Here is a 142,958-nt window from a genome sequence, read left to right on the forward strand (position 1 = left end):
AGTGAGGTCAGAAAAGATGAAATATTTCAATAATTAAACTTGACTTTACTTCAGCTTCCTCCTCAGCTCTAATGTCATTACAGAACCACAAGATGTTTTGTTCCCGAACACAACGAAAATGTTACATAAGAAAAGCACTAATGTATTAAATGACACGTCTGTTTTGTTAGAAATGTTGATAATTAACTTGGCAAATAGCAATAACAGGACATGTTGACAATCAGATGTGAACAGCTTTGTTTTCCATTGTATTATTTCCTACTTTTGATCTTGCTCGTATCTCTTTTCTTCAGCTTTGATCCACATAGTTTCAGCTTCAGTAGACGTGCCGAGTGCTGCTTGTTGTTCTTTTTGTTTCAAGCCCTAAACTCAATAAAGTTGTCATAGCTCAGGGGAGTGGTGTCATGTCTTGTTACGCATAATAATCATAATAATATCTGACATAGCGCCCAGAATACTTCTTCAGGGACTCGATAATCAATATCAAGTGTTGACAGCTTATTATCACCCCGGACTTTAAGAGTTTAAGAGACTCACGCTCACCTTTTCATACCTGAAAACATAATTAACTGCCTGAAAACTGTCAGTTTACAGACAGATTAGCGTTGAACATCCACCACTTTGGTTCAGAGTTCAATGTTTTAACGAGCATTAGATGGATTGCCGTAAAATTTGGTTCAGACGTTCATGGTTCCTTGAGGATGAATCCTAAAGACTTTGGTGATCCTCTGATCTGATTGAATGGATTTGGTATAAACATTCGTGTTCTCCTCAGGATGAACCGGGATGACTGCAGCGATCCTCCCACTTTTCATCTCGTGCAGACATGAGGACAAAGTTCAAAAATGACCAAATCCTTACAAAGCTAACGACGTTTCCATCAGCCTCAGCTGTATTTTAGCATGCTATGCTAACATTCATGGCGATCATGTTATCACCTAAACATCAGCTCGTTGACCGCGGACTTGTCGGACTGAACGCGGCCTCGAAGTCTTGTTACATATAATGTAAAATATATACAAAGAAACTACATGTTATATATCAAACTAGCATAAAAAAACTACCACAGGCCTTTTTCACACTAAACACTTTGTCACTGTAAAAAGGTGTAAATAATAAAAATGATGGTGGCTAAATTCCATTTAGCTGCTTCAGTTTCAGGGTCCTGGTGTTCATGCTGGCTCACTGGTGGCTCACTGGTAGCTCACTGGTGGCTCACTGGTGGCTCACTGGTAGCTCACTGGAACACTTGAATGGAACAGATCCACTGTTAATGTTATCAGTAACACCTGAGCGTTTATTACTGTGACTAATTAAACGTGTCTGTCGCAGAAAAGGTCTATTGACACCATCTTGTCACTTATTTGGACTAATTAGACCTCTTCGTTAAAGGACTCTGGTGGTCTCACGTGGATCTCAGTACTGCTCTGCTCTCCGTCAACCTGAGCAGAGGTCTCCATCACACAAAATAGCTCAGAACACCTGTGGGGTCTGGTAAGGCGTCACACCACCTGACCGACCAATCACGCTTCAGGACATTGTTCTGATGAATTAGCTCATTAAGTGACGCTGTATCTCTCGGGTCCTGTACTTTCTCAGTAATTTCCTGGAGGGAACTTTGTAATTTGGTACTAATTAAAGAGAAAATGGAGACAACGTTCCCGGAGAGTACACACACATTAGTTTGAGTTTGTGAGAGAGAAAAAGTCAATTAAATAGAAGCAAACACAGAAAATAGATTGGTGGAGTTTAAGCAGTTGTTGATTTCCAGGGACATTTCTTGGCACAAACTGCTGATAAAATTTTAATTAGGGCCGTCATTGATTGTTTTTTTAATTCATCATTTTGTCTATAACATGCACAAAAGTTGTGAAAGGTGCCGGTCGTTTTTTTTTTTACCAAAACCATCATAAAACTGCTTGTTCTGTCTAACAAAGATATGAATCTTCAGTGATCCTCACGTCTGAAAAGCTAACTAATTATTTCAGCAACTAATTGATTGATTGTTTCACCTCTGATCTCAAACTGAAAGATCTGTTTAAATTAAACATTAATTTATTATTGGAAATTATGTTGAAGCACACAGAAAGACAAACTTTAGTATTTTGTTTTTGTATTTTCAGCTGACCTGAGGTGCACTGGGTAAAAGACTGTCCCATCAATAACAGGAAGCGTACTATACTATACTATGAACACTGTCTCTCATTTACCTACAATAATAATAATAATAATAATAATAATAATAAATATCCAGTGTAAAATACAACATGTAAAGGTTTATGACTGGTGCGCTTTATTAAGATGAACTGATAACTTAAGATATAGACACAATTGTACAATTTATCAATCTGTACAAAACATAAAACCATTCATTTTGACCCCCCTCTCACATTTAACCCTCCAAATTCATTGAAATGACATCATTTCCTTTTACACGTTTACACTGGAATTACAGTCAGTTATAGAATTCAATATAGTAAAAAAAAAAAATAATCAAAAAATCAAAACACACTTCTTAAAAAAAACACAGAACAATGGAGGTACGTGAAACAGGATCAGAAATCATATTTTCAGAAAACAAAGGAATCACTTTGTCCACAGATTGCCAGCTAGCGAGTGTGCAGAGGCTCGGCTGGCGGCGCCGTCTGTTCCAACGAAAACGCCATTGGCGCCGCCAGCCGGGCTCAGTCACTCCAGAGCTACCCATCTACCCTCTGCCTCTACACACACACATACACACACACCAAGTTCAGGCATTGTATATGTCTGCTAACACCATCACACACTGACACGGCTATAACCTGGAAATTCAACAGAACACACACTCGGGAGTTTTAGCAAGTAGGTTGTTAGCGAGGCGTCTGTCAGCTCACAGACCGGACTGGGCACAACACTTAGCTCGTTCAGCATGTCATCCTAGCTAGCCAAGCCTAACCCTCAGCAGATTTCATGGACAGTAATGACAATGTTAGCTACATAAGGCGATACGACATGGAGGTGCAGTCGTACAGAAAGCCATGCATTGTGTTGAAGTCAGAGGCAGCTCGGTGTACGTAGGCTTTATGTGACGGGGACGTCTCCTCGAGGGACAGACAAAGCAAGGTTACTGGTTGAGGAGGAGGCGGCTGTGATGGTGGGTTGTTAGCAGGTGAATGGGAGGCGTTTTCGGACAGGTACGCATGGTGAAGGAGGCACTGTGACCAGAAGTTACCAAGAATGTGGCTGAATCCCTGAAGCTTTTCCTTGACTCCTTATTGTCGGACCTTCTCTGTCCGTTAGAGTACTGAGGACTTAAGGAGAGACTTTCAGGACTCAGCCTGTGTTCTGCAGTGCTGAACATTATATTTGGGTTTTTGAAAAGTGGCGCCGTCTTAAAAACGGCGCATCCAATCTGACTAAAGGAGGTCCAGATTCTCGATGTGCAGTAAAAATCTAATCCTAGACAAGAAAGCATGTTTACTAGATCAACTATTAAGGTTCAGTGCAAGAGTTTGACACGCTCATGAAATCCACCGTAGTGGGTGAGAGACATTTTCCATTCACTTACTTTCTCAGTGCGTCCTAAATACAGTTCTGTGGTTACATGCAAAGCTTCATTTGCTAGACGACAGGAGAGTTTTGATTATAATATTATAGAGTATCATAAGAATGTCATACGAGAATACTACTTCAGTTACTCATACTGTTGCTGTTTTAATTCCTTCATTTGCTATAGAAGTGCACTAAGAAAAACAAAAATCCAAACAGGCGTGTGCTAGTTTCTGCATAGTTGTAGTCAAATATGTCGAAAATGAATGCATACTGTTCTCCTAATGTTGGAGCAGGAAAGCCCGATGAACTAACGTGTCTTCAGTCAGAAAATCCTTCTCAGTATTAGACTCTCTCTGCATGATGCCATGCTGAGACTTAAAGAGGGACAACATGAAAATCCAAATGTACAAGAGTTGTGTTCAGCTTTCACGGTGACGTTCCTAAAATTACACACCCTCAAGGCAATGATAGTGTTCCAGGTGGAGTCTTTCACCTGATAAAACATGCAGCACAGCAGAGTGCCATCTTTTAAAGACATGCAAAGCTGGCCCGATCCTGCCACCTGCTGTAAACACGGTGACAACAACGCTCACGAGGCTGCGCGCTACATGCAAGCTCACACCCGGCCTTTCCGCTGCGCAAACTGAAGCTCGGCAAATGCAAAAGTTTCTACGTTTCACTAGCGTCATATTCACAGCAATCAGATCAAATGGCATGACACTACCGGAGCACACGTGTCTACACTGTGCTCGATACATCCACATGGTTTCCAAAACAGTACATTGCACTAAAGAGGAGAGGGGGGAGCCTAAAATGACAGAGGAGAAGCTTGTATATAGGAATACACTTCAGAGCAACTTTGATGTGCTTTAAATTCATATATACCTAGTAGTACATATATGATACAAGACAGAGAAAGATCATAAAAAAAGGTGGAGAAATCAACAGGAGCACAAAGTATGAAGAAAGGAGAAGAAAATAAATCACATTCATATATTAAGACATTTTTGTGACATGTCAGCGCATCTACAGTAATGAAATCTAAAGTGATATGAAATGCCTGCTGCCTGCTGTCCTGCAGTAGCCTAACGACACAGGGGCTCTGCTTGGGGGGCCACCCCACGCGGTGACGTCTTATACTGGGATATATTTACCTGGGGCGGGGGGGGGAGGGGGGTTTGGGTGGGGGAGGCAGGTACAGATAGGTGCAGAGTTCGGGTCACAGCCTTGAAGCTGTGGCTCGTCCCTCCCACACCACACAGTACACCGAGGCAGTCTATTTTCTGAGGGCGGGGTTTGAGGAGTTGTGAGCTGGGTAGGGGGGGAGGGAGGGAGGCGAGGACTGTGGAGAGAAGGGGAGAAAGGGGGAGGAGGGGGAGCAGCAGATCCACGGCTGGGCTAGATGTTCTGACAGCACTGCATCTTTGGTTTGTTCTCAGTGGGCTGCACCTGGATGTTGACCACGTTGTTGCTGGGGGACATGTCGCTCTCCTGGCGCTCCGACATCTGCTTCTGGGAGACGATACGGTAGATCTCTGATGGGGGGGGGGGGGATAACAGCGTCATTTAGAGTGCCAGCCTGTTAACCTCTAGTTTAAATTCTGCCACAACTCACTGCACACAATTACTGCTTATTTCTACAACATTTTAAAATGTCAAATTCAGAATTGAAGCTAACTTCTGTCTAAGTTTACAAATGGCCGCATGTGACAAAGCAAAGGGACTATTATTGATTTCCTCCTGTGGGCGCCAGGTGACTCACAGGAAGCAGATTGTAATGTGATAAAAGAGTCAGTGAACATTTCTAATCATGCAAATTCTTACACATCTACCGCTGAAACAGGCGTCAGGTCGAGCCGGGTCCAGAGGATTTCATTAAAAACACATTTACTTTGACTAAACCCCGCACACACCATCCTGCTGCCCCAAATACTCACTAGAGGACCAAGTGTGGATTCATCCACCGCTGAAAATAGTCCCCAAAAAATGCACTATTCCCTCCTGTTTGAGTAACGTTTGATAAAAACTACAGTGAGCAGCTGTTTTAGGAAATTACTGGGACATTAAAAAACAAATGACACTGTATACTTGTGAGTCTTTTTTAAAGATTTATGTCTTCAGTAGGAACAAAGTCAGAAAGTATTTAGAGATGAAAACATCTGTTTTTTTATGGGATTATTGACAATAAGACAAATACAGCATCATTCCAGCCTTTTCCTTTTCATGTCACTGAGTTGACTCTATTAGTTTTGATATCAATCAATACTCCTATCCGTAACTAATGAAGGCATCATGTCTACTAACTTTATTACCTCGCAGTGTGTGTGAGGCTGTTTCCATTCCGTTACAGAACAAATGGCTTTTCTACAGATTGTGTAAAGACACCAGCAGGACCATTAGCACAAAAGCACATATAAAACACTACTATCAGTCGGTCATCTCACTCATGATCACAAAAGGTTTGCCACTCCTGAAGATAAGTCGTTCAGACAACATTATGTAATAAAGTTAATCCAGAGCAGCTGTGTGTCTGTTTGTGTCTCTAACCGGACTTCCCTCTCACTTTAACCACCCTCATAAAAAAATGATGACGAGGCTGAAGGCACTAACACAGTACAGACCTGTCAGAATGGTCTGGAAGGCCGTCTCTACGTTGGTGGAGTCCAGAGCCGACGTCTCCAGAAAAGATAAACCATTCTTCTCTGCAGGGCAAAGTTGAGCAACAGGACACGTTAACCGTATTTCAAATATGTAACATTCCACAGATGGTTTCACCCGTTCGACCCGGTAAACAGAAATATGTGATTGTGGAACTTGTACCAGCCACGGTTAGAGCGTAACGTCTTCACTGCGTTACACAGAAAACATTTTATCTCTGTTATCATTTCAATGCATCAATCCGAATCATTAGATACAATAGACACACAGTATAATCTAATCTAATTCACAAACCATTAGGGCTGTACCCAGATCAGGGCTCCAAGTCGACTCTGAGTTGCGAGTTTAGGCTGAATGTTAGACCTTTCAGGGGTCTAACATTCTGTTCCACTCGGTTTCGCCTTGTGGTTCTGGCTTTTAGATATTTTTAGTTTTTTATAAATACTTCTAATTATATTATTACACTTTACCTTCGGTTATGAGGAATATCTGATTCACTGCCTTCACACAGTTACAGTGCAGCCCAGCGAACAGACAACATGTAAGTCTCATTTTTTTACCTGTGAAACTCCCGTTTTCATGCCTTTGTTGGTTCTAATGGCTGTGTGGAGATGTTAAAACAATTCCACACAGTAAAATAAAGAAAAGGTCACAGTTCATCTATAACATCCTATCACGGAGCACGTCTCCTGCCTGGCTGCTGACAGCTCTGTCACACCGGACAGTGGAGGAGGTCGTACCGGCCTCGGCTTCAAAAGCAGTTTAGCCGACTTCGCCGTATTCAGCATCAGCAGCTCTGCCTTCTGTTTCCATCAGGTAGTTCTGCAGCTAGAGACTGTTTCTAAAGTTTACAGCCTGCCGTGCTGTTACGCTTCGTTGCTCTGTGTATGAGGATCGACTAAAGATTGGAATCATCGACGTTTAGGGGGGCCAGCCCTACAAATCATCATTTCAGACATAACATCAATCTAAAATCCCAACATTTGGTCTCTTTGTGAAATCTTATTGAACATTAAGTTATTTTTGTGGCTTTAGAAAGCTCTGGGGTTGTTTCAAGGTGCCGTTTAGGTTTTTTAGGATGAAATCTTTTACATGGTATTAAAAATATTCAGGATTTCTGTTTGGTTCTGATTTTGTGGCATATTTTGTGTTTTCTGTTGTATGACGTTTGCCTGTGACTCAGTGTTATTTCTGTCTATCTTGATCGGGAGACTATTTTTTAATACGGTGTTTCGGATTAACTAAAGGTTAGAGAATGAAAATAAAACATCACAGTCTTACCAGCGAAAGCCCGTGCCTCGTCGGTGGGAACGGCCCGGAGGTGACGCAGGTCGCTCTTGTTGCCCACCAGCATGATGACGATGTTGCTGTCAGCGTGATCTCGCAGCTCCTTCAGCCAGCGCTCCACATTCTCATAAGTTAGATGCTTGGCAATGTCATAGACCAGCAGAGCCCCCACCGCCCCACGGTAGTACCTGCAGGAGAGCACCATGCACAGCGAAGACTCATCAGTCATCATCACACAGTTATCAGAGCCAAATCACTGGAATACTGCAGGCGACTTGTACAGAGCACCTGATTTCAGCCTCAGGTACATGACAGCGTGTTTTATATCAATATTGAATCAAATTACTCACTGGTAAAGACTGCCACACGATGCCAAACCACCAGAGAATTAACACCCAACCTATAACTCTACTGTCCTGTATGCTCGAGTTGTCTAGTCATTTTGCTTGGTAATAATTCTAGTATAAGTTACAAAAGCTGTTCTATGAAGTACGATATTTTATTTTCAATTGTGTGACTTAGACAAAAGTGCCCTCTGGCTGGCATGTTTGTATATCACGTCCTAACTGACCTCCTCCTCTATACTCACGCTGATGTGATGGCACGGTAGCGCTCCTGGCCAGCTGTATCCCAGATCTGGGCCTTCACCGTCTTGCCGTCCACCTGGATGCTGCGTGTGGCGAACTCGACTCCGATGGTGCTCTTACTCTCCAGGTTGAACTCATTGCGGGTGAAACGGGACAGCAGGTTACTCTTTCCCACACCCGAGTCACCAATAAGGACCACTGACACACAGAATAGACAAAACACGTTTTAATACAACCTATAAGAGCAATCATGTTAGAAAATGCTACTATTTTCATAATCGATCGATTGTTTAAGTTATTTTCAAAGTTAAAATGTCTCTCTGCTTCTCTTTTGTGAGGATTTTCAGCTTTTCTTTGTCTTTGTGACACTAAGCTGAATATCTTTTGGACTGTTGGTCGACAAAACAAACAAAAGTAATTTAAACTCACTTTGGGCTTTAGGATGTTGTGATATTTTTACTTTTCATTGACTAAATAACTACTTGATTAACTGAGAAACTAATTGCCACATTAAATAATGGAATTAATGATAAGCTCTAGTATTAATGTCATGTGCTATTACAACTTAATGTAATAATACACATTACCTACTCAATGCTACGTGTAATATTTGTATTCATACATACAGTATATACATTTGGTTCTACTTTATATACTTAGTGCTCTTTTATATTGATAAAACTTATTTAAAATTATTTTTTAATCAACCTAACTTAAGCTATATGCCCTGTTCTTATGTTATGACATCCTTATTGTTGTGTTCATTGCCTATGTAGCTGCCAGAGTATTACTCTGTGAATATGACAAATAAAATACAGTATATATACAGTATACAGTAGTCTTTTATTCATTTACTTCCATCCATAGTCCAGCCATCTATACCCACTTATCCTATGTACATCCTGGACAGGTTGTCAGTGAATACACACGTGTGTTTTGTGTAAATTGTTTATGACAGAATCAAATCAAATTCAGTGAAATTGACAAACTATTCACATTCACACCACTTCATCTAAGTTGCATGTATTTAATAATGTATTAATATATTTGAGTATAGTCATTTAGAACACTATAATAAGTATATATCGTTCTATGTATCAGTATAGGTGTAAACAACATGCAGTACAAGTATGTGGTGCTGGAGTAAACATAATACACAGAAACTTGTAAAAGGACATTTAGGTGCTGAGAAGCTTTCAGATATTAGCCGTGTTTTACTAGCTAAAGTTAATAAACTAATTTCCAAAATATCTTCATTCATATCTTCATTATTGCGTTATTCCACAAACCCTAACGTTATATCTAACACCAGCCTTTATTGAAATTTAGATAGATGGCAGTTTGTTTACTTTGACAGGCATTTACACTGGCCGTATTGTTTATAAAAGCCCAGCTTTAGTGCAGTTAATAATTACTAGAAAACACTTAGCCTTGCTAGTTAGCGGCATGATTCACTGTAAACTAACAATACACGTTTTCCTACACGTTAGAATCATTAATTGTCCTGTTCGCTCGGCTAGTTGGATCATGACGATAATGTGATAACGGTTAACGTTAGGTGTGTCCGACGTGAGGCTGGTCCGCGCCCACTGATAGCAAGCTAACATCAGCTAACTGCTAACGTTAGCCAACGTTCAAGACGCCCTGTCGCTAAACTATAACTATCGTAACGTGAGTAATGAACAACTGATTTTACTACCTTGGTTTAGCGAAAGGTCGTTTTGTGTCATGTAAATTAATTAAACTTGCTGACATTTCCCAGAGAGCTCGGTGAAAAGCAATCAGAGCACAAAGGTTGACGGTGGCTACGTTAGCATAGCCTGACAGTTAATCAGCTGGCCTGTTTAGCCTGTCAGCTAACAGAACAGGAGAGCTGTAACAATAACGAGAAAAACCTTTCTTTTACCTTTGAACAAATAATCATATTCATCATCTCTAGTGCCCATCGTCTTATTGAGAAATGGTTAGTCCAAGATTTGATTTGATTTAACGAAAGGAATGCGATCTACTGTATTTTACTCTTCCAACGGGAATCTGTTTGGACGCCGTACTTCCGTAATTTCTTCTTCTTCTTCTCTGGCAGCCAGTTGGCAGCACATAAAGAGAACCCCGACATCTAGTGGTCAGGAGAGGGGCTGCCCAACGCCTCTTTGTAATATTTCGAGAAAGTAAGTGATTATAAACCAAATTCCCATTTAGACAGTAGATACAGGTCAGATCAGCGCATACTAGTCCTGCTCTAATGCTACATGAGCTACCACTGATAACCACTGGTGAGTGGCAGCTTTGTCACTGCAATCTGCTCCTGGAGTTAGAGCACCCATCACATATAAAATTCACATTTTGGCTCGCTTTGATGATATAATGTCTTCCTACGTTTGGTATTATTTTAATTTATTTATGCCCACTCGTGAGTCTGATAGACATACACCAGAGCTCAGCTGAGCTCTTCAATAACACAACGGTGGAAGAAGTACAACAGAGGAAGAATACTCCATTACAAGTAAAAGTCTTGCATTCAAAATTCTACTTAAGTAAAAGTACTGAAGTATTATCATCTAAATCTACATAAAGTATAAATAGAAAAAATACTTATGACTTATATATTATTACATATTACATTTTTAGAATATTACTGATGCATCAGTGAGAAGCAGCACTTTACTGTTGTTTAACAACTTTAAATACTAGTTTTATGCAGTGGTTCCCAACCTAGGGGTCAGGACCCCTCCGAAGGGTCACAAAATAAATCTGAGGGTTCTGCTTCACAAATTTGTATTATTTATTTTTTCTATACTTTTCTCAAATATCTTTTAAATATTGGATCGTTTGACCCTAGCTTGAAACACTTAAATTAAACCTTTTGTGAAGTTTCGAGGGGAAATCATTCTTTGGTCGATGTGCTAACAACTCAAGGACTTGTAAAACATGTCGAGGGGAAGCAAACTGCTTTTTTTATAAGCCAAAACGGTTGGATTGTACAATGGATTGTATTTTTAGACTTTTCAATAACATTTGAATATGAAAAGTAAGTAGTAGCTGCATTTGTCCAATAAATGTGGAGTAAGAGGAACACAGTTTCCAGCTGACATCATCTCTGTTTTTAGAAAGAGAAGTTTCCAAACTGGAAATCTGGTATTTTAACCCATCGGTTGAGAGGGGTCTGGCATGTGAGCAATGCAGAGGAGGCTGGCTAGACTGAGAAAAGACAGATGCTCATGGTGACAAGGAGGTGACCATAACAGGACCTCAAGGCGACAGGGCTCAAGGAAAGAAGAGAAGCCTTCGAGAACAAGAGAGAGATCCTCCTCGGTTTCAAACGGCGAAAGCTTTTTTCATTTTCTTTTTTTTTTTTGTAATTCTCTTTTTATTTGAGTAGAAGGTCAACATGTACAAAACATCTTACATTGTACACATTGTACACTGCGTTATTACATTTTTGAAAATGAAAATAAATCAAAACAAACACACCAAAATAAAACAAAACAAGACAAACTGAAAAGCCAAAGAGTCTGTGTGTAGCAGAGAACCAGGGGAGTTATAGATCAATTGTCAGAATCAAAATCAGAAGTCTGATCTACATGGGATGACAAATTCAGTCCATCAACATTTATCAAATATGTCTGTCTTGAGTCTCAGAGCAAATGTTAATTGTCCCATTACAAAAATGTCAATCATTACATTGAACCAGTCTGTATTTCTTACTAACGACCAGCATTATTTTAAACATGTATGTTTTAGAAAAGCTGAAAGCTTTAGAAAAGTACAAAGACCTGAAAACAAAAGTCCATCTTAACTTTCAGAACTTTTTCCATGCTATGTCTGATTGTCTTCCAGTAGCTGTGAACACATGATAATGGTTTGTTCTGTCAGTCCCTCAGCCTCTCCAGCACGCTGTCTGCCTCTCTGTGGATTGTTTAAGTGCTGGCATTATAAAGTATCTAACCATATTTTTCCAGTTAAACTCTCTCCATGACAGCGAGTTGGTGGATTTCCATTGCTCATCGTTTAGGTTTTCCCACTCCTCTAGTGACATTACAAAGTTCCCCACGTTGCTTTTATGTAGGATGTAGGATGTTAGCTCTCGAAGGCCCTTATATTTGTCCTGTCAAACAAACATTAAATGTCACACTGTGATTAATCGGTGTAGTTTGCTCTGACGTCCTGTGTGCTACGTGCCGTGCTGTGTTTTATAGATCAAATAGAAACAGGTAAACATCAACTCATCATGGACAGTGACACAAGCCTCTCAGCGAGTGATGATTTACTTTTTACGTTTTTGTACAAAAGTAAATTCAAAACTTCATTTATTTGAATTTAAAGATGTTTTTTTTAAAAGGTTCAATAACAAAATAAACAAACGACTAAATACCGAACCACCTTTAATACCACCACTTCTACAATTACTACCACTACTACTATAATAATAATAATAATAATAACAGACTTAATTAGTGCCTTAATTATTCTTGTTTATTAAAGTTTACAAAAGAGATACAAAACATTATCTTGCTTAATACAATTCTTTTTTATAAAGTGATTTCATTGTAATTCTCATTTCATTTCTGTCTCAGTTAACAAAACATCAAACGGTCTCTTATTTCTTCGTCTTCATGTTTGTTTCTTCTTGTGATCAGGAAGGAATTTCTTCCATTTCATATTCTGCAAATAGAAAATAAAGGAAAGCCGTTAAATGAGAGCTCAATAACATCAACAGCGCTGATAATTCGCTCTGACTTACGTTTTTCCCCCAGGTGCTTTTGGACTTCTTGGTGATCATGTCCTCCAGCGACTCGTAAGTGTTTCCTCGGACAGCAGCGGTCTCCCCGGGGATCTGCTCATAGGTGGCATCAGGCAGCCCAGCAGGTGTTGGCCTGTGGGGAACCTCAGCGTACATGACGCCTCCCTGCTGTGCTGGACTCTCTCTGGGCCCCTCTGAGGTCTGGTACAGCGGGTTGGACCTAAACACTTCCACTTCCTCCCCCTGCTGTTCTGACCTGGAGCTGCTCGGCCTCAGACTGTCTCTGGGATCGTGGAGGGAGTAGGTGTGACAGGTGACCTTCTTCAGTGGAGCGGGTGAATAAGATGTTGATGTTGCGAAGGAGGGACTGCTGAGCTGGTTCGAGTACTCCTCCTCCTCCATGTTGTTGTGGTCCAGTCTTGGTAGAGATTTGCTTCTGCTCTCCACCTGCATCAGCTCAGAGTATGTGATCCCTGCTGGACAAAGATCACCTGGATAGCTTGTGTCAGTGGTACTAGATGAGTCTCTGTCAGACATGAGTCCCTCGGACCTGTTTGGGTCGGTCTGGGTTTTGCTTGGATGTGGTGTTGTGCCATGAAAAGATCCACTCAGGAAGAGGCCCAGAGGAATGCCTCTTTTTGGGACTGGAGGTACACCCTGAAAGACATGACACAAAGCAGTCTCTCCACATGCTCCATTAGTAGCTCGTAATTCTCCTCAGCAGATGATTTTCTCTATGATGCAGCCTAACCACTGAACACTCAGACAAGTAATAATACTTATTAACCTGTTTATTTACTTATTTATTCAGTTGGGTTTCATGTATGCTTTTGTTAAATTTGCATGTGTTGGTTTGACTTCAAGTGAAGCCAATATTTTGATCTGATGCTGCCACAGAGTTGTTTTAGCTGTATGAGGGAACTTTTTTACATGTATTCAAATAACTCTGCAGTGTCCTAAAATACTCACAGAGAGTACTCACTGAAGTACTCAAGAATGTAAGAAAAGCATACAGTATATATGTGCCTTCTGTTAAACGGAAAGTAATTCACTTGAAATTGAACTTGATTAAGATGTGTTAACAGTTTTGTACAAGGTCCTGACAAAGGTGTTAAGACATACACCGTAGACATTTTAAAATCTAGTCTATGTCTAATGTCCATCATACCTGTGAGAGGGACGCTGCGTCTACAGACACCACTCCCGTCAGCTTTCTGTTGAATTTCTGTGGCAGTGCAGGTGGCTTCACTGCAGGGGGGTCATTTTGCTGCTCAAGCCTTTGATTATTGCCGGGGTCATTTTGCTGGTCCCACAGAGTCCGCAGAGCTTTGACACTCACCCCAGACTTCCCTTTGCTGTAATTCACCACATCATACAGCTCATCTGTGTTTTCCTGAGAAAAAATAACAACCCAAGTCATTGTCTCTTTTCAAGCTCACCCTGGGTCAACGAGAAAAACAAGCGACACATGAAAATGATGCAGGCACCAGTCAAATTAGGCCGGTGACGTAGCCTTTGTGACGGTGCACGAACAGCGTACAGTATGTCGTTGTCAGTGTCAGACGTAGCTGATTTGATCTGTTATTTAAGTATAACAGATTATACCTACTGTCATTAAAATCACCGACCTGTTTTAGAATTACATATGTATGTGTGTACAAATGCAAATACAATCACACGTTGTGCTTATAAAGTGCTGCAGGAATGAGTCAGTTAGCATTTTTACAGTTTCCCCTCGGCTCAAAGTCAGTGGCTTTCTTGACTTTACTTCAGGGTTTGCCTACTAAAACACGGCGTCCCTGCAACGCTCTATGGCAAGAAAGTGCATCAAGTGGATCTACAATTATTTCCTGGCGTCAAATTAAAAACTGATTTTTCAAAATCAAGTTATGATCAAATTGCTGTTGGACAAACAATTGACTCTTTAAGTGTAAAAGGTCCTTTTCTTAGCATCATGTATCTGGATGCTAGAAGATTTTTGCTAGCTTCATATGCTACCCTGTGAGGCTGTATAGGCTCAGAAATGCTGAGCTTTATGTTAACGTCACCATGCTAATGTGCACACGATCAATGACAATGCTAACAAGCTGATGATTTGCAGGTAATGTTTACCATGTTCACCATCTTAGCTTAGCGTGTTAGCATGTCAGCTGTGCCTTTGCTTTAACAACACATGTTTTTTAAATGACACTCAGTGAACAAAGGTACTCTTTAGAGTCAAGAACCACAACAATTTCAAACAAGGGAAAAACTTCAAGGCTGAGAGTCCTGAGTATAATAAAAGATCTTAATATTACATGGCTGATTAAGGATTCAGAAGGCCGTAGCTTTTTTCCTCCTACTTTACTGGATAGTTGAAAACTTTGTCTTGCTGGTAGCGCTACATGGTTCATCCTCCTGGGAGCATGAATGTCTGAACCAAATCTGGCAGTCTATTGAATTTCAGTCTGAACAAAAGTGGCGGATGAACCAACAGGCTGACACTGCCATCCCTACAAATAAGTATTTTATATGTATATGTGGCATATGAGTTAATCAAGCTTTCTGCGTTCTTCTCACCTCATCACAACTGGAAGTCAGGCACTCTCCAAAGGGCTGGATGGGGCTGACTTTAAAATGCTCTATCAGCTCTGTGAGGCTGCCGTATGTCTGACAGTCTCCTGATATGACGAACTGTCCGTCTTGATTCTGGGTGATGACAAAATGGCGGCACCTGTCGTGGCCCCTTTGGAGGAAATGCAAGGCCAGTGAGATGAATCAGAAAGGCAGAAAAGAAGCGACTGAGCAACGTTCAACAGACTTGATTCGCCTCACTTGTAGGACAGGATGTAGCCGATGGCTTTGTCACTGAGGCGAATGAGAAAACAGCCCAGAGCTTTATCTCTCAATAGGTCTTCCGTGTCCCTGCAGCAGAGCGAGACAGAACTAATTAAACAGACTTACAGGCAAATTAGATTTAAAACTAATGCTGCCATGTTATGAAACCTCTATCAGACACACATCTCCAACAAAGACCTACTGACGATGCATTCAGAGTCACAGGTCCTGCCAAATACACTGATTCTTCAGCCCCAAAACATACTGGAGTCTTTATATGTGGAGTCAAGTCGATTACCACGTCTTACTTAAAGCAAGACTATGTCATTTTTAAATGAAAAGGTAACACAGTCTTAGTCTTACAAATGGAGAGTTTAATTCATAAGGAAGATATCACATCCTAACTCAGGTCAATACCCTCAGGGGTTCGGCAGCTACAGCCTGGTGTGATGAGTAGCTTGTGGTGGCTAATGATAGCTAATGTTAGCAAACTTCAGGTCAATATTGCTGTGAAACTGACATTACTGAGTCAGTCTTCTTTACTTGTGCTACTGTTACACTAAGGTTTAGTTTGTCACTGTTAAGTTTTTGAGATATCCAACTGAAACTCTTTAAATTATTTAGATCTGACCTGTTTTAATGGGTTAACTGTTTAGTTACATTTCCTATTTTATATTTGAGGGTCTACCTCTCCATACTACCTGGAATTAATTGGAAAAATACTGAAACCTTTGTGTTATTATGTTTCGGTTGGCCTAAACAAGTCATTTTGATTTGTATAAATATATTGAGCCTAAAATATTGCAACCAGTATATTAAATACTCACCATGTGTACGTTTTTAATTGTAGGATATACCTTTCAATCCAGGTTCTTAAAACCCCTGAAGTACCATGAAAATATTGAGGACATAATCGCAGGTGAAAAAGTATTCAGATCCTTTTACTTCAGTAAAAATACTTCATTACAGAACAAGATGGGTAGTTTAATCTACAACAATACAACATATACTGCAATGCAATGTAACTAAAGTAACTAGTGACCAAAGCTGTCAAATAAATGCAGTGGAGTAAGAAGTACAGTACTTCCCTCTGAATTGTAGTGGAGTCAAAATGGAAATACTCAATTAAAGTACAAGTAGCTCATATTTGTTCTTGAGTACAGTGCGTGAATAAATATTTAGGTACATTCTACCACTGCATGACCTCAGTGTCCACAGTAGTACTGAAGCTACAGTCCTGCAACTACCAGATGTTGATGAGATATCTACAGTATGCTGCAGAACTCTATTCAAATAAAGGCAAATACAATTCCACAACCTATTAGAACAAACAGGCCAAAACAACTTCTCTTCCCTCCTTCACCAGAGATCCTGTAGTAGTATTACTGTTTTCTGTGTTGCTTACTTTCTTGCAGTGAAACCTTGAAACCAGTCGGGGAAGTTTCCGTTGTTGAGGATGAGCGGCGCCTGAGTCTCAGTGAACCACCTCAGCACCAGCTCCTTCAGGCCTCCCTCTGAGGGCTCCATGTGCAGGTAAACCCCGGACTGCTTCTCCATCCCCACGGGTTTGTCAGGAGCTGACGGAGCAGTGGTAGCACACCATGCATACTGTCTGTTCAGATGACGCATTTAACTCTCAAAAGGAAGATGAGGTTCCTCATTTTACTATTTCCGTTGGGCGTCTCTCTCATCTGAATAGTGGTATTGTTTCAGTTCATATCAACCAATCACTCTTCTCTCGTTGGGCTGCCAGTTTAATTTTACTATCTGTCTTCCTTGTCGCAGATTGAACTTCTTTTTTCAACCAGGTAAACCATTAAGTTAACATAGGGTTAAGACATGGCAACCATTCATACATCTGGAACCACATTCATTTTGCTATTAATTTGATCATAAACCAAATTCATTGGACATAGAAAATTAGAAATTATAGAGAAATTCTGACCTTAAGATGGCGCTAGATGAAAATTCAGGGGGTCACCAAAGAGATTACAATTCATCCTCTGTGGACCATGAATGTCTAAAACAAATTCCACAGCAATCCATCTGATTTATCAACACATTTTGCTCAAAACGCCGAATGTCAATTTCATGGTTGAAAAGTAATTAGGATTCATCCTGTGGGGACCATGAATGTCTGAGCCAAAGTCCGTCTGGACCGGCAGACCAACATTGGCAATCTGAACATTAGATTTTTCACATTTGTTGTGTGCAAAGATTTTGGCCAGATGGTGGTGTTATAGATTATTACTCTGGTGCTATAGATTAACAAAATGACTATGGTTTAAAGTTATGAGCATAAATATCAGATAGAAAAGCTTAAATCAATCACTCTTATTAAAATGAGATCATTTTTTAACAGATTGATTTTCAGGCTTCACAGAGTGCCAGAGCGCGCGAGACAACAGGTGTCAGAGCGCGAGCTGAACAGATGGTCGAGCCAAGAGGCAGAGCGCGCGCTCAGAGGTAACGTGTGTAGTTCCTGTCTGTGTTAAATTGAGACACGGTGACGCCAAACCTCATTCATATTATTGCAGAGTAAAAGTTTACTTGAATGTCTGGAAAGGTACTTACCTGATGTAACAATTTTGAATGTATCAGCCGAGTTGGTACGTTTTAGTTTTCCATTCGGCAGGGAGTGAATATACCCCGAATCATCTTGTTAAAATGAGATTTCATACTATATTATCATGTAAGGGTGTAAGGAGCAGTGTGAAAAATTGTTTACGTTTATATTTAGTTAATGTATAGACCTCATAGCAACGGGTTAAGTTTTTAAAAATCCGATTTCATGCACTTCTAAATAATGCCACATTAAATTTGTAGTTTTCCGAATGAAGTTCGGCACGACGCGCTGCCCGTGTGTGTCGGGACACGGCAGAGTCCTCGTGGCCTGAACTCAACACTGGAGCCACGCGCAGGACAGGAGGAGGACATGGTGTCCACGACCAAGACTTCATGTTTTAAACACGGTGAGACATTTTCTGTTTACCGATGTTGCACTGCTGCTGTATTAATCTATTTATGACCGGCGACATGTACAGTAACAGTCTGTTACGGTGTCCACTCGGACTGTCCCAACTCTGGCTGCAACTGCAAAGACACTTTCTCTAACAGGCTAGCTTGTCTTTTAAAAACACATCTTCCAGTTTTATCAGCCATGAATGAACTGCGGTGTGTTTTTACAGGTGAAGAGAGATGAAAAGTGGACCAGAAGTATTGAACTGAGACCCCCAGTGAGGACTGCAGCCATGGACTCATTCAAACAGCAGAAAGTGGAGGATTTCTATGACATTGGTGAAGAGTTGGGAAGGTAAAGACATACAGCTTCTTTACTCATTTACTTCCCCCATTGTGAAATACGTGTATTAAAGCGCACATTATTTAGATCTGTTTGGATTTAATTAATTAATTAATAATGGTTTCATGTAAACATCAATCCAAATAACTGGCAGTGTCCTATATGTCAGGGCATGACTACCTCATGCATCACAGAAACATGGCGATAGATAGAATATTATATTAATCCCGATATATACTATCACAAAACAACACAAGGATAGATAAGAAATAACAATACAAAATGAAAATATTAAAAGCACAAATAGCTAAAATCTTAACTAGAAACTGAACTACAACAAAAAAACTGGGACCATACTGTAACTCTGTACATGTGAGTTATTTATGTATTTATTTCAGTGACAAGAAAACTTCTGTTTATTTTATTTTAATGTTTTATATATAAATAAATGATTTATTTACTGTTTATGAACACTGTCATGGGAAAGGACACAGAGCATATACGAGGGGATCATTTGAAAATATTCAAAGTGATAGCATTGTGGCATTTCTTCACATTACTACCATATTGTTCCAGTATAATTTATCTGCAACAGTGCGTCAGGCATCACTAATATTGATATACAGGCAACAACTGCGTGCTGAAAACGTCCCCTGCACCTGGGACAACTCAATTTTTATTCTCCTTGACTGCTTTAACAAATTGTAAACCAAAGCTTCCCGTTCCTCATCAGATTACACTGAATGCATCCTGATAGAAAAGAGGAAAATAAACTAGTTTGCATTTTAGGGCTAGTTTTTGTTGCTATGCGTCGTCAAGTGGAGACAACTGTCTGCACGCCAAGCTGCTTTTTAAATTAGTCTTCTATCTTTAGCCGTGGCTATATCTGCTCCCAGACTGGCTGCAGATGAGGAAGTAGAGTGTTGGCTTACAAACCATCCAAGTGAACCAGAAAAAATAGATGCAGCTGTACAATTATATAACCTTTGAATGTAGTGTTTGCTTGAGTATCTGAGTGTCAGGCTCATCACAGAACTTTAAATAGACTGAAGAGGTGGGAACATTAGAGTGACATGACTGAATCACAATAACTCAACACCGTCTCATTTGCCTTGAGTCAGTCAAAATGGAGCAGTTGTGGTTTGAAATGTTGTCCACTGATTGAAGCGCCCCCATCAGGCCGATCCGTGTATCTCGCAAAGTATCAAAATATTTCTAAAATGAATTATCACTGAAAATGAAACCTCAGTTAAACGTGACCCTTCAATATGTGTTGAGGTAAGCAACTGAGGAAGACTTTGGCGATTAGAGTCCATTGATGTGAGGCATCTTCATCAGGCGTGGGTCCATGTAAAGACGGGAGATCTGGGACAGGATCCTCTGGAGTCTAGAGGCTGCTGGTAGTGGTGCAGTAAAGCCTGCAGGTGGTTGTGTTGAATCTCCTTGAGCTTCCTGGTTGTGATGTGGAGGATGTGGGTTGTCGGGGTCGATTGCCTCGAGGAACGAGGGCAGAAATATCATTGGTTGACTGATCATGTGGTGACTTCAGAATGAGGATTGTTGGGGCGTTGACAGCGTGGGAAAGCGGAAGTGAGGGAGAAGATTGGAGCCGGAAGAAATATCAGGAATTCATCTGGACAGGAATAATAAATAATACTATCATTTAACTTAAAAAGCTTCATGTCACCATTCAACATGTCTTCAGACTGAATGTGGAGGCTTAAAAAAGACATGACTAGCCGGACCGGTACCGACCCAGCCGGTACTGGATTTAAAAAAAACAATATATCAGCTTATATACATTTTTTAACAAACTCTTTACAGTTAACAAAAATAAATTGATTGAAAATGTTTTGATAAAAACTGGGTGTTTTAAAGACTTATGTTCTTGCTCTCTGGTGGAGAAATTGGATAAATGACGACATTGTTTCTAAATTACCTGAAACGTATCTTTGATAATTTTTGTGTCTACAAATTGTTGTTAGTCATTGACTGATATACTCTACCAGCAGATACCAATATATGTATGATAAGCTAATATCCAGCAATTCATCTATGTGCTTATATTTGTCGGTAGTTCATGAAAGCGACGTAACTTTCACACTCCTGTGTTTCAGCGGGCAGTTTGCCATCGTGAAGCAATGCAGAGAGAAAAGCACAGGTCTGGAATTTGCTGCCAAGTTCATCAAGAAGCGGCAGAGCATGGCCAGCTCTCGAGGAGTGCGGCGGGAGGAGATTGAGCGGGAGGTGGACATCCTGCAGCAGATTCAGCACCCCAACATCGTCACGCTGCATGACGTCTACGAGAACCGCACCGATGTGGTGCTCATCCTGGAGCTGTGAGTGACGGAGGATCAGTTGTCCCGAAAACACAGAGAACCAGGCATATCTCATATTTTTTAAATACAGCCCGAATAATCATTGAGTCATAACATCATATGGCTTCAGTGAAGAGCTGGAACAAGATGATAGACGATGAATATGACAGAGTCGGTGTGGTCTTAAAGCTACAGGAGAAACTGTATGCTGAGGGGTTAGCTGAGCGTTACATAATGACAGCAAACTAATTAATAAAGTTTAATTTAGGTCCGTGTCAGTGCCTTTTACCACATTCCCTCTTATTTTTTGCTGATTGAGAAAACAGCAGTAGCCTGCAGTGATTTATGATGAGAGTGTGTGTTCCAGGGTCTCTGGAGGGGAGCTGTTTGACTTCCTGGCTCAGAAGGAGTCTCTGAGCGAGGAAGAGGCCACCCAGTTCATCAAGCAAATCCTCGAGGGGGTGAACTACCTCCACGCCAGAAAAATAGCCCACTTTGATCTCAAGGTTTGTCTGGCGTTTGTTGTTGTTTGTTTGGATGTTCATCATTAGAGCAAGACATGTGATCGACAGGAGGACAAGCAAGAGAGAGAAACACCAAGAAAATGATGGAAATGCAGAAGAGCTAACAGGAAGTACCTGAGCAAAATGCAGACATTTCTTATTGTATAACAAAGCACTGGAGTAGGTAGTAGTCTGCTGAAGGATATATTTATTCTCCCTTTCTTTTAACCATTTATTTATCTATTTTGGTTTCACTTAGTTTTTTCCTTTTTGTTTTTCCTCCTCTTTCGTCTTTGCTTTCTTGGCTTTCTCCTGCTTTAGCCCTCCCCCAGACCTGTAGGAGGTTATTGGCCTGTTGCCGCGCTGTACGTGCAAGGACTCATTAGTGATTTGCTCATTTCAAGGGTTTTCTAGGAGGCTGCCAGAGTCGAGGAAATTACAAATAAGACATTTTGAAATTGTTGCTGCTTCTTCTAATTTAACCCAAGAGCAACACATAGAACAAACATCTAGAGTTTCTTTTTCTGTAAGTGGAGTGTGATGTTTCCCTCTGGTCTTACCAGGAGGGAGATTTGTTCCACTAGATGGAGCAATTAGCTGTGTTTAATCTAGAATTGAATGTTGACTGGTGTTCCCAGTAACTTTGAAATGAATAGCTATTCCCTGCATGTCTCACTGATCTGTAGTGAGGATTTCTGTTTGTGGTAAAAATGACACACAGGCAGTTTTGCACCTTGTGAATGAATACTGCATCAGGCGATCATGAGAGAAACAACATAACAGTCATTTGTAGTTATCGTGTTTGTTATTGAGGTGGGAGGTTCTTAAACATGTTCTCCGTAAATGTCTCTGTCTCCTCCGCAGCCTGAAAACATAATGCTGCTGGACAAGAACGTGCCGTTGCCGAGAATCAAACTCATTGATTTCGGTCTTGCTCACAAGATTGAAGCCGGGGTTGAGTTCAAAAACATCTTTGGAACGCCTGAGTTTGTAGGTAAGACGGGTTCATTTGTTACTTCTTCTTTTTTTTCTCAACTTTCTCAACAAGTATATACAAAAACACAAGAAAACACAAGTCAGAATCCTCCACCCCGATACACCCGCCGACATAAAGTCAGACCAAATTTGCTCATCTAACAGGCCCAAACTGAAGTCTGCCATGAATGGAGCAGTCATTGATGTTCTCCTAAAGCTCATCAAATATCTCAAAACCAACGTCGTTACTCCCTGAGACGACCGGAGGAGTTGGTCTGCGAAAAAAGATCCAGAAACTGTGATATTAGATGTTTAGATGTGGGAACTTGAGACATGTGGTGATAAAAAGTGTGCTGGACTGGTAATGTGTCAAACAGCTACTTTAACAGTGATGCGTTCTGCTTGTCATCTGTTTGCCTTTTAAGCCCCGGAGATCGTCAACTACGAGCCGCTGGGATTAGAAGCAGACATGTGGAGCATCGGGGTCATCACCTACATCCTGCAAGTGAACCTCAAACAACATAATGTCACTTACATTATTCTGCAGCTTCCTCCAAACAAGATGATGAACTGCTGGTCCTTTTATGTTTGCTTCCAGGCTGAGCGGTGCTTCACCTTTCCTGGGGGAGACCAAACAGGACACCCTGGGGAACATCTCGGCCATAAATTATGAGTTTGATGAGGAGTTCTTCTGTCACACCAGTGAGCTGGCCAAGAAATTCATCAGCCAGCTGTTGGAGAAGGATAAGAAGTAAGAGCTCGAGCAGAACATAGTGACATCTTCATTTTCTAATTCTCTCCAGAGTCACATAACCCCTCTGTGATTATGGCAGTTTAGGAACATTATTGTTTTCTTACAGGAAAAGATTAACAATTCAAGATGCTCTGAATCACCCATGGATCAAGGTAAAGTGAAAACTGAATTTGTCTGCATCTTGCGGTATTACATCCTGAGTGTTTCGTTTTCTAACAATCCAGTGTGTTGAATTTTAATCATTTGTGACTCTGGTGACTGCTGGGCACAGCATCAACAAAGACAAACAGCGAACCTGCTTCAGTTTGGAGCTAAATGTTTGTGGAAACATGTTCTATATATATATATATATTCTTATGCAGCTTGAGAATATCTGCATACAGGAGACACATTCTATTGACCCTGACTCCTCTTTTAAATTTGGTATTTCTGTACTAAATTGAAACACTAAATTGTGCTTGTGGATAAACAAATATGTCCATTTTAACTTACTGTTGGTGCAAAGAGTATTGCTAATGAGTCTGAAAGGCAGTGTGAGCAGTAGCGGAGCCGAGACCTTTTCATAGGGGTGCCCATGCTGAGACCACTTAGTCACTTTATTTCAGGTCTCTCGCTCTTTCTTTTATTGACTCGGGCAACAGTGAATACTAATAGAGCTCCAGGCTTATAGATACACCATGAGGAATAATATATCATGTCGTTTTCCTTGCTTGCCTTTTAGCCTGCTGACATGATTGCAGCCTGCTTCTTTAGACTATCGGTGCAGGTTACAGGATGTTTGCTCGTTAATATTAGGTGTATAAATACTGTATAAATAGTCTAGTGGGTAGCAAGAACTCAAAGTAGAAAAGCAAATGAAAATTTTGGAACCCATAAAAAACACTGCGATGACCTGCAGGCACGAAAACCCAGTTTCTCAATTTGTCAGAACTATTCCAAGTTAACGTAACTCCTGTCCAACACATGAATAAAGTAAACATTAAGTTAGGGTTAGGAAAAGTCCTGCACATTAGTTTTAGTTGTGTCATTTGTTTGACTTTAACTTGTGCAAATAAACAAACTTAAACCCAAATGGTTTTATTGGGTGGCCACCCTTTAGTTTATGGTGGCAGTAACCACCGCTGGCCACCTCTTGGCTCGACATGGAAGGCTACTCATCCTGGACATCTGAAACTGTTTCCCTCCTGCCTCGTTGTGCACACGCCTGTGTTTTGCACATGATATGGGAGAGGGAAGAAATATTTGTGGTTTGTAATGCACCTGTAACCCAAGCCTACCTGATGCACTTGCTTAATTGCATGAGCTCTCTGTATCTGTGCCTGCTCTTCCCTCTCGGGACGACAGTTACTAACTATCCCTTCTTTAAACCCTAAAGTCCAACGAGCACAAGGAGGAAAATAAAGCCCAGGAGCCGAAGAAACGGGAGCGGCGCCAGCTGAAGACCAAGCGCCTGAGGGAGTACACTATCAAGTCCCACTCCAGCATGCCACCCAACAACACCTATGTAAACTTTGAGCGCTTTGCCCAGGTGGTGGAGGACATAGACCAGATGGAGAGCTCGTTCGTTAGCCTGGCAGCAGCCCATGACTCTCTGCAAGAAGACATCGATGCCATGGTCTCTATATACAACGAGAAGGAGGCCTGGTACAAGGAGGAGAGTGAAGGCGTGCGCCACGAGCTCTCGCAGATCCGCTATGAGTTCCGTAAGGTGGAGGCCTTTAAGAGGAGCCTGCAGGACGACATGCAGGCTTTCAGCTCTGGCCTCGGTGCCATCAGCAACCGCTACCAGGAGAGACAGAACCATTTCGATGCTCTGCGTCTGGAGCTTAGCAATGAGCTGAAGTGGGTGCAGGAGGTGATGGGTTCATTTCCCATGGATGGAGGTGGTGGAGGATACCCCAACTGCAACTTCTTCAACAACGACGTGAATGAAGCCCTGAAAGAGCTGCTGAACCGCTCCTGTGGAGGAGAGCTGCTCTCCGGGATCAACCTGGACTTTGAGACCGGACAGCAAAGATAGATACTTCACAATTATTATAAAACTGTTATTATATATTTAATAAAACAGTTATTTGCACTGGGTCAGGCCCTGTTGCTACACAAATATTTGACTGAAATAGTTTCGCATCAGAGAAGTATTGTCCTATTCCTGCAGAACAAACGTACATTGTCGTGCTGAAAATAATAATTTGAACAAAAAGCTACGTCCTCACATACAGTGCAATGTGAAGCAAAAGCATTTCAGTATAATATTTGGTATATTATGTCAGTCTGTTGTGCTGTGTGTTGGAGATGAAGGTAAAGACAGGTAATGGCTGTGATAGCCACATATGAAAACAGTATGAACATTTGTATTTGTACTATATATGTGTGTTTTGTTAAATGCTTAGCGATATTTGTCAGTGTCCCGTCTAAAGTGCACATGGACTATTGATAAAAATCATATATTTACATACTTTTTTTAAACGAAATTGAATTCATTCAAACACTCAAAAGTAAAAAGGACTCATGAGTCCAGATTGATCAATACTGTGACAGCCAGCTGATGTTTACACAAGCACGCTTACACAATAGTGTTTGCTTTGTTTGTTTGTACTAGACCGTCGCACTCCTGACATTAATGCTATTTTAGAAGTCTCATGAATAAACATGTGTTCATCAGCACGTACAGAAGAGCAGCACAGTGTTCACTCGAGTCCAGTGAACCAACTTCTGACTTTGTTGACTGAAATTCTTTGTTGTGGACTTCCACATTACCAAGTCAAGTGTATTTTTCTATAGAGCTGGGAGCATTTTGGGCATTTAAGGTGCTTGCACGACATGAAAAGCAATAAAATGTCTTTACTTAAACTACACAGTGCCCAAACTGAAGTCTTAAAATTGCTTGAATACAGTTGGATGCAGAATTTAAGAAGAACTGTGTTGTTTCCTGTTTTCTGATGAGTAAGTAGACCAGTCGTGCAGAATAAGTTACATGAACGTTGTTTTCGTTTTCTCAGTTTTTCGTGGTGGTGAAAATGGTCTCAGGATTCATTTGAAATGCCATTTAAAATCAAACTTTCAAACTCCCTGGGCCCGCTGCTGAATCATGGAGCTAACAAGTGTGTCAGCCCCGGGGCTGCAGTCATGAGGGCAGTGAAGAGGGGCGCTGCCAGACACGACTGAGACTTCAGACCAGCAGGGGAACCTCCTGAAACCAACACCCAGAGAGCTCCCTCCCACAACAGAAGCAGATACTACTATTCTGAGAGCACGTGGATTTATGTGATGCTCATTTTAACTGGTAGACTGAATCTAAGCAACCCTTTTCATAACTAACTGTATAACTAAATATTTTTACCCAGACTTTGTTCTTGGGTCCACTTTTAAACTTTTTAACTATTTAAACTTATTCTTCTTTTCCTCAAAACACTTCAAACTCACTATATTTAACCACCACCTGCAGTTTCTTCTTTTAGGAAAATGATTCATCACACAAAACATGATTGAGGTATAAAAATTGATGCATTCTCCAAATGTGAGCCAGTTAACATAAAAAGGCAGCATGTATGAAAGAGTCCAACACATTTAACCCGCAGGAGACAAAACCTTCAGCCTATCACCACTCAGCTCTCTGTCAATGACATGGCAGTGTTGAATGGCTTCCATGCCAGCAAACATTCTTTGTAAATGATCAGTATTACAAACTTAACATTTAAATAAAATAACGTCTGAGCAAACAACAGAACAGGGGGTATACAGCAGCACCCACTGTGCTTGTCCCAGTAGCATCTGCTGAGGTGTCCACTTGTAATAGATAAAGTTGCTGTGTGATGCTCGGTGGAGACCAAACCAGAACTAAAGAGTGAATATCGGAGTTTGGAACTGCTGCGTCCTCCAACACGCCTGGACATGTGACTCAGGAGTCATGTGATTGGGTTTAAATCAGTCCTGGTCAGAAACACTGTTTTGTGTGTTAGCCATACCAACTTGATGGTGATGATATGTGGGGGCTGTGTGTCTGTGAAATGTTTGGGCATTTTTCTGCCCCTTGAGGCCAAGAATTGACTTTGCAACTTTGAGAGCACCAGTGTTGAACGGTGTGTAAAGAAAGCAGCTTACCTGCAGGTGTTTTTACAGTCATGAAAGTGGAAATTGCATATGTATGTATATCATATTCAAGTGACCTCAATCTGGAGACTGATGACGTTACAAATGAAATATCACTATTTGAAACAGGTTAAAGTCCAGAAGAACGTCTTACCATAGAACTCCTGATTGTACATCCGATTTAAAATCTGTTAAAATGTTGAAATTTGCAGATGACGCGTCTCCAGAGGGCATGGCCTCACATTGTGGTGAAGGAGCATACAGGGCTGAGGCTGAAGCTTTAATCAGGTGGTACAGTGTACAGAAGTTAGGCCTCAGCTGAGAAAGTTAGTGGCCAGGGAGCCGATCACAGCACACACACTCTTGTGGATCTGGTGATAGGGTTAGAGTTAGTTACAACTCACAATACTGATGAAGCTGCTGCTGCTGCCTTCTGTGGCCTCCATCCACATCACCAGAATGGAAATAGATGCAGAAGGCGGCTGGCCTCTTGGAGCCTGCAGACAGTCTCTTCAAGCTGCACCTCTCAGCTACACAAATGCACTCCTACGCTTTACTGGTACTGAAATTAAAAGTTGATTGATCGATTAGTCAATCAAAAAGAAAATGTGGCTCATTGGCATTCTGGATAATTGTTAATAACTGTTTAAAGCCAAAACCAGACATTTGCAACAGCTTGCAGCTTGTGTGGGGATTTGCTGCTTTTTGTTGTTTCATTTAATAGTAAATAAAAGATCCTATAAATATCTAGTTTTTAGCATGTGAGTCAGGAAATATGGACTATTTTTAGACGTCACCTTGGGCTCTTATCATTATGTCTTTATTATGTTTGACTTTATAAACTTAAGATCTGATTAACTGACTGTTAAATAATGGTAACATGCGTAAAGAAAACAAAAGAAAAACAAAATGTGATTCAACTGAAAAATTGAGTTATACCCAAGAATAAAATGAACAAACAGGAAACAGAAAAAAAAACATCTGCTATGGAAAGATTAAAGCTTTGCATACATACTAAAATACAGCGTAAGCACTGACAGCACTGCAAGAGGATTAAAGCTTCCACAAAATGATGAGCAACTCTTCCTTTATTTAAACTGTTAATCCATAATAATAACAATAATAATAATATCCAGCTGTGTCACCAAATTCATCTAAACATTGGTTTGTGTTTGATTAACAGAGAATGTTTAAGCTGCCTGAGATAATGACACTGAAACTCTCAGTGGTTAAAGACTTAGATGAAGTTTAAATGTAAATAGGGAGGTTTAAGACCGTCAGAGCCCAGAATAGAATATAACAGAATAAACTTTATTGTCTCACCCAGGAAAATATAAACACATCCACAAGATAAGAGCATCACATGAACAGAACACAGATCTCTTGGCTGTACAACAGTCAGTGTATTCATACCCACGGTGTACAGCCTAAACTCTCATGTTTGTTGACGACATTAATTGCATTTTGGGATAAAAGAACCCTTGTAGATCTTTTCTTTGCCAGGAGTATTATTCTATGGCATCGCCCTGAGGGGAGCAACTCAAACTGAGGATATTTGTAACATGTCATCCCCCATCTCACTCATAAATATGCCCTGCCCTCAATATATATATATATATGTATATGTATATATCACAAAACAGCTTCTGAGATAAGGAGGAGACTGACACTCTGGAGTCTGCTCTGCAAAGATAACCACAAAACCCACTTTAGAGACCACTTGACATTACATCATGTCACAACTGAGTGAATTTCTATTAACCTCACCATAATAATTAATAACCATGACTATTAAACAAATGTGTTAATATGCTACAATTAACTGCTGATGCTGAGGTGAAACTGTCAAGATATACTGTAAATTATAAATGACATTTAACAGTTACATGGCAGGATTGGTCACCTATTGCTGAAACCACTGACCATGTAAAACCACTGTGTGCTTTGGACCCCTTTGTCTTTGTGGGCGTGAATGAGAGTGGATGAACCACTGTTGACTATACGGTGTGAGCATACACAGCGTACAGGGAGAGAGTACATGTACGCAGGTAGACAGGCAGGAAAAGTAATCAGGCAGACAGGCAAACAGCCAGACAGACAGGTCCCAACGTCACCGCCCGGGGTTGGGGCTCGGTGAGGGGTTGGGACTGAGCAGACTGCTCCCCGGACCTAATTGCAGTGGAAGGTACGGGAGAGGCGGGCGGAGGCATGGAAAGCCATGCATGGTTCTGCCTAACCCTTTCACAATAACGTTTTCAAAGCGTAAGGATATTGACTGAGCCGTTCGTGTTTATGCAATGAAGCACAGTTCGGTTCTTGTGTAAGCTCAACGCAAAGAAGAGGAGGCCCCTGACAGTTACTGGTAAGCGAGTTTTTATTCCAGCTAACGTTAGAAAGTGTAGCTAGCAAGCTAACCAGCTTGACGCTATGATACAGCAGATAAGCCAACCTAATACTGGCCAAAATAGCTCACGCTACACAGAGTTGGGCTTTTCGGACAGGTATGCATACTGGTATGAATACGTACCGTATTTATTATCACCCTGTCACACCTGCACATGACGGGTTTACGTCTATGTTTAGGTATTTTATGCTTTGCTAGCTGAGTGACGTGAGGAAAGTTAGCTAACGTTAGCTAACGTAAACAGTAGCGTCAGTTGACAGCCGCCTTTCTTGGTTTGTCGCGAAACAAACAACAATATAGCATAACATTTAACGTTAACGTGTTGGTTTGCCTCAAGAGCTAGTTGGTAAGGTTACTGTTGACGTTGCTCGTGTGATGCCATGTCTTGAATGGTTGCCAGTCTCATGTAATGTCAGTGATTTGAACTGTTAGCTGTTGGTGATTATCATCACAGGAAAACTGCCTTTTCTAATCTGACACAACAAGCAGGTTAGCAGCCCTCTCTGCTCTCCAGCCAGCTGTGTCACGGTACTAGCTGTCTGATGTTATCTGCCGGTGGTTGTAGCTATGGGCTCACAACCTCAGCTACAAGCATGGGCCGTTGTTGCAGATGATTGTCCAGTTAGCTAGCTAGATGCTAACCGCTTATAATCATACTGTAGTCGCACCTAAACAACTGTATTGTTTCCTGTAACCTTATTAATGTGACTGTCAACACCGTGAAGGGGTGTCTGAAGAAAGTGCCTCACCTTCACAGTAACCTGGGGCTAAACAGGCACCAAGAAGCACAGAATATCAGAGAGAGAGACATTATATACAACAGCATGATGGATTTATTGTTACTCAAGCTGTAGGGAATTAGTGTCTTGGTCTGCTTACTCACACATTGAACCACAATTTAAGAGATTTATGGATTAGTAAACATGACTTTGATTAAAAAAAAAAACAATGCATGGGATATTCTGGGTAAATGGGTGCAATTTGGTTAAAGTCTGCAGCATTTCCATGTCAGTTTCTCAGAGATGGACGTGTTTCTGTAGATCACATATAGGCTTTGTATTTAAATAAAATCACATCAGTTCCCATGACATGACCATTCTGGATAGATCAGGTAACGCTCACAGTAGACCTTGTGTTTGGCTTGTGAGGCTTGGCAAACAACAGCAAGCAATTGATAACGCTTGTGTTTCTTTTCCGGTAGAATTTCCTGCCATTTTTCTTTCTTGTAAGTGACTAATGTCACCTTCTGAGTCGCTCGTGATTGACCCACTTTCTCAGTGTAAAGCTGTCATAACAGTGTTGTAAAGTTATGTGTGCTTTAGCCAGGAATGGTGCTGTTTTGGTTTCTATACCTGACGTACAACTTGCCAAAATCATACTAGGTGCTGAGCCTGAAATAGTATATTACTGTATTTAACCATAGCCAGACTGATATCACAAAGGCTGCCAATGCCTCCCACGATCTGTTTGTCGACAGATCCATCGTCTTGTCAATCCACACGCACTTCACTGCTTGCTTCCATGGTTATTTGAGGTCATGTTCACAAGTCAAATAGATCAGTGCAGACGCTGTGTCTGAATGGAGTTTTATTTCAGCAGTGAGATAATAGGCTTCAGTTTACATTGATTACATTGAATATATGAGGGGTCTCATCTGTGATTGGTTATATACACCCTGCAGTAAATCTTTAATGTTCAGTTTTTGTTGACTTCATCCCACAGAATTGATTAACATCATTGGTAATTTCTGAGGCTTTTGTTCATCGTGGTGTTGTTTTGAAGATTCGACCCTAATTTACATACATGATGGGGATGGGCATTGTCCTTAACTGGACATGCCTCTGGACATACATGCTCTGCATAAAATGCTTGTTTGCTCTGGTAGATTATTTGTGACACCTCAATCCCTCCTATACACACACTTGTGGCAGTGTGAACTACATTTGAATTTGAACCTTGTCAGAATTTGTTGAGTTTACCGGTTATCACCCCTTTACTCAGGTATGGATCATATTCTTTCACAAGAATATGTGCCACTTTTATAAACGTATTTGGATGGGATGTTGGCCATTTTGACCCAGAACACACACTTTACTCTTCACTTCTTTATAGTTGTTGTACGAACTAACTGAGAGGCAGCAGAAGCAGTAGGGTTGGCTAAAGAGAATTGGCTCTAGATTGCAACTGGTTCAAATTTTACCTTCCTTAAGAAGCTTTAAAGCCAAGTTTGGACTTCTCTGACCTGTTATGCACAGGTCAACACATGTGTAGTGTTTACAATATAAAAAGGAGTGTGCACACACACATCCGAACCAAAGAGTGCAAGTGCTGAGTCGAAATAGAGCTGATCACGAAGGAAACAAGCAACAAGCTTGCACTCTGCAGTGCTCCAGTGTTCAGTTATTTATTGCACCAAGGTGACGTTTCGAGCACAACTGCTAATGTTGGTGCTGGTCTGATGAAGAGCAGTTGTGTTCGAAACGTCGCCTTGGTGCAATAAATAAGATGGAGTCCTGCAGTGTGCGAGCTTTTTATTTGTTTATTTAGTGTTTATAATAGGGCGGGCTGGAGTGTGTCCTCTAAATGTAATCAGTGTGCATATATCATTTTGGTACACTTAATAATACTTCGATTAACATGATGAAAGCTTTTACTAATATAATTCAAAACAAGTTGTTGCTTTCAACATTTCACAAAGATGTTCATGAGCCTGTATGAGGAGAGGATATTTTTCATGGAGTTTAAGAAAGGTTAACTGTGTTTCATCAGCTCAAAAGGTAAAATGGGTCAAATTGACATGTATACTCGGTTTAAAAGAAGCAAGTCCGTGTGAAAATCTTTACTTGTTTATATCTGTCATCCCCTGTACTTTCATTCCTTGCAGAGTTTTATTCCTGCGGCCAAGCATTTTCAGCCCTCGCTGGTGTCTCATACTCTGATCGTAGCAAAGCAGAGTTAGCACATGACTAAGCACCTTACAGAATTGCTCCAACATGGAATAAATCAAATTTCATGTTCCAGTGATATCGCCCTTTAATGAATAGTCATGATCTCTTTACAGTTCAGTAATGCACGTGTGCTCCTACAGACAGTGTTGCCTTTTTGCACTTTTGGGACGTCAATTTGTAGTAAATGTTAAAAGATAAATCGAGCAAACAACAGTAACATAACAAATATCTAGATGATGATGATGAAAATGTGTGTTCTGGTTCTATATATGAATATATTATGAGCTTATAACCACATGCTAAGTTCCCATAAAGTCACCAGAACTTTTCAGCACACAGTCCTACTCTGTAGGGCAGATATAGATAACCTGGACTACTCCTCCTCATCTGCTTTTATAGCACAAAGGTCCACTTTAAGGAAAATGTTTTTTTACTTCATGTTACGTCATATGATTATCCAGTGAAAAAGCAGTGTTAAATTTGTCGTGGTTGATGCTTAGAAGAGTTTTAGAAAACTGGAAACTATTGATAATCAAACTGAAGATTATAGTTTTATCCAGCCCTCATGCTGTTCTCAAGCTTGATATTACCATTTTGTATGATGTCGACTCAATGTTTTCAGGACTGATGGCTCCAGAGTGACATGCCATGGCTTTAATGATCCCCCCGGTGAAACTCAAATGGCTGGAGCACCTAAACAGCTCATGGATTACGGAGGACAGCGAGTCAATAGCCACGCGGGAGGGAGTCTCGGTGCTCTACTCAAAGCTGCTGACCAACAAAGAGGCTGTGCTGCTGCCCCAGCAGGTGCTGTGTCTGAAGGGCCCCCAGCTTCCAGACTTTGAGCGCGAGTCCCTCTCCAGCGATGAACAGGAGCACTACCTGGATGCTCTGCTCAGCAGCCAGTTGGCCTTGGCCAAGATGGTCTGCTCTGACTCTCCCTTTGCTGCTGCCCTGCGCAAGCGAGTGCTGGTGCTCCAGCGTATCTTCTACGCACTTTCTAACAAGTACCACGACAAGGGAAAGGTCAAGCAGCAGCAGCACTCTCCAGAGAACAACTCGGGCTCAGCTGATCTGCACTCTGTCAGCGAGCGGCCTCGCTCCAGCACCGATGCCCTCATTGAGATGGGTGTTCGCACGGGCCTCAGCCTTCTTTTTGCTCTGCTGCGCCAAAGCTGGATGATGCCTCCTCCGCCTAGCCCTGGTGGAGGTTCTGGGGGGAACATAAACTTGTGTAATGATGTCATTCACACAGCCATTGATGTGGTTAGCTCCCTGCCACCCCTCTCTCTGGCCAACGAGAGCAAGATCCCACCAATGGGCCTGGACTGCCTGGCCCAGGTCACCACTTTCCTGAAGGGAGTGACCATGCCAAACTCTGGGGCGGATATTTTAGGGCGACGTCTCGCCTCAGAGCTACTGCTAGGGCTGGCTTCCCAGAGGGGTTCCCTGCGCTACTTGCTGGAATGGATTGAGATGGCCTTGGCTGCATCAGCTGTGGTCAGTACTATGGAGGAGAATAAGGTGCTACAGAACCAAGAGGGGCTCATCGGCTATGATTGTTTCATGAACATCCTCATGCAGATGAGACGCTCTTTGGTAAGTAAACATCAACAATGATGCTTTTGAAACTTTCATGCCAATAAAGCCCTTTGAATCGAATTGAACAATGTTGACAGAATGGAGTTTTTTTGTGGTTTAATAATTCAAGCCAGAATGCAGCAAATTTCCTTCTGCTTACATCAAAGACACAATAGCTTAGACAGCTTTCCATTGCTCCGAGCTGACAAATGGGCTTAATAATGCCACGCTCCTTTTATTGAGTATTAAATTAAATATTATTTATTTTCATCTCTATGGAAAACTGTGGAAACAATAGAAACTTACAGCACAAAATGTTCAGGACAATGAACAACAAACGTCATGAATGTATATGCTTTATAGTGCAGGTGTTATGAACTTAAGGTGTGATAACGGCCCCATATTGTTTAATTGATTTGGTCTAAACATTGATTTGTTAATGTGATTGTCTCAGGGCTCCTCAGCAGATCGCAGCCAGTGGCGTGAACCCACACGGACCTCTGATGGCCTGTGCTCATTGTATGAGGCAGCACTCTGTCTTTTTGAAGAAGTAAGGAATTTAAACAGTATTTTACTTTCAGGACTTACTCCTTGTTTGTTGAAAAATTGCTGTAGCTGTTGCCTATCGCCTAGAGGGTTCATTTTGAAAATGTAATACATTTCCTCAAAGTCTCCCTCAAAAATGTGTCATGCTTATTGTTACTTTACTTGGAAGGAGAAGGAGAATTTTTAACTATCAGTCTTTAATCATGTCCTTTTCTTCCAGGTATGTCGAATGGCATCCGACTACTCTCGCACCTGTGTCAGTCCGGACAGCATACAGACCGGGGAGGCACCCGTGGTGTCTGAAACCTGCGAGGTGTATGTGTGGGGCAGTAACAGCAGCCACCAGCTAGTGGAGGGTACACAGGAGAAGATCCTGCAGCCCAAACTGGCCGCTAGCTTCGCGGATGCACAGACAGTAAGAGAAAACAGTCCACATGTCTGCTGTAGAGCTGTATGTCTGCACATGATGAGAGAGGAAACACCCGTTGTCCTGTATTCATCATGAGAAGTAGAGAAACTGTCGTGGTTTTGGCAAATGGTTTATTGGATTTTAAGGGGAAGAACATATTTTCCTTGAAGGCCTGGATTACACTGATCAGCTTGTAAGAGGGGCGTTACAAAGACATGATGAAATGATGATAATGCATTCAAATTCAAATTTCACTGGTTCTCCCACAGGCAAACATCAGCTGTAGATCAAAGCATAGTGTCATGCTGTATTTGTTCGAAGAGTTTTATTTCTCTCCTACGCTGTTCGGAGAGAAGGGAAACCCCGCTATGAAGATAACTTATAAGTTGTAAAACGTATTATTCACAATGCTCCCGCCCACAGAACTGTTGTTGTTACTGCATCTCTGCACGTCTTCGTACGATAAAAGGAAGCGTAGGTGACAGATGTGCACTGTGCCTATTGGGGCATTTCTGTAGAGTGACGTTGCACAGAGTAGTTGTTATGCCTCTGCGCTGGCGATAGCCGTGGCCGCAGGAATTCTGATTTCGGGTTGCCCCTCCGTCCATCCTCGTGAACGCCATATCCCAGGAACGCCATAACTCAAGAATTGATGACCATATTTCACAGTTGGTCGGACACTGAACAGGTGACACTTTTGACTCAAAGGTCATTGTGACCTCAAATAAATAATTCTAGTTCCTAATATGGAACATTTGGTATGCTGTCTTATGATATACTGTAGCATCACTCCATAACATTTTGCCGTGACGTCAGTTGGATGTCAGTTTGTTCTCACCAGGGCGACGGTGTGTGAGAATGCTGAGTCAGCCTGCAGTCTTCCCCTACACACAGACACCCAACTCTTCCTCATTTCTCTGCAGATTGAGGCAGGCCAGTACTGCACTTTTGTAATCTCCTCCGATGGCTCTGTCCGGGCGTGCGGGAAGGGCAGCTACGGCCGCTTGGGCCTCGGGGACTCTAACAACCAATCAACGCTCAAGAAGCTGACCTTTGAACCCCACCGTGCCATCAAGAAGGTGTCGTCGTCCAAAGGCTCAGACGGTCACACGCTGGCCTTCACTACGGAGGGTGAGGTGTTCAGCTGGGGTGACGGTGATTATGGCAAACTGGGTCACGGGAACAGCTCAACACAGAAATACCCTAAACTTATCCAGGGGCCACTACAGGGGAAGGTAGGGTTTCACCCAGAGTACAACCTACACATGGTATTTTATTGACATGTTACACTTTCCAACGTTTTATTCTGTAAATCTAGTGATGAAGAGAGGTGTTCTAGATATGACCATCTCTGTTTTCCCCCCCTTCACTCGGTGAAATGTTTTTGCACCAGCTGTAAGATTATTGTTTTCTCCGATACCTCCTATTATGAAAATCGACAAGGTAAATTCAATAGATGTCTTTTTGCTTGTGTATTTTCTGGCATTAGTGAAGAATGATGATGTGTGTGGCTTTTGTCTCGTGTCAGGTGGTGGTGTGTGTGTCTGCTGGCTACAGACACAGTGCTGCAGTCAGTGAGGATGGAGAGCTGTACACATGGGGTGAAGGAGATTTTGGACGATTAGGTAAGTTGCTGAACTAATTCATCCTAACATGAAAAGGATCTCTTAATATACGGCTGGACTTTTCAATTAGTTCCCAGTATGGCTGTGCTGATTGTCTGTTTTGGGGCGTCAAAGTTTTAGTACAATTTGTGAAAGAATATTTGAGGTTTCAGCAAAGATGGCGGTTCTGCGTTAACACGCTGTCACTCCACGAAAACAAGGTCAGCTTTGATGGTTTCATCTCAGAAGTAACTTTGCAACAACACATTTTACATTTCTGTGTGTGTACAGTATACTGCTTTATAGACATACAATCTCACACTAGCAACACAGCTGGAAAGCCTTTCTTGCTGCTTGTAGTTAGTTAGTTACTGGTAGCTGTCAATCAATCTGTGGTGCATCAGTTAGAGATTGGCAGGGGGTAATTCAGCCTGACAGCGTTGTCATTTTACAGTAAGTGTTAGCTTCTCCAGATCTCATCCTGAATCATAGTTTGGGACAGCTTCTGGTAAGAGACTGACTTCGTGTGACTGGTAACATTCAACTAGCAACTAGCAGCTAGCAACTTCTGAATTTCAGGAGTTGGGACATGTTTATCTCTGAAACGTGACGTGAAATTCACTGAGGCTGGTAACTACCGACACAGCCAACGAGATTACGTTCTACTCAATCTCTAACGTACACTACGATCAGTATGTTCTTTATTTTATTGAAAAAAAACTTAAGTTCATCTTCCCCTCCTCTGTGTCATGATATATAAATGTCCTCTGTGATTCTGGGTCTGAGAGTAGGGGAGCTCTTGCATAGTTGAACAGATTGTGCTATGAATCCTGTTTGTATTAGGCATTTCCTCCAGGTTCCTCAAAAACATTTTCCTCATGACTAATTTCAAAGCTGTTTGGATAAGTATCAAATGACAGATATATTGCCAGGTCCGTTTTATGTATAAAGCCCAAAATTAGAGGGATTTACAATCCATACAACACCCTGTATCCTTAAGTGCAACATGCGTCTGCTGTGAAGTGGAGCGTCATTAGAGGCACGTTGATTAACGCCCACTTTGGCTGTGGACTTTGGCTTTTCCTGACACAACGATGCCCGTCAACAAGGCTGATGGCCCTGATGAGCGGGCTTACATACTGTAGAAAACAGTGGGTTTGAGTAAAAACTCTCTCTCTCTCTTCTATAGTTTCCATGTAATGTAAACATCCTGACCTTTTTTCATTGTTTGCGGTTGCAGGTCACGGTGACAGCAACAGCCGAAACATTCCTACCCTGGTTAAAGACATCAGCAATGTGGGAGAGGTGTCATGTGGTAGCTCCCATACCATTGCACTGTCAAAGGATGGACGCACTGTGTGGTCTTTTGGAGGAGGTGACAATGGTGTGTGAACCCTTCACCGTGACTAACTTTGTTCTTAAATGTCTCTTTTAAATGTTTCTTATTACAATTAACCCTATAAATTGGAATATTAATCTTTTGAAATTTGAATTTTGTATGTATGTACTTTTCTAAAGTGTGTGCATAATACTCACATTTCTGTATATGCTCAGAATGTACAATATATTTATATATAGAATATTTATTTATTTATTTAGAAAACTATATTTTATATAGTTTATTACAGTTTTTTAGTGTGAAAATGTCAAACCATTGCACATCACAAAGATGTCAGTATATGCTCATACAGCAAATGAATCGTTCTAAAGAAAAAATACGTGTTGTCCTGCAGGAAAACTAGGTCATGGTGATACTAATCGAGTCTACAAGCCAAAAGTAGTGGAGGCCCTGCAGGGGATGTTCATCAGGAAAGTGTGTGCAGGAAGCCAGTCGTCACTCGCCTTAACCTCTACCGGACAGGTAGGACATCATTCCTGCGCTGTTAATCAAGACAGAGTAAAGGGTTTGTTGAGAAAAACTGTAGGCTTGAAGTTGTCGAACACGTGTCATGCAGCTGTTTACGATTCCTATTGACAGTTTGGACATTGACAGTGATATATTTTAAGGTCAGGACTTGTTATGTAACACAGCTCTTCTCTTCTTTGTCTCAAAGATATAGTCTCACGGTTTCCTCATCAAGGACCAAAATAAACTGCGTTGCAATGTGAAAAGCAGAACTGATCCACTAATATTGATTCATGTCACTTGTTTTTAGGTGTATGCTTGGGGCTGTGGTGCTTGCCTGGGCTGTGGTTCTTCTGAGGCCACGGCACTCAGACCCAAACTAATCGAGGAGCTGGCTACCACCAGGGTGGTGGACATCTCCATAGGGGACAGTCACTGCCTGGCCTTGTCACATGGTAGTTTTCTCTTCCTTTTTCTGGCCCACTCTGTCTTTCTCTCTTGTCTTTGAACAGTTTATCTGTAGATGGTTAACTGTAAACGACTGGTGCTGTTATGACAGAAACACATTTGCATGCTGTCAAGGATCAACGCTCAGTGACACAGTACATGTTAAACCCAGTGCCTCCGTCCGTCACAGTTTAAATGTTATGTTGCAGACACAGTTAGATTTGAGTTTGTTAAACATGTGACAGAAATGCATGATAGCAAATACATAGGCCGAGTTTGTTGAAGCTAAAGCTTGACGTAAAATATGGTCATGTTATTATTCAGTGCAGCATGAAAAACCATCAGTTCTATATCTAATATTGTATTACTTGTATTTTCTCCCACTCAACCACCATCTAGACAATGAAGTATATGCATGGGGCAACAACTCCATGGGCCAGTGCGGCCAGGGGAACTCCACCGGGCCGATCACCAAGCCCAAGAAGGTTGTCGGTCTGGATGGAGTCGCTATTCAGCAGATCTCAGCCGGCACGTCCCACAGCCTGGCGTGGACAGCCCTGCCCAGAGACAGGTCAGCTACCATCAGAGTAAATACACTGACATTGACTGTAAGCTGGGCTTTACAGGAGATTCTCACATAGGGGGAAGGTAGGGTGAAGGCGTGTGCTGATGTCGCAACACCCCAGGACTTCTGTGCTTAATGGGGATTGCATAACATAAGTCAAAGGTCAGTGGCTGCATGTGAAATGTACAGCAGTTTCTTTCCCCCTCCTGTGTCACAAAGTAACTCGATCATGCTCTCTGTTACTATACAGACACAGTGATATTGTGAAAGATGACGGCAGTTGACTCTTCAGAAGTATTTTTATATCCAGTTACTCTCGTAAGATTAGATTTGGATCAACCATGCAGGGTTTTTTAGATGAAAGTTGGGTGTTGTGTGCTTCTTTGTTTACTTGTGTGTATAGTCTTGGGCAATATGGCTATATAAACTGTGAGATGATATACATTTACTATAAACAAGGTTATCTTGGAGTTGTTGGAGGTGTGTGGTTCAAAAGAAGTAGGCTTTTAGAAAGCAAGGGAGGTCTAATGAAAGACCTTGAGTTGAGAATCGTAGAATCCAGCAGTGTTGGAGCTTGACGCATACTCTGGACGAACAGTCAGGATATCTCAGGCTCTGCTGCTTCGATTGTGACCCTTCTTCTCTTAATCTGTCTTATGTGAGTCCCCCAACTTTATGACTTTATGGTGAACTGCATTAAGTGCCAGATTATCTGTCGAGTTGCAGACATTAGGGGAAGGGATCATTCTACATCTCCGTGTTGTGAAGGTGCATTCGCTCAGAGGATGCTGCTCCAGGATGTTGTTGGTTTTTACAGTCAACATAGTCTGTCTAGATTCATTCACTGACGCATAGTCCTTCAACCTGTCGCTTGTTGATATTTACTCACTCTGGCTCTCCAGGCAAGTGGTGGCTTGGCACAGACCCTACTGCGTCGACCTCGAAGAAAGTACCTTCTCCCACTTGCGCTCCTTTCTTGAGCGCTACTGTGACGGCATCAACAGTGAAGTTCCTCCCCTCCCGTTCCCCTCATCCAGGTAAGTAGACGCAGCCTGCAAGCCACCGTCTCTCTCGATGTAAAGCAGAAAGACAAAGACTGTGGAAGAAATAAGAGAAGACAGATTCACAACTGTTCCCCAAACCTTTGTGTTTCTGGGACTGTCAGATTAGTTGTTGTACATACTCCTTCTTTCCTTTTTGTTTGTCGATATGTGTCAAATTATAAATATGCCTAAGTGTGCCTAAATTCTGAATAGTTCATTTTTTTCTGTATTTGCAGAGAGCATCATAACTTCCTCAAGCTGTGCCTTCGCCTTTTGTCCAATCATCTGGCTCTGGCTCTGGCCGGGGGCGTGGCCACCAGTATCTTGGGTCGGCAGGCCAGGCCCCTGAGGAACCTGCTCTTCAGACTGATGGACTCCTCCGTGCCAGATGAGATTCAGGAGGTGAGCGAAAAGTAGATGCATTGTTGATCATGGGGGGGGGTGTATAAATGTAAACCTGGGATTCACTTTAAATAGCTCACTTAAAAATATATAAGGGCTGCAACTGACAATTATTTTCATTATTGATTGATCAGCTGATTATTTTCCTAGTTATCATATTAATTATCTGGTCTAAAGAAAATGGCCATTGCAATTTCCTAAAGCTGAAGGTGACATTAAACAGTCCAAAGCCCAAAGATATTCAGTTTACAATGATATTATTTAGAAAGAGCACCAAATCATCCAAAAGATGATTGAAATGATTAATTGACTATCAAAATAGTTTTCATTGATCGATAAATCGATTAATTGACTAATCGTTTAAAAGTAAAAACTGGTTTCCTAACTGGAAAACTTTCTTAGAAATACCCTTTAGATAAATAATTAAAACTTAATGATTTGGCTGTTCTTTTTGTATTGCTTGTAGTCACTCACATATTTTTCATTTCATGTTGCCTTGAAAAAACATCTTGTTCTTTTTCTGATTAGCGTGGAGGAATTGAAGAGCGTCATTTCTTAAAATGTCAACAGGTTCTGAATCTGTTGGCCATGATCACATCACCTGCAGCAGTGACGATATGTTCCTGTGTGTTTGTCCCATCAGGCGGTGATTGAGACTCTGTCTGTGGGAGCGACCATGCTGCTGCCTCCGCTGAGAGAGAGGATGGAGCTCCTTCACTCCTTGCTGCCTCAGGGTCCTGACAGATGGGAGAGTCTCTCCAAAGGACAGGTAGCCTATGTTACCTAATACACACACATAGAGCTGCCCCCCTGCTCTAAACATGGATTTTTATTTTATTTATATAGCACCAAATCACAACGAAAGTCATCTCGTGACACTTTACACATAGAGCAGGTCTAGACTGTACTGTTTATGATATTATTCCCACCATGTGATCATGGCTGTCACAACCTGCTTGGGATTGTCAGCATGTCACTGGATGCACATGTGGAACGGTGAACAATTAAAGCAGGATTTTCCTTTTCAGGATGTTTCCTTTCTTAAGTTTTTAGTGGAGACATAGATACTGAAAACTGAGCAACTAATCTAAACAGAGTCGTATACATTTGTATAGTAGACACAGTTTTTCCGTATGCCATTAATCTCATTGTTACCCATTAAAACCACCAGGTTAAAAGCCACTGATATACATTAATGTAGCTAAGGTGTGTATACATTAACCAATGCCTCATTTGTTGGCTTGTAGACTGATTTTGAAAGTAAGGTCAGGTCAGTGATGGATGGCAAACGCAGCTTTTACACCGTGAGCCGCTTTGTTAATGGGTCACTTTGTTTGGTTGGTTGTGTGGGCAGCCTGAAAGGCTGTGTTTGATTCTTCTAAGTGGTCTTTTACATCCACAAAGTTTTGACCAAGGAGCCTTAAGAGCCTGCCCCGTGTTCCCAACATGCATTTCAACAAGAGGAAATCAGTCTGTATGGGACTCTGTGTTCCCAGTGTTAATGGGAATGCCTGCTCAGCAGTCCGGCATTAAAATGTCTCAAGAATTCACCATTGACCTCAACAATGGAGGCAGCTACTTTCCAGGAACTGTTCAAAATGTTCATTCCTGTTTCAAATGAAAGTTGGCTTGAGTGGTTGTAATAAAACTTGTGGAAGATTTTGCCTTTAAATGAATTGTTCAACATTTTGGGAAATACACTTTTTTTCGCTTTCTTGCGGGGAGTTACATGAGAAGCTTGATAGTCCTCTCATGTCTCTACGCTAAATGTGAAGCTACAGTCAGGAGCTTATTAGCTTAGCATAAAGAATGGAAAGGGGGGGGGCTACCAGTACCTCCAAAGCTCATTAATTAACATTATTATTTACATTATATCATACATTTGTTATTATTATTATTATTATTATTATTATTATTGTTATTATTATTATAATGTTATTTGTTGTTGTTTTTTTAATCTTTACAAAAAAATGAATTTGTGGTTTCACTACTTAGAGACACTTTGCATGACAAATTAAAAAAGTAAGAATAACCTAGAGCTTGAATGTTAGTTGAAGGTTCAGCTGCAGCTTGATATTTAATGGGCAGATAGAAGAGTGACATTGACGAGTATTTCCCACATTGTCTATTCTTTAAAAGGTTTAATTCATTCATCTATTGAAAATTTCTGCTCGTGCAAAAAATGCACAGTTTACGCAACAATGAAAAAAAACTCTGACATTGACATAAATCATTGTATTTTTAGTGCATGAATTTTTTATTGCTTCGTCTTCATAAAATAAAATCACATCAAGAAGGAAAACAAGGCAGCGCAGAAGTCCAGTCAGCTGTTGTGAAGGCTGTGATGATCCCAGCTGGTCCAAACACGTTGTCTTATTCCCCAGATGACTGAATTACTGGTAAACATCTGGTGACTGACCTGGTGTTGCCGTCAGTATGAACCCACTGTGCCAACAAGTTTAAAATCAAGTGCTGTGGTTTGGCTCTGTTAAAGGGTCACATTCCTCAAGTCTGGTCAGCAGCCTTATTGAAACGTGTGCGTGTCTTTGCCGCAGAGGATGCAGCTAGACATCATCCTGACCAGTCTCCAGGACCACACCCACGTGGCCTCGCTCCTGGGCTACAGCTCTCCTGCTGATGGCCCCGAAGTACTCTCTTCTGGCCCGGGATTTACAACCTCCCCAGATCCCACGTACAGCGCCACGGCAGGCCACCCTGACACCCACCTGGCTGAGATCCTCATGAAGACGCTGCTCAGGAACCTGGGCTTTTATACTGTAAGTAGATGTTAGACGATGTTTAGCACAGCTCAGAGAGCGTAGAGTTTGCTCTTATTGATGTGTTGCTCAATAACAAACCAACATTTGTGGGATCATTATGATCTATTTAGAATAGACAAAGGCAGGAAGTCATCAGTGACGTCAACATGTAGAGCACCATTATTAGTCTCTCCATCTCGCTCGCCTCTCTCAATATTCTAGAGCTGGAGGCTGAGCATGAGTCATATATAATCCTTTGTTATTATCACCTGCTGCCTTATTTCCTGGCACAGCAGTGGCTTGTTCCTGTGCCTCGTTCTCTAATATTGATTGTAACGCGCACACACAGGCTGTTTTCAAGTGTGTGTGATTATGCAGGCCTGAGCAAAGAATGATGATTAGACTGCAAGGCTTTCTGCATTTGACTCACTTCTCTTGGATCCATTGCTCCTTTTGCTCTTCTTTCTTTATCTATGGAGCTTCTGTTTTGGGAAAAGCAACATCTAGATAAAGAAATATAATTCAACAAAAACCAGAAGTGGCTTGGATAAAATTGAATTTAGGTGGTCTAAATTTGAAGTTAACAAGAATCCAGATTACAAAAGTGGGGTGTGGAACAAAGTAATGATTCTGTGTATCTCATAAGGAAAGTGTAATGTCATTTCAGCCTCTATAATTAGCTCATGCTCACCATTTGTAATAGAACATGCTACATTCCTGTTGTATCTGTAGACATTGTGAGGGGAACATGTTGATTCAATGTGTGAAAATAAACATTTTACAAGGACAGAACAGATATATGTGGGTAACAAATTTGAAAAGTATTGCTAAAATTGGGCTGCTTTTAATTCTGGACTCATTTGATGGCTCGTCTTTAATTTTCATAACCAGCTATGTGTTGACAGCCAAGAGCAAATCCTGGACTCACTTCCCCTTGGCTATAACACAATTATACCTGTTTCATCTGCACATTAATAAATTAACTTTGAAGACACCTCTTATAGCTGCTCTATCTGTGTGTGTGTTGAGCAGGATCAGGCATTTGGTGAGCTGGAGAAGAACAGTGATAAGCTGCAGCAGGGCACGTCCTCCTCTGACAGCAGCCAACCAGCTCACCTCCACCAACTCCTGTGCTCCCTGCAGAAGCAGCTGTTAGCATACTGCCACATTAACTCTGTCACTGAGGTATGGACACTCAACTTACTTACTCTCTCTTTCAGAGATTAGAATTTTATTACGGGGGAAAAGAGCGTTTACACAATCAAGAAGTCTTCATGAAGTAATGTAAACTTCTTGGTCCAGTGCCATTAGGGTCATGTGACTAATGCCTTGTGGTGGGACTACAGCATGTTTCGGCTTGGATTACACAAAGTTATGCTCCAAGCAGACTTGAAAGGCAGATGCCCCATGGTATTCCATACGGCGGAGTTATTTACTTTTTATTGCACGTCTAATTTCAGAGCTCACATGGTCTCATTAATGAGCTGTAAAATGACATGAAATGCTTGTCTTGAAAGAAAACACTCCACTGTTAGTAACTGATGCATGAAGCGAAGTAACTCTGAGTTGCATAGCTTTTTTGTCTTTGAGCTAATTCTTGATTTGTTTTTATTAATCACAGTTTTGTGATTATGTATTTTCCATTTTCTCTGACAATTTAGAAAAGTCACCTCGTTGTTGGTGAAAAGATGAGTTTTAAAACATTATGATCTTCATGTTTTTCTGCAGAACTCCAGCAGTGTGGCTTTACTCCACAAGCATCTGCAGCTCCTGCTGCCTCACGCCACAGACATCTTCTCCCGCTCAGCCACTTTGATAAAAGAGAGTTCCTGGAATGGCAGCATACGAGAGAAGCTACAAGGTGAAGAGGATCAATGAATCTCTTTTGCAGCCTCCTCGTCTCTCACTCTCTTGCTATCTTGACCTGTTGACCCTCTTATATGCCGCTTGTTTATTTTTGCCTTTTCATCATAAAACACTTAAATTTTTTGTGTTCCTATATTGATCTTTTTTATAATTTTAGGTTAACTTTTGTTTTGCCTCATGCTACTAAATCAAGTTTAGTTCAGTTTAAACTGCATAAAAAGCAAAGAAATAATTAAACTATAAGATGATTTATTCACAGTTAATGGAAATGATAGAAATAAGAATATCTTTTCAGCACCCTGCCATCCCCTTTTCTCCTTTTCACTTTGCTTTTACAGCAGATCTGAACCCAAAACTCTGAAATAATTCTCAGTTAACGTTGATGTTTCTTTCTTTTGTCGGTAAAAATTGTTTTAAAACTCAAAATACTGATCATGTCTCCATCGTCTCCAGATGTGATCTACGTGTCAGCGGCAGGCAGCATGCTGTGCCAGATAATCAACTCCTTGCTGCTGCTCCCTGTGTCAGTGGCGAGGCCTCTGCTGAGTCACCTGCTGGATCTGCTGCCTCCTCTGGACCGCCTCAACAGACTGCTGCCTGCTGCCTCCCCTCTGGAGGACCAGGAGCTGCAGTGGCCTCTTCATGGTGAGCGTGAAACAAGAAGCTACGCAAAGAAAAACTTTATATGCATCAAATCATCAAAACATCAACTGTACAGTTGACAATCTTAATTTAGGGTCTGCTCATCAAGTTTGCTTTGTATACTGTATCACTGCATAACAATAATAGGCCTGGTTTACAGTTGCTTAGCTATTGTGTCAACAGCTATCTATGATTTCTTGACCACACGTGTCTGTGGTCATCAAATTTAATGCCACGCACTGTAAACTCTACGCAGACCGTACCAGTCCAGGTCAGCCTCTAACTCTCTTGTCTTGACTGGGGCTAAATTTTAACATGTATTTACGACATAGTGTATTTGCATTGAAGCTGGTTGCTGTGTATGTTGAACTCACTTAATTTCAGAATTTGCCCATTTGTCCTCAAGACTTTTGGGTTTGTGACTCTGTAAAGGTTCGGGGTCCCACTGAGGCTGTTGAATGTGTCCACCATATTACATTTCTGCTGTGATCCTTGACATTTTCATTGAACAAATCAAACATTGTAGAGCTCTTTCTTCATTTCTTCATTAACCCTCAACGCGTATATGTTGGGCAGTAGGATTTACGCCGTCCGTCTTGCACTACACTACCTTTTCCAGGTACCTCTGACTTTGCTGAGCCAGCCTCGGGAATGTCCCTGCCACCGGCGGCGCTCTCCTGGGTGTGGCTCGTGGATCTGGAGAGGACAGTTGCCCTGCTGGTAGGCCGTTGCCTCGGCGGGATGCTGCAGGGAGCTCCTACCTCGCTGGAGGAACAGGATACAGCTTACTGGCTCAGAACACCCCTCTTCAGCAACGGCTTGGAAATGGACATCCCACAGTTAGGTAAGAAGTTGCAGACAGATGTGGTGCTGTGATGGCTGAATTCATGTGTTTGAAAATGTTGATCGCTGGTAATAACAGTAAGCAGCTGAGTGTAGTTTTCCCCCACCGTAAATGTGTCGCATCATGTGTTTCTCCTTTTTATTCCATTATTCATTTGTTGTTTCCTCTGTGACTCTCTGTTTGTTCCCTTGTGTCCTTCAGACACCTGCATCAGCTCATTATTGGAGGCAGCACTGTCCGGTAATGAAGAGCAGAAGCCCTTTGACTGCACACTGCGTCCTGACTTGAGTGTCCTGGTGGATTTGGCTCTGGGTTCCACTAAAGAACCTGCCAACAGCCTCTGGATCAACATGCAGGACTATGCCATCAGCAAAGGTCTACCTTTTGACTAGGCATATAGTGAATTCTATTGTCTCTATGCCAGAGCTATGCTAACAATGTAACTGACAGTACTGTGTATTCTGTTGCAGACTGGGACAATGCGTCTCTCAGTAATGAGTCCCTGTTAGACACTGTGACCAGGTTTGTGTTGGCAGCCTTATTGAAGCACACAGGACTGCTGAGCCAAGGCTGTGGAGAGGGCAGGTACAGTAACATGATATGTAGGATATGTCAGATTAAAGGTCTCCACACTGTTCCACAGTACCAGCTAAAATTAAACATCACATGTCACTAGTATATTTCTATTTTCCCATCAGGTACCAACCGTCTAAAGCCCTTGCAGAGGTCTATCGGAGTGTTTACAAGGTACGAAACCGCCTGCTGGCCTGTAAGAATATGGATTTCATCCAGACAAGATCCTCTTCGCGTGAGAGGAGGGTAAGAAAACAACCTTTATATGTCAATTATTCAGTAATTTGCATTTGGTTAAAGAGTCTCTCAAACTGCTTTTCCTCTCGAAGTGGATGCTTTGTTCGTGAAAGAAAAAGGTTTTCGCGCACACTCATGGATGTCCTTTGGTTGCACTTGGTCAGATTTCAGACAATCAGGACTCTCTGGACATGGACCCTCAGGAGCACTCGTTCACACGCACCATCGATGAGGAGGCAGAGCTGGAAGAGAGAGCCGACCGCGAGAGAGAAGAAGGTCATCAGGAACAAGACGATGAAGAGGAGGACAGGGAGCATGAAGTAATGACGGCTGGAAGTAAGTAGATGTGCTTGGAGTTGGACTTTTACATGATTAGGAATATGTAATTTAATAAATGTCTTTCTCAGTTCTTTTTTTTTTATCCTGCCTGCTCCCGTTCATTCACTTCTCTGCTTTATGACTGTAGTTATTAAGGTGAACATGATAAATGTTTTTTTTTACCGAATTATCTTGGCACTGTTTCCTGTTTTGTCGTGTTGGATTCAGAGTTCATGTTAGATTAGATCAGATGAACCTTTATTGTCTCCCTTGGGAGGAATTTGTCTTGTCGCAGCAGCGCAGAACATCACACAGCACACATGAACGATCAAACTACAGTTATCATGCAGTACCAACACACAGATCTATAAACACCAGAACATACACACCAACAAAATGTTGCACGGATGTTGTGTCACTGAGGTGCAGGAGTTTTGATGGTTTGGATATTTATTTATGGGAAGTTTAGCTCTACATGTTATGGTAACCCTAATTGTTTTTGACATGACAAAGCATTGCAGCTAGGTAACCAATGTCTATACATTTATCTAAGTATGATTAGAAGCGGTGTGGTCTCGCTCACTGAGCCTGGGCCGTTAAACAGCTGAAACAAACGTGAAGCAGTTCACCAGTTAGTTTCATGGAAAGAAAGGTGTTTCAAACATATCGTGGTTTCATAGTCTGTCATGATTAGCATGTGTCCTCTTGCTTAATGTGGCTTCTGACATACAGTAATGAGAGGGCGTTCACACTGACACATCTATGGAAACACACTGGATGCATTTAAGTTACGTGTTGGCCTAAAATGTGCTCGGATGAATGTGACAGGCGCTTTGATGTGTTGCATTCGCATGGGCTTTGGTTCTGAACTTCACTCCAGTAAACCGTGAGTGTATTATGTGGCTGCTGCTTTTCCTCTAACCCAGCATCTTGTGTGTGTGTGTTTTATTTGTGTGTGTGTATGTGCATCTTGCACAACACAGAAATCTTTCAATGTTTCCTCTCAGCACGGGAGGTAGCTCGCAGTCGGGACCGAGAGCGGGCCAGCAGCAGCACCGGACTGGGCTCCGGCTCGGTTTCCAGGAGCGGAGGAGGAGGAGGAGGAGGAGGAGGAGAAGAGGACTCCCTTCTGTCACAGGAAGGAAGGAGGGGCAGTACGGGTCTCCCAGAGGGCCAGGACCTGTACACAGCAGCCTGTAACTCTGTGATCCACCGCTGTGCCCTGCTGTTGCTGGGGGTGAGCCCTGTGCTGGGAGAGCTGACCAAGCAGAACCAGGAGGAGGGCCAGACCCAGTCAGCCACAGGAACACAGGAGTGTCTGAGCTTCATGACCAGGTCAGAGCACCTAGACACAGTCAGGGAGGGCGGGGGTGATGTAAACTTGAATTCAGTGCAGTCTTTTAAAGATGTATACTAAAACAACACTCACATGCTTATATGAACATATGAACAGTTTTGGTCACTGCATTTGTTCCTCGTGTCCATACTGGCTTTGAAAAGATCCCCTCCTTCCAAAGTTAGTCTCTGTTTGTGTTTCCCTGGGCAGCGTTTTCTTTAGAACATGAAGAAGGAACCATTTAATTTGGATAACTCCGTCTGCTAAAGCCTCATATTAGCTCTCGCTGACTGTATGCATGTTTGTACAGAACGAGGACTATGGATTTTGATGCCTAACATTGGAATCACTTTAGGGAGGAGTCTCTGTGCAGCCAGTATGGAGAGAAGGAATCATTACAGCAACCAAAATCTTCTTTTAGTGTACGTACTTTATGGGCAAGACTGTTGTTTTAAGAGAAACTTGAAAGCTATTCTTTCATATTTGAGCTTGAACATAATGGAAAAAAGACTAATTTGCCAGCAAGACGTATGCCAATAAGAAAGTTTAATAATACCAGAATCTCAGCCAATATGGGCTTGGAATACAATACCCACTAAAATACAATTAATTGTTTTTCTACCCACTGCCAAAAAATGTGTGTGTATCCAGTCCACAAATCTGTGGTGTAGGAGAGGCTTCTTCTTGTGTTTGTTGTTGGTTACTGTGATAATAATGAGGGTAATAAGATCAAAACTACACTGTAGACCTTTGCATCTTCTGTTGACATACAGTTATACAAGTTATTGAGCCACAGGCAACCAAGGGAAGGCGTGTCAGCTTCTTTTGCTGATACCACAGTTCACCTGGAACTACTTTTCACTTGTTTCAACAAGTTCCTTGTGAACATTTATCTACAGTACATTTATAGTCCACATTCCACGTGGGGCACATTGAACCTATTGAACCTGATGGCATCTGCTTACTGTTCTCCTGGGTTTGTGGTATGCCTTTGCTTTGAGGGGCCTTAATAGAATTTCTAGATCTTGTTTAGTTCAGTTGCATTTGTAAGGTGTTGTATTTGCATGCCACAGATGATGAATGATTTTCTGTGATGTGTTTGTGTATGCAGGAGTGAGAGTCTGAGTGCAGAGAGCCGTTCAGTGCAGAGCAGCCCGAGCTACAGACTGATGAAGTCCAGGAGCGAGTCTGATCTCTCCCAGCCCGAGTCAGACGAAGAGGGTTACACTCTGGTAGAACCGACACTCTCTCTCTCACACACACACACACACATGCACTGGTCTGTCTCACTGCATAGGTATTTCTGTGTTTAGGAGCTGTATACCAAGAGATGGCAGTTATGTCGTGATTTTTAAGCTACATCAGGCCTTGCCTCTGTTTCCTCTTTCAGAGTGGAAGGAGAAATGTGGACCTGGACTTGGCGTTCTCTCACAAAAAGAGAGGTAAAGATCATCTGCAGAAAGATCTGTCTAATGTTACGAGTAAGGATGATATAGTTTTTTTTTTTGTTGTTGTCATCAATCATATGTTACTCTTGTCTCTCTGTCTTTTGATTCCTGTGTGGATAGTTTATTTGCTTCTTTTGGGGCAGTTGAGCCCCAAACACAAGAGGAGCTCCAAGCAAGTAAACGATGGCATGTTTCTTCCTCTTGTCAGCTCACACCTCCATGACTGTGATGCCCCCCATTCATCTCTCATGATGAGGGCCTTGTTTTGAGCTTCACGTCAAGACACTTCATGTTCTGCTCTCTGTGCTAATGCATAGACCGCAAAAAGAAATAAAGAACACACAGACGTGCCAATTGTACAAATAACAGTTCATTCTTCTGCTTTGAATGTTTGTTACTTTGCACAACGATGGCTCATTCCTCGTGGAGAGTTTTCATGGAATTACAAGTCGTACTTTTACAGAATTCATCAGTACTGACACTTTGACTTCAGTGCTTTCAGTTGTTATATGGAAACGCTAGCCCTGGTTACCATTTCACTTCTCAACTGCAGCATTTTTTCCTCAGTGGGTATCGGAAACCCTGCGTGTCCATTTTAGATGAATTCATAGTGACTGATGAAGGCTTGTGCCTGCATGAAGAATCAGCATTTGGCCATTTGATGAACTCTTATAGAGTAATAATGCATTGCACTGCATAGCTCTTAAGTGCCTAAAAGCAACATGGTCCATCCATCAAAAGACTTGTCTTGTGCATGTATGCATCTGAAAGGCTCCTCTCCCTCTCTTCCTGTTTTCAGGCTTACTTCACAGCTCTCCAGACTCCCTGGCCGAGTCCTGGTTCCGGGCCAAACTGAGCCGCCAGCGGAGCTACAGCTCTGCCCACTCCTATGAAGAGTCGGACCTGGACCTGAGCCGCTCCCTGGGCACCCACGCTCTCATTGACAACATGGTCAGCTTCATCAGCGGTGACGTGGGCCTGGCTCCAGCCTTCAAGGAGCCAGAAGAAAGTATGTCCACCAGCCCGCAGGCAACTATCCTGGCCATGGAACAGCAGCAGAGCAGGGCAGAGGTGAGGGACCTTCAGGGTGTCTGAAATGGTGCATTTGTTGAGGACTTTTTAGGGGCTCTGAATAGTTACTTCAGCAGGACGGCGTATGTGAGTCAAAATAAACTACACTAGGTGTGTTTATGGTGATGAAGCAACATGTGAGGCTCATTGATGTGTTTTTGGACAACAATGGAGCTCTACGGCACAGAGGAAGAAGATACAGGGACAATACTTGTTAGATTTTGGTCTCACTCAATAAGACAAAAATTTAATATCAAAAGACTTATCCTTTAAACCAAAACTATGTCGTGGTTAAACAAATGAGGCTGTTGTTTTTGTTGATTTTCTCAAAATAGCAACGTATTATTAGTAATAGTGCAACCAAAAAAATAGATAAAAAATACAGCTTCACTTGTGACCCTATATAGACTTGACTGCTGGGATGTGTTTTATCTCCAGCTGCGGTTGGAGGCACTCCACCAGATTGTGGTGTTGATCTCTGGCATGGAGGAGAAGGGCAGCCAGCCCGGGAGCACAGATCGATCCAGCAGTGCCTTCCAGTCCTCCTCCCTGCTCACCTCTGTCAGGTTGCAGTTCCTGGCGGGTTGTTTTGGCCTTGGTACCGTGGGCACTGGAGGGCTGAAGAGAGAGAGCGTGCAGCTACATCACTATCAGGTATGAGGCTGGTCACCTGCTGAGCAAATACTTCCATGTGTGGGTTTTGGTGATTAATACCTTTTCAGTCAGTCTACATGATAGGAGGTCCCACAGATTGTGTTTGATTTACAAAAGAGTAAAACCACACTGACTGTGTTTTTGCCCGTCTTAACATAACAGTGCATACTGTTTTTGCAGGATGGTGTGAAAGCAGCTAAGAGGAGCATCCAGATGGAAATCCAGACAGCCGTTCATAAGATCTACCAGCAGCTGTCCGTCACACTGGAGAGGGCACTGCAGGCAAATAAGCACCACATAGGTAATAGAGACTACTACTGTACATCCCCAGCCTCAATGATTTATTGGGCTGAACATGAACTCTTTAAATCTTTTAGTTGGCAGCTTCACCTGCAGGTTTGTGTGAACCTGGGATCTGTTCTCACATGTTCTTTCAAAGTGGTTTGTGTGAATGACAAGATGGGTTGAGCTTGCTTTAGTATCCTGAAACACAGCAATACTTGGGTGGAGTTTTGCCAACAGCCTGCCTGATGCTTTTCTCTCTTTCTCTCGTTCCTTCTCCATCCTAGAAGCCCAGCAGCGCCTCCTGCTCGTGACTGTGTTTGCACTGAGTGTTCGCTACCAGCCAGTGGACGTCTCCCTGGCCATCTCCAGTGGGCTGCTCAACGTGCTGTCCCAGCTCTGCGGGACGGAGACCATGCTGGGGCAGCCGCTCCAGCTGCTGCAGAAACCCGGAGTGTCCCAGCTCAGCACTGCCCTCAAGGTGGCCTCCACACGCCTGCTGCAGATACTGGCCATCAGCACTGGGTAAGAGCTTTAGGAGGTTTCGAGTAAACCTGAACCAATACAAAGACAAGATTACATCAACAGCTGTGTCTTTCCTTGGATTAACAGGACCTATGCAGACAAGTTAAGTCCCAAGGTTGTCCAATCGCTGCTGGACCTGCTCTGCAGTCAGCTGAAGAACCTGCTGTCTCAGGCCGGAGTTAATCTTCTCTCTTCTGGAAAAGACCAAGAAGACAACAAACAGGAGGACAGTGCAGAGTCTGAAAAGAAAGACTTCAGAGGTGATGAAGGAGTTTGCTCTTCTTACCCTTTAACAGAAAGGATCTTTTATTAAGTCAGTTTTAGGAAGCCATGTTGTCCCTCTTGTGTTTGATAATACATGTGTTATACTCATGTGATACTCATGTTATAGTTCATGTGAGCAGTGTTGATTTTCATCAACAAACCGCGTTGATCAAACACATCTGTTGGCAACAGTTTTTCCAAAACTAAATGATAAATATAAATGAAGCTTGTTAGGAAAAAAACAAACAATAATTTCAACAACAGACAAAGTGACAGTCAGTTGTATGATCAGGAAAAATCATACAAACACCTGTTACAAACACATGACCATAGTCGTAGTGCACACCAAAGACAAAAAATTATACATGATTATAAAACCAGGCAATATTCAAATTATTCAAATGTGAATAAAACTTCCAAAAATGTAATTAGAATCTGTTGCCAAAATGATCAATGTACTTTTAATTAATGTTTAATGTTATCAGCAGTTAAGAGCAATATTTACTGTTCGTACACTGAAAGTGAGTGAAGGTTTAATAAGCGGCCCATAATTGTATTTGTGTTTTCAGCTTTGATCCGTAAGCAGCACACTGCTGAGCTCCACCTTGGAGACTTCCTTGTGTTCCTCAGGAGAGTGGTGTCCTCCAAGGCCATCCAGTCCAAGATGGCCTCCCCTAAATGGACGGAAGTGCTGCTCAACATCGCTGCACAGAAATGCTGCTCAGGTACAGCCAGCATATGTAACACAACACAGATAAATGTGTGATACTCTATCCAATGAACGCACAGCTGACATGAACTCTTGGTGGCTGTTAATTCTAGGGGTCCCTCTGGTGGGGAACTTGAGAACTCGGCTCCTTGCACTTCATGTTTTGGAGGCTGTCCTGCCTGCCTGTGAGGCCAATATTGAGGATGACCAAGTGACACAGGTACGCTACTTACTTTGCTTTGTACACGTCCTCAATAACAGACTATTGTCAGTGAGCTGATATAATTTGTTCTCTTCTAGGTGGTTGAGCGGCTGTTTTCCCTGTTGTCTGACTGTATGTGGGAGGCTCCCATTGCTCAGGCCAAACACTCAATCCAGATTAAAGAAAAAGTTCAGGAACTCAAACTACAGGTGTGCAACCAGCCGTTCTCCTTTCATACTAATGTATCTTGATCGTCATTATTTCTTTGTGTGACTGACGGTGTCTTTCCTTTTTAACAGGGAGAAGCAGAGGAGGAGGACGAGAACCTTCCCATTCAGGAAGTGTCCTTCGACCCAGAGAAGGCTCAGTGTTGTGTGGTGGAAAATGGCCAGGGGCTGACGCATGGCAGTGGGGGTAAAGGCTATGGCCTGGCCTCCACTGGTATCTCCTCTGGATGCTACCAGTGGAAGGTAAAGTATTGTATTATTATATCTTCAGAAGTGGCACATTTTGGAGAAACCCTTGTCAGCTGAATGTACACAACAGGGCTGAATTAATGAAAGGAGCACATAAAGGATCACAGTAGAGACAGAGCATTAATTTATTAGGAAGTGTTATACACAGAGGTGGAAGCCATTTTCTTCTATTGTTTGATTCATTTCACATTTTATCTCCCTTGTAGTTTTATATCGTGAAGGAGAATCGAGGCAACGAGGGTACATGTGTAGGCGTTTCCCGGTGGCCCGTGCACGACTTCAACCACCGCACCACGTCAGATATGTGGCTGTACCGAGCATACAGCGGAAACCTCTATCACAATGGGGAGCAAACGCTGACACTTAGCAGCTTTACTCAGGGAGACTTCATCACTTGTGTCCTGGACATGGAGGCCAGAACCATCTCCTTTGGGAAGAACGGAGAGGTGAGAGTCCAGCTAGCTTAACGTCAGATACTTTAGTCTTCAGATGACAAGACTGGGGTTATACTTATGTGACATGCACCAGTTTATCCTGCTTGTGTATACATGTTTGTTCTGTTTGACAATATATGGATATTTTAAGAATACTTTAATGTATTACAAACTGGGTTCATTATTCCTCATACATGCTCACACAAGACAGTCAGAGAAGAGACGTCATGAAAGAAAGAAAAGCCACGGATCACCTCAGGGTTCAGTGTCTATCCCTAACTGCTAACATGTGATTCCACAGGAGCCGAAGTTAGCCTTTGAGGATGTTGATGCGACAGAGCTCTATCCCTGTGTGATGTTCTACAGCAGCAACCCAGGAGAGAAGGTAAGAGAACATAAACGTCCGCCTGTCTGAGAAGCATACTTCCTCTCGATCTCAGCAACAGCAACATGAGGAGTTATTTACCTCTATTGGTTTACTTTGTTTACGGACTCAACAATCACTTGGGGATTAGATTAATTACCTTTCAGCTTTTTTTCCCCTGATATGGTATGATATCTTATTTTGAAAAACAAATGAACATCTCTACATTGGTTCTTGGGACTATGGGAGTAAATTAACTATTGAACCAGTCACGGCACATTTACAGTGATGTTTTTAAAATGTCAATGTTGATAAATGTGCATTGTCCTCCATACAAAACATACAGTAAACAAATGGTTCTCCCTCACCCTCCAGACACGTGTTTTATTTCTACCTGCTGAATCAGTGTGTTCATTGGTTTCTGTGGGAAACGCTGGCTTTCTCTTCGCCTTTTTATTGGGTTTAATATTGACTCTTTATTTACTGCGCATGGGGGTATCTATTTATATATGTTGTTTTATATGATGTATATTGTGCTTATTTTTACATTTTTCCAGGTTAAGATCTGTGACATGCAGATGAGGGGAACACCTCGAGACCTCTTACCTGGTGACCCAGTCTGCAGCCCCATGGCCACAGTCCTGGCCGAGGCCACCACACAGCTGATACGCATCTTACATCGCACTGACCACTGGACCCATCGCATCAACAAGACCATGATCGAACGGCTCCACAAGATTAAACCTTGCTTTAGAGAGTCAGCCAGTGCATCTGGCAGTGGTGGGGGTCAGAGGCTGAAAAAGAGTCGCTCAGTGCAGAGCCGCGAGGAGCACGACGCCCAGAGAGAGAGCCAAGAAACGCCCACGAGGACGGAGGAGGAAAGGGGACGCCACGGACGGCAGCATGGCTTGGGTGACCTGTCAGATCACCACCTGAGAACGCTCTGTACGGAGGTGTGGCCGGTCCTCGCGATCATCGGGGGGGCGGATGCGGGCCTACGCGTTGGTGGGCGATGTGTGCACAAGCAGACGGGGAGGCATGCTACTCTGCTGGGAGTGGTGAAGGAAGGCAGTACGTCAGCGAAGGTGCAGTGGGACGAGGCAGAGATCACCATCAGGTACCGGGGGAAATGTTTTGCTGTGGCACTTTCTTTGTCACCTTTCTTTAACACTTTTCTTTGTGTATATGTTGCTATATTTGTTATTCACTGGTGCACGTTACAGGTAGCTAGGATTTCTTTTACACCAGCCATGTAAAAGACTTTGGCTGTCACTGCTGTTGGGTAAAAAAAAAATGTGCTGAGTGACCTTTTAGGCCTCTGAAACCTACTTTTACTGCATATTGTGAAATGACTACTTTAATGCGGGGAAACGCCTTCTTAATCCCTGTAGGGGAAGATCACATGATCGTTGGTCCAACAGCAGTGACGTTCTGTTTGGGGGAACTTACAGTGCCCTCCAAAAGTATGGCAGCGGCAAGTTTTTTTTGCTATAAACAAAAGACATTTGGTTTTGACATCAAAGGATGAATAAGAATCAGAATGTCACCTTTTACTTCCTGGTACTTGCATGCATAAACAGTATGTTTTACTATTTTAGAACATAGCACCTTTTTGTTTCAGCCACTCGCATTTTTAGTTGAGCAGAAGTATGTGAACATACGACTGAACATGCTTTTGGAGGGCACTGTATGTGACACTGGTGTGCTGTGGTCATCTTCAGCGTGACCACATGGCTGATAAAATGTATTTTGAAACACAGATGGAGCCGAACGTGTTTTGCTGAATGTTTCTTCACTGCCTGTATTCACATACCTCTGACACTCTGCATTAGCCTCTTGCTTTTTAATTATTTTTTCACCTTCCATTTTCCCTTGCTCTGATTTACCATTTTCATGTTATTGACGTCATTATTAATCCATTACCCTTTTTGCACGTCCCAATAAACCATGTTTTTGTGCCATACCGCACATTCCATCTTTTTATTTGTCTTGCATGCTGTGCTCTTTCTCTCCTGCCCTGTCCCTCACTTTGTGTTTCCTTCCCTTGTCTCTTTTCACTCTCCACTCCCTTCTATTAAAGCTTCCCAACTTTCTGGTCGCCTAGTGACACTCCGCTATACAACCTGGAACCCTGTGAGCCGCTGCCCTTCGACGTGGCGCGTTTCCGTGGCCTCACCGCCTCGCTGCTGTTGGACCTCACCTACCTTACCAGCATCCACGAGGAAACCGCTGCTAAGCTCAGCGCACGACGCCACGACAAGAAGCATCGCAACACAGCCTCGACCGGGCACGAGCCGACCAGTAATGAAGACAAGGCAGACAATGAGGGGCACAACCATAATGAACAAAAGGATGATACCGGAGCCTCATGTGGAGCAGCTCCAAACACCACGACCTCTGACCTGCGAGTGTCCCACAGCCTGGATGAGGTGAAAGCACATGTGGCGCCCAACTCCAAGTCAGAGAGTGAGATCTCCTCTGTGGTTAGCGGAGGGGTAGGCGGGAACGAGACCCTGTTCACCGCAGCTCCTCATACTCCTGCTGAGGGAAACCGGAAGAAAGGCCACGAGCACGGCTCCCGCAGTCACGAGCCTTCTTCTTCCTCTATCGCAACCCAGACAGAAATCCACGCTGTGCAGCTGTCCTACCTCTACCTGGGAGCCATGAAGACCCTCAGCGCCCTGCTTAGCTGCAGCAAGTATGCTGAGCTGCTGCTCATACCAAAGGTACTGCAGCTGGCTACGTTTTATACAATACATACAGTAGCAGGTTCTTCAGTGGCACGATGGAGGGAATAGTCTGACATATTGGGAAATACACTTGTTTTCTTGCATAGAGTTAGATGTGTAGATCAATACCACTCTCATGTCTGTCTGTTAAATATGAAGTTGGAGCCAGGAGTTGGTTAGCTTAGCTTAGCATAAAGACTGAAAACAGGGGGAAACAGCTAGCCTGGCTCTGCCTACCAGCACTTCTAAAGCTCACCAGTTAAGTTATGTGTCATTTGTTTATTTCTGTACAAAATAGAATAAAAACAGAAATTTGTGGTTTCATGGGATGTGCTGGGCTGTTTCTTGAACTGAAGCAGTGACTCCTGGAGTCAAATGAGTCTCTCAGGAGTCAGACTGAGAGTAGTATAGATCTTCTCATCTTATTCTCGGCAAGAAAATCATCAAAAAAAACTAGAATTGAACTCTTTCTTTATTGTTTTTCACCTCCCTTCCCTGTTTTTATATATTTATTTGTATATAAATTGAATAATTAGAACAATTCAATGTGGAGCAAAGGTGGCTGATGTGAGTGAAAATGCCTGAAACAGATCCAGGTCAAATGTTGTCAGATTTATGCTAACCCGTTCTCTGCTAACATCAAGGTGTTACCGGAAGCAGCGCCCAGCGGGCACAATGCTGATCTCAATGCCAGCACCAGCGGAAGCACAGCTGCCACCTCGCCAGTATGCCAGGAGGAGGTGGAGATGCGGGCGGCTCTGCAGTTTCTCATGCGCCATATGGTGAAGCGGGCAGTGATGCGCTCCCCCATCAAGCGGGCCTTGGGCCTGGCAGACCTGGAGAGGGCTCAGGCCATGATCTATAAGCTAGTTGTGAATGGGCTGTTGGAGGAGCCCAGTGGGGCAAAGGCCAAGCCTGGTGAGAACCTGTAGAGATCTGGACAGCTAGATTGTTTATTAGTGCTCCGAGAGTTCTTACTGTTTACTGTACTGTGTATTTACTGTATAAACAACAAGCATTTTTTCAGCTTCGTCTGTCTTTTTGTCCCCTTTAGGAGTGAGAAGTGAACCAGAAGGTGAGGGGGAAGCTCCAGAGGGTGAGCAGTTGGCACAAACACCAGTCACAACCAGCCCCTCTGCCTCCAGCACCACCTCCTTCATGAGTTCCTCGCTGGAGGACACCACCACTGCCACCACACCTGTCACAGACACGGAGACCGTCCCTGCGTCAGAGTCTCCGGGGGTCATGCCTCTCAGCCTCCTCAGGTCAGAACAGATGGCTGCACATATTGTCAGTCAGCTCATGTTAATGATCGTTTTTCATGTGTGATGAAATCGAGATGATTATTTTAATGCCTCTCTGTGATGTGACAGGCAAATGTTCTCAAGCTACCCAACTACAACCCTGGTTCCAACCCGTCGAGCACAGACTCCTCCGGTGTCCTCTCTGCCAACCTCTCCCTCAGATGAGGTCGGCCGCCGGCAGAGTCTCACCTCCCCAGACTCCCAGCCCAACAGACCACAAAACAGAACGGGTACCTGTAAGTATGCCACATTTCTATACCTGTAAATATCGCTGTCGTGGTGGTTTTTAGCTTGTACGCTGTGTTTTTGAATTATTACAAAATGTTTTGAGATTCTTGACCAGTAGAAGACTTCACGACAACGCAGGGTTTCCTCCAGGAAGTTGATTAGTCTTTAAATGAGCTCTCGTCTGATCACAGTCATTGATGCAAATGTCACAGAGCTACGGAGACACATCCAATATTTAATCTTAAATCAGCTTCAACTAAATGCTCTCTGTTGGATAAAGTGTGCGTCCTTCAGCCTAGTTTCTGATCGGCAGCACAGCAGTGACTTTTTCCACACATGCCCACCAGACTGTGACTGACGGAGCTCCCTCGAGCTGCTCTGATCAATTACCGCAAAGTAAATCTACGACGTGATCAATGAATCAGTGTCACCCGCTGATCTGATTTGATGGATCCTGACGCGTCTCTTTGGTTATCAGTTTTAGATAATTTATTTAATATTATCTTTTGGCTTTTTTACCTTTTTATTAGACAAGAAAGGTCGCCAACACATTTGTTGGAGCTCAAGGATACACATAAATCTGAATGTAAACAAACTTTTCTTTGTTTACAAGACAACCACAGAGGGCACCCTTTAATTATTAGATGATGATTTAGTCCTTAGACACACGGCCTGTGAATTAGCACCGCTGCTTGTTTTCCCTGAAGCTAAATATATTTTTTAAGAGTGTAATAACTGTCTTCTGACATTAATGGAGGTGCTCTTTATTCCAGACGAGTCGCCGCCACTATAATACACTGTGGGAAACAACATTCACAAACATTTGAGTTATTATTATTATGGGACACGTGAGGATCTATAAGATAAACAGTAAAATATAGATTAGAAAAAGAAAAAACTTATCACGTTTTAAGATTGTGTTTTTGCATGATGACACGTGATACACGCAAAGTGCAATATTCAAACCTATATTCCAGATTTCATAATGATTTCACTGATTGCGGTGGTTGTTTGCTCCGTCAGCTCTGTCAGACCCCAGCAGCAGGCTGTCGACCTCTCCCCCTCCTCCTGCCATCGCTGTGCCTCTGTTGGAGATGGGCTTCTCCCTGCGCCAGATCACCAAAGCTCTGGAAGCCACCGGTCAGTCTCACTCAAGTTCCCCTGTTCGCAGTTTTATTTCATTTAATTCATTGCATTTAAGCTGAATTCTTATTCCGACCAACACAAGTTAGGAAGAGAACACGCTTTGACTTCACAACAGAGCGAGGGAAAGAGGCTACAGCCAATGATTATTTTCATCATGGATTTATCTAATTTTAATTGATTAATTGTCTATGAAATGTCAGAAAAGGTGTGTAGACTGTGTGTTTCTGTTATCTCAGGTGCTCGAGGAGAAGCAGACGCTCAGAACATCACGGTTTTGGCCATGTGGATGATAGAACATCCAGGAACAGAGGACGAGCATGACGAGCCTCACACCAGAGGCAGCGGCGTTGGCGGTGACGGCTCTGACTCGTCCTGTCCGGGTGCAACAGCCTCTGCTGGAGGCAAATCTCTGGATAGGAGCTCCTATCTGTGCTCTCCCGGAGACATCGCCAGTGCGGACGCTTCAGAAATGGAGGAGGGCTTCAGCGAGAGGTACAGTACAAATAAAAGTGTATTCATAATTACAGGTCTTCACGGATCCAAAACATTGGACCCACAACGTGATGCAACGTGATATGCTATCAATCAAGAAGCAGCTGTGGTCAAATAGAGCAGCAATATAATAATAATGTCCAAAGAACGAATATAAAGTCATAGAAACTAATTGCAAAAAGCAATTTGTTTATTTACTTAAAGGTTCATATTTTCACCTCCTCCACGACAGATAGATCCGATAGACAGAAGATAATAATATATATCTATTTTTATTATCTATATCAAAATATTTTCAAATTCCAAAAATAACTGTCATTTAATAGCATAAATCTTTTCCGTAGGCTACTAGTTTCCTTAAATAGTTTCTCCTGCAGTGATCATGAAGTAACCAGAGCTGATACGCTCAGATCCATTTGGATATTAGACACATTGACATGCAGACTTGAGACCTGTGGCGGTAAAACAAGACTCGACCTGAGTACACTGAGTATGATTAGACCTGGGAGCAGAGTCAGACAAGGTCCAATCTCTATCCCTCAAAACCAAGTGGACCCGTGAAGACCTCTAGTTCACTAGCTCATATTCTAAATCGAAATGTCAAAGTTTCAGTACCATTGACAGAATTCACTGTTACTATACATGAGCAAATCGTTCTCATACTCAAATCATATGTTGAGTAAAACAGACCCTCTGTCAGTGGCACAAGAGAGTGAAGATTACAGCCATAAATGTCTGATCCAAAGCCTCATCTAAGATAAAATAAAATAATCCTTTATTAATCCCTCAGCAGGGAGATTTGCATCGTTATAGCAGCATACAGGATGGTGCAATAGCAGAGACATGAGTAGAAAAATCAGGATATAATAAATAAAAACAATAAAGACGTTATAAAAAAAGCTACTAAAACTAAAAGACAACTATAATTACAAATTACAAATGTACAAATTCACTGAACGAAAGAAAGAAAGGTAAGAGAATTAAACTGTATTGTTATACATTCAGAAATCTGCAGGAGGCCGAACGGAAGAGAAAACCCAGAGAGAAACCCAGAATAGTTAATGGTCAAGTACCGTCAGCAGGATGTTGAAGTATTTTAAGAACTATACGTTCTCCCTTGAGTTGGTGGAATCATCACAGACACTAAAATGTGCTGTACTCAGGGTCAGAAACATGAAAATACAATTGTTATTTGGTGCAGGAATATTGTGTAATGGAATCTGGTTTTAGGAAAGATGTGTTTTACTTTACTTTTTAAGTTTGTAAAGTAGTGAGCATATGACACAGATATGAAAATGAATTTTTGAACGCAGTTTTTCAGTGATAAGGGTTTTCATTTGTAAGTAAGTGTCTGTGTCCTTTTGTAGTCCTGATGGTCTGGAGCAGGACAGTGCTTCAGCCTCCAGCGGTGCTCCGCTCAGAGGCCGCTCTGCCGTCGGTAGGAAACACCGCTTTGACCTGGCTGCGCGCACGCTGTTAGCCCGCGCTGGTAAGATAATTCCACATATTTTGCCTTTGTTCACATTTAGTCTAAACAAAGTGCAGATTTATCTCCCACTTCCTCACCTCACTTTAAACTTCCTCTCCTTCTAAGCTGGACTGTACCGCTCGGTGCAGGCCCACCACAGCCAGTCTCGTCGGGAGGTCTCGTCCCTCCAACAGCAACAAGACCCGGGTGCCCTTTATGACTTCAACCTGGATGAAGAGCTGGAGATGGACCTGGACGAGGAGACCATGGAGGCCATGTTTGGCCAGGACCTTGCCAGTGACACCGACATTCTGGGAATGTGGATCCCGGAGGTACTGGACTGGCCAACATGGGTGTGTGTGACTTTATGCTATGGCTAGAGGGCTTCCTTCACCATTCTGCTCTTCACCTGCTCTGCATCTTCTCTCTGGCAGTAAATTCATACTACACATGCATGCATCCAGCGTCGTGCGTCAGTTATGTTTTTCTTTTCCTGTTCTTGCATTTTCCTACATTCCTGTGTTGGTATCTGCTTTCTTTTAACGGTGGATTTTGAGAAGTGCTCTGTGATGGACCTCGAAATGAAAGACTTAAATAACAAAATGATGATTCTCAGTGCTGCTAATCGGCTGTTTGGGAAAGGAGCTCCTTAATGCAAAGCTGTCGTTGATTCATATTTCTAACACGTCACATTGCATTGATGCTTAACTGCTGTTCAACTCTGTGTTGTGTGTAAATCCACGTTTTCCTTCGTGTATGTGAATGTGTGTGTCTGTGTGTGGTCCACCCCTCGCAGCACGTATGCGAGACAGACGATCGAGATGAAGTGGTGGTGTGCGAGTTGTGCGAGGCCAACGTGGCCAACTTCAATCAACACATGAAGAAGAGCCACCCAGGCTGCGGCCGCAGCGCCAACCGGCAAGGCTACCGCAGCAACGGCTCCTACGTAGACGGCTGGTTCGGAGGGGAGTGTGGGAGTGGAAACCCCTACTACCTGCTGTGTGGCGGCTGCAGAGAGAAGTACCTGGCCATCAAAAGCAAGGCCAAAGTCCCCATTGTGGAGAGGTATGCACACGCACACACACACACACACACACACACACACACACACACACACACACACACACACACACACACACACACACACTGTTTGCGTCACATTATGACTTTACAATAAACACATGCAAGAGATCCTTATCAAAGATGATTGTTTGTGTGTCATGTTTGGGTTATGGCGCATAATGTTTTATTTCTGTACTACCTTCTTATTTAAAGGAAGTAAAACTGATAAAGTCTCATTCTGTGGTATGTATTCAGGTATAAGGGACAGGCTCCTGACCTCCTGGGAAAGCAGGACAGTGTCTATGAAGGTAATGTGAACATCCATCCATACATCCATTTTCTGTAACCGCTTATCCTCGCGGGGGGGGTTGGAGCCGTAATTTGAACGTTTTAAACTCAACGTGAAATCCAATGTGATGTGGTGTATTTAATGTTTCTTGCAGTGACACACAGAAGTACGCCTTTGATTTCACATTATGTGTGTTTGTCTGTCCCGCTGCAGAGGACTGGGACATGCTGGATGTTGACGAAGATGAGAAGCTGACGGGGGAGGAGGAGTTTGAGCTTTTGGCCGGCCCGTTGGGTCTTAGTGAGCGCAGGATCGTCCCCGAGGCGGTCCAGTTCCCTGACAGCGACCCGCTGGGAGCCTCCATTGCCATGGTTACAGCCACCAATAGCATGGAAGAGACCCTTCTGCAGATAGGTGAGGAGGACTTTCAGGATCACGTTACTTCTGGAGACAACATCATATCTGATGCCTCGATATTACAAAGTGTTTTGTGTTGTGTGTCTCTCTGACTTTCAGCCAATCAAACTGCAGTAGTTGGTTCAATAGCATGAATAATATAACGGCAGAAAACTTGAGTGTGCGTGTTTGTGTTTAGGCTGTCAGACCTCAGTGGATAAGAGTTCCTCTGGCAGGGTGACCCTCGGCGAGCAGGCAGCAGCTCTCCAGAACCCTCACGACCGAGTGATGGCTCTGAGGAGGGTGACGGCTGCAGCCCAGGTGCTGCTGGCCAGGACCATGGTGATGAGGGCCCTGTCCCTGCTGTCTGTCAGGTAGGACATGACTACACACTCCCTCTGTCGGGCCTCTATATTCTGTCTTCTTTGATTTGACGAACAATAGCTAGTTTGGAAATCAAGTCTTCATAGTAACCTGTAACCCAACAGACTTCAGTCATGTGAGATGATTTCATTAATTAGTTTGATTGCATGAGGTCGGAATAAATACATTAGTTATGGAGCTATTTATATTGTAAAGACACTATTTGGAGAATTTGAAAATTCACAACCTTGGCGCCTTCAGGTAGCATCAAAAAGACACTGTTCTTTAAACAACGTATGCCAAGATATTTTGAAAGATGCCATAATTACATAAAAAGTGGTTTTAATTCACCGAAATGTACTTAATAATGATTAAATTGTGAATGAATAATAAACCATATATTTCTGTCTGTTCTTCGTTAATACTGAAATATTTGCAACTGAATGTAGTGAAATAAAGCAGTTAAAAAATATCAGGTTATATTCCCAAAATGTTTTATTCATTTCAACCCTTTGGATGAAAAATGTGACATTAATTTGAACATTTTAAATGTTCCTAAAATGTAGTTGACTGATGGATGAAAGCAGAGCTTTCTGTCTGTTATGTGAGACACGACTATCTCCGTCCCTCCCTCCTCCACCCTCTCCCTCCTCCACCCTTCCTTCCCTCCCACACAGTGGCTCGAGCTGCAGCCTCGCAGCAGGTCTGGAGTCTCTCGGTTTGACTGACATCAGGACTCTGGTCAGGCTGATGTGTCTGGCGGCAGCAGGCCGAGCCGGCCTTTCCACCAGTCCTACAGCAGGCTCCGGCCATGCTGAAAGGCCCCGCGGGGCCGCCAAGGCGAGCAAACCCATCTCCTGTCTGGCTTACCTCAGCACTGCAGTGGGCTGCTTGGCCTCCAACAGTCCCAACGCTGCCAAGCTGCTGGTGCAGCTGTGCACGCAGGTACACATGTTGAGGGATTAAAGGAGCAACATCAAGTCCAGTAGGATGGTTCAAAGTTATTGTATCCAAAATTAAGAAAAAATGAAATGAATACTTCAAAAGTTCAAATGATTGTTCAAAATAAACCTACTGTAATACAGGAAATAATATCAATAATATCAATATCACGCTCGTGTGTGCAGCTTAGCTTAGCTTAGCAAAAAGACTGGTGGCAGGGGGAAACAGCTAGCTTGGCTCTGTCCAAACATACACGTAGCAGTACCTCTAAAGCTCACTAATGAACATGCTGTGTCTTGTTTATTTACTCCTCACGCAAACAGAAATGTAAAAACAAGCTATTATTATCATTATTATTATTATTATTATTATTATTAGAGACAGGCCTTTATTTTTGAATATATTTAATCATGTATTAGTAAGCACATTTCTTATTTCTTTTTTTTTGTTATAAATTTAAAGCTGCATCTCATAATAATACAATATTTGCTTCCTTCGCAGAACCTGATCTCTGCAGCTACCGGCATGAATCTGACCACAGTGGACGACCCCATCCAGAGGAAGTTCCTGCCCAGCTTTCTGCGCGGCGTAGCTGAGGAGAACAAGCTCGTCACCTCTCCCAACTTTGTGGTCACACAGGCTCTGGTGGCCCTGCTGGCAGATAAAGGGGCCAGACTCAGACCTGCTTATGACAAGGCTGATATGGAGAAAAGAGGTTTGTAGACTTCAAAGAGCAGGAGATACAAATCAGCTGCATGTTGTCTGTTTGTCATTGTTTTTGTGCATCTCATTGGTCGTCTTTATCTCTCACAATCATGATATTTCATATTGGTAGTTCTTGTGATGAAGTAGATGTTGGATCCTGTTTGTGTTAGCTGTTGAAATCTTTCAAAGTAATGAAACATGCTGAACGTGGCACCACCTTGATTGATTATGCCACATTACATTTATCTTTCAAATGTTCTTCTTGTAATTTGGCCTCAGACACAGCAGCAAACTGCACACCTATATGTTAGTCATCTCATTATTATTAGCATGTTTTTTCTGTAATTCGTGTAGTAATGCCATAATTCATCAGTGGTGTCTGAATCAGAAAGTCTCATGTTGTGCCAGCTTGGCTCTGTTCCTCTCTGTTCACTCGGGTCACCTTTTTGTTATTTTCAGTGCTTTTTGTGATCTCATGTCTGTCTTTTTCATTTTGGTTCCTTCTCTCACTCACCGGGCAACTTTGTCACCTTGTTTTCCGTGTCGATCAGGTCTAATTGCACATTTGTATGCACATCCTTCCCATAATCCCTCCGCTGTAGGGCCTCTGGAGCTGGCCAACGCTCTGGCGGCCTGCTGCCTTTCCTCAAGGCTTTCCTCGCAGCACCGCCAGTGGGCCGCCCAGCAGCTGGTCCGCACACTGGCCGCCCACGACCGCGACAACAACCAGAGCCGGCCGCAGACCTTTGCCGACATGGCGGGGGACCTGCGAAAGTGCTCCTTCATCAAGCTAGAGGCTCACCAGAGCAGAGTGAGTCCATACAGGAGTTCCCTGACTGGTTTAGAACTTGTTGTTTGGTGTGAACTGATTGATATTAAACGAAGTCTTTCTCTGTTTCACTCAGGTCATCACATGTGGTTGGTGCAGTAAGAAAGGCCTGTTGGCTACTAGTGGAAATGATGGGACGGTCAGGATGTGGAACGTGACCAAGAGCCAGTACACCCTCCAGCAGACCTGCATCTTCAACAAGGAGTAAGGCTTTCTGACACGCCACCAATACCACAGTCTAATGTTCTGTAGTAGTGTTACATTCTGAAGGGAAAAGCAAAAATATTGATTAGTGCAGCTTTTACAAACAAAAGACATCATAAGTTTTATGACTCCAATGTGGACTGATAGAGATGTACAGATAAAATGACTAAAAGCCTGGTCACATCAGCATTTAAGACGGCAACGTTTGGCAAGAAAGTCAATTCATTTCAATGGTCAGTAGGTCAGTAGAGTCACTCCTGGGGACGAAGTAAATCTGCCTGAAGTTTGAGTAAAATTTTTTTTGACTTCAACAGTTAGCCAGCAGCTAGCATGCTCGTTAGATCGGAGAGTGACGAGGTCTAAAGTGTGATATGAAAGGACGTTAGACAAATTTAGCGACTAGCTAGAAAGTGGAGCATTTAGTAGCTAAAGAGCCAGATGTGTTTCTTAGGAGTTAGAGAAGCCCACAGCAGAGCTAAGAGGACATTCAAATGAATGCTAATGTTATTCTGTGTCAGCTGGAAATAGATGTGTAACAGTTTGCAAACACTTTCCCCACAACAACTTTATAAGGTGATAATACGAGCTAACATGTTCCCCATAATAACTTTTATGAGGTGATAATAGGTCAGATGTGTTTTCTCCAAACAAATAAATGAATGCTGCTGTAATTTTGTTCTCATGTATGTTGATTCTGTGTTCTCTCTCTTCAGTGATGGCTCTTCAGAGGAGGGCATGTCAGGTTTGGGATCTCCCAGCGACCCTTGCCTGTCTCCTCTGGCCTGGAGCGTCACTGGAAGATATCTGGCCTCCGCTATGGAGAAGATGGTCAACATCTGGCAAGTTAACGGTAAACATTTATTTGTTCACGCTCCTCTGGGGGTCTTTATTCTATTTTTATTTTATCGTGCAGTGTGTTAATGATGAGCTCCATTTGAGTTGTTTCAGTATAAAATGTGTTATGTGGCCCTGCTCGTGTCACTGGTGTGTGAGGTCCACAGAATATGAATGAGAGGGCATTAAGATTTTATAGCTTCCATTAAAAATGAATATGTCTGGGGACTGAATGTGGGCCAATCATCTCTTCCTGCCTCCCACCACACACCCTGCAGCATGCACCATCTGTCCTTGGCCACTTTCTATCGCCTCGAGGATGAAAGTCCGCGATCACATTTCTATTAGCTTTCATGAGCTCATTTACTCTTGTGCCTTTGAAATGTGACCGTCTTTAATGCACGACCAAATAAACCCGCTTTCTGTGGGCATTGTTGTGTAATTAGTTAAAGCCACAGTCCACGATTTTGCCTCTCAAGATATTTCAAAACAGCTTATGATGTTTAAACAGCGTAAACATGTTCTCAGTGTATTAAAATGGCCGTGATAACAGCTCCACACTAACTGTGAGCTCCTGTTCTCTCCTCTAAGGTGGTAAGGGCCTTCTGGACGTGCAGCCTCACTGGGTGTCAGCGCTGGCTTGGCCTAAAGAGGAGGCAGAGTCCTTGTGGTGCGGGGACCCCAAGGACATGCTGCTGGTGGGACGAATGGATGGATCTCTGGGCCTCATCGAGGTGCTGGATACTTCCAGTATGCACCGCACCGAGCTGGAGCACTGCTACAGGAAAGATGGTATGAAGACGGGTTGAATGAGTGACAAATCTCTGTGTTGTTGTTGTTGTAATATTTTTTGGCTGTACACTCTTAATCTCCTGCCAGATCATCAGTAGTTTCTTTGATATCTTCTTTCTTTGATAATTCTGCACCTGTCTGCCAAAGTGACGTGTTGTCCTCTCTCAGTGGCGGTGATGCACATAGCCTGGTACAGTGAAGACAAGCCTTTTGCTGTGGGCTACGCAGATGGCAAGTTGCTGATAGGATCCAAAGAGCCCTTAGAAAAAGGAGCCATCGTGGTCATTGATGCACACAAGGTAAACTCTACAAAAAGAATCAATCAGTTGTTTTGATTTAAATCTGTGGAGCCAAATTCTTCTCAGAGCTGAATATCTCTGCATGTTGTTCTTTTTTCCAGGAGTCAATCACCAGTATGAAGTGGAGTCCTACTGGTCAGATCTTACTGACCTGTGCCAAAGAGGAGACGGTGAAGCTGTGGGCCAGTCCGGACTCTCACTCTCACTCTGACTCTGGCTCTTGCTCTGGCTGGCGCTGCCTGCAGAGTCTCAGACACCCCTCCCTGGTTAACGGTGTGGCCTGGTGCAGCCTGTCTGGACGTGGCCCAAAGCCGCTCAGCATGTTAGCCATGTAGGTTGTCCTCAAGTACAGACAGTTTATGAGGTGTTCTCTTCACCTCCACACTCATGTTGACATCATCATTTAAATGAGTTCCTCAAATTGTCTTTAATAAAGCATGTGTGGTCAATGACGATATTGCTGTAAAGTCCATAACAATTCATATGAAAGATACAGAAACAAGTCAGTATCGAGTCATCATTTCACAGCTAATCTTCACAACAAAGCAGATGCTTCACTTTCAGCTCACACTCTGTGGGATCCATTTTGTTTCACAGGACAGAAACAGAAAGGTTTTTTTATTTTAATTTGAAGATACGAGAGAGGCTCTGACCTGCTGTCTGAGCGATTTAACATGAAACTTTTGATCTGCCACAATCTCGAGGAAACATTTTCACTCTTCACCCCGGCATGTTTTTAGCACAAGGATAATATATTTCCATGAAAGAATATGTCCTATGTTCGGTAGGTTTTCATGTGTCGCTGTGTTTTTCAGATGCTGCCAGAACGGCCTGGTCTCCGTCTGGACTGTTCCTCAAGACATCTGTAACTTCCCAGAATCCTCTTCCTCTGACTCGGAGGGATGGTGGGAGCATGAGGCAAAACCTAAATTCATGGTAATTCATTATCTATGAATTCATTCATAGATAATTACTCTAAATCGTTACCTGACTGATGACGTGTCATTTTTCTTTTATCATTAACGACATTGATTTTACATTTTTTTTTGCTGTTCATTTTAAGTTTCTGGACATTTGATGAATTCTGCCTCGGCACCTAAATCTTTCTGACCATACCTGCAGATTCACACCAATATATCATGCTGCTTATTCTCTATATACATGCATGGAGTCTTAGGAGCACATTTTCAACCAGAGCACAACATGTATTCCAACAGATGGTGCGTTCTTCCACTTACGTGTTGTCACTGTTGCAGTCTTCACGGTGGTCACGAGATGGAGCAGTGTGTGTTTTCCAGCTGAAGGGCCACATCACTCCAGTAAGAACGCTGGCCTTCAGCCCTGATGGTCTGGCTCTGGCATCTGGAGGAGTGGGAGGCCTCATGAACATCTGGTCCCTGCGGGTAAGAAATACACACATACAGATGGAGGTGAAAACACCCACACAGGATATATGGAAATACTGCAGGTACACGTCACATAAAAAGCTCACATCTGTCCCTGAAATGTTCAGGAACATTTCCTGCTTGGGCTCATGTGTGAATGTGACCTCGTAACATTTCAGGGAAAATGCCGGTACGTCTGTGGTGTGAATGAAAGCAGTAACATTGCAGGGACAAGCATGTAAAGGGTCACGTCCGTCTGACATGGAGCGAGCGAACCAATCACAAGACTCCGCTAATGACGTGTTTGAATCCGCGACTTGTTCACGGTTGCCTTTCGCGTTTAATATTTGTTGAATATTAAATACAAGAACAGCTCGTCAACAGCTGCCCGCCATGTACACGTACATCCGAAGGTTATCCCAGTAATTTACTGGGAACTGTGTGTGAAAGAGGCTTTAGATACACAGATGAACGTGTGAAACATAAAGTTCAACCACAGAGGTGAAAAGAACAAACACAGATCATCTGGCAGATCATACAGTAGTTTACAGTGACACTGAATACCTTTCCACTGGAGTCATTGTGTGTGTGTGTCTTCAACAGGACGGGTCAGTGCTCCAGACAGTAGTAGCCGGTTCAGGGGCGATCCAGAACATTGTCTGGATCCCAGATGTGGGTGTCGCTGTCTGCTCCAACAGGTCAAAGGTAAAACATCTTGACATTTCTCAACGCATCACTAGAATTAGATGAATATTTATTTACTCACCGGTCTGCTTCGTTTCCAGGATGTGCTGGTTGTGAACTGCTCCAAAGAGTTCATGGCGTCCAACCATGTGCTGGCCACTTGCCGCACGGCCCTGAAGAAGCAGGGCGTAGTCGGCCTCAACATGGCGCCCTGCATGAGGGCCTTCCTGGAGAGACTCCCTGTCATGCTGCAGGAGCAGTACGCCTACGAGAAGGTACAGGGACATTTAATATGTTCTCCACGTTATTGTGTCTACTGCCGAACACCATTTAGATTATTGTAATCTTCATTAATCTTATGATTATCTAACTGTGTACAAAACAAAACGCTACGTGAACGTATTTTAAGCATTGTGTTGATTGCAGATTAATGAGATCCATACATGAATACACAGTGGGGTCCAAACCTCTGAGACCACTAGTCAAGATACTTCTATTTTGCATTTGTTTCGAATGTAAGACTGTATTTTTCAATACAAATGATAATATCAGTTTAACACTTTGAGTAAAAAGTTGAATCTTTGAAAAATGTTCAGGAATTTCAGAAAATCTGACTTTTTGTATGAAGGAGTTAAGTTGGTCAATGCCACAAATTTGACCTGAAAATAGTGCAGAATCAAAATATTTCTTCTTCATTTTACGTGTCATAACTTCTTGTGTTTCAAAATGTTTCTGAATCCTCAAAATTTGTGATTATTTCCAGGTTTATGTGAAAATATTTGAGATTTTCAATGTGGTCTCTGACCTTTGGACTCCACTGTACCTGTTATATTCAGTCTAATCTGCAGGTCTGGGTTCGTGTGTCAATATGTCTAATACACTTATGGATCATCATCTTTGTCACAATCATCACAGGTTTTGAACTGTGAAGTGCAGGAATAACGGCATGCGTCGCTGCTCTTTATGACCGCAGCTGCGCGTTAAACGATGTCACGCGTGCTGAATCAAAGGCAGCAGGTCTTTCTTTGATACTGTCACTGTTCATAATCATACATACTGTCAGGAGATATTCATCTTGGACGAAACACAGACACCAGTTTCTTCCACCCACAGTCACAAAGATGACACACCGCTGCAGGACACGGTCTGGCTCCCATTCTGCATCAAAACGTTGACTTTTACAATAATGTTTAAATGTGCGTGCGGTTAAGACCTACAGCTGAATGAGACTAAAATACCAGACTGTAAATCAAAAGAGGCGGACCAGGTGCCCTGAGAGAAGAGGGTATAGCAGAAAACCATCTCCTAGAGTCTCTGATATCACGGTTTTTAACTGTATTACTTTCAAATAATTTCCAGTCGTTGCTGATGTTTCCTTTTCTCTTCAACTTCTAGCCTCACGTCGTATGTGGGGAGCAGCTCGTCCACAGCCCCTATATGCAGTGCCTTGCCTCCCTGGCTGTTGGTCTCCACCTGGACCAGCTCCTGTGTCGCCCCCCTGTGCCGCCTCCCCTCCGACACTGCCCACCTGAGTCTGGCCTCGCCGTCTGGTGTGCCAGCGAGTGGGCCTGGTTGGACTGCTTCTCTACAACAGTGAAAGCGGCGGAGGCCCTCGCTCGAGGCGCCACCTTCCCCGAGTCGTTCTCAGTTCCTGACCTGGAGCCTGTCCCCAAAGACGAAATGGCTCTGCTCATGGTGAGGGAGGCTGCTGCTGCTCTAACTGCTGGAACTGTCATTTATAATGTAGTTAAAACCTACTGTTGCATGTAATAACAGTCTTTGCTCTCTGTTTTTCCAGGACAACAGTAAATGGGGCTCTGGTATGGATGAGCAGATCATGTCCTGGGCCACCTCTAGACCAGAGGTAATTCAGATTGATCCCCAGATTAGCTGTAATAAATGTCTCTGTTTATTCTCCTCAGATCCTGCTGACGATAACTCCAGTTATTAATGTGTGTGTGTGTGTGTTTGTGTGTTGGGCGTTTGCAGGACTGGCACCTCGGGGGGAAGTGTGATGTGTATCTGTGGGGTGCAGGGCGACACGGCCAGCTGGCGGAGGCTGGCAGGAACATCCTGGTACCGACTGCCGCCCCGTCCTTCTCTCAGGCCCAACAGGTACACAGACGGCACATAGAACAGTCCACAGACTGTCTTCGTTAACCGCATCCACAAAACACCAGTTACATCATGTGAGAGTGAAGGACACATGTAGTTGTTATTAATTCCACTTTACTGCAAGAGTAAGTGCGTTTACTGCCTGTTACACTGTGTAGATGGATATAATCTGGCTCTATTTGATGCATATTTTTGCAATAAGAAAGAAAAGAAACGTGTATTAAAATGTGCTACTCCCCCAGCTTTATGGAAGTGTAACTAAATCACTTTTTGAGTTTGACCGGAGGTCGTTAACCAGCTGACAACATGGATGTCATAAAATGTGATTATTGCTCCCCTGGTTAATCTGCTGTCTACCACCAACCCTGCTGCCGTTCATGTCCTCCTCCTGCAGGTGGTGTGTGGTCAGAACTGCACCTTTGTGATCCAGCCTAACGGGACGGTGTTGGCCTGCGGGGAGGGCAGCTACGGCCGTCTGGGGCAGGGCAACTCCGACGACCTGCATGTCCTCACGGTCATCTCGGCTCTTCAAGGTGGCGCTGGAATAGCTGTCGTTCTTAACAAACATGAATTTCAGTCGCAGTTGTGGCCTTCCACATTAACTGTATTGTGTTACCTGTACACTGACCGTGTGGTCGTCTCTTTGTCCCTCAGGCTTTGTTGTGACTCAGCTGGTGACATCATGTGGCAGTGACGGTCACTCCATGGCTCTGACGGAGAGCGGCGAGGTGTTCAGCTGGGGGGACGGGGACTACGGTAAGCTGGGCCACGGGAACAGCGACCGCCAGCGCCGACCGAGACAGATTGAAGCACTGCAAGGAGAGGAGGTGGTGCAGGTCAGTCTGTCAGGGGGACCTCGTAGTAATACACGATTTTGGAGCATATTTTGTGGGCTTTTGTTAGCTTGGTTGCAGTCACAGTTAACTTTGATGTTTTCTTTGCTGTCCTCCAGATGTCGTGCGGGTTCAAACATTCGGCAGTGGTAACAGCTGATGGAAAGCTCTTCACGTTTGGTAATGGTGATTACGGCAGGCTGGGTTTGGGAAACACCTCAAACAAGAAGCTACCAGAGAAGGTCACCGCTCTGGAGGGCTACCAAGTCGGACAGGTAGGACAGAAAAGGGCAAAAGTGACTCCAGACTGTTTTTCTGTCTTTCTTGTGTTTTGACAGCTGAAATATTTTGAAGCTTTAGTAAACGTAGATGACTCTCAGAGTTTATGTTGACGTGTGTTCCCTCCTCAGGTGGCTTGTGGTCTGAACCACACTTTGGTCATCTCTGCTGATGGAATGATGGTTTGGGCTTTTGGCGACGGAGACTACGGAAAACTGGGACTTGGCAATTCCACAGCCAAGTCGTCGCCTCAGGTAGGCGCTGCTGCGTCATTTGAGCTGTGAAGCGAAGGTCTCTTTTGATCTTGAGTGAACGTAACGTCGGTTTATTTTTCATTTTTAATTCCTCAGAAAGTGGACGTTCTGTGTGGAATCGGCATCAAGAAAGTGGCCTGTGGAACTCAGTTCTCTGTGGCTTTAACCAAAGATGGCAAAGTGTTCACGTTCGGCCAAGGTACGCTCCGCTTTGATCTTCACTTTACTCCCCAAATGATTCTAAATATGATAACGATTAGAGCTGCAATGATTAGCCGATCTGCAATTATTTTGATAATTGTCATTCAAGTTACCTTTCAAGCAAATATGCCAGATAATTCAGCTTCTCAAATGTGATGATTTGCTGCATTCTGTTTGCTTAAATCATAGTAAACTGAATATTTTACATTTTGGACCATTGGTCAGACAAAACTCGACATTTGATGACATAACTTTTATTTTGTTTTGCATTTTTCACTATTTTCTGAGGTTTTACAGACGAAACGATGAATTAAGAAAGTAATCAGCAGATAAACATTCAAATATTTTTTCCTCCCCTGTTGCAGACCGCCTAATTGGCTTGCCAGAAGGCCGAGCCAGGAACCACAACCGGCCCCAGCAGGTCCCGGCTCTGTCAGGGATCCACATCCAGGATGTCGCTGTGGGAGCTGAACACACTCTGGTGCTCTCCTCCACGGGAGACGTTTACACCTGGGGCAGCAACTCAGAGGGACAGGTAACCTGCTGACACACACACTGAAAGGCCGTCAGTCGTCTCTGTGGTGACATTTCCAAACAGGGCAGCGAAGGCAGATTATCAATAACGTGACGTCAGGATGAAGAAACTATTTATAACCTTCAGCCAGCGTCTGCTCTGGAATAATGCATTTTTAGCATTCAGTCAACTAGAACTAGAAAAGTGTATTTGTTGAATCAGTCTTATTCTAGTTTTACAATCTAATATCTTTATATCATGTCAGCAAGTCGTCCAATATCACAAATCTGCCTCAGGGGGCTTCGCAATCTGTAGCGTCACCCTCTGTCCTCAGGCCCTCGATTCGGATGAGGAAGAACTCCCCCCAATAACCCCAGAAAGCACTTTTAAAAGGGAAAAAATGGAAGAATAACTAACTTCAGGAGGAGCGGAGAAGAGGGATCCCTCCTCTCTGTTGCTATCTGCTATTTGCTGTCAGCCGGTGGAGTTTTCTCAGTTTTAAAGAGTCAAACTCTCCACTCGCTGATAAAACTGTGAGACGTGGATGAAAGCTTCAGGAGAAGCTTGTAAGTGGACCTTGAGTTAAGAGTATTTTGTCAAATGTAAAGAGACCTTCTTTTAGGTTTCAGCAGTTTTTATACACACTTGTCCAGAAATGATTAATTCATGTTTAATTTGGGTGAAGGCGTATTATAAATGATTTAATTCTCGTGTCCTTGAACTGAACCTCTGTTGTCTAGCTGGGTCTGGGCCACACCAACCACGTTAGAGAACCCACAGTGGCGACTGTGCTGCAGGGAAAAAACATCCACCAGATCTCTGCTGGACGCTGCCACAGTGCTGCATGGACGGCTCCCTCTGTGCCGCCTCGAGCACCAGGTTAGAGACACACACACACACACACTCGTCCTAACACAAGGCCCCCTGCCATGGCACCGCTGTCTGATGGGCAGACACTTTATCCTGGAGGTCAGATTTCCTGCTGTGCTGCTGGGACGTGAAGTAAATACCAAACTGGGGCTCAGCACATTGTTGTCAGATGAGGCAGCGCCATTGTTTGGTGAACGAACACTGAGGAATTTCATGCATTGGGGTTAGAAAGCTGCTGAGTCCTCATTCCAGCAGCTCCAGTACGTGCCAAATGACTATTGTCATGTGACAGTAAAACAGAAGATATGTGTAAATACCTCATAAAATATAGCTGAACTCAGATGGAGTTCTGCACGACTGCCACAAAAAAGTGAGAACTCATCGTTGAGTGTTAACATAACAAACCTGTTTTTGTTTAACTTTTTGTATTCTAACTACTTTTTACGTGCAACATTTATAATTCTGTCTTCAGTGGGATTTGTGGTATTTGCAAATTTAATTTATAGTTTTATTGCTTTCTGCTCACCTCTTGTAATACCTCCCTGCTCTGTGCTCCTCCTCCTCCTCCTCCTCCTCCTCCTCAGGCTCGTCGGTTCCTCTCCAGCTGGGTCTTCCTGTGACGGTGCCTCCTCAGTACAACGGGCTGAAAGAGGTCAGCATCGAGGCGGTGAGGGCTCGCCTACGACTCCTCTACCACTTCTCCGACCTCATGTACTCCTCGTGGAGGCTGCTCAACCTCAGCCCCAACAACCAGGTAGGCAAAGAACCAGGACACGTGTAAGAAACTTCACAGCTTGCAGAGCACATCAAAGGGTCGGGGCTGTCTAATGACTGTGAAAATGTAAAAACCCATCATCAAACACGAATCAGTGTTAGCTTTGAGAAGATGTTACTTCAGGAGGTAGTACGTGAAACCTCAGTTGAGGCTGTAAATTAAGTGAAATATCAAAAGAAAATTAATTTAGTATCAAACTGTGATGTCTTTTTTATTAAAAGAAGGTAACTAAGTTTAAGTTTTGGGAGGCAGTGAAAGCTTCATCACACACTGTATTTCAGTAATGATGGTGAATTGTTACTCTGCAGAGCTGCACGTCCCACTACAACGCTGGTACCTGGGGGATCGTTCAGGGCCAGCTGAGGCCCCTGTTGGCCCCCAGAGTGTACACTCTGCCCATGGTGCGCTCCATAGGCAAGACCATGGTGCAGGGCAAGAACTACGGCCCCCAGATCACCGTCAAACGGATCTCCACACGGTCAGTCCTCCACTCAGATTTATTCCCACAGTACAGAAAGTTCCCAGTTTGGCTCCAGTGGTGAATTCTTCTCGTTCTGCCTCTTCTTCCCTTTCGGACTGTGACTCTCTGCAGGGGGCGCAAGTGTAAACCCATCTTTGTGCAGATCGCTCGTCAGGTCGTGAAGCTGAACGCCTCGGACCTTCGACTGCCCTCGAGGGCCTGGAAGGTCAAACTGGTGGGAGAGGGGGCTGACGACGCAGGGGGGGTCTTTGATGATACCATCACAGAGATGTGTCAGGTATGGACACGTCTGTACGCAGTCTGAACTGAAGGACTCTTGATAAGTGAGTTTACTGGATGGACTTGTGACGCGGTGATCTTTCTCTCTTGGTGATTTTAAATGTTTGTAGGAGTTGGAGACGGGCGTGGTCGACCTGCTCATCCCCTCCCCCAACGCCACAGCTGAGGTTGGCTACAACAGAGACAGGTGAGGGAGAAGGAGCATCGGCTCTGACTGTTTTATCTCACAGAGAGATTCACTGCTGAAATTAGTACCGATGTGATGTTCCCCACCTGTAATATCTGACTCCCTGAAAGTATGTGATATGATTTCATTTAAATTTTAATTCTGTCATTATATGGAGTTACATACAGAGCACCTTCATTGAAAAATAATATTAATAATTATTAATATGATAATCCCTTTTAACAGATAATATTGATCAATACTGATAGTTTGAAAGTGTTCTTCATTTATCTTCCCCTAACTAGGCTCTCTCATTTCTCTCCTTCTTTATTTAATTTTAAACATATTCAATTCTCTTACATCCTGCGTAGAAGTCTGCAGTCTTTCTTCTCACAGACGCTCGTTTTTCAAACCTCCGACAGAAACGTCCTGAAACACGAGAGTCAGACAAAGCTGCTGAAAAACGCAACTTGAGTATAATAAGTATGTTTTCAGAATAAACTGCAGAAGAATTTTAATAAAGTTAAGGCAAAGTTTATTCAACAACAGCAAAACTTTTATTATAATTTATCTTGTTATAATTGTTATAGTTATAACAAAAGTCTCGTGTAGCATAAACCAAGTCTCCAAAATATGAAATGATGTGCTCATTTCATCCCCACACATATTTAATCATGTGAATATATAATATATTAAGATCTTCTCCTGCTCCGTCACTGGTGGAGTCTCCTGCTCTCTGGTTAAAGACTACAGAGAGTGTCACCTTAAACTCATCATTTTAAAACCAGACCTCTGTCTCCTCTGGGGTGCCCAGGTTCCTCTTCAACCCATCTGCATGCCTGGATGAGCACATGCTCCAGTTCAAGTTCCTGGGCATCCTGATGGGCGTGGCCATCCGGACCAAGAAGCCCCTGGACCTGCACCTGGCCCCCCTGGTGTGGAAACAGCTGTGCTGCATCCCCCTCATGTTGGAGGACCTGGAGGAAGTGGACCTCCTTTATGTGCAGACGCTCAAAAGCATTCTTCACATTGAAGACAGCGGCATCACCGAGGAGAATTTCCACGAGGTGGGAACAACATTTCTGATTCTGACGTTAGGTGGAGGAGCTGTGAGTGGGTGATATGACGCTATATTTCATTTTATATTGTGACATCGAATACATTTACTGGAAAATCATCTGAGAAGCTGTTTATGGAATCAAAATTAAAATAGCTGTTTTTGGCTAATCCAGTTAAATAAAGGTACGTCATCATGTGTTTCCAGCAGCAGTTAACTTATTTTTCACTTCGATGAAATAAATATGCAGTTTTTATTTCTGTAAATTGACTTGAAACAACCTGTACAGCTGCACCAACCTCATCTACACATGTAGATTCAGGTTTTTCAACACAGGTGAGATGGGAAAAGTATCTGTGACGTACCTGTAATATTTAAATGTAACCGCTGAAATAAAAAGAAGTCTAAGTGCCGTATTTCTATGATAGAAATGTATAGAAAAGGTAAGTATATCAGAGCTGCCTGAGCTTTAACAGACAGTCAATTTAAATTCACACTCTGGCTTCATCAGATTGGGAACTTTTATTGCAAATAAAAATGAAATAAGCGTCATTCCACCTCCTCAAAGGCTCAGCAGTAAATGCCAGTTTCACACAGCCACCGCCCTCCACATCCTCCTTTCCGCTGCGCTGAGCTTGATGTCAGGCTCCAGCAGCACTGAAGGCTCACAGGATGACTGATCATTGTTTTGACAGCGTGGGCGGCACGTTCACCTCTCCTGAGCCATGTGAACGTTTGATTCCTCAGAATCACACGCGTGCCGTTTAAAAGACAATAAGCAGCCGGTTTTCATTCCCACAGCCAAAACACACTTCAAATGATGTCACATAGCGCGGCCACGCCACGCCCTGCGGGCGCTAACGGGAGCCGGCAGGGACCGCCATGTGATTTATAGGAGGTTAACAGAGTTGAACATTAACCAACCAAACGTGGCCCTGATTCTGTGTTCACATTCCACACTCCAGAAACCAGTGACAGTAATGTGGCTGTAACCAGCTGTAAGCATTGTGAAAGCTTGATGTAAGCCCTGCTGGAGGGGGGGAGGGCGGGGGGGGCACTCTGAGCTGCCTGTCCTCCCCGCTCCAGTACACACTGTTCCTCTCTGATAAAACATCAGCTCGTCTGTGGCTCCGGCCATTACGATACAGACCACACACCCCTCCCACCACACCCAAAACCCACAGATAGACTGGCTCGAGCAGCAGAGAGCTAACATGTCCCGGGAGCTTTGGAGCCACAACACTGCCAGGCCGAGGGAGGAGAGTAAGGGGCTGCATCTGCTGCTTTGGCATGAAAGGAGGGAGAGTGGGAGGGAGACAGAATCTCCTTGTCCGCCTTTTTTTGTTGGCTTTGGTTTGGATTCTGCCAGACGGGCTGTCAAGTGTCTCAGCACGATATTCTGATGTGTTGTCGCTCGCTTCATGTATTCACCCGCTGAACACATGAATAGATCAGCTTCATCATCATCATCATCGTCGTCGTATTTCATTCAGAGGGAACCTTTTATTACCAGAGATGAGGATAAATTCTGCGGTTCAATAAACAGTTTGAACAAGTTCAGTAACTTGAATGAATAAAGAGAATAAAGAGAGAACATGCTGACAGAGAGCGATCAATAAAGCTGTCAGGCTGATGTATCGGCGGATACATCTGTACTTATAGTCAATATCTAACAGGTCTGAAATGATGGATTAACAGAATATGACAGTTCTGGTTGTCGGTGCTCATGTTATCATCTCTTGTCGTTTATCAGACCAGTGAATAGATAACAGATGAATAGATGAATTGATGCATTTCAGCTTTTGTTTCAGATCGTCTGCATCGTCGCTCACCAAGTTAAAGGCCCCTGCAGAGTTTTTCTTGTGAACAAAGTTTCTGTTAACATTCAGTGTTTCTCTCTCTGTGTCTTTGAGGTCCAACAAACATGTTGAATATATTTCCTTCCTCATAAAACATTTGCAAATCAGATTTTCTTTCAGTATTTTAAAGAGTCTATCTTGCAGTCTTCTTCTTCCTTCCCTTTGGGAGTATTCCTGCTCTTCATCAGCTGAGCAGCCTGAAACTGATGGCAGTAATTTGTGCACGATACAAACAAACCAGGGACCCACTAAAAACATTGTTCTATAGTGGACAAAAACTCCACAGGGGACCTTTTTAATTGTAAATGAGACGATGGAACAGTTTCCATCAGAGGACTCGTGAGTAAAGTCCACCAACAACAGAGTTACAGTTCTTTGTTGTTCTGATCTGTGTTTGTTTTGTTTTCCAGATGATTCCTCTGGATTCTTTTGTCGGGCAGAGTGCAGACGGCAAGATGGTGCCCATCATCCCGGGAGGAAACAGCATCCCTCTCACTTTCTCCAACAGGAAGGAATACGTGGAGCGAGCCATCGAGTACCGGCTGCACGAGATCGACCGACAGGTGCGGTCAAACTCTGAGCGTTTGTACGAGTACACGTCTGTTCCAGGACTTTTATAAAGTGTGATATGAGAGAGTCGTGTTGAAAACAGCTCTTCAGCCTCATGTGTTCCTCTTGTTGTTTAGATCAAATCGACAGAACCAAGTACATTTAATTTACAGAAAGCTCGCTGGTTTGAAGGGTCAGTTCACTGCCATCACAAAAGCACACATTTTCTCGTTTAATAACCTCTGTGATGGAAACTGACCAGTTGGATCTGATTATCTGAGAGATTAGTGGAATCTTACTTGTGGCTCTCAGAGCAAGAAGTTGCCAGATGCATGAAATTGTTGTCTTATTGTTTTATTGTCTGAGCTTTCGGTCACACAGACCTTCACCTGCAAAACGTGTAATAACAATAATTTAATAATAATAATCTGCAGACGGTCGACAGTCTGTTCCTGTGGTAGAATGAAGTTGACCGTGTGGACTTCAGATGCAACAATTAGTGGATTTATTGATTCGTCGATGAACAGAAAATGATTCAGGAACTACTTTGATCATCAACAGAGTTCAAACATTTCTCAGTTCCAGTTTCTTAATGATTGAAATATCTTTGAAGGCAGATTGAAGACGTCACCTTGTGCTTCAGGAAATTGTAATCTATATTTTTCACTGTTTTCTGACATTTTATAGGCAAACAATTAACCAAGAAAATAGACGAAACAATAATTAACTAGTGGGGACTGTGGATTATTCTGGACGGACAGTTTGCTGTTTAAACTTTTAAATCTAACTTTTCATTCCTTCGATCTCCTCAAACTAATTTCTGGTGTTTGTCTCTGAGATTCCTGCAAACCAGAGAAAACATATCTTTTTGTGATTTGGGTGACCCTTTAATCAAACATGTGGCTCCTCCTCCTCCTCCTCCTCCTCCTCCTCCTCTCAGGTGGCGGCGGTGCGTGAGGGCATGTCGTGGATCGTGCCGGTGCCGCTGCTCTCCCTGCTGACGGCCAAGCAGCTGGAGCAGATGGTGTGCGGCATGCCGGAGATCTGCTGCGACGTGCTGAAGAAGGTGGTGCGCTACAGGGAGGTGGACGAGCAGCACTCCCTGGTGCAGTGGTTCTGGCAGACCCTGGAGGAGTTCTCCAACGAGGAGCGAGTCCTCTTCATGCGCTTCGTCTCCGGGCGCTCGAGGCTGCCCGCCAACACGGCCGACATCTCTCAGAGGTTTCAGATCATGAAGGTGGACAGGGTGAGTGGATCAGGATCTGTGCGCTACATGCGGGAGGTTAAATCTGTAGTCGTGTTGCCTGTTTTATTGGAGGCAGAGAGAAAGGAGGGCGTGACGGGCAACATCGGTCCTGGTCCGGAGTTGCCGGGTCACGTGGTCTGCGCCTGAACCATCCGGCTCTCAGGACGCCCTGTACATCTGTAGTCTCAGTGAATACACCACTGAAGTGAACATGACGCAACACTGTGTGCCAGATTTAGTAAATATTCCCTTTTTAGTGTTATTTTAGTCGTTTTGTTGGTGTCGTGCTTCCAGTCCTTATGCTAAGCTAAGCTAATTGCCTTCCGACTCCTGCTCTGTACTTACAGGCGTGAAAGTGGTTTCGATCCTCTCTTCTGACTCTCGGTCAGAAAGCCAATGAGTGCGAGGAACTGTTCCTGTAAGTCGGCTGCAGCCGCATCACGCAGCTTCCTGTAAAACACGTGTGACGTTCATGGACGATGAGTTGATGATTGTTTCTGTTTACGTCGTAGTGCGACTTAGATTTTATTGGAACGTCTGATGTGAATCCAGATGTGACTCTGGTTTATACTTGATGTACGGGGGCATCCGCAGCATGGAGGTCGCGTTGTTAAACGTGTTTTACTGAACAGTCTCAACGACAGAAACATGTAGGAGAAACTGACCAATCACAGCGCGGCCCTCTCTACAGCTTAACGCACAGTTCAGTTCATCCTCAGTGTCAATCTGATGTTTAAACCAATGGGCTTTGAGTTGTGGAGAGAAAGGAAGTTTGACGTGATTGGACGGCCTGAGAGGCCGGAGTTTATCGGTCGTACGTCTCAGTTCCAGTGAGTTTGTGTGTGTTTCCTCCGCAGCCGTACGACAGCCTGCCCACCTCTCAGACCTGTTTCTTCCAGCTGCGTCTGCCTCCGTACTCCAGCCAGGCCGTCATGGCTGAGCGGCTGCGCTACGCCATCAACAACTGCCGCTCCATCGACATGGACAACTACATGCTCTCCCGCAACGTGGACAACGCCGAGGGCTCCGACACGGACTACTGACGCGGGCCGGTTCACACATGCACACGTAGGACCGTCTCACCTGAACGCCACAAACACAGAGATGCTTCGTCATCGCTGCACCAGTTGTAGGGAACTCCTGAGCAGAAAGGCCACTTTTTAAACCCATTTTATGTACTTTCAAACAGCACAGATTTTCATTTCTCCTCGTGGTTTATTAGCAGTTTTTAAAATGACACAAAAATCCACACGAGAAGTGCATTTAGTGTTAATTATTTTTCCCATTACTCCACATCCCATTTTCAGGGTTTCTGCATGGAGGTATGTTTATTTGTTTGGAAATGTGTATAGAATATTCAAGCAAGAGGTGGGGGGGAAGAATATTGTACATTGTGTAAAATGCTTCATTAGGAAAATGTTTTGCATAATATCCATATTTATTGTTTTCATTGCCTATGCCGAGTTTCCCAAAGCAAACAAAAACAACAATAAATGCTGCATAACTGACTTGTTGTTCCTTCGCTGTTTAAAACTGTGGTGGAAAAAAAGAGACAAACATTTCCTCTCAGAAAGCAGACGTCACATTTATTTCAGAAGTACAAAATGTCACAAAGGCCATGTTTTAGGGGGAGTAAATAAAATGTGTAAAAACTATGTACATAAAGGAAAAACTCTACAAGCAGTGAGTCAAACTATCTGGTCATGTTGGCGAGAGCTGATGTTAAAGGAAGTTTGTCTCGATACGAAACTCGCGTCATAATTTAGCGTCTACGACTGCAGTGAACGCAGCTTCAGGCCTCAGTCTGTCGCACAGGAGGCGTTCAGGGACAGTAGTGAGTGTAGGTCACCCAGCGCTCAGAGTCAAACACTAAAATGAAAGAAAATCAACTTGAAGTGCAGAAATACTCTTCAGGTTCTGGTCACGTTTGGAAAACAGAAGCCGTCATGCAGCCTGGGGACAGACGGGTGTTTGAAATACAAGTGAGACTGAAAGACGCAGCAGAAACAGACTGTGGACACGACTTCACACGTAAGCGTCTTGTTTAGCCAGTCAGAGCGCTTCAGGAACGTCTCTTACACACTGAACAGATCCAATATTTAATTTTACTGCGTTTCTCGCCAGAAACTCGCTGGTCGCTGTGTGTCTTCCCTTGCTGAGCTGTAGCAGAGGGATCGCACAGGACTGCCAGGACCAGGACTCACTCTCTTCACAACTACGTTAAAATATAAAAGTCTGCGGTGATCAAATCTATTTACTGTTCTGGGAAGTTCTTCACAGCCTGAAACTCTCACATGGAGGCGTGAAAGATGAAAACAGAGAGCTTTGGGTTTTGAGGAATCACTTCGTTCTCTGTGGATTTAGAAAAGTCAGAGGTTAAAGTAGCGTCAATTCAGTATTACTTAAGTGACATTCAGTGGGCGTTACATCATGTGCTGTTCGTTTTTAGTTCTAATTAGAAGAAATCATTGACTCTGGATACATCGTGCCACGTCAGGAAGTCTTGGAATATTGATTTCCTGCAGCCCTGAAGCTCCGACGCAGGCTGCTTTCCTCAGCTCCTGTAAGAGTGTACAGTTGTGCTGACTTTCTGACAGCGATGCTGTCTTTTAAACTGTGTCGTGGTGTCGGCATGAGGTAGAGGAATCATTCAAAACCTAAAGAGGAGCAGATCCAACAGAGTAACAGTCAAAGTGTTCAGGTATGAAAATCTGAAGTTCATTCAGATTTAGATCCATAAATTGAGTCCGTGTTTTCAGGAGATCTCAGCGACGATCCCTTCTGCCAACGTGTCGTTTTAACCTTTGACCTCACCAGAAGATCAAATCCGTCAAACAAAAACAACCCAGAGGTCCAACGTTTCCTCGCACAGGAGTCGTTTTGTTCTGTTGCTGCACATCAGCTGTAGATTAAAGAAAAAAAGATGCAGAAGACTTAGAAACATGCTTTTAAGGCCTTTTAGTGTCTTCGGGCTCCGTGGGGCCTGAGTGACGAGCTCCCGTCTCACTCGGATCTGACCCCAGATCAGCCTCTGATAACTCACATGAAGCGTCCCCCGACAGCCAGCTACGACAGCCAGCCTCCACCTCCCACGGTCCGGGGGGCGATGATGCTCTCCTTGGCCTGCAGGAGTCTCTCCAGACACGGCGAGCTGATCTTGAAGGGCAGCGGCCCCCGGCTCAGACGAGGGTCGGCGGCGATGCGGCGCGGGGGCTCCGCGCGGACGTCGGTGCTGGAGGAGACGGCGTTGTCCTGGGTCACCTCCCGGCTGCAGCGCGCGGGCGGAGGGGGGGCGGCGGGCCGGCCGAGCGTCGATCGGGGCATTTTCAGGGAGCAGATGGGCGACGTGTGAAGCCATTTGAGGTGAGTGGAGGAGTAAGAGGCCGCGAGGGCCAGATCCACGTCTGAGGAGCTGAGACACACCGCAGAGGATGGAGGAGGGGGGGCACCGCTGAGCCGCTGCAGGAGAGAAAACATCAACTTCACCACAAGAAAATAAATAAAGAGTTTAAATGTTTTCCTATAAGCTGTAACGCATATAAATACATACAATAAAAGTCTCTTCCACCTTCTAATCCTGTTATTATTTATTATATATTATTATTATTTCTCTAAGGAAACACGCGGACACAATACGACATCATGTTAAATATAACTCTGATAAACTATAACTCGCTCTGTTGCTCAAAGTCAAAATATTGTGACACTGATCGTGGGACTCGGCAGGTGAAGGTCTCGAGTTCTTGTGTGGCGGCAGGACGTCTGAAAGACTTGAGAACCGATTCAGCACTTTATCCAACAACTATTCATTGATTTCTGACACCGACGGGACATTTTTAGCCACAACTATGAAACCGAGAGGAGCGGGAATCTGACTCCGAAGACTGTTTGTGAGAAACCGGTTTCACTTCCAGCAGCAGCAGCGATCCGTGCGGTCTGCAGAGGTTTCTGCGACTCCTTCAAGGTGAAATGTGGATTTATTCGTCAGGGAGTCGACACATTCTTGTGTGTGCGGCCGCTCTGGTTTTCCCCTCATTATTCGACCTCTGCTCTTCTTATGAAACTGAGGAAATCACTGCCAGTAAAAATACGTTAAAACCTTCAGCTGTCCTCTTCCAGGACGCCGTTACATAATGCGACTCTGGTCTCTGCTCGCCACCAGAGAACTGAGCTGTGCTCAAACAGCAGATTAACCTCTTTTCATTATTGACTGATCTCCTCATTATTTCTATAAAATGGCACACACAAGTTCTCGGAGCCCATCGTGACATTTCCAGCAGTCAAAAACTCAAAGATTAATGGGAACATTTACCTTCCGCTTGTTAGCCGGCGTGCTGTCGTCTGTCGGCGTCAGGTCGGGTTTGATACGAGGGAACCAGCTCTGAAGCATTTCTTCTATTTTCAGTAAGATGCTGAGGAAGCGTCCGCTGGAAGAGAGAGAGACAGAGCTGTTATTCAGTGATCCTTCGAGGATTCACTCTCTTCCACAGATCCGCAGGTGGAGGTACGACGCCGACAAGAGCAGCAACAAAGACGGGAGAGAAGAAGGCCGCAAGCTGGACGTGGACGTGAACACAGCTGGATTTAAGATGCTTTTCAGTGTTTCATGAGGAAGGAAACGTTTTCAACACGTAGATCAGAGCTCAACGATTCCCACGACGTGTTCTGTAAACTAGAGTTTAAGGTAAAGCAGTAATACCACAAGCTTTACTGATCGAGTATCAAAAGCACTTAGAAAAACGTCTCTGTGATGCATCAGTGTTGAAGTTGAAGCAGTTTTTTTGAGGTGGAGTTAGTTTTAAGTACTCATGTGTACTCATGAAGACATTTCTGTTCATGATTACGTCCTAAAAACAGTAACAACACAGAACTGTATTCAGTTTAATTTGCTTCAACAGGCTGTAGAAGAGAGTCTGTGGCTCGCTCATGAATATACTTGAAGAGAATCTGCATTGAAGACGTAATACAACATAATAATATCTATTTCCTGCACTCAGTCGCGTTTCTTCACTTTTTAAAGAAAAGACGAAGATGTTGTGAACAATGCTTCATATTTCAGAAGCACATCACAAATATTCAATAAGCAGCACAAACGTACAAATAAAAAGATTTGCCTTTGAAACGTAGTTATGTAGAAGTATTAAGTAGCATAAAATAGAAATACTCAAGTAAAGTACAAGAACTTCAGAACTGTACTTGAGTAAATGTACTTTGTTTCTTTCCACCACAAAGCAAAGTGACGACTGTTGCTGCTGGAAGAAGTCCTCAGATATTTCACCTCAGTAAAAGTAGTAATACTATAGTGTAGAAGTACTGTGTTACAAGTAAAAGTACAAAAGTATTACTTAAAGTACCAAAAGTAGTGTTCATCACTTTAATGTTGCAGCTGGAGCTCATTTTATATATATATATATATATATATATATATATATATATATATATATATATATATACACACATTTATACACTGCTGGGTATCTCATCAACAAAGTCTTTATATATATATATATATATATATATATAATATAATTGTTTATATTTTATATTAATGAAGTGCAGATAAAAGTATTTGTTGTGGAGTCGAAGTATAAAGTATCACAAAATGGAAACACTCAAGTATAGAGTACCTGAGTTTTGTACTGAAGTACAGTACTTGAGTAAATGTACTTTAGTGGCTGCAGGAGTGTGAATGAGGCGTTTGAAGAGCGTAGGAGTTTTCAGAGTCAGAGACGCCCTGCAGCTCAGATGGCTCAGGGACGTCTCGCCAATGGCCGTTACATAATCCTCATAAAGCCTCTGCCAGCTCACTGGGCGCTCCGCTTCTTCTGATTGGTGGACGACATGAAAGAGCACAAAGACTCAATAAATAAAAGGGGGGGGTGGGGGGGGGGCTGATCTGTGTGAATCTACATTCCTGAACCGTCTGTGATGCGATCTGAGCACACGGACACATACGAGCATCACATGACGCGTACGCAGGAAGACAAGCAGAGCATGTTCAGGTCCACATGAGAAATGTGACCGCAGCACACACACACACACACACACACACACACACACACACACACACACACACACACAGGCTGCAGCCCACACGTGGCAGCGGGGGGGGGGCTCGTTCCATTCACAGACTATAAATAGAGCAGTAAGCCCCGGGGCGGCCGCCGAAGCTCCGCCCACCGCTCACAGCCATGAGTTAGACAACGAACACACGCACACACACACACACACACACACACACACACACACACACACACACACACACACACACACACACACACACACACAGAGTAATAAATCACAGCTTTATGAAAGTTTTACTGCAACTAATTAATTTCTGAATTTATCGTTTAAAGTGATGGAAAGTAACTAAGTACATTTACTCGAGTACAAAACGGAGGTACTCTGTACTTTGAGTATTTCCATTTTATGCTACTTTATACTTCTACTCGACCACATCTCGGAGGGAAACTTCTTACTGCAGTACATTTGTCTGACAGCTTCAGTTCCTTCCAAGAAAATCAGTTATTGCAGGTTTAAAGATTCTGTTTTCATGAACTATTGTGAATATTTAAATAAATGTCATTTAAATAATGTCTTAAATATCAAATAGCTGATCAGACAAACTAATAGGAGATTTGCACAGTGTTGGAAAAGTTAAGATGTATTATTGTTGTCATTTTATTTTACAAATGTTTATACTGACAACCGGAGATAAACTCCAACCACTGATGAAGTCCATGAGATGTGTTTGAAAGCTCAGGAAAAGCCGACACGTGGACCTTGAGTTGAGATTATTTTGTCAAACTATTAAAACTTTTCAAAGGTCCAAACGACTGTAAAAAAAAAAACCCATCTTTACGACAAAATATTCATATTTATGAAAGTAGTTTTGTGTGTTTAAATATAAAATAAATACATAATGATGGATGTGTCGTTATGGGATACTTGTTGTCTGTGTGTTTAATATATATTTAATATATAAATGAAAGAGCTGAATTTGTGTAAACTCTTATTCGACTTCACAGGAGCGGCTTGTTTTAAACTTTATTAACGTTTATCAAAAAGACTCAAACGAGACGTCGTCAAGTGACGTCGGCTGGAAAACGTTTAGGTTTCAGCCTGTTTGAACGTCTGTGACGTTTCTGGAGGTAATAATAATGATAATAATAATAATAATATACGACGCAGGAAGGAACGAATATATACGTTTGTGTGAAATGTGTCGCTTCAACGACTCCAACTACATTAAAGTGTGAGATTTATTTATGTTGGACACGTTCTTTAAACAGCCTTTCATTTCGTTTTAACATGATCAGGACTGAATAAACATTAATAATTAATAACATTTTAGACTGTGTAAATGTTTGTACTAAATAAAAGTTATCTGACTTCGTCAGCAGCAGAACAATAAAAGTCTGCAGAGTTTCGTGTCTCACGTTTACACATTTTACAGAATAAGAAATCGGCCGTATGACATACTTGAAGATGCAAAAATCAAACTATTAAAAAACCATATTATTGAAAAGGTTCCTGCAGCTCTTAAAGTTTCCTCATGCTAGATTTTGAAAGAAGTATTATTTTGATCAACTGACACCCAGCTGGAATATATTAGACATCAACGACACATTTCATGTTTTACTGACATGGAATCAGTTAAATGAAGCATTTATTTACACGACAGCACTTAGAGGCACGTTTCTTTGTTCTGAGACGATGGTTCGATGATGCGTTTGGAGGTAAACATTAGTCGCCTGACGGAGGGACGACTCAAACTCCAGGCTTCAACGTGTTGAAGGAGTTCTGTGAGAAAAGGATCCCTGTGATCTTCTAACCAACACTGACTGCAAAGTTACAGTCGCCAGGTGTTTGTTTGTTGAACTGACATGAGGTCAGTATTTCTGTCTCATCAGGACAGAAGAGACAAAGACGGGACATTTTCAGCGTTTGGACGTTTAAAGTATTAAAACGTTTTTTTTACCCCATGTTTGGATTCTGAAGGACCCCCATTATTCTCTGGATGCGGTCCATTGCGACGCTCTCCTGGAAACTGCTGAGACCTGCAGGAGGACAGAAAGGGAGAAATGTGCTGTGAGGAGGAGGAGGAGGAGGAGGAGGAGGAGGAGGCACGTGGCTCTTCAGCTCTGAACAGGACCATGTTTCCAATCATGACCTCTGCTACGTCGTCGTCAGCTTCATTCTTTGATGCCTCGACGTCATTAAACCACAACTGAAAGACGTTAATGAACGGGGAAGTCATTCGCACGCTGGAACGTTTCAGCTTCACTGATAGAAGCTGCGGTGACTTCTCTTCTTATTGTGGTTAATTATTAATGATCGAGCAGCGGAGCCTCACGGAGCTGCTGGTGCGTCTTGTTTACGACTCGAAACTGAAACTCTGTCGACTGAAGCTTTGTCACATTCTAGGTGAAAACATCTTGCGGTTGGAGAAGCAGCGCAAACAGCCGCTAAACTACACGCACAGCCGAGCGCCTCTGATCCCGTCTTTCATCTCTGAAGCAGTTTTAGTTTGAAAGGAGGTTAAATGACTCGTGAGGCCTTTGATCCTTTTATTTTTTGTTCCACAGCTGTAATTTTCAGAGGGCACTCTGCATCCCTGAGTCTTTTATCGTGGACATTCGGTTTTAATTATTTCTAAATGAAGGAAGTCTTGATGGAGAAAAGAACATCTTTTGAATCACTTAGTGAATCAAAGGAATACGTGTCATTTAGTATAATAAGCTTCTCATAACCCTCAAATCGTTTCCTAATGAAAGCTGTACTTTAATGAGATATTCATTTATATTACACATCTTCAGCTGAACGCGTCCACGGGGAGAAACAAAGGAAAGAGGAGCGTTATATTGTAAAATCACAGTGAGGCGGCATTTTGTTTCCACATTTACAACTAAAACCAGACGTCAGGGAGGAGCAGTGAGGGAGGTGCTGTCGATAACACAGATGAATATTATGGGCGGACAGCTTGTTGTTGTTGTTGTTGGTATTTTTAGGCCTACTGGCTCCTCGACATCACTAAAAATAAAATGTTTTCCACGAGGGAAAATTGAACGGATTAAAACTGGATCTAAGTGGATCACATAAGACGCCGCTTGTAATCGCCATCGTCAGACTTGGCTACTCGGTCTAAACTGGACTCAGTCTGCTGAGCTGAACGCTAATGTTAGCATGCTAACATTCAGAATTAGCATGTAAACATACTTAGTTGCTTCCTTGTCAAGAGTTAAATGATTGAAAGATTGAGACCACTCTTATATCTGTACGGAGCTGGAGTCAGGACGTGGTTAGCCTAGCTTAGCATAACAACTGGAAGCAGGGGGGGAAGCAGCTAGCCTGGCTCTGCTCCAAAGTTCAAAAATCCACCTCTCTGCACCTCTGAAGATCACTAATTAACACGTTGTCTCTCATTTGATTCATTCGTACACAAACGGAGACATAAAAACAACAAATTGTGGTTTGACGGGGAGCGACATGCTGTTACTGTTTCTTGGTGAACAACAGCTTCCGGTCTTTATGCTACGCTAAGCTAACAACGTCTTGACTCCAGCTGCATACTTAATGCACAGACATGAAATTGATATCCATCTTCGTTCTGACGTGTTGGCACTACAGTAGATCAGCGGTGCTCACTTCTGCTCCTGGTGAAAGGTGAGACATTTCACTCTGAAGCAAAGTGTAGAAATATTCTACATGAACACGTGCTGTCTGAGAACATCCAGTGAAGCGCCTCTATAATCACCATCAACCATCCCGACATGATGTGTTTATCTTTAGCAGTGTGATCTGCACCGAACGTGTCCATTAACAAACCTGCCTGTGAGCCGCAGAGCGGGGCAGGAGGGCACCGCGAAAGCCGGGATTAGACACTTACGTTCAGAGTACCTGCCTGACCTCAGGCCCCGCAGGATGGACGACAGAGGCTGGATGTAGCGCTGCAGCTCCACGCACTGTGAGGAACAGATAACGGAGTTAGCATTCATGCTATCAGTGCTGCACCACGTAGAGTGGTTTCTAATAGCCACTTAAGAGAGCCCGTCCACGGCAGGGCTGCTTATTGCTTTCCTAAAACTGAATACAGGATTACAAAAGTTACATAATCACCCAGGCCTTGATTTAATCTGTGTGTGTGTGTGTGTGTGTGTATTGCTGCACATGATTTACAGCTTATCTGACGTATTGATTTGCAGAGAAGTGACTGATAACACATTTGCTCCCATTAGTTCCGAGTTAACGCTGAAGGTAAACGTCCTCGGGCCCTCCAATGAGAGGCTGCCGTTAACCGCTGACAGAAGCTAATGGAGAAGCTGATCGCAATCTACAACCCCCCCCCCCCCACCACCACCACGAGCATCACTCTGCAGCTCCGACATGAGACGCACGAGACCCAGCAGCACCAGACCGCCATGAACGCTGGCCCCCATCAGATCCTCTTACACCGGCCCCGCAGCTACTTTCCCTCAGCTCCTTGTGCTTCTTACATTTCTGTCATTGATTTCCAAGACAGAAAGAGCCATCATGTTTTCTGCATGTTCTCAACATGTTCTCAACATGTTCTCAACATGTTCTCAACAGCTACTGCGGCTGCAGAAACTCTGTGTGGCCCTGTTTACATTTTGTTTGCGTGTTTGTGTACAAAGATATTTTAGTGGCACTTTCCTGTTTCTGAACGTAAGTTTGAGCTTGAGTTCGAGTGTAACAGTAAATACTAACAGCCGCGTTATGAAGCGTGCTGTTTAACACTCAGCGTGCTGCCACGACAACACTTAATCAGAAAGAGGACGTTTCTAAAGTGTCTTAACTTTGTGTCGCAGTCTGTTTTTCAGTTCACTGATAGAGAAACTCCTCCACCACATTCAAACCAATGCTACGTTTGGACTTCAGTGGTTTCAGTGGTTTTCCCTGTTTAATGTGGAGGAACCTCAACCCCATCCAACACCTTTGAACTGGTTCAACTGGAACACGGCTGTGATGTAATTATCATAAATACTAATAAGATAACATGAATAATAACATAAACCTCTGAAGGACTTTTGTTACTTTAAGTATATTTTGCTGCTAAACCTGTAATTTTACTTCAGTAAACTTTTGATTGGAGAACTTTTACTTTGTAATGAGTGTTTTTATATTGTGGTTTATATTATTTTCCACTGTGGCCATAAGGGACGATTAAGGGATCATTTCAAATACTAAACGTAGAGTAACATCAGCACAATTAGAGTTATAAAGTCAGAGAACTGACTCCATAATAACAGTTAAATGGGAATATCTGTCTAGAGTTTGCAAACATTAGCAACATACCAGACCAAGTGAGGCTGTGGCTGCAAAAAGAGTGAATCAAGTTGGGCGAGGGTGCGTTTTATTGCTCATAAATTAAACTTTTCAGAAGAGGGGAGGCTTTTAATAGCAGCAGATTGATGCTCATCCACTGTCCACATACTTTTAGCCACATAATCAACATCGATGCCAAACGGCAGCGACAGAAAGAAGCTCTCTCGACACCACGACTGCTGAAACCTCCTCTAGCAGTATTTTACATGGCAGACATCTGAAGTCTAAATTTTGGGTGAAACCATCAAAATAAAATGCAAGGCTCAGCTCCAGCAGATGAAGTCCATCTGCGTTACCGCGTGAACAAACTAAACCCTCTCACCTTCAGCGAGAAGACTTCGTTCTCGGTGTCTGCTTCAGGCTTTTCACAGAGTCCGTCCAAACCGGCGTCGCGGGCCCTCTTCCTGCTTGAATGATGCTTCGGCTCCACAGAAAGCGTCTGCCGCGCATCAACAGACGTAAATCCCTGAACCGGACTGACCGCCGGGGTCTGCAGGTCGACCGGAGAGTCTGCATCGACTCCACAGCCGCCTCCATCTTTACAGTCATAGCAGTAACTCCTCCTCCTCTTCCTCCTCTGGGTCGCTCCTCGGGGGAAGCGGCTTGAAGGAGATTCCCTTAAAGATGAGGCTGATGATGATGATGATGATGATGATGATGATGATGGCAGCACTAGCAGCTCCTCCGCGTGAGGAGGACTTAATCTCTTCGGGCTGTCGCAGTCGTCCTCATCGCTGGCGAGCCAGTCAATGGAGTAATCTGAGTCCGAGGTCGACATGTTGGAGCTGGACTGTCAGCCAGCAGAGAGCATCACGGACCTGCCAGGCCAACAGACTGCACGTCAACAGACTGCACGGCAACAGACTGCACGGCAACAGACTGCGGTGAAGTCAGTCACACATTACTCTGTTGTCAAACATGCACAATTTTTTCTATTTTAAAAAAAGACGCCAAACTTTACAAAAGACACCAAATAAAAACCATAAAGAGCCTTAAAAACATGGAGTCTCGTGTTTGAACGTTTCTCTCAGTGTAAACATCGTCAATAAAGAATATAAATCAGACAGACAGTCAGAGAGAAAGAAGACTATTCAACAACCTTAAAGCTACTTAAAGGTTGGTTTGTTTAAGAGTTTAAGGAACTCGAGAAGACGTTTAGGGGGGAAATCAAGAGTTGAAGGGGTTAAACAACAAGCATGAAGAGGCTGCTGCAACATTAAGACTTATTCAAAGCCCTAATAAACACTTTCTACACATGCGTCTCATTATAATGAGGTTCAGACAAATTAGGAAACTGATAGAAAGAACCAGGCATACTAAATTCATGCTTCCCTGGAGACAGGAAGTGGAGACATGTAGAATAAGACAGAGACAGTCTGTCCTCAGTACACTCAGAGTTTACATATAAATCAAAAACTTGCTGATTCTGATCTCTTTCATGCTTTATATCTTCAACTGTGCTGAAAATGTGTCTCCAACTGTTCTGATAATCAATTCATCTTTTCAGGACATTTATCAAGTAAAAATGCCGGTTTGATCTCATCAAATGTCTTAAATTTCTCTCTTGCTGATACAGTGTCAAGATGGCTTTTAGGCTTCGGCCAAACATCGTCTTGACTGAGCAATAAATTTAATAATCGACAAGTGATGAACTATTAATTAGTCGCAGACCTACAAAATAAATAAATAAAATGTAGTTTAGTGTAATTATAAAAAGGCTCAGAAACAGCATTTAGACAGAGCTCACTATTATTTTCATTATCCATTAATCTGCAGATCAATCTACTTATTTTCTTTAATGGATTAATCACTTGGTCTAGAAAATATCAGAAAACTGTGAAAAAAAGTCCATCACAATTCCCCAAAACCAAAGCTGACGTCCTAAAATGGTCCAGAATCCAAAAGACATTCAGTTTCCTGTGATGGAAAACCAGCACATATTCACGTCTGAGTGGTTTGAACCAGAATTGTTGGTATTGTTGCTTTAAAAAAAAAAAAAAAAAAGCTTCAACCAGTAATTTAAATGGCTGCAGATTCATTTTCAAATAATCACTGCAGCTCTAATTTACACCAGCAAATATAACTGACAGTTTTAGCAATAAACAAATAAAATGTGGAAAAATATAGCAGAAAACTTGATGGACTTTTTTTGTTGGCTTTTTGATTCGTGACCTCAGTGTTTTTTTAAATCCCAGCCACAGACCTGGTCTAATTCCCAGTATAACCAGTACACGAGCCTGAATCCTGCGCCTCTGAAATGACTGAACATACAGGCCAGTAGATTAAATAACCCTCCTCTGCCGCGTCCAAATGGGCAGGTCGTCCAACATTATGTAAGAAAAAACATCCAAACACATGGACCTGTTTCCCGTCGCCTGTCAGTTCACATGCACACACACACACACTGCTGATACAAGAGACCAGACTACAGTGGACCGAACACACACACACACCTGTCTGCTGAAAGGCACCAACCAAACCACATTCAAAATATGCAACATTAAATAAAACGCTGCGGGAACTTCACAGCTACAGTTTTAGCCAGCAGAGGACGTTTTCTTTACAACCACAGAAATGAACCTGACCTGTATGTTCAGCGCGGTGCAGAGCCGCGTCTCGAACCGCAAACGTCAACTCCAAAATCCGGCTGTTAAATTCCGCACAGCGGCGTCTCCCCTCGTGATAAAAACCAGACAAAATGTAATGAAGTCAGGTGAGTTGAGAGGAACGAGAGCAGGCAGGGCGGGTGTGTGAGCAGCACACCGTCACTTACCAGAAGTGGACCGAGTGTTTCCCGTCCGGTGTTTCGGTTGAAGGAGTGACCCCCGTTAACTGGCCACTTTCCGCCGAATGCGTCTGTTGCGTAGTTACGACAGCTGTTGAAAGCAACTTGCTCTCTTCCGGTTTTCAACAAATTCCGTAACAACGAGCGACGTTCAAAAACGCGACCGGGTGTCAGCGTGAGACACGTTTCCTCAAACCGGACTCGGTGTGTTTTGATGAAAAAAATAAAAAAAATAAAAAAAATCTCTCGCTGTTTTTCAGCAGCTGCCGTAACTACGACAACAACTGCCGTAACTACGACAACAGCTGACGCATTCTGCTGAACAGGGTCGCACGTTAAACCGAAACACCGGCTGACGAGCAGCAGCCCTGTGTGTGTGTGTGTGTGTGTGTGTGTGTGTGTGTGTGTGGATGCGGATGCGGACGCGGACGCGGATGCGGACGCGCTGACGGACCGACGCCGACTGACGGACTGAAACCGTGAAACCAGCAGAGGCGGGAGGGCTGCAAGGAAAGGCGCGTGGGCAGGAGTCCCATGCAGCCCGTGCAGCCTCTCCCCGGGCAACGTGTCCGAGAGGGGCGGGGCACAAGCCTCTCCTCTCCGCGGCTCTGGAGCTCCTCGCCGCCGCCGCCGCTTCACGGAACACACACGGTCTCACGGAGAAAGCGGGGCCACACAAACTGTGTGTTATCGTGGAAAAATAAATAAAACAAGAAAGGGGGGGGGGGGCAAAAAGTACACACGTGAGTACGTCGTGACGAAATATTGTAGCGCGTCACCGCCCGTGTTCCTTCAATTAAGCTCTCCCATTGGATCAGAGACTCGCTGCACGTGACGAGCTAAAAAGGCCAATTAATGCTGCGTTCAAGGACTTCCTGGAAGTTTATTATTAGAGGCTGAGTAAGCTAATCATACAGGCCACAATAAAAGATCATATTCACAGTAAAATCACACAAAATAATATTAAAATTAAATTAAACAAAAGGCAATCTTTAAATTAGGATGTAATGACATGGACTCATACTTAGTTATAAAGTAGAGTTTGATGCCATTCTCACATTTGTGCATTAAGTACAGGTGGCGATTAGCCTAGCTTAATCTTTATCTCATTTATGCTAATTAGCATAACAGGAAACAGCCTGCTAGCACCTGTAAAGCTCACAGATTAATATATATAGAAATAAAAGCAATAATTTGTGGGTTTATGGGGAGTTACAGTATGTGGTGTGACTATTTCTTGGTGAACTGTTCTCGTGACTCCCTCAGAAACCACAAATTGTCGGCTGTAACTCCCTCTGAAAGCACAAACAGTTGTTTTTACATTTCTGTTTGTTGTACGGATTAAACAAACAAGATACAACATGTTAATTTGTGAGCTTTAGAGGTGTCGCTAGGTTGAATTTGGTGAATTATTACATTCACCATTCAGAATGGGTGTTAAATTAAAGGCACTTGATTTGTGTCATGGAAGGATTAAGTGTTAATAAATATTAAATCAGAGGATCAAAAGGAATGGGAGTGTTTCTTATCTGAATCTCTGATAGTTCTGTTACTCAATATATGCAGTCAAAATTAAAACGTGTTAATTAACCCTGCTAATTAATCCTCATTAGGTGTTTTCTGTAGGATGTTGAGGCCAACTGCTCTATACAGACATAGTTTAATGTGGGACCTCCGTCTCTGGGGAGGTCACTGCTTGTAGGACTAACGGCATTTTTTCGGGGGCCTTTGCCAAGACACCCTTTGTCTCATCCGTGCACCAGTACAATGACAACTCATCTGCCCACTGAGCAATTTTTAACCTGATGATATGGCCCATTTCCTGTTTGTGGCTTCCCTGCCAACTGTGTCACAACCCAAATGGTCTGCAATAAATGAGAGAGCTGCAGGAATGTTAAAGCCACTCAGTCAATACTATAAAAGACAAATGGAGAAACTAATTCAGCTGCTGTACGATGTGATCACACCACAAGCTTCATTACGCTTTTTGTCATTTGGAATACATGTTAGCATCATTGACAAGAGAAGACATGTTTAATAATAATATGATCCTCCTCATTAGAATAAAACAAGTATCAGAATTCAAACTCAGTTTTAATTCCATGGCTTTGACCGTTTGACCACAACAGACTGTCTCACCAACACCATTAAGTGGCTGTCGAACACAGATGGCATGTTGATATTTTTTTTCAAGTCAACAACAACGACAACACTTTCATTCAATCATAAATGAAGCAGGTCACTGTTAATCGTGGACAACCGATCAATTATATCTGTAGTCTCGTGGTGCAGCACAGAACGTACACAGTTTATAGAGTCTGAGTCATACTGTACCAGAAAAACAGCCGACTCCTAGAGTGTCTTTAAACCGAACGCCTCTATCCTGATTGACAGGTCGCCGTGGCAGCGACTTATCAATCACAAGGTAGCCCCGCCCTAAAGCAGACCCTGCTTTATCGGCTATTTTACTCTAAATGGGATCATAATTGTCTAAATGAACATCACGCTGTAATGAAGAAGACTTGAAACGAGTGATTGAAACCATGAACTCATGAGGAAAATGTTTACTGAGGTAATAAATCAAGTGAGAAGTACGGCCATTTTCTCATAGACTTCTATACAATCAGACTTCTTTTGGCAACCAGTGGAGTCGCCCCCCTGCTGGCCATTGGAAAGAATGCAGGTTTAAGGCGCTTGGCATTGGCTTCGCTTTCCAGACCCGGAGGTTGGTGGTTGGTTCTTCCCTAATCATTTAGCGGTGATATACCATGAACATCAGGAGGTTCCCTCGCAGTAACAACCAAATGAAAGACTAAATAAAGATGGATTCTTCAGGTCACGACCCAGGAAACGTCCTGACAGCTTCAGTAACATGAATCCCTCCAGTTAACAGAGCTTTGTGTTAAATCCTCTGCTGTCTGGTGGCCTCCTGACACTGAGCCTATCAGTTGTCCACTACATAGCCTGCTGCTTTCGCCCGACAATGACTTGCACTTCCACTCAGCTTAAGACCACCGAAACCACAATTGTTCAAGTGTGTCTTATCCTGTTAGTGATAACATTATACTGGATAAGAAGGGAAGAAAGGAAATCTTGAACCCTTTGCACATATTTTCCAACAATGGCCCTTTACATTTAGCCATTCATTGAAGTATAATAAACAAAGGGTCCATTTAAATGTTTTTTTTTTGCAGAGAGGATTTTGGAGGTCTGTGCACTTATGGGGACTTGTGAGTGTGTTTAATCTTTATACATCTGGTTTGTTACGCATTTAATGCCAGGAGGAGTTTTAAACCGAGGGAAAGGCTGTTATCCATATGTTAGTCATAGTCTTTGTGCTAGTGGTGGATACTTAAGTGCTGCTGAGTCATCTGATGAGCCAGAGAAAATACCCGGCCATATGGATCTTAACTTTCACTGTTATCCATAAAATAGATGGTTGCGGCTGCTGATGGCGAAGATGACGGGGCGGCATTTCCCCACAAAGTGCACTGATTCTAGATACCAGTTAAACCAATTCAGCTATATGGCTTACAAAAAAAGGCACACGTTAATTCATCACATATGAAGCACACGCGTGTTGTTATCTGATATTTTGACACGTGATAACTTTACATACAGGCACGTGTGATTTTCTGATTTATAAGTTTAAATGCTATGGAGCCTCAAAACCAACAAAAGGCAACAAAAGGTTATCAGATATAAATAATACTGTTTGTTACGCAACCAAAACTGAGTGTAAAAAGAAAGCTTTATATTTAAACTCAATCAGTTTAACATTATATTCCATATTTCATATTGTGTGCGTCTGTGTAGCATGTTTTAATTAGTAGCCTAGCTGACAATGTAGCATAATGATGTTGTGTATAATATAATTACTAACATTAATATATATATTTTTTACTTATTGCCTTGTATGCATATAAACTATTTCAATGTCTAATATTATAATGCTGATAATGTCATCTGTCCAGGGACTACAGGTGAAAATAACCTTTGGGCTGATTCTGGCGTCTTTACAGTAATGTTGGTTAATGTTCGCTCTCTGCGTTAAGTACACCAATAAATAATTCAAAACATTGTCGTAGCTCACAGTTAAATATTTACCTATTTCCTGTTTTACCCAATACATTTCCAACTTTCCTGTCAAGTGCGGCTAGCTAGCTTAACTAAAAACACAGAGCACCAGCCTTTTCAGTCAGCTACCTATCTGTAGTTAGCTTTTTTTGTAGTTTTCTTTAACTAACTTTTGTCATAAAACTACACCAGAGCGGGTCATTTTAATCATCCATATCCTCTTTAAAACCAACCTACACGTACTGCACCGCTGAGGTGACAACAGAAGCTAAAGCACTGTAGCCGGCAAAATGATGCTAACGTGTTAGCTAGCTAAAACATCACATCTAAAAACAACAATTTCACCTATGAAATCACATGTAAAATACAGTTTAACTTGTGATGAATTAACTTATAGATGTGTACTTGTTTTACATGTGAAATGCCATCATTCAAATGTAAAAAACGTGAATCTCAGCTGACATTGGGCAAGCCAATATATTCCAGTTTCTATGTCTTCAGTATCAAAACATAATTAAAAAATCCCAGATTAATAAAACAAATTTATAAAGTTGAGCCTTCCCCCTATTTTTCATCCCAGTGCAAAAGCCTCTGAAATAGAAGTAGGAACTATACAGTATACATTAGGCATTAAAATTAAGAATTAATTTAAAAAATACATTATTGAGCAGTTAGAAAGTGCTTCGAACATTACACTTTATTATCACACTTTCAGACTAGAACAGACCGCTGAGACGGTTGCAACTGGGCGAAAGGGTCAAGACCAGCTGTTACCTGATATTTAATGAAAGTCCTGATATATGAGCAAACTAATACACTGGTCTAACTCTAATCTGTGTGTGTGTGTGTGTGTGTTGAGAGAGTGAAATGCTCAAATCACATAATCCCATTCATCCGTAATTAAAAGGGATTTCAGCTGCTGCCCTCCTGCAGCGTCTGGGAGATGAAAAGCCGGTGATCGATGGTTTGTCAGGTCTAATGATGCGCACTAAGTGCAGTCGTGTGGGAGCTTAACCCTGAGGTGCAAACACACAAACTTACCATGTTAGTGTGTGTGTGTGTCTCAATGCTGCCTCTCTGGTGTGTGTGTGTGTGTGTGTGATGACAATAACGTGAGGGGAACAGCTGACAGTGGAGGGAAACGTTATCAAAAACATCGTCACTCACATGCTGACAGCTCTGAAACACAAGAGTCTCGTCCCATTTTCATATTACAAACTAATTCCACGCATTTTTGCTTCAATCGATACTCAATCACTCTCATGTGCGTTAAGTGTGGAGCCTGGAGGTGATTAGCTTAGCTTAGCATAAAGACTGAAAGCCAGCCAGCCTGTCTCTCTAAAATTAAACATATGCCTACCAGCAACTCTGAAGCTTAAAATTAAAATGTTGTACCGCGTTAAGAGTCTAGTTGTTCACTGTGAGGTTGCCAGGCAACCACCAGAGACGCTGTACAGAAGTGCTGGCTGAAAAAAAAAACGGGGTTTTTTACATTTCTGTTTGTGTACGGATCAAACAAACAGGATATAATGTGTTAATAAGTGAGCTTTTGCGTGTGTGGGTTAGAGGGTGGAGCTAGAGCCTGGAGGTGATTAGCTTAGCTTAGCATAAAGACTGGAATCAAGGAAACAGCTAGCCTGGCTCCCACCTGCCAGCATGATGTAACTTTCTCTAACAGCACAAAGAGTTTGTTTACATTTCTGTTTCACAATCAGAATCAGAAATACTTAATTGATCCCCGGGGGGAAATTGTACAGTACCCGTGCTCCCGTTCAAGAGTAGAAAGCAGCAAACATTTAGAACTAAAAGTATGTACAAAATATAAAAATAAGAAATAGAAAATAAAAAATATACACATTTACAGTATTTAAGTGAAAAATAAAATTAAAAAATATATACAATAACAATGTATATGTATGTATGTATATATATATATGTATGTATTGCACTGTTGTGTATGACTATATATGTATTGCACTGAAAATTTAAAGAATAAATAATAATGAGGTCGTATGTGTAGGAGCAGGTCCAGATTTTTAGTCTGACAGTTCAACAGGCAGGAAGGATTTCCTGTGGCGTTCAGTTGTACATTTGGGAGGAATGAGTCTCCCACTGAAGCGGCTCTTGTGTCCGACCACTACTTCATGGAGAGGATGTGAGACGGATCAAACAAACAGGATACAATATATTAATCAGTCAGCTTTAGCGGAGTTGGTTAGAGTGTTTTTGAGCCTTGGAGAGAGAGAGAGAAGCTAGCTGCTTCCCCTTGGCTTCCAGTCTTTATGCTAAGCTAAGCTAATTGCCTTATTTAACACACAGACATGAGAGTGGTATCAATCTTCTCATCTAAGTTTCATTGAATTGTTCCTTCAAATATATTTAAATTTGGAATGCACACTAAATTAGTTTGATTTTTAAAGCCGGTCCAAACGTCATTTTAATACTATAAAGTATTTTATACTAGTGGTGCACTAAAGCATGTGTACGTCAAAAGAAAAAGATAATAATAATAAACATTTTAAAAGTATAAATCCTTTAAAAAGCTTTCTTGGTGGTAAGTTTAGAAGTTTGAAATGGCAGTAACTTGACCTAAAAACATGATGTATTCGTAGTATTCGTAGTAGCGTACAGTGTGTATTTGGGACACAGCTAAGGTTTAGAAGTTAAGTTTTATGTATTTAATGAAATACTAAAAGAGTACTTTAACAGTATCAGAACTGGAGGAATCTCAGTTCTCAGGTGAAACAGTTTTCAGGGACAAAATAAAGCAGCCGTCCTTCCTTGACGTCACCACCCTGCATGTTTTAGTTTAAAGCACCGATGAGTCACAAACTGTTTGTCCAACAGGACGTGAGACACTGTGTCAACCATCAGTGACTGTAGCGGGTCAGAACTCACAGTTCAGCTGTGGTTTGGTGTCCGGAGAAGTTTACAAAAGACAAACAGAACAGGACAGACTGAACCTGAACGTGGAGTTTAGTCATCATGTCAGAGTTTTATTACTTTGTCAGCTTCCAAACCAACTCATTCATACTGAGGCATGATGTGATAACATAAAACAGCTGTGGGGTTAAAGCATCTGTGTAATAGTACAAGCTGTAAAGGTAGTACGTAGCAGCAGTAACGTTACATACACAGAAAAATGTATAAACTGATACCAAAATATTTAAATTAGAATCGATTAGAAACAATAATATAGCAATAAAATAGAACAAACTATATAAAAGCAGCTTTAAAAGAAGAAATAAAAGGAAAACTAAATAATATTGACAAGGAAGATATACAGTTCTATGTATACAGTACAGTAGTAGTAGTGGTACTGTTGTAGTAGACATTTAGTATTGTAATAGTAATAGTAATAGTACTACGAGTCTTAATAGGCGTGCCGCTAGTACTGTGGTATTAGTAGTATTAGTAATAATATATCTCAGCTTCTCTGTATAATGAGTTTTTACTTTTAATAAATTAAGTACATTTTGTTGAAAACGTTGTACTTTTATTTAAGTGGGATTTTAAATGCAGGACTTTTACTTTTTACATATGAAGTATTTTTAGATTGTGGCATTAAGTACTGGAAGTAACAGTACTGCAGTAGTAGTATTATGTCATGTCTCCACAAGGGCGTAACATTGGTTTGAATAGTGGGGGGGACATGTCTCTCCTGTCCCCGGTGTCTCCGCCTCTCTGCTGCTGGTCACATGTGGAGCTTTCTGTCCTGCTGTCTTCTTCACATGGCTCAGGATCACACTGCAATCTTCAATGTGTGTGTGTGTGTGTTTCACTGCAGGCCTTTACTCTGAACATGTGACTCCAGATATATTTCAACACAGTTATGTAACTCTTATCCGTCTCGCTCCCTCAGACTCTGTTGATGCCAGGAACAGTAAACGTCCACATATTACACGAGCTTAATAACGTCTGGTTGCATAATTTGGGGGTTGGACGAAAGGTGCTCACTGATTTACAGCAAGTTCGACTCTGAAGTCTGAAGTTGACCGTGTGTGTGTGTGTGTGTGTTTAAAAGTTGGCGTTTGCCTAAAACCGGCCGTCTTAACGGCACGTATTTTGATTCTGAAGGAGAAAACTGAGGCATTAAAACAAGATGGCTTCATGTCGTGTGCAACTCAAAAGTTGTTATTTATAGACTTCATTCTAACGATGCAAAAATATAAAATACAACTTTCAGTGGTAACATAACAACGCTGGTACTGGTAGCTAAATGCTAACGTCGGCATGCTAACACGCTCACAAGGAGTGTTCACTCATTCACTACTCTCAGTGGTGGAAGAAGTATTCAGATCCTTTACTTGAGTAAAAGTACTAATACCACACTGTGAAAATACTCCACTCCAAGTAAAAGTCCTGCATTCAAAACCTTACTTAAGTAATCTGTTTAAAGTATCAAAAGGAAAAGTACTCACAGTGCAGTAAAATGTTCCCTGTCAGTGTTTTACTATCATAGGTTATATGATGTTTCTGGATTACAGTACAGTACTTGAGTAAATGTACTTCCGTTCCACCACTGATTACTCCCTATAATCCTATATAATCCCTGTATACTCCTCAGTGAGCAGCTGTGTCTATAAATTGTGGAGCAGTGCATTGTGGGATTTTCAGCAGAAAGCTGTGGATACTACGTTATGGAATTTGTGAGGGAACTACATAGTTGATGAATTTACATTTCGAACACAGCTCATGTTTACCATCTTAGTTTGGTGAGTTAGCATGCTAACATTTGCTAATTAGCACTAAACACAAAGTACAACTGAGGTAAATGTTACTAGTTTTGCAGGTATTTGGTGATTTCTTAACTTTTCCTCTCGTGCTTGTCCGATACTTGGCTTTAAGAGCAAAGCTTTTGGAATTCATCCCGAGGGAGACATGAATATCTGAACCAAATTTCATGGTAATTCATCAAATAGTTGTTGAGACATTTCATTCAAACCCACAAATGTGAACCTCATGGTGGCGCTGGGAGAAAAGTCAGGGGGGGGGCTGTCCAAAGTTGTCTGACAAACATGACTGTGGACGCAGACCAGTGAGTGATATCATTTTGTCATGGTGCTAATGAATTATTCATGAATGATGAGTCAGTATTGTCATCCCACATGTTCCCCCATCATGGATCAGAAATATTTCTCTGTGTATCTGTGAACACATTTTACTGGTGTTCGTGTCGATGGTCCAGTCATGTCTTTCTGTTCACGACAGAGTATTTATGGAAAGCAGCTATATATATTATTAATATATATATATATATATATATATATATATTTCTCTAAGCTTGAGCCTGATTTATGTCTCGGCTTTAGGTGGAAATAAAAGCGACCTCTAAAAGAACAATGTAGTCCAGTTGCATGTGAATGAGCAGCAGACGGACCTTCAGAGCTCAAGGACACAGTGAACATGAAGTGTGTTTCCAGGCAGCCTCAGGATTTTATTTTGACCTTAACGCTTCCTGCTGCGGCCTCACAACAGTAATAACCGCTAAGTGCTGGTTTATAGTGAGCTGCTCTCAAAACCCTCAAGCAGCGACGACTTTTAGCCTTTTAAACAGACATTTTGTGTCACTTTATTGTTCAGTCTTCATGTGTTTTGTCTGGACAGCAGTGACTGACGCATTTGTCTTGTTGACGTGCTCTTCAGTCGACAGGGAAGCTGCATTAGCCGTTCGAAGCTTATCAATACATTTACATTAACGATGGATCGCACAGAGAGTTCATCTCACTTTTTCTGTTTTGGTTTTCTGGCCGGCAACTTTATTGTTTTGGTGGATATGTACAGTGTATGTATGTGTACACACAATGTGTGTATGTTTATGTGTAGATATATCTATATACTGTATACATGTATATGTATGTATACGTATATTAACTTATATTTTGTAACAACAACGCCTAAGTTAGATATTATTATTTTTATTCAATTTATTTGTTTATTTATTTAATTTATTTATTTATTTTGTCCTCCATTTTTGTTGTTGTTCTCAGCTCGTGGTATTGTTATTCTATTCCTTAATGTGTGTGTGTGTGTGTGTGTGTGTTGTTGCTGCTGGCTGTACAACAAATTGCCTCTCAGGGACAATAGAGATAAGAACTGAGCTGACTCTCTTTAGCTCCGACTCTACAAAGACTATTTCACGTCTAGAACAAAACATCGCATCTTTTGGGTTCTCCAGCCTTCTTGAGGTTTGTTTCGCTTCTAGACTCTAAAACGATAAAACTAATTCTTTCCATCTGGAGAACAAAGCTCAAGTCATCCAGGATGTGTGTCAACGTGGGCGGCGTGCAGCTTCTGACGCCACATCCATCAACTCGGATCACTCTCGACTTCTCTCCAGGCCATAAATCAAAGCTTTACGTCAATTCCAGGAAAATTCTGGATCGCGCTGTGATTAATGATCGCTCGCTGTCCGACAACACACTGCAGAGTTTAACACAACAGGCCTCTTTCAAAATAACAGAACAAATCATGTTCTGAAGGTTTCAAATGCATTGAAACTACTATCACTGCCACTATTACATATGTGTACTTGTACTACTACTAGCTAGTACAGCCGCTCATGCTGCTCTGGAGAGAGAACATGTCGTCACAGCCTGACCAGGAAATGTGTTGGATGAGATAAGAGAAGAAGAGACGCTCTGCTGACGTTGTGTGTACTGTTTCCTTCTTTGTCCTATAAGAAAGCTAAAAATAGTCTTTCAGACCAGATTAGGATCAGCTGCTATGAATCAAATCTCCATGTTGTCATTTTTATTTGTCCTGATAAGGAAAATTGTGTCAGCTGTCCAAATCACATATTTTGTTATTTACCTCCAGTGATATCTGGCCTTATCCATCCCAGTACAATGGAGGTCAATAGTTTCAACCGAAACTACAAAGGAACAGCCTATAAAGACGGTTCATACTGAGGTCTACAGATCATCAGGAGCATGATCCTGAAAATGTGTAAATGTCGTTTTTCAATGTTGTGACCACAAAGTAAATTCCATTCACCTCCACTCACCTCTCAGAGACAGAAGCCTCAACACCTGGACAAATCAAACCAAAACTGCCTGCGTGGTTAGAGAAGAAGGAAATTAAGTTATATCATGTTGACCAAAGTGTAAACATGAAAGTCTTTGTACAGATTAACCAGACGAGATGTAACGGTGTTACTTGGTGAGCTTTAGAGGTGCTGGCAGGTGAATTTTGTTACCTTTGGACAGAGCAAGGCTAGCTGTTTCCCCCTGTTTCCTGTCTTTATGCTAAGCTAAGCTAACTGGACATAAGAGTGGTATCGAGTTGACATTTCTGCTTCTTCTTTAACGACGGCTTCAATAATTGTTTATTTGTCATATTCATAATCTTTTCCCGAATCATCTTTCCCTACCTTTAATCATACGGCACCACAGCTGCCAAGGACAGAAAGTGTAGAAAGACAGAATTTAAAAAAACGTTCGTTCCTTGTTTACAAAATCACAGTTACCAAGAGTTCTTCTGCAGCGGTATAATGACGCTCGACCGGAGAACCAGCTCCTCGGGCCTGTTTCATGCACTCAGTCACATGTTGCTTTGCTAGTTTTGACGAGCTGAGAGGAAGAAACTGCTGATATTTATAACTGATGACGATGAAGCAGTATGGAACCCGGCAGCTGCAGTTTAAAAGTTGCTGGATGACAATGGACAGATCTTCTCTTCGAGCTCTCGACTGTGTATTTGGTGGAGGTGAAGGTGGAGGTGTAGAGAACCTCTGTGGTCACGTGAAAACAAACCAACGGAGGTCTTTGACGAACTTATTTGACGTTATTACAGTTGCAACTAATGATTATTGTCATTGTTGATTAATTTTTTGATATTTAATGATAACAGAACCAAACGTCTTTAAACCACTTGTCATAAAAATACACACCAATTAATACACAGAATTAATTTACAATCAAATAAAACAGAAATTGGAACCAGTGGACATTTGGCATTTTTTCTTGATTAATCACGTAAATTATTATTATTAAACTAAATTCTTGCAAATGAATTTTCTGTCAATCGATTTGCTGATTAATTGATTCAACATTTAACATGATAGTCAGTATTTTTAAAGCCCTTTGAGAGTATTTACGTTCTTCAGCTGGGATTAAAACTTGGGAACTGGAGTTAGTTGGTGTCCACATGACATGGAAACGTCTGCTGTTGTGTTGATTTATTTTCCCACAACCTTTGCACCAGTTTGTTTGTCTGGTTTGTTGTGCTGGATGTTCGTCCGGCTCAGACTAAATACGAGGCGTCCTTGGGTGCCCCCCCCCCCCCCCCCCCCCCCCCGCTGCTCTCTGCTGCTCTTCTGCCTCGTTTCACCATAGTAACGAGTGGACGGGAGGGAAGGTGAAGCAGCTCTCTGTTGATTGAGTCACATGTTTGTCTTTTTCTCTGCGCTGCGCACAAATAACTCCCTGCAGAAATGTCAAGGATATCAATACGATAAGTGAGACAAGAAAATACAAGTTGAAGGTTTAATGACGACACCGTCCTGTTGTTGCTGCGGCTGCACGTGTTTGAATTTGACTGCACATTTGTCTTTATGTAAAAAGACGTCATGTGTTTTCTCTTTTAAGCAGAAAATGCTACACGCATACATCCCTGTCATGCTGCCGTAACTGTGTTTGTTTTAGACGGGTGATGACACAGTTTCAATGTGGTTGAAGGCTGGAAATATTTTCCTTATTGTCAACAGATCCTACAGACTGACCTCACATGATCCTCTGATCTGACACAACTATCAGCAGGAGGACTGATACAACTGAGGCAACAATAAAACCAGTTTCCTGATCTTACACAGCTTTGGTTACAGTTTGCTTTGGTTTAGGCACAAGAACAGCTGGGTTAAGGTTCAGGACGAGGTGATGGTTTGAGTTCCAATCACTAGTTGGTTGAAGGGGAACTCCGTAGTATAAATGTTGTGTCTCCAGAGAAGTTTGAAAACCTGCGGGTGTGGAGTTAGAAAGAAGACCCGCTCGTCATCTCCGCTGCAGCTCAACGCTACATTAGCCGCTACTAGCATAACACACACCAATCTCCGACTGAAATGGTGGCGGGTGAGTTGCATTGTGGGTAATGTAGGCGACAGGTTTTGACAAGGACAAAGAATGCGTGGAGTAAAAAACAATATCGCTGGTTTCTGCTGCATCAATCTTGATCCATTTTTTAAAAACAGCGTTGTGGAAAAGAACTGCAATGTTAAATTGGTTGAGTACTCTTTTAAGAGTGGGGCACGATCTTGGTCATAGTTAAAAGAAACCAACGTCGACTGTCGGCAGGAAACAGGAAGGGGACAGCGATCTGTGTCGCCCTGACCTCGTCCCTCTGTGGACTCTAAAGCTCTATGACAACGTCACCCGACTTCCTCCTTTTCTCCCCACAGACCAGACTCATAATTACTGAAGACTTCAGAGGGCTTTGTTAACGTTAACGTGTAATTCTTGGGCACTTGCTGCAACGACGATGTTGAGAATAGTCTTATTAGTCCGTCGTCTGTAGCTCAAAGCCCATTGGTTCTTCCTGAAAACTTAAATCTTGAAAAAGTGGTTACAAACATAAAGTTTAATTTTCTGTCAAAAGGCAAAACAATCTGCTAAAACAGCTGCTCACTGTAGTTTTTATCAAATGTTACCTAAACAGGAGGAAATAGTGCATTTGTTGGGGACTATTTTCAGTGGCGGATTAATCCACATTTGGTGCTCTGGTGTGGGACTGAGTCAACATAAACTACGGTTTGTGTGGAGCTCTACGGCTCAGAGGAAGAAGATACATCAGGCTGTGATACAAACACAATACTTGTGTTAGTAGATATTCACTGCTGGTTTTTGGTCTTTTCATGAGATTTGTCGTAATAATGTGTCTGTAACTGTATTGTGTAAACTCCTCTGGCTGCTGAGTCCTTCCCAGCCCTCATCTCAAACAGCAGATACAACACTGAGGACGTGACCTCGGTGTCCTCTCCTGCGGGACTGATCCGATCACTGAACTCAGAACACTTTAGATAGAAGGTAAAGTAAGAGTGTCGCATTTGTTCCACGTTATCTTTGAACCGATTGTGTAAATTTTGTGTAATGATGATATTTCTTTCCCAGAGTCTCCAAGACAGCTGATGGGCTGTAATTCATTTTGACAGAAGAAGGATGATTAATGAAGGCAGCTCATTATTAATCACCTTCTAAATTAGTCATTTGTTTGACTAATTCATGGTGAAATCTGGCAACAACAACAGTGACATTTGGGACGAGCTTCAGGTTAAAAACAATGAATGAGGACATTCTGTAAATTATATCAGAAATTCATCATCCATCCACCATCCACCATCCATCATCCATCATCCATCCATCCATCCATCCAGCTGCAGCCTGCCGGGTCACCTGAGGCCTCTGCTGTCGGCACATCTACAGATTAAAGTGTCAGACGCAGTTTGAGCCTTATTTGACCTACAGCATCCAGCCAGTTGTTCCATATGTTGAGCCACTCACGTGGCGGACCCTGACACTCCGTATGTCTGACGTGGGTTTGAATTCACAGCTCTGGCAGACGTCCAGGTCGTCCTCAGGAAACCTCACATCCTGCTGTTGACATAAGGCCTGTTATCGTGCGTTCTGGGCCGCGCAGACAAAGTCGGGTTTTTGCAGACGCAGATGAAATGAAACAAACAGACTTGATCCAGAGCTCCATCAAACAGAGACGGCTGGTTTTTACAGGCGGCTGTGACAGCTGCTGTAACTTTGTAAAGTTAAACCATCGCTGTCATTTGTTTTGATTGGGGTGAGTATGTGTTAACTGTTCCTGGTTCGGTGCCTAAATTCACACCAGCGAAGAGTTAAATGATCCAAACACCGCAAACGTTTTTATAGGCTGAAGTTTGTGCTGCAACTTTATCAGCTGCTGGAAATGTTGTTTAACTCAGTTTCAAACTGACTTGTTGCTGTTTTTGTGTCTTGATAAGAAAGAAAACACGTTGTTAAAGAGGCTCTCTGCTGATTAGACACATGAAGTCAGTGGTGGAAAGTACGTTTACTCAAGTACAACTTAAATACTTATTGAGTTTGAAAGACATAGGCATTTTATTTGAATTGAAGTTATTTTTTACTTCTATATCTGTGTATATATATATTTCTTTATTATATTTTTTTATTTCACAGTTTCGTTGACAATGTAAACGTCTGTTTCTTATGCCGATAAAGCTCCTTTGAACTGGATTGAACTGAAGTCGACCCATATTAGGGACTCACAGGGAGATATATTATATATCTATATTAGAAAATCTGTCTCTTGCAAGTCCTCCAACTTTAAGGAACTGTAACACCCCTTTAAGAAAGAACGTTGCTTCAGATAGTTCTTACTCAGTAACTTTTCACTTTAAAGACGCTGGCCAGTTTGTTATAGATGTATCCTACGTGAGTTATGTTTAATGTAAATCATAAATATACAGTAGCTAAAGCTGCTGAACAATCCTTCCTGTGTCCCCAATCCCTCCCTGATGCTTGTTTACATCAGTTGTTGTGTTGTTGACCCTGCATGAGATTAAAACATGAGGTTTTTCATTCATCCACATGTTTGACATCAACGTTGATTAAAACAGCTGCGTGTGATGTGAAAATCACGGAGAATTACACAACAATGTGGTGGAAGCTGCGTCTGTTTGTTTTGATGTTTGTCCACTTCAGAGGATGCTGATATATTTTAATGATTGTCAACAAATCCCAAACCAACGGTGTCCTGCTGCCCCCAAATACTCACTAGAGCACCAAATGTGGATTCATCCGCCGCTGAAAATAGTCCCAAACAAATGCACTACTTTCTCTAAAAACTAAAGTGTCTGTTTTATCTATGATTTGTTGAAAAGTATGAAAGAATTCTTCCCTGTAAAATCTTCCTGAAGAGCTCTGATATCAATGTGACACCGGGATGATTTGGTTTCCTTGTGACTTTAGTTACCAAAGCAGCATCGTCCTCATCTTCAATGTTTTCTCTTCCTCTTCTGCCTTCAGGTTCACAGGAGTTGTGAAACATCTCCACCAAGTGGAACATGTCAGTATTACAGTCTGTGCTGCCACTAACACACGAGGTCCGGTCACCAGCCATAAAAACAACATGTACAGAATATGTTAGTAACAAACAAGGAAAACATCGGAAAGAAAAAGTACCAAAACTAGAATTTTGAAGGGGAAGTTTTAAAAGTTCAGTTTTGTATTTTTGATAAGGTGTCATAGATCAGTGTTACAGAATAAACACAGCATAGAAATATACACACAGTATCATAGAGTTTTTTTTTATATGTATCTATAAATTGTTCATCATTTAGTCTCCCAGCGATTGACATTTATATTTTTACATTTTGTAGTGTCAGATAGTGAAGGATGAACCCTCCGTGTGTTTGACTTTAAAAGAACATAAATGAGCTCAAATAACATTTTGATCTTGTGAAATGATGCTCAGAAATAATTTTAAAGCCTTCTGTGAAGCGATGAAAAAAACTGTAAAAGACCTAAAGTTGAACAGAAAGTTTGAGAACATCTAAATCTAGACGTCTTCTTTTACATGGTGTTTATCTCGTTTCAGTTTTAATCCACAACACGTGTTGTGCACACGTATGTGCCTTTAATATCTGTTTGCTACATGAATTAAATAAACTGGGAAAAATAAAATGAAACTAACATTTGTGCACAAATTGTAAGACTGGTCAGGTTACAGAGTTAAAGCAGAGTACTGTGTGTGTGTGTGTGTGTGTGTGTGTGTGTGTGTGTGTGTGGCCACAGGAAGCTCAGTCATGTAGCCTGAAGCCTCCTGCCGTCTTTCTAGGAATCATCCCTCAGCTGTTCCTGCAAATGTGACGACAGTGTGTTTATAGGAGGAGGAGCTGTTGTAGAAGAAGTACTCTGGTCTTTTACTTCAGTAAAGGTAGCAATACCACAATGAAAGTATACTCTGTAACTTGTCATTAAAGGATCAAAAGTAAAAGTACTCATGATGCAAAAAGTCTCCATGTGTTACATTTATTATTGGAATTTTATTCCTGATTCGTTAACGTCTAAGCAGCATCTGAATGTTGTCAAGGTGGAGTTAATGTACCAACTGTTTATACTGTTGTGTAGTTTCATCATAACAATATAGATTTTATAAACTGACCATATGTTTGAATATAATTATATATATTATAAGTATAAAACTTATATCTGGAGAGACAAATGTAGTGCAGTAAAACGTACAATATTTCCCTCTGAGATGTGGTGGAGCAGAAGAGTACAGTGGGATAAAAATGGAAATACTAGTACAAGTACAAGTACAAGATCCCATCGCAGGTTCAGAGTTCAGTGCTGCTCGTCACATGCAGACCAACAGAGTCACAGCGTAGAAGAGAAAGAGGGTCCAGGTGGGACCTGAAGAGACAAACACACAAGTTCATTATCTTAGTTTTTCTTCATTAAGATGATGATGATGATACTACTACTACTACTACTACTACTAATAATAATAATAATAAAAACAAATATGTTATTCCGGAAACAACCTGTCAACATCAAGGACACTGAAAGGACAAGTCGACTTTGACAGGGAACATTTTACTGCACAATGAGTATTTTTACTTTAGTAAGGTTTTGAATGTAGTTCTTGTACTTGTTGTGGAGTATTTTCAGTGTGGTATCAGTACTTTTACTTAAGTAAAGGATCTGACCGTGGAGGGAGGAAACTGAATACATTTACTCAAGTGCTGTACTAAAGTACAATTTTGAGGTACTTGTACTTTACTTGAGTAATTAATTTCAACATTTCTGAGGCAGATATTGTACTTTTTACTCCACATTTATTTTAAAGCTTTAGCTACTTTACAGATTCAGATTATTAATACAAAATATAATCAACAATTCAATGAAGATATATGATTATAGATTAAACTACACAGCGCTTTATTAAGTAGTTACAATTAGCCAACATTAAAGTGATACTTTCATTAATGCACCAATATTACAATACAATAATATAATATATATATGATTCAGAAATGGATTATTCTGCATTATGAATACTTTTTTTTTGGTACTTTAAGTTAAGTAAAGTTTTGAATGCAGGACTTTTACTTGTAACGGAGTATTCTGACTGTGGTATTGTTACTTTTACTGCAGTAAAAGACCTGAATACTTCTTGATGATGTCGAGACTGAAGGAGAAATAAAAGTCTCCTTGATGTCAACATACCTGACTCCTGACTCCGCCCGCCGACTGGCGCTGAGGTGACCGACTCTAAAGAAACAAACACACCCTGTTACGTCACCGTATCACAGCCCACGTGCTCCGTCACGCGCCTCACCTGTCAGACTCACCTGACGTCGCGTCCAGCTCGACGCTGTAGTCCGAGAACTCGTGTCGTTTGCTCACAGAGCAGACGTGGACCCCCAGGTCCTCCGCGGTGACCTGCTGGATGGTCAGCGCGATGCTGCCGGGGCTGTAGCTGATGGAGTATCCCGCCGTGCAGTTCTGGTAAGCTTTGTGTTTGATGTAGTGACACAGCAGCTCGTGGCGTGGACTCCTCCACTGCACAGACAGCTGGGAGACGCGTCCGCTGTCCTCATACTGATACAAACAGGGCAGAGTGACCCGCCGACCGGGCCGACAGAGGACCCTCACGACGCTGCCTGGAGACAGAAGAGCTCACTGTGGCTGTTTGAGACACTTAAAGGGGACCTATCCTGCTCATTTCCAGCTCTGTTTTCATTTTGTGATTCCCGCTCGAGCAGCTTCGCATGATTCACAGTTCAAAAAAGTCCTGATTCATCTTAAGGTGGCCCCTCGTGTGGCCCCCCACCGACTGTCTGACACAAGCTGTTCGAGCTCCTGTCTCTTTAAGGCCCGCCTCCCTAAAAGCCCACTTTCTTCTGATTGGCTGGCCAAGTTCTGGAAGTCTTTGGAAGAATTTCAGTTTAGTTACTTAAGAACAAATTCAAAGTACTTGTACTTTACTTGAGTATTTCCATTGTATGCATCGTTCTACTTCTACTCCACCACATTTCAGACAAATATTGTACTTTTTTACTGCACTACATGTGTCTGACAACTTTAGTTACTTTTCAGATTACATCCTCCTCCTCCTCCTCCTTCTTCTTCAGCTAAATAAACGATTTAATCGCCACAAAGATGAAAACTCATGAAAGGTTGAACTTTTAGAGATACGTGGTTCTCAGCATATGATGATCTTATAGAATACGATGCATCGCTGCAGATTAAACTACACAACAGTATATAAAGTACTTCAACCTGAAACATCTACAGCAGGAAAATAACAGACACATGAACGCAGCAGAAATATGACAAGGAACATTTTACTGCAACATGAGTACTTTTACTACTGATACTTTAAGTACTTTTTCCTGATAATTGACTTTTACTTGAGTAAGGTTTTGACTGCAGAACTTTTACTTGTAGTGGAGTATTTTCACAGTGTGGTATTAGTACTTTTACCTCAGTAAAGCATATGAATACTTCTCCCACCTATCAGGTGAGGATGTATCGGCAGAAACGTTCTCTAAACGTTAGCTCGATGTGAAAACTCACCTCCTCCGGCCAGCTGTGACAGAAGCAGTCCGAAGCACAGCGCAGCCGCCCCGCTCTGCTCCGCAGCTGTTCTCCACATCTGGTCACAGATGAACTTCAAACACTTACATCAAGATTATTTGACAATATAACACAGAACCTGCAGCTCAGCGTTCAGCGGTGACGGCCGCCTCGCATCACTTCTGTTTTCAGTTGTCTCCGTTTACACGCCCGTCCTGACTCTGTGGTTACAGGCGTCAGACTCTTTGTCACCTGATCCTGAGTTTTGTTTTAGTTTGAAGGATTCGTGCAACGAGACAACGAGACAAACTCACCACAAGAGTCTGTCTGTGTTTCAGGTGTTTTACAGGGAGAGCCTTATATACAACACAAGATGGCCGAGTCATTTCCAATCATCCAATGAGAAGCAGAGAAAAGGGATGTTGTAGCCCAAACTTTCAGAATAAAAGTACAAAACAAAATGATACATAAACAGTAAAAACAGAAAATACAACCACAGAAATAAAGATAAGATTTAAGATGCAAGTAAATATTTAAAACGGCTAATTAAGTTTAAAAATGTAAAAAGCTCTCGTTAACAACCTCAGCATGACGTCCCTTTAGTGGCTGTTCTGGAGCTTTTGATCGCATCAGACAGTCGCTGTCTTGTGAAAACAGTTTGCCAGTTTTCTTGTCGGGTTTTTCAACAGTTTATTTATCTTAAGAGGAGGAAAACTTCTTCCTTCTGTTTATCTGACACATTTGAACTCTATATTTAGAGATACTGCAGATGATGTTTGCTGACACTGAATTCTTACAGTATTTATATTTTGCTTCAACATATATATATAAAAACATATATACTTGTATTGCATTACACAGAGTAGTTTAGTCCACCAAACAGAAACACTGTTTAACACAACACAGTTCATCAGAACCACAAACGATCAGTTTAATTAAATCAGTTTCATCACAAACTGAACATTATAATCTTCATAAAGGAGGATTTATATTAGACTGCATTAGTTTCAGCTACGTGTACCTAATAAACTGTATATTTTATTTTATAAATATGGTTATTTTCTTCCTTATTGTTTTTTTTTGAGAAATGCTGGAAACCTTAGATCATGTTTTGTTCTGTATATGATTAGATATGATCTATATTTAGAAACTCTCCTGTGATTGGACGGTGATTCAGCAGCTGACACATCGTGTATGAAGGATGAATTAAATGTCGCACCACTAAAATCACAGAAATCAGTTTAATGTCAATCAGTGCCGTTTATACAAGTCAACTTTTCAAAACACACGTACAGAAAAAAAGGTGTCGTAGTTAAACTTCCGATTTCTAACTACAGACAGAACGAACGTTATCACGCTGTGACAGACTGTACACGAGTCCTACTGACGCTTATTTACAAATAAACACACATTTTCCATCGTCGTGGAGATGCATTCATTTACAGGTGATCAACAAACTTAAAACGCTCCTCGTCTTAATACTTCACACTGAACTCTGCGTGAGCGTCCAGACTAAACAGACGTTACGGCTGAAGACACTCGGAGTCTCGTTTAGTGACAAAGAGCCTCATGCAGGAAACACTTGAACGAACAGAGAGTTTGTTTCTCTGAGGTGTGAATGAAATCGTGAACTCATCAGTGAGTCCTGCAGAGACAGTTTGTCTCCTCTGCAGAGGAAAAACACTCGTTTCACTCCAGAATCATACATTTACAGTTTTAAACACGTTTGTCAATAAATAGGTGAAACGAAACTGTGTGTTTACTGAGAGGTTTGAGAATGTAGCAGCTCCTCTTGGTCTTCATGAATGAAGTGTGTGGATCAGGAAGTCCGGTTTGAGACTGAAGGCTCATCAGACGCCACAGCACTGCACAGAGGTCGATTCAAATGCGAGACAGACTTGACACCTCTGGGAAGTTGTTATCAAGGTGGCAACTATTTTATCTTTGGTCGAGACGATCACGAGGTGAACAGCAGATGTTTTGCAGCATCTTCTTTATTTCTGTCACAGTGCGGCAGAAGCTGTTTTAACTGACGCTGATACATTTGTTCTATTTGTCTGCTGATTTCTCAGATGTGAACTGTGTGAAATTCTTCTTGAGAATGAACAGGCGGCCTTACAGCTAATCTGTAATCGTCGATAATTCTGAACGGGTGACGTTCATCGAGTTCAAACGAGTGACTGACAACAAGTTTGTGCAGTTTAGTGACGACAAACCTCACAGTAAAGAGTAAGAGAGGTTTGTGATGTGAGTACAATGTCACGATGAGCTCAAACTACGTGATCACCTTCACATCTCCCAGACTTTAGTTCTAATCCTGACAGCTTGACGTGCTGAACTACAGACTCTCCATGATCCCGAACATCAGTCAGGGCCACACGAGGTTATAATCAGGCTACAGAATCATGTAGTGTGAGTCCAGCTTCCTGAAGTGACTTCTGTGGTGAGAGGAGCGTCTGTAGTTCAGTCAGCCCTCCGTGTTTAGCTTGTTGAACCTCTTAGCACCGGTGTTAAACAGTGAGACAGTGCAGAAGTACTTCCTGTTTGTGTCTGAGGCGCCTCAAACGCCTGCTGCGAACTACAAAATGATGTCACAAAACCAATGAGACACATAAACTATCACTGTACAAATACATTTCATACTTTACAGGTTTGTTTTCCTTCTGCTTTGTGCCTGTCTGTCGGCTGATTGTGATGACGATGATGATGATGATGATGATGCTGACCCAGCGGTTACTGGATGCCTCTGAATAAACACATTGCGAACACCATGGCGAAGAGCTGCAGAGAGAACAAGACGCAGTGAACTGTGACAAACTGTCTCAGAGGCTGACACAACATCTGACACTGTAACACTGCACAAATCATGACAAATAATAATCATGTCCGCAGAATATTTCAGGGTTTGTTTGAGGCATTTCATGAAATTGTGTACGCTATAAAAGAAAATGAGAATATTTTAAATCTGCCAACCTCAATAACCAGTTCCATAAAGATCTTTAGATGAACCAGATGTAACCTATGATCCATACTTTGGTTTGATATGCATGTATAAGTTTTAGCTTTAAGATATTTCCAAACTATTTACTTCACGCTTATAAAATAAAAGCTGATAATGGAGTTAACGTCACAACACAAACTATTTGTGATTTATACTCAAACACTGAGTAAAGCTTCTTATCTCACTGTCCTGAACAAGCGATAAACGATTCAGTATTTTAATATAAAGGAGGAGAAAACACTAAAACACGTACTTCAATCGTCAGCACCACGATGGCCAGAGCTCCTGCTGTGTAGATGTACGTCTCAAAGTAGTCCACCATCGCGGAGTAGCAGCCCTGAATAAATAAAACACGCAGAGAAGAAGAAGAAGAAACCTCACAGCTGGGTGATGAAACTAAACTTCATTATATTCTGTTTGTCCATTTTTCTGTAACGACCTGAAATACATTTTGAATAAACTTCTTTTCAAGAACAGTTTTTGTTAAATTAATAACACGTACCTCAAGTACCTCAAGTATTAAAAATATAAATATTACAACTCATCAATTATTGAACTCATGAATATTTATGACCCAAATTAAAGAAATGTCACAATGATAAAATAAAACTCTTTGATTAAATGTCTAATTTATATTTTCTCTTGTTTTGGAGGTAGTTTTGCTGTTTTAGTATTTCTATTTTACAGTTTTAGACATCACTGTTACTGCACTTCAAGAGTTTACATATAAAACATAAAATCATCTCTTATTCAGCAGATTGAACGACGCTGAGATTCAACGCTGCTCCACAAAACCAAAGATCAGAATCGGACTTTTATTTTACCAGACGAAACTTATCTTATACCGTATGTTCTTATATGTATATTTACCAAGATTACCACAGCACTATACATGCTACATAACCAAACAAATATGCATGCTAATTTACAGCTAGCTTTAAAGCTACAGTCACTAACTTTTTCTTACCAACCTATAATCATAAAATCTTTGTTATTGTTTGTTTTACCACATAAACAAGACAACAGTTAACTTCAGTATGTTGAAGTTTAGCAGAGTATCAGTAACTGATCAAATTAATGTGGTTTGATGCGATTAAGCTACTTTTAAGTCACATATTTACGTATATCATAGATATAATTTATTATACACTTAAATTATATACAATAATCATATACTTTCATTCCAGTTCATGAATTTAAACAGACAAGAAAGCTGAAAAAACACATCTTGTTCACTGCAGGCCAGAACAGTGTATAAAGTAGTTAAAATGCTGCTGAAACATTAATTCATCAGTACAATAATATAATACGTTGCAGTACTTTTAAATTGTTGTACTTGTATTTTCCACCACCGCTGAGCGTTCAGGTGTGGACTTTTCTCAGACATGACTGTGTGTTTTCTCTACTGACCTTGTTGTGTCTGAAGGCCACGCTGCCGCTCACACACTGCTCCACGCTGACGTCTCCGGGGTAACTGTTCCTCTGGCAACAGGCCTCGGGGACCAACTTGTTGGGGCTGAGGAGCCTGAAGAGGCTCTCCTCGAAGTCCTCGGGGCCACTCACGCCACAGCAGTCGAACTGCAGAAACACGGCGAGAGGGAACAGCATGTTGACGGACACACCGGGTGGATTATAAGGAGGGAAAACGCTGAGAGAGAAAACCGATGCTTCACCGTGGTCATGATGGCGTTCCATGTGGACGTGAAGACGTCGGTGTTGTTGTGACCCTGATAGTGACGTTTCAGCTCCCTGCTGAAATACTCTCTGGTTAACTGTTCAGAGAAAACACAGTTCAGGTCAGGAAACTCTCCTGAAGTCTGAAGATGGTCGGTCTGTTAAACACCATCACCCCCCTTCACACACACACACAGACTCAAACACTGGGGGCACAACGACAAGCTGCCATTCATTGAGAATCCATCCTTGAAATAACATCCCGGCACAACGTGACCTCAGGAATGTTCCCCCAGGTAGTACAAGTACAAACCTGTCTCTTACTGCGACTCAACAACCTAAAAGTACTAAACAGAAGAAGAGCTGACCGCCAGCAGCTCCTCCGTTCTCTATGATGGAACTTTAACGAGCTAACGGGACTAAATCAACGTGTTCATGAGAGAATAATCGGAGGTGAGTGCAGCCCAGGACGTTATGACCACACGGACTCGACATGTTAACTGCACAGCAGACAGGTCTGTGAACACACATGCTAACGTAGTATAAACAGAACTGCGTGTGTGGCTGCTGTCCACATCCGTAAGACTTTCAACTTTAACTTTATTGTCCCTGAGGGGAAATCAGTGTAAAACAGAACACACACAGACCCCCTCCAACTGTTAAATACTCATGACGTCTCTCACTGAACTGCTGGGGGCTGATGATGTTTTTATCCTAAACAGACTTTTATGTTTTATATATTTTAATTTAACAGTTGGAGGCCTGAGTGACAGTGACAAGGTGAACTGATCCAGAGTCTGTACTCACGTGTTCCCTGAAGAGGAAAGCCAAGATGGCAGCTGCCAGCTCGGCCAGGAAGATGAAGAGGATGAGCATGAAGAACTGAGTGAGGACAAAACAAAGGTCACAGTGTTAGACAGGGAACTCTAATACTCTAATATAATAATAATAACAATAATAATAATACTCTGCATAGACATTGATACAACAGCAGACATACTACACAGGTTTATCCTGGCTGTGAACAACAACCTGTCTGATGAAATAAAGGTTGAATAAATAACAATATTAGATGTGTTGTTACAGTCGACTCCTCTAGATGGCGCATTCGTGCTGTTTCACTCTGGTCCAATATGACTTACAAGCAGGGACTGAAAGTCTCACTCAGTCTAACACATAACACATCAATATAAAGTGTTTATCAAATGAAATAGCACCAACCTGATGTGAGACACACGAGGACAGAGTCTTTATCAACCAGATTTTATTATAATATAATAAAAATATCGTTTCGTTATCCACAACTACACCATCACAGTTTCTTTTACTTCACACAGCTGAACGCTCATCGCTGGGAGTTACATCTAACAAATAATAAGAATAAAATCCAACATTAACGCTAATATAATCGATTCAGCTCATTTAAAACGAGCTTCATGCTGTCGGTATCTGGTTTCTCTTGTTAACCAGCTGCTACAAACACTTAATGCTGTTTAACAAGAAGGCATAACGAGAGGTCAGAGGTGGCAGAAGTACTCAGCAGTCAGCAGTAATACCACAGTGTACAAATACTCTGTTGCAAGTGCTGCATTCAAAATGTTACTTAGGTAAAAGTACATAAGTATTAAAATACAATTTAAGTACCAAAAGTACTCCATTAAGAATGATGTACAGAGAATACAGTAGAATATATATCATATTATTGTATTATAATTATTGATCATTAATGTGTTCATCACTTTAATGTTGCAGCTGATGAAGCTAATATTAAGTACTTCATATGTTGCTGGTGTAGCTTGTCAATTTCACCTCAGGATCAATAAAGGTTTATCCTAACTGATAATATTACATCATAACTGTTGATTATATTTTATAATGAATCTGCAAAATATGCAACTTATCAAATACATGTAGCAGTAAAAAGTACAATATTTCCCTCTGAAACGTAGTAGTAGAAGTGTAAAGTAACATAAACTAAAAAAAACCTAACCCTAACTCAAGTACCTCAAAATTGTGCCTAAGTACAGTACTTGCACCTAATATTTAGTAATATTTAATATAAATGCAGCTAATATTTCAAATATATATAAAAAATACATAATCTACTGTGACCTCTACTGTGATGACCACACAGGAAGTCACCAGTTTCTTTCTTTCACAATAAAAGCAGGGACAGACTCACAAAGAGCAGGAGACATTTGTTCTCCCTGATGGCTCCGCAGCAGCCCAGGAAGCCCAGCAGGAACAGCATGCTGCCCATGGCCAGGATGACATAGACCCCGGTGAACAGCAGGGGGTTGGCCGCCACGATCTCCCTGAAGCCCATCGGGTCCAACAGCACCCAAACGCCGACACCCAGCAGGAAGGAGCCGCCCAGCTGGGAGAGGGAGGGTCAACCAATCAGTCAGCAGGATGATATCTAGTTCAGATATTTACTGGGTTGGTGCAGAAAACCAGCCAGCTGCTACTGATCATGCTGCCCATACGGTGTAAAAACAGGATGTGAGTGACTGAAGCTGAAGGAATAAACTTGACATCAGCTTGGACATGCTGGTAATCACAGGGTGTTACAGGTAAGTCACAGTTACACGGACAGCCAGGAGACATATATCACATACAGCATCCTTTTTCATATTATCTTACAACTGGAAGCAACAAGGAAAGATCAACATAAAGACGTCACAGCGTCACGGGATTGATTTCAGTCGGATGTAAAACAACAGAAGAAGAGCTGAACTCACAAAGATGAAGAAGTTGAAGATGAACATGAGGTACTTCATACAGCTGAGGCAGTCCCCCTCCATGGCTGAGCCTCGGGCTGAAACCTCCCCCTGCCCCTGCACACACACACACACACACACACACACACACACACACACACACACACACACACACACACACACACACACACACACACAATAACATAATTTAAGAACATTCAAACAGTGCAGATCAACTTTGAGAGCTGCATCAATTGGAGACAATGCAAGATAAGATTGAGTTTCGTTGCCAAAGGACATTTTGATGCTCATTAAAATAAAAATATAATGAGTATTAGAGCTGAAACCATTAGTCAATTAATCCATTACTCGATGGTCAGAGAGATGAAGAATATATAAATATATACTGTAGAACAAAGTACAAATCAAAGTGCAGGATACTCGTTATTATGTTATAAATTATAGCAATGAAAGATGAATATATGTTATTATATCACTGTTGTTTCTAACATAGAGTTGAGGTATATGATAGTAAATCCTGTGAGAAATAAACAACCACAATAAACATTAAAGCTGCTTTAATGAATATCTTTATCTTAACAATAGATCACATGACTACATGCACGTGGAAACAGTCTCTTGTAGTGACAAAAACACAGATTGTATTTTTAGGGGGGGAACGACATGCGTCAACGGTTCCTGCACAGATGTGAATCAGGATCAGGGCAGATCGGCCCAAGACCACCAGGGTTCCCAGTAAACCCACATATTACTCATCTCTGCAGTTCCCTTCAGCTCTGCGGAGCTTTATAGTTTCTATCAGATCATTGTTTTGGTTTTACAACCCGCAACTTTGATGCTTTGTTTCACTCTGATCAGCTTTAGTTTCCAGCAGCAAATGGGCTCTAAAAGTTACTGTTCAGGACCGACTCAGCTGTTCAGAGACCAGCTGGTGGAGAGAGTGCAGCATTCAGCAGCTACAGAGACAGATGTTTCCCTCTGGAGGTGGAGGAGACCAAAACCAGAGCTAACAGAGAGAGAATACTGGACTTACATTCATCAGGCGACACAAACACGTCTGAATGATCATGTTTCTGTCAGCTGGATGTGGAAACTAACAGGTTCACAACACCAACCAATTATTATGAGGTGACAATATGTCAGATTTGTGTTTACCGTGTGTGGTGGCCAAAAAAACAATTAATAAAATAGTGCAACATCAGTTCCAGCTGTGGTTTAGTAACAAACTCAATGCACAGCTCCAAACGTTATTATATTTTAATAATCGATCACTTATCAAGTAAAAACATTTGTTGATACCAGACTGTTTTCTGCAGTTTTAAATATGATTGTAAATTGAATATATCTTTCTTGCATTGTTGCTCTGGGATACCGTGATATCTGAATCCAGAAAATAATCTGCAGATTAACTGATAATGAAAATGATCGTTACTTGCAGCTCTATTAACACCCCCATCCAAAATGTTGAGGCTTTTTGAGTTAATTCAGGAAGATTGAATGATGCATTTGCTATGATTTTAAAGGTCGTGTTAAGACAACACGAGTTACCAAGAACTTTGACAGACAACACAAACGTACATCGTCCTGCATGAATGTAGAAATCCTGCAGCGTGTTGCATAAAGATACTGAAGACTCAGCGTCTCATCTGCGGTTGATATGAGCAAACACAAGAAGTGCAGTAACAGTTTTAGTCAGTTGTGGGGACGTGACAGTGACAGCCTGTCCCTGTGGGATCATTTGACACATGGAGGGACGTTGGCTGGTGCCGAGGAGGACATGTTGATGTAAGTGGGGCCATCGGTGGGGGTGTGAAGAGGACCAACTGTGCACTTATGGTCCCTGATGGTGTTTACCAGTTAAAACGAACATGCAGCCACCTGTCTCATGTGAGGGGACAGCGAGCAGTTTAGTTTAATAACTACTGTGAGACATTTCACTTATTCTGTCCAATTTAAGCTTTTTTGACAGATTAGGTTCTGTCAAACATTGTGTTCAGTTTGGTTTTATCATGTTTTAATTTTTACAGGAAGTGGCCATGTTTTAATTCGTCCATGGTGGCTGTCGCTGCTCATGTTAACCATCGATTTCTTCCTCTATTTGTTCAAGGAGCAAAACATCACAAAGGACTTCTGTTTGGAGAGACGTAACACACAGCTAGTGATCAGGACACTAAATAAAGAAGCTTTCAGGAACATGCCACAGTTTAAATCACTACTGTTTTTTATGGGATAAGTCTGTTATTATTCCATTTTTCTCTTATTGTCAACAAACGCCATGAAAAGATCTGACTTCCTGTCTGTGGCTCTCAGCTGCAAGCCCATTGGCTCCTACTGAAGACCTGAATCTTTAAAAACACACAAATATAAAGTTTCATTATGTAAAAAGTCTCAGTAATTTCTAAAAACAGCTGCTCGCTGTATTTTAACAAACAAACAGGAGGAAATAATGTTGGGGTAATTTGTTGGGGACTATTTTCAGCAGCGGATTAATCCACATTTTGGTGAATATTTGTCAAACTTTCTCGACAACTACTGGATGGACTGCCATGAAATTTGATGCAGACATTCATGTTTCCCTCAGGATGAATTGTAATAACTTTGGCCCAAAACGACACGCGTTTACGAGTGACAGCGCCCTCAAGAGGCCGTATGAATCATGACCGTCAGGAGCAAAGGAGGAAGTCAGGTGGCGTTTTTAAAGAGTGATAAAGTCTGCGGAGGGAGGAGGTCCAGGTGGACAGATGGGTCAACGAAACATCAGATTGCTGTTTGACAGTCAAACGTTTTATAAAAGCATGAACATGTGATTATTATTGTAACCCTGACGACGGAGGTCCGTTTTAACCCAAGTCAGGACCTTTCTCTAAACCCAACCTTTTGTGCCTTTTGTGCCTGAACGTAAACAAACCTCATCATAAATCAGATGTATTCTTCATCAGTGATGGGTGGCAGTTTTGGAAAACAAATGATGTCGTCGAGAGGTTGAGAAGCGTCAGATCGCAAAATGACCCATATGTCAGGACGTATGTGTCGTTCTGGAGGAAACGGTCAAATAACGTATTTTGTTGTTTAGTTTGGAGGACTTGTTGGATAACACATTCTTTTTTATGGCCCTTCTAATCTCTTTGTGCATGCTGTATGTAATTCGATTCTGTAACTGAACCCACATAGCCTGAAATAAAATGCTGTCACTGTCAAAAGGGAAAAGAAGTGAAGTTTATCGTTACTTCCTGGTTGTTGTTGTTGTCAGGTCTCTGAGATTAAAAGCGACGGTGAGGACTGAAAACTAACAGCTGTCAACACGACACTTAACACCAGTAATTCCTACTTACTCACCATCTCGCTCTTTGTGCGACTTCGGTGAGCTCTCAGCTGTGTAAATGTGTGTTTACTGCTAATTTGTCTGATCTGTGAGGGCTTTTAGTTTAATGAAGTAAAATGACGGCTGCTCTGCTCTCACTGCAATTAAACACAGGTTTTGTGACTCCCGGTGCACTCTGGGTAATTGCTGCCTGTTCGGGTGAGGTCAGGGTTAATAAAATAAGGGCATGTGTGGTGTGTTGGGAGTTTGTCTGCACATGCACTCAGCATTATTAGCACATCTTTGTCAATCACTCATGTCAGCACAATGACACAGGAGTTAGAATTACGCAGATAGATCTGTGATTATCAAATGAACAAAGAGACGGGAAAAAAACAAACAAGAGTACATGAAGAGCTGTCAAAAAACAAAACACTAAAACACAACCAGCACTGTAACAATGTCAGAGAAAACATGATTACACAGTCACATTTACTGCAATCACAAAACTGCTGCCATAATTACAGAATGAAAAGGCAGAAACGGACGTCTTGATTAAACCAACAGGGGTCATGGAGGCAAAAACAGCTGTCAATTATAAGTAATCATGATTTCATCAATTATAATTAAATTATTATCATTATAATTACATGATTACAATTACATCTGAAATCCAAAAAGCAGCTGTTGTAGAATAAACTGTTAAAATCAACACCAGCTGCTGTTTGTGGTCGATCGGTTCTTTCTCTTCAAACATTGACCTCTAACTTTTCTTCAGACTGACAGGAAGTGAAAACAATAAACAATAAATGAACGAATGAGCAGCCATCAGTAAGACTAATTGAAGGGTGACTTAACACTGAACATACAGCGGTCACAGGGGTCAATGCAGTCGCCGCTACAGAGCACCAACCTGCGTTCTCTCTAATGGCCAGCAGGGGGCGACTCCAAAATGGCCGTACTTCTCACTTGATTTATTACCTCAGTAAACATTTTCCTCATGATTTTATGGACTCAAGTCTTCTTCAATACAGCGTGATGTTCATTTAGTAAATTATGGTCCCATTTAGAGTAAAACAGACAATAAAGCAGGGTCTGCTTTAGGGTGGGGCTACCTTGTGATTGACATGCTGCTCCCACGGCGCCCTGTCAATCAGGACAGAGGCGTTCGGTTGTACTAAAAGACGCTCTCGGAGTCGGCTGTTCATTTTTTCCGGTAAGTGCATTTACAATCAGAATCAGAATCAGAAATACTTTATTGATCCCCGGAGGGGAAATTGTACAAGCTAACTGTGTTAGCAGCGACTTAGCACGGTCCAAATATGGTCACTTCAAAACAAGATGGCGACGGCCATTTGATCAACAGCTTTACATCAGTAACGTGGTCACTGTTTAAAATCAACAACAGTCAGTTTCCAGGAGTGAGACGTTATTATATTATATTATATTTTGTATTGTACAGTGTAGTTTTGTGTTTAGCATCAGTGATGCTATGATTGTGTCTCCTTGTGAACAACATGCCAACATGAACAGTGAACGCTACATGTCCAGTTGTTTAACACTCAATATTAAGGGGAACTCATTTGCTTTCTTTCATCTTTTGGAGGATCTGATTACACAGCCGGTCAAGTACAGATATTGAGGACTGCATTTATACACGAGGCAGTCTGTGTTTGATCCATTCATATCACACTGCAGCTCTCTCTCTTTAAAAACAAGTCAGGCAGCTGGTTAAATATCTCAACATCAGTTAAACATTTCTTTTAAATCATTAGGAGTGACCATGAAGTGTTCATGTCTCCCTAAGAAGTGACGCTGATGATAAAGTGTGATAGTTATAGTAGTTGTGTAAATTAGAGGTTGGTTTGAATAAATAAGTTGTTTAATTATTGATGCATCAAAGAGTTCTCACTCTTTATTGAGAATATTATAGACAATTTAAACTGTTTTGTGGTACAGTATATAACAGTTTCTGTGCTTCTTTCCATCGTAACAGCTGGTTGCATTTGGGGGTCGTAATTCCTACTAAGAGGAGCCAAGTGCATCTTGTACAGGAGCTGGTTTCAGTATTACATTACGTAAACCAAAATGTGTCACAGTTAGCAATAATCCGTCTCTCTGCTACTTTCTTTTATTTTACCTTTTTTTCTCACTGAAAGACCATTTATCCTTTGTTACTCTATCAAATCAAATGTGTTTGAAGGGGCCAAACAATGTTTGTACATTGACGGTTGCTTCTGGCCTGTTTACGGCTGATCTGTGAAAAGGGTTTTTTGTTACAGGAACGGAGGCTGTACTCTCCTGTACTCTGAGTTTTGAGTGTGTACGACACACAAAGACACACACAGAGTGGTGCTCAGGTCCCATTTAGCAGCTGGTGCTCCTTTTGAAAATAGGTCTGGGGGCAGCTGGGTAATTTCACGCAGGCAGACAGAGAATAATTCCCTCTCCCTCTGCAGTCAAGGAGAATCGCTCCGGTTGGATTCAATAATCCTGCGGCCTGCGTCTCCCTGCAGCGGCTTCCTGTGGGCCACTGGAGATCCTTCAGGTGTTCAGCTCACACTGGGGCAGCCTGATCATGCAGCACATGTATATGTATAAGCATTCGGTGTGTGTCCGTGTGTGCAACATGTACTGATGTGTGTTCGGTCAAGCTGCCACAACTTTATCCAAATGCCTGACAGTTGACGGGTCTGTGAGCTCCCTGAGCTTTAAACCTGAATTAAGTGACTATTTGGCCACATGTTCGGCCACACTGTTGTTGCCTATTCACACATCCGGCAGACACAGAGCAACATTAGCATTCATTTAGAGTCGTGTTTCAGACCACCTGACGAATGTTAGTCCGATATTCACTCTCTTTTAGGTTTTGTTTTCCACCAACAGCTCTCTGACGTTTAGATTAGTCAGAAGAAACAACCTGCGACGAGGCTTCATGAGGAGACGCTGTTCTGCTTTAAGTCACAAGACAAAAAAAGGTTGGAGACTGTCGTGGACATCCAGAAATCCGTAGATACTGATCATGCGCTGCACATTCAATATTAAAATTCTTATCCATCGTTAACTCGAGGTGAGCAACGGTCTGTTCTGGTGAGAAGTAGGAACTGATCCAGTGAGCTATTCCTTTAAATCTCCATATCAAGACATTCATTTTGCTGATGCTAAACATTTCTCTTCAGTTTTACTTCCACAGTGACACTCATTGCACACGACACCTTAATTAGCATTTATAATACAGCCCACAGTGTTGAGGACTGCACAGTCAGCGTATTGCAGCAGTGAAACCAGATCCCAGTGTGAATCCGCAGGCTTCCCACAGCCAGCGAGTGTTAACTGTTTCTGCAGCGACAGTCCGATAAATCAGAGTCGGACAGGCGGGAAGGAAGCGCAGCGTCTACAGTAGTGTGTTTCCTCGGCGCACCTGATCGCCTTCATCCATCATTACAGTTTTGTGCAGCGATGAACGAGGACAGAAGGAAGAGCCCAGAGGATTTAATCTTTCTGCATCGGTAACGAGGGAACAATGTAGACACTGTTGGCATTGATATTTATAAATATTCTGAATACAATGACATACGAGTTTCAACCATGTGTTCAAATACATTGCCACCAGCCACGCTCAATATGGACTTTGAGAAGAAGCTATAATTACCCTACAAATCATCAATTTGTGATGTTCAGTCTGTTCTCGTGGTTATTTTGTACGTCTGGTGATATTCTATATTTTTCTTTTTGTCAACAAATCCCATTAAAGGACCTGCAGCCAGCATCCTCGAGTTCAGCTCGGACTGCACTGAATCATATCTCCTTTGAGTCTGTTAGCAAGTTACTTTAACAAACTGAATGAACAACATTAACTTTCTCTCATTTTGTTTTGAAGTAACAGAGTGAAGGTGGAGGAGAAACACTGGGGGAAATGGTGGAAGAAGAGAAATCTTGGACAAAGGAAGCCTCAGAGGTAAGAGGTAATTATAACCCCTCTCTCCTGAAAGCTACCTGCTATGAAAACCAGTCACATGGACAGCTCGTCCCTTTGAGGGACTGCCACCAGGTCTCAGAACCATGAAGAGAGCTGGGCAAGGGAGACATCAAATTATCTTCTTTCATACACTTTGATTTTGGAAAGGCCCTGAGATGCATACTGAATAAAAGCAGGTGGAGGAAGAATACATAAAGATGGAGGCGTCCCTGAGGGTGGAGGTGGTGTAAGCCCGTATCGACTGAGGTTCCTGCTCTGAATGCCAAACAGATGTGAAAGTATAAAAGTGGAGAAGCAAGAAGAAATTACACTCCATAGAGGTCACCTGCAATTTCAGTTTAATTAACCAAATCATCGACTACTTCAATGAGGCACTCAGTTCAGGTCAACAGAGACTCACTTATGCACTTATTAGCTGAAATGTAGACGTTTCTGCTGTGGGAGACATTTTAAACACTCAAACCTGAAGAGCGAGTATCAATCTGCTGTTTAAAATATGCAGCATAAAAATAGGAGAAACCTCTATTGTAACTTCTGCTTCACATTATAAACCACAGAGAGCTGAAGCTGAACCAGTGTATAAAGATCAGAAGTCATGGCGTTGCTTCCCGTCCTCCCTCTGTTCCACTAGCTTCTGTAACTCAGTGCAATCGCTCATTTCTTTAATCGTTCAGTTTCTATATTCTGAAACAAATCGGTTCCACTACAGCAGCTGCTATAAAACATTTAAACCTCTGTGATTTTAACAAAGTTAGTTCCAGATGTTAGATGTCAATGGGATTTTAAATGAGGTTTTCTTATTTCTGGAACCGAACCTGGAAGTTACAGTTTCACTTCGGCTCTCTATGGGCCCGAATTAAAGAAATCATCATATCTGAAGCTTTAATGTTGCTGAGTTTCTTTGAGTAAATTAGCCCTAAAAGTGTTTCGTTAGTCCAGTTTAACCTTCAGGAGTTCTGATGGCTCTGAAGAGGAGAAGAGTAAAAAACAAGTGTCCCAGTAAAATGGACCGAATCAATTAGCTGCACTTGAAAAAACAAAACGATTTGAGTTCTGCTTTAATGTAATAATTATGAGAGAAGAAGCTTTAAGGATGAGGACTATTCCCTCTAACGGGATCTCAGGGAAGCTTCTCCAACGGGACGAGTCTGAAACAAAGAGTCTTTTTCTAAAGACAGGCGGTGGAAAAGGTTGCTGTCGTCTTATAATCACGTCATCTGACAGCATTCATCTGGTGAAGTTCTGACCTCATTCAGCACCAGGAGCTGTCCACTGTGAGACCAGTTTAAATATCGGCGTCTCTCCAGGGAAAGTATTGATTATTAGAAGATAAATTAAGGTCATTTTCACTGGCAGTCACGTACCTCATATTTCTATTGTTACATCTGCAGTTGAGTTTTATAAAACGCTGTAAAGGTGGTGATGTAACCTGTAAATCCACATTTTACTCAGAAACTATATTGTGTTTTTCTATTAATCAGATTAGTGATTAGAACAACATGTAATGGTTTGTTTAAAATAAATATCCATTCATTTTCAAAATGACAAGATGGCTCCTTTGTGAGTTGAGTCACGCGAACGTTTTGAAACATGACGTTCTTTCTTTTTTGGCCTCACAGTTGAATTGAGGTGAAAGTGATGTAATGATGTGTGCTGACTATTCACAGGCGAACAAGTTGTACCCTAAAATAGAGTTTAAAATTCAGAGAGTTGAATTATTTAACACAAACCTAAAATACTACCAGACTCACTATCTGCAAACATGTCATGTCTTAGTCAGTGCTGCAGGTTCTGCTTTTCCAGCCTGTCAGTTTGGAGCTCTTATAAATGTTGACATGAGGAAGAGAAAGACGCCGTCACCTTCCTCTCTGACGATTAAGACTCTTTCCCTTATTTTGATAATGAGAAGTTCAGATGGCCACACAGCGACAAACATAATCGTTCAAATTATTATCAAAACAAACAGAAGAGGAAAATAAGTGATTAATATATAGTTTAAGTGTTAATGATGATGGGAAATACATACTGAACTCGAAACTGCATAAATTAACATTTGTTGGAAACAAGATGAACTCGTATGTTTCTATTGAAGTCTCCTGAACATCAAAGACATTTTAAATACATTTGTTTTAATTGGACTTGATCAGGCGTTGCAGTCTGACCTCTGTGGGGGTTTACATTTGTTGCTGTGTCTGTCTGATATTTGCTGCATTACCTAATAAACTGGCACCTCAGGGTATATTTGGTTGCAGTTACACAATGAGTTAAAAGTGCACTCTGCAGCCACTTACAGGGAAAAGTCTCTGAATATCAACAGTCAGTATCTACAGGATACAGAAAGGGGTCCTGGTAGTCTGCTCCCAGCCCTCTCGATCACGGCCCACTGCTCCGATGGGCTCAGTGATGTATCTGATGTATCTGATGTATCTCACTGACGAGACTGACGATCGACCGAGAGGAGCTTTGTAGGCTGACTAAAAATTTAGATGCCATCTTCCATCATGTTGTTGTAAGAACTAACAATTCTTACATCTCGTGACAAAATGTTAAATGTCAAACTTCTTTGTCGACTGAAAATGATGTCAGGTGGATGGATACCTCACTTGATTGTTTGAGGCAAAACAGAACAAAATAATCCTCCTCCCAACAAGGACTCGGCTGTCAGGCCGAATAAATGAAGTAAAACGAAATGGAAATTCAGTCCGATTATCGGGCTGACATCCTGAAATTTAGCCTCTACTCTTCAGGGTTCAGGGGTTATTGGTGAAAACAGAAAGTGCTTTATAAATGTCTACAACAGTCCACCAAATTACACTGAAGTTTTTCAGAGATCTCTGACTCACACACAGATGGATGAAAGCACAAACTCTTAGTTGAAGGTAACAAAGCTGAACCAAAACGAAGTGAAGGGTGAAGGGCAGGATGGAGTAGCAACAGAAGGACTCATACCATATGTACCTGTTTAATGGCTCTAGGGTTCAGATGTAGCTGTGAGAACGGAGTCTTTAGCCTTTCACCTTGTTCTGCTTCACATCAGCTGTAAAGAAGAGAAGACAGAGCGGTTAGGGTGGTTGTGTTTTACAGTATTTACCTGTGAGAGGGAAACTCACATTAAATCTCTAAATATTCACAGAGTCAGATGGTGAACTACACCTTTTATTTTGAACTCTGTTATCATATATTAAGTGTATTTTTTGAAGAATATTATAAAATCATATGAACAAACAAACTTTTCTCTACTACAGGACATGGTTTGTTTTTCGCAAAGCTAGCAGACTGATTCCCACAAAAGTTTAAATACAGACAGTCATGGTTCCCAGAGGAGGAATCCTAATGTTCTTCGCAGTCCGCTGATTTTCACCTCGTGCCATGATGAGGTTTACACTTGAGGTTTTTAGTGAAATATCTCTCTCTGATGGATTGCCATGACATTTGGTACAGATATTCATGTTCTCCTCTGAATGAATTGGAATAAATTTGGTGACTTAACGTTTCCTCTTGTGCCATCATCAGGTCAACATTTTAACAACAACCCTAACACTTTAAACTACTGACACTCTGTGTGACTCTGTGTTAATTAGCAAACGTTAGCAAGCTAACACGCTCAGATGGTGAACATGGTAAACATTACAACTGCTAAACATCAGTATGTTAGCATGCTGATGTTAGCATTTAGCTCAAAGCATCACTGTGCCTATACAGCCTCACAGAGCTGCTAGCATGGCTGTGGCCTTAAAACAAAAATAAATCTCAATCTCAAATGAAAGAAAGTACTGCATTATTATTTTTACTCTTGCTGTTACATATCTGAAAACCATCCATGCTAAGATGTGACACCATGGAGGAGATACAGTTTGTCGTCTGCAGGCCTCATTAAACACATTTAACACACAAGTCTTATTTCAGAAGTTCTCCTTCGAGACAAAAGCACAGATGAGTTCACACTGTGACCCGGGCCTTGTGCTCTACTTTACGTCCAGCCGTTTCTATAGCAACCACCACATGCGAGCAGGCATGAAATCATGATCGATGATGGTGTACGGTACCTACAGTACATCAGGCCACGGGAACCAAAGAAAAGGAGAAATCGCTTCAGTAACGGGAGTGATTCATCACTCACTGTTTGTGTGCTACGTGATTCACAGTTCATGATTCATGTTTTTTTTTTTGTTTTCAATACATGATTCAAAACTGCAGAACTATTTGTCACAATCGTCCAGACTTGTGAACACATGAAGAGAGATGAAGGGAGTCGTGACAGAACAGAGCGGCGTGAAGAACACTGGTGAACAACTGGTGAAGCCGTGAAGTTAACTATTATTCAGCTCATAACACGCCGTCATACAACAGCAAGATTAAAAGTGGACACGCTAATCCTTCAGTGCTTAGGAGCTCTTTTGTTTGCATTTCACTGTTGACAAAGCTTTTGTTTAATATTCGTCGCGGCTGCTGTCCCATGTGGGCCACCGTATCTTGATCTGTGAGAGCGGACAACCAGGCGATTGTTTCCAGCTCATTCTGGGCAAGTTTGGATCAGAAAACAAACAAACATGCAGCTTTAGGATACACAGATCGTCTCTGACTTCGCTCTGATGACGGTTTAATATGATTTAGGCCAGTGATGTTTCAAAAAGTATTGTGTGTTTGTGGCTTTGATCAGCAAACAAACCAAACTGTCACCATGTTTGGATCCAAATATTGCTAAATCCTGATACAAAAGGGCGATCACTCCACAGTTTCTCTGCCTGTTTCAGACGTTACCGATCCCAACTCCTACAGCATCTTTTAAACGATGGTAGGTGGACTTCACCTACAAACACACACACACATCGATGGCGATCGAGCTGTCACGCCAAGCGCTGGCCTCCATCAGGAGCAACTTAGGGCTCAGTGTCTTGCTCAAGGACACTCTGACATGTGGACGAAGAGAGCCGGGGATCGAACCCCCAACCAGCTCTACCTCCCGGGCGACAGTGCTAACCACCGCTACGTGTTTCACCGCTGCTGCTCATTCTGCAGTGGAGAAAGGTACTTCAAAATATATTTTTGACAAAGTTGACTAAAGTTTTCAGTCAATTATTTTGTTATAGAGCTCAAAATCACAACTTTGTCTCAAAAACTTTTCAATCTGTGCAACATACGACACCGTCCATCCTTTCAATTTGGAAGAAAAACAACAAAAGGAGCCCTCATTCTCACATAGGAGGGATCCCTCAGGATGGAAATCTGTGTGATAATCTGTGGAATATGATTTTAACTGTGGTTAAACATCACAATATTTTAGGAGAGTCTCATGTTTGAGCATGATGTTGTCTTGTATTCTGGCACACAGCTACAGGTTTCTGCCGGCCTGTCAAACAGAAGGCACATGACTCACGGATGTGGAGGACCAGCAGCTCTGCCCACACAGCAAGAAGCCCTCCTCCCTGATTCTTACTCGCTCGACTCCTCACTGTGAAACTGAGGGAAGAAAAAACAGAATCACATTCATGTGCAGATGAGGTGAGACGGTGACTAATCCTGCACCAGCTGAACATTTTGGGAGACCTGAGTAACTGTTTTCATCTCTGAAGTGTTTAATGAGCAGTTTGAGATGCAGATTCAAGCTCCATCAAACGCACCTGAACTCAAAGTCACCCTGATGAAGCAAGTTAAAAGGAGACGACTGCTCCTGCCTCTTTAATGTGTGCATCAACAGAGTGACAGTTGACAAAATCATTGCTCCACTGCACATTTCAGTAAAGAGCAAGAGAGAGAAACTGCTGCTATTAAACATCAAAGCTGCGCCTGAAAAACTGACAACCACCAACACAATAGACCCAGAAAGCTCCAGCTCACTGACAAAAGCTGGTTTCAAAAATCAAAGTTGTTATCTGATTGCTTTAAAACCTAAATAATAGCTTTGTCCCTGATGGTGTGATGGAAAGAGAGAATTATCCCAAATTGCTGCCAACACTTCAGCCCTCAGTGCCATCTGAGAGTGCTGAGCTGTCAGCCAGTCGAGGACAAACCAAACCTTGAAAAGATTAAAGTAAAAATGTCGAGCGCAGAGGTAGACACGTAATCCTCCAGAGACCCAATTACACTCGAACCCCAAGAGGTGGATGTAGAGGTGGAGAGTGAGGCGCCCACTCGGCACAGCTTCTCCACATCCTGAAACTCACTTCTATTAACTGCTGTTTATTAAGTGATATCAATACACCAGGTGCGACTGACAGCTACCTTCCCTGCAGATGATCCGACTCTCAGACTAACCACAAACCACCGGGCGGGACCACACAGGGAGCAGAGTCCTCTCGCTGTGTGAAAGAAACGTCACCGTCGTTATAGCCAAGGCCATCTGGTTCAGGTTTGGGAGAATAAACTCGTCTGCGGCCATATTTAGACTCTGTTCTGAATTATTGGCTCCCATGTGTTAAGTGTGTGTGTGTGTGTGCGAGTGGCTTGGTGCCAAATGCTCTCGTGATTTAGCCACCGTGTTACAGCTGCACCACTTCTTCTGTATTTAACAGACCACAGTGACTGAACTGCAGAAGCATTTCAGTCGTGGCACTAAAAGACACCACGCTGGATGTTTGATGCACTGCTGGATATTATGGTTAATTGGTCCAAAGTCAGCCTGTAAACCCAGCAGTGACTTCTGATTCCCAGATGAATCTTGGTCAACATGTCATGTCTGTTATCGCTTCACCAGCTACAACAACTTCAACTTTCTTTCCTCACATCTTGACTACTGTACTGCAGTGTGTGTGTGTGTGTGTGTGTGCTAAAGTCTGCTGCATGCCTCCTAACTAACCCAGCATGCAGACATTTGAGACTGAAATGAGCCACAAGCCACCAGTCAAACCATCAGCAGCCTTTGACTCCAAACTGGAATAAAATGAGCAGCTTTGATCTGTGCTGCTGCTGCTGGCAGCAAAGTAAAACCATGTTAGCAGCGTAGACCAGGGACGGTGATGTCTTCAGTCCAACATGTTGGTCCAGACTGAAATATCTTAACTACTGGATGAACTGTCATGAAGTCTTGTAGAGACGTTCATGTTCCTGAGAGGATGAATCCTACTGACCTTTCCTTTAGCGCGTGGTTTGTGAAACTTCTCACTTTGATGGATTTCCATGAAATTTGGTTCATGTTCCCCTTCAGGATGAATTTCCATCTTTCACTGTCATCAGGTCAGAATTTGGTTTCTGACGAAATACTTAAAACTAGAAACTAAATCCCATCAGCCTCAGCAGTACTTTGAGTTTGGTGCCGATTAGCAAATGTTAGCATGCTAACATGCTAAACTGAGACAGTGAACATGATAAACATAAATATGGCTGTAGACTCTTCCGTCAGTTATTACACAAACATTCAAGAATTAATTTCAACTAAATCCACTTGAACCAGAAAGTCTGCGCTTTATCTACATGTTTTTGTTACAGTGATCACGTTATATTATCACAGACTCACGATCACATTCAGGAAATTGAAATTAAAATCCTCTTTACGACTTTTTAAGCCTTGAGAAACTTTGATCCACTATCTACCGGTGGATGTTTGATCCCCCACAGGTCCACTGAGCCCCGCAGGTCTTCAGAGGAACAAAGTCTCTTGGTTGTTTCTTGTATGAAGTTTGTGGTAATTATATAATAATTTATGGCATTTGCTGTCCTGTCATCAAGATAAACTCTCATATTAAGAGCAGTTTCATTGATGCTCCTTCTTGTCCCGACTTGTCTTGAGGCGTTTTATTTATACTCTCACTAATATTTATTTCATTTCTATATTCAAATGTAAAATCTCCTCTTTGTATTTGTATTTATTCATATCTTCCACTTCTAATTATAATATTTGTGAAGCTCTTTGTGACTCACATTTTAAATATCTTTCATATATCTTACACAGCTTCACTTAAGATGTTCACAGTGAACGTTTTGCATGCTTGACTAACACAAGAACTCAGAATGTGTTTTGAGCGAGACCACCACGGAAAGTAGAGGCTGGTAAAGCCCCCGTGCTGTGAGAGCAGAGTTCAGGGACGGGGTCACTCTGTGGAGGGCTGACCATCTGCTTTTTAATTCAGTTTGACTGAATTTAATCTCGTTAAACCTAGAACCCTTTTGAGAGAGCACCGGGACATTAGCATTATGTCTCCACAGTGTGTTTGAGGAGAACAGGTCGTGTTAAAGGCTCGTAATGTAATCAACAAATCAAGGAAACGACCCTCTTCCTTCTTCCTTCTTGCCAGACTGAGTCATTCCCACTCAGTCAAACACATTTCTCATCAGCAGATCTGAGAGGTCAACAGATGATTAAAGGGCAAAGAAAGAAAAAGAAAGTTATTACACAACATTTTGTCTTACATTTCTCTAGTTTTTTTATTTTCCTTGTGATACTTTTACCTCTTCTGTCTTTTGAAAAATCCTTCAAACAATTCAAATCGAAGAAGTAAAAGTCACTCTTTGGTTGAACCGCTAACAACTCGTGTCCACATTAAGGCCAGAACCCGTCATGACAGGTCCCGCTGTTTCGTTGTAAGAGATCACAAACTGCTGTAGACAATCAACTTAAACTTAGTTTCATGGTAAGGCTGAAACTACAGATTACTTTTCTAAAATCTGTTTATTATATTTTAATTAATCGATTGTGTAATCTTAACAACTTCTCTGAGTCCACGGAGACAGACAGTCCAAAAATATTAAATTCATGATGATATAAAAGCAGCAAATCCATCTGGAACCAGAGAACGTTTGGAGATTGAAACAATTAATTGATTATCAAAATAGTTGCCAAGTAATTTTCTGTGGACCAACTATCTGTTAATACATTTTTCAACTAATCATCACATTCATTGTTTGGGGTATAAAATGTTGGAAAATAATCAAAAACACTCTTCCCAGAGATTTCCTTGAGCCCAAGGAGACGTTTTTCAAATGCTTGTTTTGTCAAAAACACAAAAACATTAAATCTACACTGAAACAGAGAAAAGCAGCAAATCCTCACATTGGAAACGCTGGAACAAGAAAATGTTTGACACATTTCACTTCATAATTCTTGATTATGAAAATTATTGTCAATTAATTTTCTGTCAATCGACGAGAGCTCAAACAATTAGTCAATTAATGGATTGTCAGAAAATGAATCGAAATAATCGAAATGACAAACAAAGTGCTTAAATTCCCTCTGCAAAGCGGGGCTGATACAGACAGCCTGATATTTAGTATTTTCCTCAGACGTCTTCAGTCCCGTAGGTCTCTATTTGTCAGAGCTCGACCTCAGTCCAACCAGCAGCGTCCCTCCTCAGTTTACCCCCGAGACGCTCTGTTGGCAGGATGGGAAGTAAAGTAACTGCCAGTCCCGTAGGATCGGCCCCCCTGTGGCTCGTCAGTCCTTTTGTCAGGCCGCGGCGACCACGCTGTGATCCACAAATAGACTAAGTGCCTCAGTGCAGCACATGAAGGGAAGGGACAGATGGACCTGTGGTTCCCCTCGCCACACTGCCTGTCGACGGCATCCAGAGACTCGACCTGAACTCTCAGGATGTGGAGGTGGTGAGACCGTCAGCAACAGCAACAGCAGAGCAAGAAAAAGCACGAATCAGGAAAGAATTCAGCGAGGATCAAAACAAAACGCGTCTTGTGAACTGTATTTGTGGTGGCTTTATCTCCAAATGACTGTTTTTTTAAAGATTATTTTTGGACTTTTGGTCTTTTTTTTTCTGACAGCCAGTAGAGACGGGGAACACGGGGAGAGAGGTATGACGTGCAACAAAGCTGGAATCGAACCGCGGATGTTGTGGTTATCAACCATCAGGGCGCCCACCCCCACGTGTTTGATTAACATGAAAAATCCTCTGTATCCACAGGACATATGTGAAGAACAGAGTTCTGAAACCGACAGTTTATTAGTCAATTGACAGAAAACTAATTAGCGGCAAAATTGATAATCAATGTAATGTTTAAATAATTTATCAAGCAACAAGACTTAAGAGGCTACAACCATGCTAGCTATTTGGGCACAGCTAAATGCTAATGTCAGCCCGCTAACATGCTCACAATGACACTGCTAGCATGCTAATGTTTGGCAGGCAATGTTTACCATTTTAAACATCTCAGTTCAGTGTGTTAGCATGCTAACATTTGCTAATTAGCACTAAACACAAAGTGCAGCAGGGGCTGATGATCAGTTTTGCAGGTATTTGTTCACAAACCAAAGTATTAAGATAAATTAATATTTTGGCCTGATGATGGCGCTTCATGAAAAGTCAGAGGATCACATGACAATCCATCCAACAACTGAGATATTTAAGTCTGGACCAAAGTGGTGGACCGATGGACCAACAGACTGACAGAAAGACCAACACTGTCATCTCTAGAGCCAGGCCACTACCTAGCCATGGCTAAAAATGCTAATGTGAGCTAATGCTCCAATATGAGGATTTACTGTTTTTTTGCTGTTTAACATAATTTTAAATCTAATATTCTTGAGTTTTGGACTGTTGGCTGGATAAAGGTAC

At 42.3% G+C, this 142,958-nt stretch overlaps 5 protein-coding genes and 1 pseudogene across 5 annotated transcripts; 2 read left to right on the forward strand and 4 right to left on the reverse strand.

Annotated features, from left to right (window-relative positions):
* Positions 1-2,270: 2,270 nt before the first annotated feature.
* rab11a (RAB11a, member RAS oncogene family) lies at positions 2,271-10,106 on the reverse strand. The gene is made up of 5 exons (XM_070910174.1): positions 9,970-10,106; positions 8,066-8,261; positions 7,471-7,664; positions 6,153-6,233; positions 2,271-5,066 (listed from the first exon to the last, which is right to left on the reverse strand). Exons 1-5 carry the CDS (start codon positions 10,007-10,009, stop codon positions 4,930-4,932), a joined length of 648 nt encoding a protein of 215 aa, XP_070766275.1. The 5' UTR covers positions 10,010-10,106; the 3' UTR covers positions 2,271-4,929.
* A 2,471-nt stretch (positions 10,107-12,577) lies between these two features.
* sh2d7 (SH2 domain containing 7) lies at positions 12,578-17,178 on the reverse strand. The gene is made up of 6 exons (XM_070909927.1): positions 17,027-17,178; positions 15,619-15,708; positions 15,364-15,529; positions 13,973-14,197; positions 12,805-13,461; positions 12,578-12,725 (listed from the first exon to the last, which is right to left on the reverse strand). The coding sequence occupies exons 1-6, from the start codon at positions 17,176-17,178 to the stop codon at positions 12,675-12,677; spliced, it is 1,341 nt and encodes a 446-aa protein (XP_070766028.1). The 3' UTR covers positions 12,578-12,674.
* Positions 17,179-18,562: 1,384 nt separating this feature from the next.
* dapk2a (death-associated protein kinase 2a) lies at positions 18,563-25,667 on the forward strand. Its single transcript, XM_070903273.1, has 9 exons — positions 18,563-18,593; positions 18,810-18,934; positions 21,040-21,261; positions 21,608-21,746; positions 22,608-22,737; positions 23,144-23,219; positions 23,317-23,469; positions 23,579-23,624; positions 24,848-25,667. The coding sequence occupies exons 2-9, from the start codon at positions 18,873-18,875 to the stop codon at positions 25,490-25,492; spliced, it is 1,473 nt and encodes a 490-aa protein (XP_070759374.1). The 5' UTR covers positions 18,563-18,593; positions 18,810-18,872; the 3' UTR covers positions 25,493-25,667.
* Positions 25,668-29,864: 4,197 nt separating this feature from the next.
* Positions 29,865-85,497, forward strand: herc1 (HECT and RLD domain containing E3 ubiquitin protein ligase family member 1). The gene is made up of 79 exons (XM_070915417.1): positions 29,865-29,923; positions 33,536-34,512; positions 34,949-35,044; positions 35,261-35,455; positions 36,373-36,684; positions 36,978-37,074; positions 38,294-38,437; positions 38,787-38,914; positions 39,210-39,354; positions 39,746-39,917; positions 40,814-40,948; positions 41,191-41,356; positions 42,000-42,125; positions 43,912-44,133; positions 45,148-45,300; positions 45,844-45,976; positions 46,435-46,626; positions 47,243-47,467; positions 47,669-47,842; positions 47,938-48,052; positions 48,166-48,286; positions 48,442-48,613; positions 49,579-49,930; positions 51,043-51,163; positions 51,322-51,373; positions 52,179-52,450; positions 52,889-53,104; positions 53,285-53,405; positions 53,674-53,911; positions 53,999-54,171; positions 54,745-54,900; positions 54,998-55,104; positions 55,185-55,295; positions 55,386-55,556; positions 55,769-56,008; positions 56,298-56,381; positions 56,918-57,477; positions 58,441-59,086; positions 59,734-60,002; positions 60,151-60,354; positions 60,463-60,623; positions 61,645-61,761; positions 62,004-62,259; positions 63,627-63,748; positions 63,854-64,080; positions 64,524-64,792; positions 65,045-65,097; positions 65,292-65,492; positions 65,674-65,848; positions 66,515-66,782; positions 67,281-67,494; positions 68,087-68,295; positions 68,390-68,517; positions 69,231-69,367; positions 69,943-70,143; positions 70,312-70,442; positions 70,544-70,773; positions 71,258-71,378; positions 71,699-71,845; positions 72,431-72,532; positions 72,613-72,786; positions 73,907-74,206; positions 74,310-74,375; positions 74,501-74,626; positions 75,021-75,159; positions 75,281-75,462; positions 75,579-75,734; positions 75,870-75,992; positions 76,089-76,191; positions 76,559-76,728; positions 77,448-77,586; positions 78,162-78,331; positions 78,661-78,830; positions 78,945-79,110; positions 79,223-79,299; positions 80,093-80,345; positions 82,605-82,757; positions 83,684-83,989; positions 84,847-85,497. Exons 2-79 carry the CDS (start codon positions 33,562-33,564, stop codon positions 85,030-85,032), a joined length of 14,895 nt encoding a protein of 4,964 aa, XP_070771518.1. The 5' UTR covers positions 29,865-29,923; positions 33,536-33,561; the 3' UTR covers positions 85,033-85,497.
* Positions 85,498-86,936: 1,439 nt separating this feature from the next.
* On the reverse strand, positions 86,937-98,181 carry LOC139288677 (circadian-associated transcriptional repressor-like; annotated as a pseudogene).
* Positions 98,182-120,417: 22,236 nt separating this feature from the next.
* LOC139287152 (tetraspanin-18B-like) lies at positions 120,418-125,269 on the reverse strand. The gene is made up of 7 exons (XM_070908145.1): positions 125,180-125,269; positions 124,621-124,815; positions 123,246-123,320; positions 122,438-122,536; positions 122,175-122,342; positions 121,018-121,101; positions 120,418-120,544 (listed from the first exon to the last, which is right to left on the reverse strand). Exons 1-7 carry the CDS (start codon positions 125,240-125,242, stop codon positions 120,497-120,499), a joined length of 732 nt encoding a protein of 243 aa, XP_070764246.1. The 5' UTR covers positions 125,243-125,269; the 3' UTR covers positions 120,418-120,496.
* Positions 125,270-142,958: the final 17,689 nt, after the last annotated feature.

Source organism: Enoplosus armatus, chromosome 1 (genome assembly GCF_043641665.1).
Source record: "Enoplosus armatus isolate fEnoArm2 chromosome 1, fEnoArm2.hap1, whole genome shotgun sequence".
Lineage (NCBI taxonomy): Eukaryota > Metazoa > Chordata > Actinopteri > Centrarchiformes > Enoplosidae > Enoplosus > Enoplosus armatus.

What these genes read in the sequence shown, in the direction of transcription:
- herc1 (XM_070915417.1), top strand. Translation starts at nt 33,562, where the DNA reads ATGGCTTTAATGATCCCCCCGGTGAAACTCAAATGGCTGGAGCACCTA. An exon ending in GCTGCAGTGGCCTCTTCATG is followed by an intron (nt 46,627 to 47,242) that starts GTGAGCGTGAAA and finishes TACCTTTTCCAG; the next exon opens with GTACCTCTGACTTTGCTGAG. An exon ending in GCAGCAACTCAGAGGGACAG is followed by an intron (nt 76,729 to 77,447) that starts GTAACCTGCTGA and finishes TCTGTTGTCTAG; the next exon opens with CTGGGTCTGGGCCACACCAA.
- rab11a (XM_070910174.1), bottom strand. Translation starts at nt 10,009, where the DNA reads ATGGGCACTAGAGATGATGAATATGATTATTTGTTCAAAG. An exon ending in TACCGTGCCATCACATCAGC is followed by an intron (nt 7,665 to 8,065) that starts GTGAGTATAGAG and finishes GCTCTCCTGCAG; the next exon opens with GTACTACCGTGGGGCGGTGG. An exon ending in CGAGGCACGGGCTTTCGCTG is followed by an intron (nt 6,234 to 7,470) that starts GTAAGACTGTGA and finishes TTTGCCCTGCAG; the next exon opens with AGAAGAATGGTTTATCTTTT.
- sh2d7 (XM_070909927.1), bottom strand. Translation starts at nt 17,178, where the DNA reads ATGGAGAAGCAGTCCGGGGTTTACCTGCACATGGAGCCCTCAGAGGGA. An exon ending in GGCTACATCCTGTCCTACAA is followed by an intron (nt 15,530 to 15,618) that starts GTGAGGCGAATC and finishes TTTCCTCCAAAG; the next exon opens with GGGCCACGACAGGTGCCGCC. An exon ending in TGACTTCCAGTTGTGATGAG is followed by an intron (nt 14,198 to 15,363) that starts GTGAGAAGAACG and finishes ATTTTTTCTCAG; the next exon opens with GAAAACACAGATGAGCTGTA.
- dapk2a (XM_070903273.1), top strand. Translation starts at nt 18,873, where the DNA reads ATGGACTCATTCAAACAGCAGAAAGTGGAGGATTTCTATGACATTGGT. An exon ending in GTGGTGCTCATCCTGGAGCT is followed by an intron (nt 21,262 to 21,607) that starts GTGAGTGACGGA and finishes TGTGTGTTCCAG; the next exon opens with GGTCTCTGGAGGGGAGCTGT. An exon ending in TGAATCACCCATGGATCAAG is followed by an intron (nt 23,625 to 24,847) that starts GTAAAGTGAAAA and finishes TAAACCCTAAAG; the next exon opens with TCCAACGAGCACAAGGAGGA.
- LOC139287152 (XM_070908145.1), bottom strand. Translation starts at nt 125,242, where the DNA reads ATGGAGGGGGACTGCCTCAGCTGTATGAAGTACCTCATGTTCATCTTC. An exon ending in TGGCCTTCAGACACAACAAG is followed by an intron (nt 121,102 to 122,174) that starts GTCAGTAGAGAA and finishes TTATTTATTCAG; the next exon opens with GGCTGCTACTCCGCGATGGT. An exon ending in TCGTGGTGCTGACGATTGAA is followed by an intron (nt 120,545 to 121,017) that starts GTACGTGTTTTA and finishes TTCTCTCTGCAG; the next exon opens with CTCTTCGCCATGGTGTTCGC.